Raw genomic sequence first — 144,179 nt, 5'->3', positions numbered from 1 at the left:
AGAATGGTTCGTTATCGCTTTGTTAACAAAAAAAACGAATTTTTAACGAATTACGAATTAACGAAACGAAACCGCCCAGCCCTAGTGTTTAGTGAAGACATGCGGGAGAGCCTTCTCCATTGTTAGACTCCTTTCTATTGTGTGTTGTGTATTGTGAATGTGAATGGACATTTGGTTGCACCTTCACTTGTACAAAATCACAATTCCCTAACAAGCTGGCTTTGTCCAAACATCCTTAACTCCATGAATGTAAAGTTATGTTCTATTTCTTTTACAATGGATCTCAGATATATCTTGCAACACTGAAAATCCAAGATGACTTCTAGAGTCAAAATCTTCTAGAATTGGCAGCTCAACACTAGATACCATACACTACAATAGGAGACTGACTTGGTATGGGTTAATGCTGGTGATTTTGTATATGATTTGAATGAAATCAAATTTTGGGGCGGTAGCACTTAATAATCTGTCAAATTCATTGAACACCAAATTCTATGCAAATACTTCCAAAAGCCATTATTTTCTTTTAAAAAGTAGAAAAAGGCTGATTCTGTTATTTGATTTTGATCTTACGGGAAAATGTTCAGCATATCAAACTACCTCATCAGATGGCTGCCAAAAGTGTCCCACATTGCTCCTCTTCGCTGCCCCATGCTTCACATTACTGGGCTCCTCTGACCGCTGATCCCATGGAGAAAACATGGTGTGCACATGGAGCATGCAGTTTCCCCTCATTAGAATCAATGGCAAGATGGGAAGTGTCCTGTGTTTCTACAACAGCATGCCAGTTCTGCCCTCCTTCACCCATGTAGCCGGCACAATGTCGTCTGATGGGAGCTGGCCAGCTCCATGGGTGATCAGGGCTATTGCTGCCAATTTTAGCCCCATATGATAAGGTCCCCTGATGGTGCAGTGAGTTAAACTTATGAGCTGCTGAACTTACTGATTCACTTGCTTCCGACTCTTCATGACCTCATGGACCAGCCCACCCCAGAGCTCCTTGTCGGCCATCACCTCCTCAAGCTCCTTCAGAGTCAAACCAGTCACTTCAAGGATACCATCCATCCATCTTGCCCTTGGTCGGCTCCTCTTTCTTTGCCCTTTAATATCCTTCCCTCCAGTGAGCAATTGGGCTTTATTTCTTGAAGTATGGACTGGTTGGATCTTCTCGTGGTCCAAGGCACTCTCAGAATTTTCCTCCAATTTTAATTGAAATTAAAATTAATACACATTTAAACATTTAAAAACATTGCATCAACTATTAAAACCACAACACCCACAATAGTTATCCGGAGCCATTCCAACAGTTTCAACAATTTTCCAACAATTCATCACAACTTCCTTATATGTGGAGTAAATACACTATTTGTGGCAGTTGGAGCATATGTCCCCCATCCTAGTATAACGAACATATGAATTTAACCAAGGCCAGAAGATGTTGGATACCCCACTCCTAGCAAAGTGCCTAGTTTGCTGGAGAGGCTGCACTTCTTTTCTTGCACCAAGAGGTGGCCCCCAGGTATAAGAAATGATTGCATTGTGAGCATTTTAAAAAAGGAAACTAAAGTATCTTTCCTTAAACACAGAGTAAGATGATACTTTTGGTAATATATTATTCTTGCAGCAACATATACTTTCTATAGAGGAGTAGTCATGAAAAATCTGGTAAATATTATCCATGAGGTAATATGCATTTAAAACTAGTTAAAGGTGGCTAATTGGAGAATAGACAGCCACATTACTCAATTTGTACTATCATCATATGAAAATATTTAGAAAGAACATTCAAATGAGGAGTGGCTTAAAGAGCTGGGCATGTTTAGCCTGCAGAAGAGAAGGCTGAAAGGAGATATGATGGCCATGTATAAAGATGTGAGGGGAAGTCAGAGGGAGGAGGGAGCAAGCTTGTTTTCTGCTGCCCTGGAGACTAGGATGCGGAACAATGGCTTCAAACTACAAGAAAGGAGATTCCACCTAAACATGAAGAAGAACTTCCTAACTGTGAGAGTTGTTCAGCAGTGGAACTCTCTGCCCTGGAGTGTGGTGGAAGCTCCTTCTTTGGAGCCTTTTAAACAGAGGCTGGATGGCCATCTGTCAGGTGTGCTTTGAATATGATTTTCCTGCTTCTTGGCAGGGGGTTGGACTGGATGGCCCACGAGATCTCGTCCAACTCTATGGTTCTATGAAATCTTGTGCAGATTTTCATTAATGTCTTTGTCTGGATTTCATCTGTGAAAATATTTTGATTTTTTTCTGATGTATTGCTTTTTGTAAGAAAGTTAGTAAGTTATGTATTGCATTTGTTAATATGCTACTAAATGATACATTAACTGCATTACAACAAAATTTATTAATATTAACATGCTAGTGCTAATATGACATTAGTGAAGTTAATATGTTGATACAGTTAGGATCATGAAAACTGGACTTTATTAAAAGATCAATACATTTCACTAGTTTAAATGGGAATGTATAGTCTAGTTTCAGTACTTTTATGTCTTGCATTTATTCCCAGAGACATAGCTGTATTTGTTTGTTTTAGCAAAAACTAGAGAGAATCCTAATCACTAACTAATGTTTTATAGCATACATTTACATAGAGAACTGTTCTCTTTATCAGAACATATTAGCTGGAGTTCATGACAATTTATGATTGTTAGTTTTCAGTTACTTCAAAACTATGTTGCATACATATGGATTTTGCCATTCCTTTGAGATCAGTGTTTGTACATTTTACAGAAATCCTATAAGCTAGGTGATGATGAAAGACAATGGATTGAAAGTGAATTTTGTAGCAGAGCAGGACTTGGAAATATCAATTTCTGCTTACAGATGTCAATTCTGTTTACAATCAATGTGTTGAGACTGGAAAGAGTCTAGTATTTATTGGACTATTTCACATAAATAGACCAGTTCTTCTGTGCTGACGGTGTACGAGTATGCAATTCTGCATTGTAAGAAACAACCAATTGAACTTGCTTAGTAATTATAGTAATAGGCAGTAGCAGGTGCTTGCACTGAAGATAGTTATGTTTTGCATGTAACATATCTCAGAAAATTTGTTTAGTGGCATTTTTAACTTTGTAATTATTTATTTTGTGATTGCAGAGTCTGGCATGTGACAACAATACACCTGAAAAGATAATTTAATATAGTTTCAAGCCTGTATTATTAAAAAGTGGTTTTGCTCTGCAGAGGATTATGTAGGAAATCTTGAAATTAATTTGAGGCCCAAATGATGATTATACAAACCACAGAACACTGATGCTCATGCAGTTTTGTGGAAATTTGTTGGCTGGCTGCTGCAGTCTGAAGTTAGTATTGAACTGCATTAAATCATCAGTGTAGATAATAATAATAATAATAATCATCATCATCATCATCACCATCATCATCATCATCTTTATTTATACCCCGCCACCATCTCCCCAACAGGGATTCAGGGCGGCTTGCATGAGGCCAAGCCCAAACAACATATTACAGCAAAATAAAATCAAAACATAAACAACAAGCAACAACATCATAATTACATAAAACATATGAATACATTAGCATCATAACATTACAATAAACACAATCACAGTGACAGTGGGCAAGCGACATGTGCAGGATAAAATGTTAAAAAACTCGGGTGAGATAAGAAGAGGAGTAAATTATTTGCAAAAGGGAGCTAATTGAAACAGGGTTGTGGAATCAAGCTTTCCCACAAGGGGTGTGTGTACGCCACTGACAGAAGGGTTGAGGGGAGCAGTAGTGTCACGTTGGGTACCTACTCACCAAAGGCACAGTGGAAGAGCCAGGTTTTGAGGTTCTTTTTGAAGCTTTCTAGGGTAGGGGCTTTCCTGATCTCTCCAGGTAATGAGTTCCAGAGTCTAGGAGCCACAGAGGAGAAGGCTCTCTCCCTTGTGCCCACAAGACAAGCTTGTGAAACTGGCAGGAGCAAAAGGAGGGCCTCCCCAGAAGATCGAAGGGCTCGGGTTGGTTCATGGGGAGAGAGGTGGCCTAAGTCAAGACATTCCTCATGACATTCTTTGATATATTTATACATGGCTATCATGTCTCCTCTCAAACCTCTCTTCTGCAGACTAAGCATACTCAGCTCTTTAAGATGCTCCTCATAGGGCATGGTCTCTAGACCTTTGATCATTTTAGAAGTGACCTTTGATCACTTCTTCTGGATCTTCCAGCTTGTCAATATATCTTTTAAGCTGTGGCACCCTGAACTGTACACAGTATTCCAGGTGAGGTCTAACCAAAGCAGAATAGAGAGGCACCATGGCCTCCCTCAATCTAAACACTATACTCCTTTTGATGCAGAACAAAATCTCATTAGCTTTTTAGTTGCTGCATCACACTGTTGGCTCATGTTCAGCTTGTTGTCCATGAAGACTCCAAGATCTTTTTCACATGTACTCTTTTCAAGCCAGGCATCACCCATCCTGTATCTTTGAATTTCATTCTTTTCTGCCTAAGTGTAGTTGAAATGTCCATGTTGAAATGCATTTTGTTTGTTTTGACCCAGCTCTCTAATGTGTTAAGGTCATTTCAAATTCTGAAATAGCAAAGATACATTTACTCCTTTTCTATGTGATATTAAGATGTCTGATGTAGTAAAAAATAATAGGAGTAGAATTCGAAATCAACATAGCATTGGATCTGTTGTTGTTATGTGTCTTCGTGTCAACTTTGTCTAGTATTTTCATATATAGGTTATCCAGAAATTCAAAATCCTAAATACTTCAAAATTTGAAATTGTGTGAAATTTATAGTTTTCTTCAAAAACCATGGATTTTTATTGCAAAAGACATGAGTCACATTTGTGTGTTTGCATGAGTATGTGTCCATGCAAGAGTGCTTTTTTATACACAAAAAGAAACATCTCGTTCTCTGAAAATAATGTTTTTAGGTATTTATAATCTATTTTTCATGGAAGAAGACTGATTTTGCATACACAAGAAAATATTCTTTCCAGCTAGGCACATGATCTCCAGCAAAGGATCACCGCCTTGTCGGGGCGCTGGAGCTTGAGCACCTCAATGATGTCATGAGCGAAACCGTGAAGGGCCACCCAAGACGGGACGGTTGTGGCAGAGAGGTCAGACCAAGCGTGATCCCTGGGGAAGGCAATGGCAAACCACTCCAGTATCCTTGCCAAGAAAACTAAATGGACCAGTACAACCAGAGATATGTCGGTATGCCATTGGAAGATGGGACTCCCAGGTCGGAAGATGGCCAAAATGCTACTGGGGAGGAGCAGAGGATAAGTTCAACTAGCCCCAGATGTGATGACGCAGCTAGCTCAAAGCCGAAAGGAAGGCTAGCGGCCGACGGTACTGGAGGCGAACGACGAATCCGATGCTCTAAAGATCAACACACCATAGGAACCTGGAATGTAAGATCTATGAGCCAGGGCAAATTGGATGTTGTTATTGGTGAGATGTCAAGACTAAAGATAGACATTCTGGGGGTCAGCAAACTGAAATGGACTGGAATGGGCCACTTCACATCAGATGACCACCAGATCTACTACTGTGGACAAGAGGAACATCGAAGAAATGGAGTAGCCTTCATAATTAATAAGAAATTCGCTAAAGCGGTGCTTGGATACAACCCAAAAAATGACAGAATGATCTCAATTCGAGTGCAAGGAAAGCCTTTCAACATCACAGTGATCCAAATATATGCCCCAACCACAGCTGCTGAAGAAGCAGAAGTAGATCAGTTCTATGAGGATCTGCAGGACCTACTGGATAATACACCAAAAAGAGACATTATTTTCATTACAGGAGACTGGAATGCCAAGGTGGGAAGTCAAATGACAACTGGGATCACAGGCAAGCATGGTCTGGGAGAACAAAATGAAGCGGGACGCAGGCTGATAGAATTCTGCCAGGAAAACTCGCTGTGTATAACGAATACTCTCTTCCAACAACCTAAAAGACGGCTTTATACATGGACCTCACCAGATGGTCAACACCGAAATCAGATTGACTACATCCTTTGCAGCCAAAGGTGGCGGACATCCATCCAGTCGGTGAAAACAAGACCTGGGGCTGACTGTAGCTCAGATCACGAACTTCTTATTGCCCAATTTAGAATAAAACTAAAGAGATCAGGGAAAATACACAGACCAGTTAGATATGATCTCACTAACATTCCTAGCGAATATACAGTGGAAGTGAAGAACAGATTTGAAGGACTAGATTTAGTAAACAGAGTCCCAGAAGAACTATGGACAGAAGTCCGCGACATTGTTCAGGAGGCGGCAACAAAGTACGTTCCAAAGAAAAAGAAAACCAAGAAGGCAAAATGGTTGTCTGCTGAGACACTGGAAGTAGCCCAAGAAAGGAGGAAAGCAAAAGGAAACAGTGATAAGGGGAGATATGCCCAGTTAAATGCGCAATTCCAGAGGTTAGCCAGAAGAGATAAGGAACTATTTTTAAATAAGCAATGCATGGAAGTGGAAGAAGACAACAGAATAGGAAGGACAAGAGACCTCTTCCAGAAAATTAGAAACATTGGAGGTAAATTTCAGGCAAAAATTGGTATGATAAGAAACAAAGATGGCAGGGACCTAACAGAAGCTGAAGAGATCAAGAGAAGGTGGCGAGACTATACAGAAGATCTGTATAGGAAGGATAACAATATCGAGGATAGCTTTGACGGTGTGGTGAATGAATTAGAACCAGACATCCTGAGGAGTGAGGTTGAATGGGCCTTAAGAAGCATTGCTAACAACGAGGCAGCAGGAGATGATGGGATCCCAGCTGAACTGTTTAAAATCTTAAAAGATGATGCTGTCAAGGTGATGCATGCCATTTGCCAGCAAATATGGAAAACACAAGAATGGCCATCAGACTGGAAAAAATCAACTTATATCCCCATACCAAAAAAGGGAAATGCGAAAGACTGCTCAAACTTCCGTACAGTGGCCCTTATTTCTCATGCCAGTAAGGTAATGCTCAAGATCCTGCAAAGAAGACTCCAACAATACATGGAGCGAGAGTTGCCAGACGTTCAAGCTGGGTTTAGAAAAGGCAGAGGAACGAGAGACCAGATTGCCAATATCCGCTGGATAATGGAGAAAGGCAGGGAGTTTCAGAAAAACATCTACTTCTGCTTCATTGACTATTCTAAAGCCTTTGACTGTGTGGATCATAATAAATTGTGGCAAGTTCTTGGTGGGATGGGCATCCCAAGCCACCTTGTCTCTCTCCTGAGGAATCTGTACAAGGACCAAGTAGCAACAGTCAGAACTGACCACGGAACAACAGACTGGTTCAAGATTGGGAAAGGCGTACGGCAAGGCTGCATCTTCTCACCCAACCTTTTTAATTTGTATGCAGAACACATCATGCGATGTGCGGGGCTTGATGAATGCAAAGCTGGGGTGAAAATTGCTGGAAGAAACATTAACAACCTCAGATATGCAGATGACACCACTCTGATGGCCGAAAGCGAGGAGGAGCTGAGGAGCCTTCTAATCAAGGTGAAAGAAGAAAGCGCAAAAGCCGGGTTGCAGCTAAATGTCAAAAAAACCAAGATTATGGCAACAAGAATGATTGACAACTGGAAAATAGAGGGAGAAACCGTGGAGGCCGTGACAGACTTTGTATTTCTAGGTGCAAAGATTACTGCAGATGCAGACTGTAGCCAGGAAATCAGAAGACGCTTACTTCTTGGGAGGAGAGCAATGTCCAGTCTCGATAAAATAGTGAAGAGTAGAGACATCAGACTGGCAACAAAGATCCGCCTAGTCAAAGCCATGGTATTCCCTGTAGTAACCTACGGATGTGAGAGCTGGACCTAGGGAAGGCTGAGCGAAGGAAGATCGATGCTTTTGAGCTGTGGTGTTGGAGGAAAGTGCTGAGAGTGCCTTGGACTGCGAGAAGATCCAACCAGTCCATCCTCCAGGAAATAAAGCCCGACTGCTCACTGGAGGGAAAGATACTAGAGACAAAGTTGAAGTACTTTGGCCACATCATGAGGAGACAGGAAAGCCTAGAGAAGACAATTATGCTGGGGAAAGTGGAAGGCAAAAGGAAGAGGGGCCGACCAAGGGCAAGATGGATGGGTGGCATCCTTGAAGTGACTGGACTGACCTTGAGGGAGCTGGGGGTGGTAACGGCCGACAGGGAGCTCTGGCGTAGGCTGGTCCATGAGGTCACGAAGAGTCGGAGACGACTGAACGAATGAACAACAACAGGCACATGATTTTCAAGAAACCCCAAAAGCAAACCTTGATTCTGCCAATTTGAATTAACCCAATTAATAAAGCTATTTTGAAATTGCTATGTTATTGCTCTTTATAGTCTGTTGTAATTGTTTCCAAGTGTTGGTTTGGGGAAAAGGACATCTATAGACCACTAGTGATTTTACACAATGAACTACATTTTTCTGGGCCACTGTATGTAACGGGATTTGATCATCCATGGATTCTGATATCCATGGGGAGTCCTGAACAAACTCCAGCAGATACCAGTGGCATTAGTGGTGTTGTTGGTTTTGTCTTATGTTTTATTTTATTTTATTTGCACAAAACTACAATGTCTGCACAACAACCTACATGTACTTCTTTGCTGAACAATGAACTCAAACACTACAAGATCTGAAAATACTGGATGAAAACTCCAAAAAATTCATGCCACTTCTTCTCAATTTGTTTCTCCAAATGTCAAGAAAACATGTTTGGAGGGGCCAGGAAACAAATAAAGACAAGTATTATTTCCATCCTTAGCTAGTAGTCATGCTTGACACATATATAAGTATAGTTATAGATATATCCATAGCTATATGGGTGAATAGGCAAGTATTTTTGCATTCAGGGACTGCTCGTGGGCTTTCCATAATCAGCCAATTGGCCACTGAGTGAGCAGAACCCTGGAATAAATAGGCTTTTAGTCTGATCCAGCCGAGCTCTTCATGCATTCTTATGTTCTTATTTAGGCTGCCAGACTGTTGGCAGCTGCTTAACATTTGTCCTGGCTATCGGTGGAAGCCTAGTATGGCAGAATGAGTCTGTCTGACTACTGTATTCTTCTAGATAGAGCTGTTTGCTCTAAACGCTTGAGCTATCTGCACATTCCTCTAATCTCTGGAGCCCTAAGATAAGAGGAATGGGTGGACAGCAACAGACAAACAACTGAATGCCAGCAGAGTGTCTATCTGTATTCAGGTTGCTGACTGCAATGGGCTTTTTGGGAAAAATTGAATTAGATTATAGCACCCCCTGCTGAGACTGAACTTAAAAAAAGAAGAAGAATGTATTCAGGCCATTACTCACAGATATCAAACCTTCAGAAAAGGGTGATCTGGCAGATTACAACATCTGGAAAGGAATAAATAGAATCGTAGGGAGTTTCCAGATGGCACATTTCCTCAGCACTGCAGTTACACAACCTGCGAGGCAAAACAAGAAACATTTTATAAAGAATGTCACCTTTGATCACTGGGGGTTGGAGTTACCATGGTTAGTTCTGTGTGATGGTTGCTGTATCTCATTCTGACCTGCTTTTCTACATGCACATAGATAAGATCATAATCATTGGGCTTCAGGTGTCGTGGAATATGTAGTGTACTGCAAATGCACTATGTCTCACATCAAAGGGTTAACACCAAATAATTGGACTAATCAATTGATATTTTTAAACAAATCGAACATTATGAAATTCCATTGATGCAATAGTTCTATTGCCTTTGTGATTTACACCGGATTTAGACCTATGATTTTGTGGCCAATGGATGCAAGTGCTAGGTGCCACTAAAGAGGAATCCCAGAATGTACACAGATTAATACAAACAGTTTAAAACACCCTGGCTGGAGTTCTGTCAGAGGTCTCCATATATACTACTTTCTCTAATAGATGTGTACTTCAAGAGTTGGTATTTCCTTCCTCCCTCTATAGCCCCCAAAGCCCCTTACCTTCAAATAACTGAAAAGCCTTTATATCAATCCCAGATTATCATTGTCTATGTATTTCACAGTGAGCAGGATGGCTCGAAGAAGCATCTGCACACGCCTCTACAATCAGGTACAGAATAGATGACATCAACATTGAGGTCCACCAAGATGTTACAGTGGTTTCAGCTGTGATCATTTTATGTTTAGCTTAGCAAGACAGTTAAGGGACTTACCAGTAGGTTGGCGAGGGTGGGTGGGTATATGGATCAGCATATTGTAGATCTGCATGAATGTTGAGGGCATGTAGAACCGAATCTTGATTTTAACTAAGGACGCTAATGAGATGTTTTATTGATTTTATAATGATTGTTTATTATGCCATTGTTTTAACTGTTTTTAATTGTTTTAACTGCCATTGTTTTAACTGTTTTATGATGTTTTGAGCATTGAATTTTGCTACTGTAAACCTCTTTGAGTTGCTCGAGGGCTGAGAAAAGCAGTATATAAAAGCAGTATATAATAAATAAATAAATAAATAAATAAATAAATATTTTTAATTCTTTAGGGGCGGAGTTCCAGAGATGGGAAGCGATCACAGAAGAGGCTCTCTCTCTCATTCCAACTAGCGGTACTTGATGATTACAGACAACTCTTCTGTTTCATGGCATGTCCTACAGAATAGTTAATGCAGAACAGTGAGCAGATCTACAGGAGAAGAGTTTGATTAGTAGTTAAACAAGCAGGTTCATATCAGCTTTTTCATTTGAGTCTGTAGAATGAGATAATGAGGGGGAAAATCACTCTTAAAAAGTATTGCTGAAATGGCCCAGATCAACCCCAAATATATAGGAGATGTTTATTTTACCAGACACATTGCACAGTGGAGACAATTAAGCTTGCAGAAATAGCTTGTCCATTAAGGCTTGAAATCAATAGGAATAAGGCCAGCGCACCTGAAATTCAGGCATCTTATTAGAAGGTGAGAAATTGAAGGAGGAAAACAATTTCACCTACTTGGGTTAGCTGGCAAGGGTTTACAAAAAATGTGTTTTTAGAATGCAGCGGGGGAGCGTTAGAGATTCTCAAGCTTTTCATAAGCTGAACAATATCTGGGAATTAAAGTTATTGAGTCTCGATCAAAGTGGAGAATTCTCAACTCAAGGATAATTTCACCTCTTATCGATGAGAAAATGTCAAAGGAAATAGATGGGAGATTTGAAACCAAATGGATCTGTAAAAATATTGAATTAAGATGATGTCAAGAAATATAAGAAATTCTACAGCCAAAGTGTTGAGCTTGATGGATAGAAGACATGGGGAGAAGGCCAACATTTATTGGTCTTTCATCACGGTTTTATACTGAGGACAAATGTTAACGTACTGGAAGAAATAAAGACCACTACCATTGAAGCAATGCTCCTACACCATCAACTTTGCTGGACTGACCATGTTGTCCAAATGCCTGATCACTGTCTCCCAAAGCAGTTTCTAAACTCCCAATTCAAGAACGGAAAGCATAATGTTGGTGGACAGGAAAAGAGATTTAAAGATGGAAGCCCTGGCTATTCAGTGCTCTAACTGGAGGTAAGCTGTGACCAGCAGTGCTGCAGAATTTGAAGAGGCACGAATGAAGGGTGAAAGGGAAAAACATGCCAAGAGGAAGGCGTGTCAAGCCAACCCTGACCGAGACCACCTTCCACCTGGAAACTGATGTTCTCACTGCGGGAGAACATGCAGATCAAGAATAGGATTCCATAGCCATCTACAGACCCACCGCCAAGACACTACACTTGGACGACCATCATCCTCGGGCTACGAGGGATCACCTAAGTAAGTAAGTAATACTGAGGAATCCTCTCATAGAAATCTGTTGCACTTGAAACAATTTTAATTGTTACTCAGTACTGGGACTAAAGAAAGAAGCTGAGCCTTGCCTTTGGGCCTTCTATACTAGTTGCCTACTACATGGATTACTTTACAAAGAAGAGTGCTCCAGTGAAAGGCACCCACTCTTTGAAAGGCAATCCATTCAAATAGTTGAAATAGAAGAGTCTTCTATTCATTTCACTGCTATAGGACATTTACACCTTTTTTTTCCTTCAGGTAGTTCTCATTCGTGTACATAGTCCTCCTTTCTGTTCCCTCGTCCCCAAAAACCTACCCTGTAGAGCAAGGTTAGATTGATAAATAGTGACTGGTTCAATGAGTGTCATGTCAGAGTGGGGTTTTGAATTCAAGTCTCCTGACAGTTTATCAGTGAGGAGGCTTGGATTCAGTTATAGTCTAATACTCTAAACAACACTATACGACTCTGGCTCTTTGGTTGCTTGTGAGATGAATTCAATCCCTGGTCTCCAGACTAATAATCCAATACTCAAAACGTTATGCCATACAGGCTACAGGCACTATGCCATACTATCAATCAAATCATTTATTTCGGTCATAGACCAGCACAGGAAATGGAAATCATATTTTCATATAAACTTGGTACATTTAGTACATTAAAAATATAAATATAACTACTGAAGCACAATGTGGGTGAGGGAGCTGAGGAGGAAACAGGTTAAAAACATACAATGCCGATCCATCACCAAATTGTAGATTAAGGGAAGATGATTACTGGACACACAGTTAACTTTTGGGACTAGTCATCTCGTCTTCTCCTGGGGCCTTGCCTGATCGTAGTTGGGCAACCAGGTCCTTAATTTCTGTAGCTGATTCAGGTGACCATGGTGGAAGGTTCTCTGTGTTGAGGTTGGGACAGTCCCTTCCAGTAGAGGTGTCCATATAGAGATCCTGGAAATATGCCATACTATAATTTTCAAATTTGCATTAAAGTATATAAATCATATAAATTAGTAGGTGCAGATTTAAGAGAGGTTATACATATGAATATGTTTAGTCAGAAACTTGTTCTCATGATGCCAAAGCATTGAGCCATGGCAATTAAAGGGGCATCGAAGTGTATTAATTCCACAGCATAGATGCACCCTCCAGATAATTCCCATTGATTTTCTGTTCATGGCTTTTCATATTCCTGCATCTGCAAAACAATTTCTGAGTGATGTGACTGCTTCCCGACTATTTCTTTTTGTACTTTCCATCACAGTTTCAAGAAAAACAGGTGAGAAAAACAAGGACTCATCTTACTTTCCCATCTATGTCCTGTCTCCAATGTTGCTGTGATCATTGGATAGACTGTCACCTGATATCCTGGCATGCAACCTCAAGGGTCATCTTTTACTGGTCTTTCTTCTTCCATCTACTATATATTCAGTATGCCAAGTCCTAGCATTATTTCATCTTGAACATCTCCAATGCCCATTCTTTCCACTATGTACCCATCTAGACCTTCACAATCTCCTCATCCCAACTCTATCACAACCTCTTGATGGCCTGTCACCTCTACTGTCAATTCTAAAACTGCTTTTGCTAAAACCATCATTGTTCCTTGTCACTAGGAGCTTAACTCCTGTCTCATTAGATCTCTTCACTGTCAGTATATAACTTCAAGCTCTGATTTCTTACTGTTTCAGGCACCCGTGTTGCTCACTCTTTATTACACATAGATTGAGACAATTTTTACTCAACCAAGACCACCCTTTAAAGAAATCTGAAGTTATTTCTTCCTCTCCTGTGAATCATAGGCCAATTTGTCGATTCTTCATATTATACCAATTATTGGTGTTTACTCATCTCTGGGCTTATTCCCAAGTCACCAGTGAAACTTACTTCCAAACTAACTCTGGTTGGACCCCTACCTGTTGTACATCCACCATCAAGCAAATATCTTTTAATAAAACATTTTGCTTTATTAATGAGAGTTTCCTAATCAATGTGCATTTGAAGTTGTTTTCAATTTGTTTTGTGTTTTAATATATTGTGTGAGATCCTGCATAGTTGAATATGGAGCTCTGCCCGAAAATGACTCTTCACTCCACACTCCGCAAAAAATCCCTAACTTTGTTTGTGAACCCAACAATCATTTCAGAGGGAGGAACAATATGTTTTCCTTATGACCAGTAAGTTCACACTGTGATAGCTTTAGCACAAAACAATAAAGACAATTTATTAAACCACAACATGCACACTCAATGTGTACTGGTGTTTAGAACTCTTCACTCCCATTTTGCTCTTTGTATGAGTATGTAAACAAATCATGCCTACGTACCTTAGCATTTTGGTTGAATCTTGGATTATGTCACTTTGGGATCAGCATATTAGGTACAGCCATTTGTGCCATGATTTGCTTTACATACATGGTGATGATCAAAACAGGCATGCATTGTTTAATGTTATGTAGGTTGATAGTTTAATGCACTAAACAAGCTAGGATTTATAAAGCAGTTACAAACCTTGATTTATGATCCTGGCTTGGTTGGTTATAGTAGGCCATGATTCCGGATTTGGAAGTAATGTAAAACAATTCATGCTTCTTCTGTTTACCCCCTTATGTGAGAGGTGAAATCAGAGCAAAGAACTGTGTGTACTAGTATGCAGCTCACTTGCATTATAGTTTTAAACTCTAGGATTTTTGTCTTAATGCCATTTAGGAACATAGGCAGTGAGCTATTTTGAAACCTGAACCAAGAATGTCTGGCAAGCAAGAAAAAACATGTTTCCTGAATACAACAGCAGAGTGTTGGGTTACCTTTAAGAGGTCAAATCTTTCAGGGAGCTAACACATTACAAGGTTGTGTTCTATTTTACAATGCTTTATTTTGCTGCTGTAAATCAGAAAGCTATGCTTCTGGAACTCCACCTTTAGCAGATTGGTCATTCATTTCAATTCACCTAAAGTTTATCCTTTGTACCATTTAAAAGCCCATCCTTCGAGCCATTTAAGCTTTGTTGGACAATCCTGAGAGTCTCCATTCAAATGGAATAGCAGTAAAATAGGCAAGTTAGGCATGTATCTCTGCATTTTACGAAAGGATGAATCCACACCTTTCAATTGAGTTCTTTGCTTCATTTGCTGTGGAACTCCCTTTGTAAGCAGAGCACTGAGTCATAATCTGAGGTTGAGCACTGGGACAGGAGAAATTGGACAGCTATGCCATTTGTTAAAGAAGCTGTGGATGCACATACATTCACATACACATCTGAGTGCAAGATGCATGAGTTCAAATAGACGCTGTATTTGCTTGGCTGTAAAATGTTTAATGTATCTCAAGATGTTTGATCCATGAGAGCATGCTAACACCTTATTTTCAGATCCTATCACAGAGAAGGCAGTTCCATGAATGACTAAGGAGACAGGAGGTTTAGCAAGCAGACTGGGTTGTTGGAATAAATGGGGATTAATGAAGCAGATAGTCCAGTATGGTACTCATAATCCTAGAGGGCAAGGGTAGCAGATGGCTTCAGAGAGAGGAAGAGAGGGAGATCATGTGCAGATGGTCCAAGGTTTGGTGAGTATGGTTGAACATGTACAAATCTTGCAGATTTTGTCACACAGAGCTGGGTACAAGCTTTTTTCTTGGCCTTCAAGATAGGCCCTATATGAGTCCATACTGCTAGATTATATGAATCCATATTGCCAGATAATCTGGGATAAACAGAAAACCTGGGATCAGATCCTGGGCTATAAGGCATGTCTGGAAGGGCCCTAGGCCTTGACCACAACTTTCAGGTTTCATTTCTTTGTCTCAAGACCCATAAATAATCAGTAGTTCATTCTTTTTTTTTTTTGGGGGGGGGGTGAACTCTTTGCAGGATAGTCAGGTATGAAGAGAGCCAGCATGGCACAATAGTTTGAGTGCTAGCATGACACAGTAGTTTGAGTGCTAGACTGCAATTCTGAAAACCAGGGTTTGAATCCCTGCTCTGTCATGGAAACCCACTGGGTGAATTTGGGCATGTCATACTCTTTTAATCTCAGAGGAAGGTTAAGGGAAATCCTTTTTTGAATAAAACTTGTGAAGAAATGCTTGTCATATCTTTATTTAGTGGGTATTGCATGTGTTTAAAACGTGGTTGTGGCTTATTTTATCTTCAAAGATTCATTCCTCTTGATCAAGTTAGACACCTAAACTGGCTAAGCCACAAGTCAAGTCATGGGAACATGGTGCCACTACTAATCTGATTCTCCTAGTACAGAATATAATATTGCTTTGTGTAGAGAAATGTTTATTATAAAGTGTTTATTATAATGTGTTTATATCGGTATTTGTGTTTTACATTGGTTGCCTATGGCCTAGCTGTGAGAGATAGGTTGCCATGGAGACAAGGCAGAAGAGGAGGTGGGAGGAGCTTAAAGAGAAAAGGTTTGAAAGTGGCAGTTAAGTTTCAGTCAGGAGGAGGAGACCCTGAGAAGAGGAGCAGAGTCAGTTAAGGGCTCTGTGGAGTGAAGCAGTGTAGAGTCAGTTAGTTTTTAGTGTTCGTGAATATTTCTTCAGCTAGGGAGCTGAAGGGAAAACCTCATTAGATTACTTTGAGTAAAAAGAATCTAACAGAGGCGTTTTAGGATCGCCAGTAGTGGAAGACTGGAGATCAGTGGTTTGATCCGGTATAGGACAAACAGTGAAAATATTCACAACAGGGAACACTGAAATAATAAAGCGCTTCACTGAAGGGAAAGAGTTTAAAAGTTGTAACATCATAAGCCTGAATTGTATCTCAACCAAGCCATATTATAACCATCAAGCATATGCCAAGCTCAACATCTTCATATTGCTACAATACGCTTTGTTTAACAATAAACTTGTTCTCTTTGTTATTTTAAAACTGCCTCATCTCCATTGATTTTACGTTCGGTGCACCCACTCTACCAAAGTTACCTCACAACGCAAATAGGGACAAACAGAGACTATAATACCAGCGTCTCTATACATATTGGTGGCAGGTTTAATTTAGCATCCTCGGAACTTCTTTACAATTTATGGTGGCTTTAATACTTCTTCGCACTTTGAAACAAAGGGAGCGATGTGTGGTTGTGTATGCAAATATTGACTTCCCTGCTTCCCACACACATCCACAAAGTCAAACATTTTCAAGTAGTCCCCCAAATTATTCATTATTGGAGATTCAATTATGATAAGAGCACTTATGTGATTCCCTATCTTGCCTTCCTTGAAGGAAGATGCTATGCAATAAACAAGACACCATGGAATAAATGAGTGCTAGCTGTAGATTGCTTTTATGGCTGGCTGACTGATCATTTGAAAGGTCTTTCAAAATTCAGGGATAAAGCTTTTGCCAATGTGTGCAGAGAACTTAATTCAACTTAAGAAAATTATGGACTTCTAGCAAGCCAGTTGGGCAGCTGTGGCACAAAGAAAATTGCCAAGGAGAATGAAGATTAATTAAATACAACAGGTTGGAATGTGCATTTGAAACAAATAGGTCATCCATATCCCTCTCCCCCATAACACTCACTGGCAAAAAAGAACTATATCACCCACGAGTCAGTTCTATGGTCTCTGGAAGAGAAACACCATTTGTAAAGTGTCAAGCTTGAAAAACAGTTCCTTTGCTTTTTTCCCAATGAGTACATGAAAAAAGATTTTTTTTTTTTACAGAATAAGACTCTACTTTCTTACAACTTTTACCCCCAACTTTCTCAGTGGATGTACTTTGACCATATGTGCTTCCATGATAGACATACACATCCTCTCTCTTCAGACCTGGCCTAGTTTTCTTCCACTTCTCTGTTTGTATAGGACCCAGAGAGAGAAGCAGTCACCTGAAGATCATCTGACAAGGGAAAGCATGCACAGCCGGTCAATTTCCACCACAAGCTGTGGCCTTAAACTACTGAGAGATGGGTCAGACAATTAGGTTGTATGTTTACTCATTTTAGTATATCTATCCTGATTTACCTAAAAGAGGTCAAGGTGATTTGCAACAAAGATGAAACAATAAATTAACAACTTATTTCCACTTGTTTTTCTGTGTGAAATTTCTGATAGGATGCAATATTAAGTGCCCTACTGGAAGCCATTTCAAAGACACCAGGCATTAATGGATTTTCCTGTTCCAGTACACATTCTTGATATTGTCTATCAGCTTACCATAAATAGTTTTAGTGACACTGAAACTAAAATAGCTACCATTCTGCTTGCTTTCTGTGACACTCCCAATGTTTACTGCCTGAGACAGTTGCCTCAATCTGTCTAATGACAGGGCTAGCACTTTCCAATTGACATTTCTCCAATTCTTTCCTTTCACATCTATTGCTTTTCTCCCAATCAAAAAAAGATCATTCCTTATATATCCATTTTCACACTCCTTCAGACATCTGTATACTAACAAAAGAATGCCATAAAGGGTAAAAATGTGGGAGCAACTAGCGTTTCTCAAAACCATTCCATGGGTTACTCTGAACTTTAAAGGAGTTTCCAATTTTGGGTAAGGTTTCAGCACACTAGATAGCTCATTTAAAGTTCAGGCTTAAACTGTCTCAATGTAAAACTTATTACATCTTTCATTCTACTTTCTCATTTTGAACTTTTTCAAAGTGTTTTCTCTTGTGGTGTGTAATTATTACAAATGCTGTAATGATAGTTTGTCTTTCCCTCTTTTTCCTCCCCTTTTCCAAGATGTAGCAGAGTCAAGGATGTGGAAGAGGATTGGCTGAGACCTGATGGATCTTCACCTGCTTCCAGAAAACCAGATGGATGGTCAGTTGGATGGAATAACTTCATTCCCTATAAGAAGGACCTGCCATTGAATTTAAAGAGATTATACCTGGAAAAAAAAAACAAAAACCAAGATGAGGATGGAAGCAGGTAGTTGGATACAGAATATGTTATTGTATGCAAATTTGGTTTAGAGGGATGAAGTTTGAAATCCCAGCCTCCTTCGGGTGTTTTAGTTCCTCACACATTTTGAACTACACAAGAGAGAGCAGGAATGGATTGCTAACTCTGCTCCCTTCATCACCATCTTACATTCAAATGCTGGAGAGTGAACTGCTTTGTGCAAAAACTAAGAAAAGTGTCCCTTTGAGGACTTCAACTCTTAGAATGCCCTCACATTGTCCTGTATTCTGGTATAGCCCCACTCACCCCAAATGGACTCTTCATATGATGTAGTTTTCATGTGAGGCTCAATTATGTTTAGCAGGGATGTCTTTTCTTGCAATTTGAATCGACTGGCTTGTGTTTCAATCTATGGAGCAGCAGAAAATACACTTACTCAATCTTTTGCATGCCTCACTTTACCTCCATAAAGACAACTATTATGTCTCCTCAAATCCTTCCTAATAAGGTTTTATTTCCAGATCTTTGAGCATCTTTGGGCTCAAAGACCTGTATAGTTTAGTCTGGTGTAAATGTGCCTCAGATCACAAATCATTATAGAGAAAGCCAGGAAATGCATCCACTCTACTGCAGTGACCTACACCTCAGCTTCACTGGTACACTGATCTGACCTGGTCATAGAGCTCCATCTGAGCTCCTGATCATTGTGGACACTTCTATTGACATTGGAATGGGGTTCCCACATGGCCAATAAGAAAGAAGGGAATGATAACCCCTCCTTCATTTTGGTTGAGCAAGCACCTGTCCTGCTATCAGAATGGGACATTCATGGACAGATAAGAGTGGTGGTAGTGACAACATATGCACGATCCATTTCCTTTCCCTTTACTAATAAGCACAGGGAAAGGGTGATGGTGCCAGTGGTCAGTGTGGACAGTGGGTTGGTCCAAATCTGACTTGATGCTGCTATCCTGATTACCAAGAAGCTATGAAATACTTCAGAGTTTCCAGTAAACTCTTGAGTAACCTCCAACTTTGCCCAAAGTAGGGAAAATTTGGTTTAAAGCAAAACAAAAGATGATGTCCACTGGAGGTTACTATGTGTACTGGGCACAGCCAACTTTCCACTCAGGGTATGTTCCAGCCTCTCAAAAACATTGTTGAACTGTGATACTCAGAACTGGACATAGTTATTCCAGTCCAACAACAGTTGAAGGGCCACACGTATCCCATTCCTGTCATATACATATGAAGTCATATTGAATCATTCCCACTTATAATACTCAGTACTTTAATACTCAATTATGGTAAATTATTTAGCAAACAGTTTAAGGAGGGAGATGCAAACAAAACCGCTAATTTCCAACAGTATCTCTAATCACGTTGTGCAGCTAGAGGACTCTGAGCAAATATTAAGACAATTAATCAATGTCAACATGTCAGTCACATAAAAAGCACCTTTGTTTAATTATGCAGCTGCTCTTTCTTTCTTCAGGATGTGGGAGCACAGTTGAATCCTGCTTCTCTGAAGGTCACCCTTTGATTTCAGGAAGATTTCCCTGTTGTGCCGGAGTTCAAACTTATTTTGATGCGTCCTGCAGGAGTTCCTCTCCTTGCTTCAGCCACTGTTGTCAATGAATGAAACGTTATCTTCCTATCTCTGTGGAGCACTTTAAAAATAACCTTTGAATAACTTCCAGTAATTGGATTATAATTGACTTTCATGAGTGTGCTTATAGATACTCATCTAGCCATTTTGATTGGTGTCGTGTTGAAGTTTTGCAAGGTACCAATTGTTTGTTAAGAAAGTTTTTTATTTATTCATTTATTTTATCAAGATATATACCCTGTCATATTGTTGAAGCTTCAAGGCAGTTAACAGTTAAACCGCATTGAGTTGCCGAATTAGGCTGAAAAATGCGGTTTAGAAATAAAGCAAATAAAAAATAAATAAACAGGATCTCCTCCTTCCTCTCTCCCCCCCCCCCTTAAATCTGGACTTAGAATCAAAGACTCATCAATTTGGAAGGTGCATCTGGGATCACTGAGTTCAATCTCCTGCTCAATGCAGGATCTCCAACTAAAACATCCCCAGAAGGGAATTTTACAGCCTTTTTAAAAAGACATCCAGAGAAGGAGACCCCACCACCTCTCTAAGCAATTGCTTCCATTGCTGAACTGCTCTTCCATCCAATGTTCATCTGAAATCTCCTGTAACCTCAAACATTAGATCTGACCCTATCTACTTTATGAATCAGAGAACAGCCCTTGGGACAAGGAGGTATTTAAGAAGTGCAATCATTTCACCCTTCAGTTTTCATTTGACTAAACTCAAGCTTAGCTCCTTCCTCATATATTTCTTTCCTTCTGTACCACTTATTCTCATTGACCTTCTCTGAACCTTCTCCAACTTCCTTATGTTCTTCTGCAAATGAGACAACAGAACTTAATGTTGCACTCCAGGTGAAACCTGGCCAGTGCTGAATATAGTGAGACTACCTCTTCCCTTAACTTGGAAACTATGCAGAAGCTAAAATAACATTTGACTTCTTTGCTGCAACATCACACAACTGTTTCATGTTCAGCTTATGATCAGTAATAATTCTAAAATTCTTTTCTGAGTCCCAGTTAATGGGAAATATTTTACATATATAAAGATAATAATATAACATAATAATAATTTTAGTTTTGTACTCTGTCTCCATCTCCCCGAAGGGAATTGGGGCAGCTTGCATGGGGACAAGCCTGAGCAAACATCGTTAAAATTTAGCACATTAAAATTCATAAAACAACAACAAAAAATGAAATATAAAATAAACATAAAATAAAATAAACAACAGCATAACACAGTATAAAAAAAAAACCATCAAACAGACAACCAGCACCTAAAATAGCGAAATAGTTCTGGGCACCGGCAGGGGGGCCGGTACAAATCAGTTGAGGGCAGGGCTGATAGATAAAATGACAGATGACAAAATTGGGGATAAGGGCAATGTGAGCTGGAACACTATAACTTTGGGTAGGGGTCAGTAGTAAAGTGCAGGGACTGAATTTTGAGTCATAATATCAGTGGATGAAGAAAGAGGAGGAATGTATTTAGGAAGGTAAACAAAATTTAGATTTATAGAATTGTGGAATTATAGAGTTGGAAGAGACCACAAGGGCTATTCAGTCCAGCCCCCTGCCATGTACAAACCAAAGCACTCCTGACAGTCATTCTGCCATTGTTTAAATACCTCCAAAGATGGGGACTCCACTCTGCAGGAGCATACTCCACTGTCAAACATATTTTATCATCAGAACGTTCTTCCTAATGTTTAGGCGGAATTTCTTTTCCTATAGTTTGTATACATTGCTCCTTGTCCTAATCTCTAGATCAGAAGAAAACAAGCTGTTAAAACCCAGTTAAAACAAATATGAATGAAAGGCTATGGGACCTTTCACACCACACAGTTATAGGACAAAGATGTCACCAGGTTAATATCTACTTTACTCACTGTTTAAGTAACAGTAAAATAGTGCAAATGGGGTTGTAGTGGGGAGATGAGAAAATTGCTTCCCACCCTCCCTTGGAGCCCTGGAAGTAATTTTTAGTAAAAAAAAGTTCATGATCAGGTAGCAGTATTATGTCTCCCAATGCAGAGTGCCTCAGAAGAACTTTTGTAGTGTTGGAGACCAAGACATTGATTGATGATAGTGCCTCATGCTACCAGGCATATGATGAACACTATATTTGTCAATACTACATTCACCTAGCCCTTGAAATCATACTTATGGGTGATGTCTGGATGATAGAAGAAGGCTTTGGGAAGCATTCTTGATTAATGGTGCAATGACCATAAATGTGAATCCCAATACTTACAATATGGCAAGTCAGACTTGTGACATCGTAAATACTGATCAGGATGTCAATCTATGCAGAATTTGTTTTTGTTTAAATGTATCTTAGAATCTTAGAGTTGGAAGATATTGTAGGGGCCATTCAGTCCAACCCACTGCCTACTTGGAATACACTGCTTCGTGTATTCCAAGTAGAGTGCAGTGTACTTAGTTTCAATATTTTTATATGTTTGCCATCCTTTGTTAGAAATGGCCCTGAGTCCCCTTGGGGAGATAGGGTGAGTTATAAATTATTATTAGTATAATACTGATGTGTTGCAATAGCAGATTTTCAGTTTAGTTTCATGTTGGGTCGGGCTTTAGAACAGCTGTTTAATTGCCAACAGCAATAGATCTTTCCCAACTGAAAGCTTGGTAGTTTGAGCCCAGGTCAGGGTGAGCACCCAAACTTCAGCATAGCTTCCTATCCACTTAAGCAGTTTGAAAACAGCTATGAGCTGTAAGTAGAAAAATTAGGCACCGCTTAAGTGGGGAGGTATTTTATAGCACCATAAAAAAGCTAGCAATCAAAGAACAGGAAGGAAAGTCTATGATCAAATGGTTCATCGTTATAGAGGATGGAGCAACAGCACCACCCTGTGGCTGGAATCGAGTATAACCTCTAGGACACTGAAGTTGGAAAAATGCTGACACATACCTTTGTCTGTCTGTCCTGTATGTCTAACAGCATCAAATATTTGCCATGTATGTGTTCTGTGAACTGTCCCAAGACCCGTTCAGGGTGATAAGGGTGGAATATACTGTAAATGCTGTAAATAAATTTACATCTTTTTTATTTATTTTTTTGGATACATGTTTCTTTTATTTAAGCAATATTTGTCTTTACTGTTCTAATGTAGCACACATTCTATGGAAAACCATATTACATCTTTTTGACATTAATATTGAAATCTGAAATATATACAGAAAGTCTTTAATGCTGTGCAGGAACACATAATCAAAGCACTTCTTGCAGATCTTTGTATAAAACTTTCAAATTAGGATATACTACACACTCTTATTTCATGGTCAAAGGGCATTTACCATCAGAATAAATGTTTAGATGGAATCTCTTTTCCTTTAACTGGAATCCATTGCTCCTTGTCTTAGTATCTGGAGCAGCAGACAGCAAGCTTGCTGAATTTTCAATATGACATTTTTTCAAATATTTAAACATGTCCACTGTGTCACCTCATAACCTTTCTTTGGCTAAACAAGCCTAGCCTCCAGACTTTTTAAAATTTTGGTTACCCTTCTCTGGACATATTACAGCTTGTCAATATACTTCTTAAAAATCTGATAGTAAGTAGATAGTGATTTCTCCTGCCCCCTGAGGTCCTGCCACTCCTAGTTGAAATTGTGTCATTTGTAAAAATATGAGTTGTACTTCTTTAACATTTCATTACGAAGTCTTTGAACTAGTGTGTACATTTTTTTGCATCCATTATTACTTTCCTAGTTTGTTTTTGTACTGATGTAATTATTTGGTTTCTTCAGGAAGAGCAATGATCACAGTCAATTGGGGATCAATCATGGATCAATTGCAAATCCATCCTTAGGCATCAAAGACCCCATCTTTCAGCGCACGTGAGAAGATGGATTGTTTTTATGATGCTTTTCATAGTTAGGATTGAGTTGAAGCAAAATGAATGTGACCTGGCTGATTGCGATCACAGCCTTAATTCCTCAGCTAGATCATCTCCTTGTATTCTAATAAAAGTTTTAAATAAAGAGGAACCTGCCTCCCATTGGTGCCTCTGCTGCTTTGCTTTCTTCTAATGAAATATTTACTGCACTGTAATTGCAGTCCATCCCTCAGGCAGAGAGAAACCAGCAGACACTGAACAAATATTCCACTATGTCTCAGCGGGGCATTTGGAGGGGGTGGGAGGGGAAAGAAATGGCCCTCAGTAGATAACAATTGTTGGATAATGACCTCTTCCGAGATGAACACTGGGGCTTTCTTCGCTAACTGGATTAATTATCTTTGGAAGGAAGGCCTTAAATTACACTTCACCACATCACAGCTTGCTAATTGTTTCAGTATTTGGGAAGAATCTTTCCGGATAAACCATTGGAGACATGGGTTTAAAGGGAGCCACATAGGTCTAATCACTGCATTTTGCTTCTAAACTTTGAGCAATTGCCTCTGGAAAAAAAAAGAATCACTTCATTAAATGAGGCGACCTACTTCTCATTCAGAATCTCAATACTCAGGACAAGAGATAGGGAACTTCTTTTTAAAAAAGAAGGAATTAGAACTAAAATACTAGTTATTAATCTATTTATTATGATATTTTTTATGCTTATTGTTGTTGTTTTTATAGAAATGGCCCCAAGTTACCTCCTCAAACAACATTTTTGAATCAGTAAGCAACTGTAATATAACCAAGAAGAAAAATATTAGAAATCACTGCTTTACTTTTAAAAATAATTGTTGCCTCCTCGTAGAAAAAAAACTTGAATGAATTATTGAGGAAGATGGACATTCGAAAAACCAAATCCTGGAACTCAGTCTGCCCAATCAGGATTTGTAAAGAAATGCCATAATAGAATAGAGAGAAATGGTGAGCTTTTTTTAGTCATCCCCTCATTTTTTTCCATATTAATTTACCACATTTATCTATGTGTTGGACTTTTTTTTGCTGTAAATCTCCTTGAGTCTCAAACTAAGAAAAAGACAGAACATAAATAAATATAACGATGAGGAAGATGACCAGAAGAAGATATGGAAATTAAAAATGTGTAACTAGAAATACACACTTGTGATTATTATGTACTTTATTTAGTGGCTGAAAAGGGGCTGAACACCCCCAATCTGCATTTGGGAGGCAGAAGCAGCTGCAAGCAATGGAGTTCTGTTCTTCTGTCTTCCAGGAATCATATGGCTTTTGTTTTTACCCCTCCCTCACATAAGTGAACTCCAGGAGAAAGGAAATTTTGATTGAGATGCTGTTTTTATCTGTTGGACTGAGGATCTGTCATGGGAGAGTGTAGAAATGCAAGTCAATGGCTTCTTGTGTTTCAAGTGAACAGATTCCTGTCAATCACAGTGGCTGCTGCACAGTAAGTGGGTATTTGGGGGGGGGGGGGGTAATGAGCCTGAATTGTATAGCACAGCAACTGTGGTGTATAAAAAACCTAAATAAGGCTTTTCCTCTCCTCTTTCTTCTTGCCCTCTTGGAAGAAACCAAAGAAGACTACATATGATGCATCTGTGGCTGTATCTCATGTCATGAAGCAAAGAGATCATCAAGCATCTTAGCACTGAAAGGGGAGGAGTTTGACCATTAAACTCTAATTTTCAAAAGTGCTACTCTTTAAGAGGGAGATGGAAATTTAGCCTTACTGTAATCCTCCTGTACCCAAGAACTTTCCTTTTTATAAGGTCATAGTGCATGACCAAAAATAGGGGTGGGTATATTAATCTATTCCTGTTCTTTGTCAGTTTTGCATTTCTAATTGCATTCCATCATATTTCCATATCATTCTGCAATGTTTAACATGCATGCACTCATATTCATTTTATTATTTATTTTTCCCTGACTACACCCATTTGGTATAAAATTGTACCTAATGTATATGATTTTATATGCATATTTCATTCCTATACTTATTTTGTGAGCAACAATTAATTAGAGAATTGCACCACAACATTCAGAGAAGGGCAGAATCTGACTATATTTTGATCCTCAAAAAGAGAATGGGAATTGGGTTAATTTCTTTAAAAATAAAGAGTCTACCAAATTTCCCTTCATTAGTAGCTCCAATCCTTACAACTGTTGGCAACATCCAACACAGAAATCACTGATACCAGATTATTCCTGTTGTAAAGGGAGTTATCCTTATGATATCTGACTGCTTGACTTAAAGTGATTTGTGGGTGGGCAGCAAGGATCCTCTGACATTAAAATTTATTGTATGAGCCTGTGGAAAATATTGTGTTTTCTTTTTTTAATAACTGATGATGACAAAAGAGTCAACATGAAAAATAAATACATAGATACCATAGATTCAGTCTGGAGGGCATAAACAATACCTAGAGATGTATTCTCTCCAGGCCTCCAGCATGATTCTATGGCCAATTTCTGGTGAAACTTCCAGAAGAAGCTGGTCATAGAATCACACTTAGGGAGAACCCTTGTCTAGACATCACTGGTTCCTCCAGAGCAAATCTGTAGTATTAAAACTTCATTGTGTATAAATGTACATGTGTTCAATGAGCTCATGTAATGAGTAGGTCTGCTATAATTTTCCATCCCAAATCTGCTTTAATTAGAAAGGAAAATATTAGAATGAATGTGTTTCAATGGACAACAAGAACAAGCATTTCTGAACTCCTAAAATCCTATGAGTAGATTGTGTTTAATCCATATCTCACCAGCCCTGAAAATCACAGCAGTTCCTGAAGATATTTTTGTACTACAATCCCAATGATTGCTCACTATGATCTATGGTCATTGGGGCTGATAGGATTTTTTGGCCAAAGAAGTGTGGCAGTCAGCTACCCACCCTTCTTATGTTTCAATAATGCACTATCAATATCACTAGCAAGTAGTCTTGTGCATGAATCTGTTTTAGCCTTTTTCCTTTGGTGTCTTCAGCTTCTTTGGTTTTTCTGGACAACTGAAAGAGCAAGGGCTCAGCTGCTATTTTTTTTTTTTTGCCTGAAATGGTGCGCATGTCTGTGAAGGGGCTTCTTCCCTTTTTTTCAGGAGAATGCGGCACATGCTTCCTTAACCCCATTCCTCAAACCCAGGCTCCCTTGAAAGAAAGAAAGAAAGAAAGAAAGAAAGAAAGAAAGAAAGAGAAAGAAAGAAAGAAAGGGGTCCCAGGAAGGGTGCTTCCTTAACACCTTTGCTCAAATCCATACACCCTTGAAAGGAAGAAAGGAAAGGGTCCCAAGAAGGATGCTTCCTTAACCCCATTCCTCAAACTCAGGTTCCCTTGAAAAGAAGAAAGGAAAAGGTCCCAAAGGGTGGTTCTTTAACCCCATTGCTCAAACCCAGACTCCCCTGAAAGGAAGAAAGAAAAGGGTCACAGGAAGAGTGCTTTCTTAACCCCATACCTTAAACCCAGGCTCCCTTGAAAGGAAGAAAGGAAAGGAACAGGAACAGAAAGGGGAGCCTCGTAAGTTCCTCATTGCCGCCAATGGGCCAATTCCTGGATCTTTTGGCTCTCTAGCTGAAAACAGATTTTTCCATTAGCCGATCTTTGGGAGGCTCTCAAAAATGGATCTGGGTACCCAGTGAAATTGAGATACCAAAAACAGATTGCTCTCCAGCTAAACTGCACAAGCCTTCTAGCAACAGACAAGTTTGTTCAGGGCATTTCTCAAAAGGTTAAGGCAATGACCTAATGCACCCTCTGCATATAGAGACAGCCTAAAGATGAATGGATTCTGTCCCAGCAGGCTAAAAAACCCCAAGGCAACTGCAGAAAGACAAGTTTTAAATCACATTTAGAACAGTGCAAGGCCTTCTGGGCAGTCAGAAAACAAAAGCACATTCTGGTAGGGCAACCCTCAACTTCTTCAAGATGACAACCAGCCCAAGGAAGAGTGGAGGATATGGTTTACCTATTCTCAGGAGGCAAAGTGGGGAGAAATGAAAGTTTTTCAACGCATTTCCACTCTAGGGAAATAGGTGCATGAGACGATTTATTGGTTGCAATATGGAAGGCATGCTGCAGGGCAAAGATAAAAGTGGAGATGAAAAGAATACAGAGGAAAGTAAGCATGAGTCTTGAAAACAGTCTGTGCAAAGGTCCCTCAGTTTGGTACAGAATCTGACTTGGTGACTCATATCTAATCTATCTCCTTTATATTCCAAAGCAATTTGGACATGATCCAATTCAGATCCTGGATTTGAATTGAGACTGAATATCCCTATCACATGTCCACCCTTTGAAATGCGGTGAGAAACTAATATGACTGTAACAGTTTTGTTTATTTGCCAAATCTGTACTCCAAATAGTCCAGTTTACTTCCCTGTCTCATATGTGTAAGGACTAATTTGAAAGAGAAGACTCTTCCTCCATTATTACATCAATAAGAAGGATTTTGTGTCACACTATTGAAGTATTAAAAGTCTAACTGAAGCATCTTGATATTTTTAAATAAAGAACCATTTTGGATACTACAACAAGACTGTGCTGCATATTACAATAAGACTGTGCATTACAAGCAGAAGGATGGAGTTCCCCCAACAAGGCCAAAGGCTGAACAGATGCCCAAATGAGAAAGAGTTATGGCAAGTAATTTCCATGCTGTCCATGTGTTGGGCAGACATGCTTCCGTGTGTGCATGGTTGAAGAATTTGTCACGGCTTGCATCTTGATTCATCCAGAACTCTTCTATGTTTTGCAGCAGGGCTGAAAAATTACGCCAGAAGAAAAGGAAAATTAAAGCTTTCTTGGGCAACTGCCCTGGCACACAGAATGCTTGGATCAAGGTTTGGACAAGAAGTGCTTATCCAAAGCCTTAATCCCAGAGATAAGTGAAACCTCCTTAAGCCAACAGTTTAAAGTCATGGGCCATCCACTCCAACTCCCTGCCAAGAAGCAGGAAAATCACATTCAAAGCACCCCCAACAGATGGCCATCCAGGCTTTGTTTAAAAGCCTCCAAAGAAGGAGCCTTCACCACACTCCAGGGCAGAGTTCCACTGCTGAACAGTTCTCACAGTCAGGAAGTTCTTCCTAATGTTCAGGTGGAATCTCCTTTCTTGGAGTTTGAAGCCATTATTTTGTGACCTAGTCTCCAAGGCAGCAGAAAACAAGCTTGCTCCCTCCTCCCTATGACTTCCTCTCACATAATTATACATGGCTATCATGTCTCCTCTCTGTCTTCTCTTCTTCAGGATAAACATGCCCAGCTCTTTAAGCCGCTCCTCATAGGGCTTGTTCTCCATACTCTTGATCATTTTAGTCACCCCCATTCCAGCTTGTCAACATCTCCCTTCAATTGTGGTGCCCAGAATTTCAGTATCTCATGACTTTCCTGGATCTAGACACTATACTCCTATTGATGAAGGCCAAAATCCCATTGGCTTTTTTTGCCGCCGCATCACATTGTTGGCTCATGTTTAACTTGCTGTCCACAAGGACTCCAAGACCGTTTTCACACGTACTGCTATCGAGTCATGCGTCCCCATTCTGTATCCTTGCCTTTCATTTTTTTTCTGCCTAAGTGGAGTATCTTGCATTTGTCCCTGTTGAACTTCATTTTGTTAGTTTTGGCCCATCTCTCTAATCTGTTAAGATCATTTTGAATTTTGCTCCTGTCTTCTGGAGTATTGGCTATCCCACCCAATTTGGTGTCATCTGCAAACTTGATGATCATGTCTTTTAACCCTTCATCTAAGTCATTAATAAAGATGTTGAACAGGACCGGGCCCAGGACAGAACCCTGTGGCACTCTGCTCGATGAAGAGAAGCATTGGTGAGCACACTCTGGGTTCGTTCACTTAACTAATTACAGATCCATCTAACTGTAGTTTTGTCTAGCCCACATTTGACTAGTTTGTTTGCCAGAAGGTCATGGGGGACCTTGTCGAAGGCCTTACTAAAGTTCAGATATGCTATATCCATGGCATTCCCTGCATCTACCCAACTTGTAACTCTATTGAAAAAAGGAGATCAGATTAGTCTGGCATGACTTGTTTTTGATAAATCCTTGTTGATTATTCATCATGGGCTCAGCTTTTATCCTAGCTCATAAATAGCCTACCTGCGGGAAGGTTATGATGATGTGATATGTGCAACCTGCCTTGCGTTATAAAGGAAAAGTGAAGGAATCCATATGTCAAACTCATCTGACAAACAGTAGGCATCTATCAAATCTGATCCAGTAACATTTCTCCATACTATATTAGTTGCCTCCTATGGATTCCAGGATAAGATGAATGTTTGGTTGATATGTTTGAAATCCTGTGAGAAATCAATAGCTCAAGAGCTCCTATGTCAGTGCAACAGTGAATTTACTCCAGGTTTTAGCCCAGACTTTAAAGGTGCAATCTAAGAATTATATCCCCAGTTAGATTCAGCACCTTGTATAGCTCCTTTACATGGATACAAATTCTGAAGAACCAGCCTGGAGCACCAGCAAAATGGAAGACACCAGCTGCCCACTGGTAAAATCCGTAAAACTCAATCCTTTTATCTTTACTGTGCTCTGAGTCAAGGAGTTTTCCTCCTTCACACACCACAGCTACTTCCTACAAAGCATTAAGAACATAAAGTCACGAGAAGAGCTCAATTGGGTTCATGCAGTATTTGATCTGCAATTGAGGGCTCTAATGTTAGTACAGTTTGCTCTAGGATCATAACATCAGAATTCAAAGAGACCACAAATGTCATTTGGTCTAACTCCCTGTCATGCAGGAAAACACAATCAAAGTGTTCTGAACCTTGGCTAAATTTGACCAAGGCTATTTTTAAAATTGGTAACTACTCTTAGGCTTGCCTGAAGGGTGTTGCCTTCATGTAAGAGACACTTTTTTTTGCTAATGTTGATTGGTTACTTAGTGTAAAGCTTTTCCTCTTAAAAGATCTTCTGCTTTCCATAATCTTCCATGTGACTTTGCTTGGTTTTTGTGTGCATGCATAATGTTATAGGATTTCTTTCACCCAAGGAAAGGGAAGTGGGAAAACTCAGCAGGAACAGAGGTGAAGAGCATCCAATTGAAGCTTCAGACACGTCCCAGTGAGTTACTTGGGGGGGGGGGGGGAGAAAGGATTTAAAATGAGTAGTTGGTGGTAGTTTAGATGATATCAATAGACTCCAATAACCAGCCTGGAAACAGACAAAGTTTCTAAACAAAGGCTAAAATGAAGCTTAGCAACTTTTCCCCCTGCTGTGAGAAGGTCTTTAAAATTCATGCCACTTTGAAACTTACTTGCAATTCAGGATTTATTCTGTGAAAATTTCACACTTGGTTGTACTGGACAGAAAATAATATTTCCTGTGTAAGAAGCAGCTTTTTGGGGCACAAAAAAACATTGTGTGGGCAATGCTGTGTTATGTAGGAAAAGCTGTTTTGTAGACAAATCAATCATCGATGAATTTTGTACAGAATAAGCCCCCAATTACAGCATTTCCTGCACTGGAAACAACACTTTTCTGTGCAGGAAATAATATTTCTAAATAGAAATATTGTTCTATCCACAGAAAAATGTAGAAAATTCTATTTTCTGTACAATACAAGCATATCTGAAATTTGCACAGAAACTGTCTCAAACTTTGAAGATTATTATTCATTCAAGGGTGTATTTACACTAGATGATTAAGTTTGATTCCACATTCACTGTCATGACTCAATGCTATGGAATCACATGACTTGTAAGTTTTACAAGGCCAAACTACAAATCCCATTATATATAACAGGAAGGAAAAAGGGCTTTTCTTTACATTTTGAATTTTTTTGGTTATAGGTGTGAATATTTTCAAGCCATGGGTGGCTGAATCCATAGGTAAATGAATCCAAGGATATGAAGGCCTAATTGTACTTTGAAAACAATGGGACTCACTTTTGTGCAGACTACAAATTGCTCAGCAAGTGGGTGATTTGTGCAAAGAAATACTTTGCTTTTATGTCTCCTGTTGAATCGATTGTCAATATATTTCACAGGGAGACAGGAATGTCAGTAGCAATGGGAGCTATTTTGATAACACAGTTCTGCTGTATTATCCATTCTAGTTTTATTTTTGAAACAACCTTCACTACATGAAGGTCAGGGAAGATGCACAGCTCAGTGGTAGAGCATATGCTTTTATGTTCAGAAGCTGGATGATACCTTACAGTGTGCAACCTATACTAGTGCTGATAGTAACAGCAGGATTTTCAAAAAGCTACAACCATGAAGAAAATAACACTCCATTTACACTTCCATAAAATGCAGTTTGAAACTCCATTATATGGTTGGTGCAGACTGATATAATGCAATTTAACTACATTGACAAACTAAAATTTCCTATTCTCGCTCTATGACAACTTTTCAAACATCCTGTAAGTGAATAGGAACTGAAAAATATTGTTTCCGTTTCCTGGTTCCTGCTGTATGAGTCTATGCTGCCTCAATATAATTTCAGCTACATTACCCAACTCCAGTTCATGACATCTCTAGGTAGTTTTGAAATTTTAGAGCCACATCATAAAGACCAGCTGAAGCATCCTGCTTCGCCTGGGATCCCACGTGCAGCTCCCTCTCATTGATGCTTCCCCCATCACATGGGGAAAGCATTGCCTTCCCAGAAAAGCCTTTCGCTGCCTTCATTGGAGCCAGTACAACATGGGAAGCCTCCCATGTTGTTGGTAAAGTGTCTGGGACCTTCCGCCTCTGCTGAAAGTGACACAATGTCATGGGATAGCTGACGTGGATGGTGTGGAAGCATCCTAGGAAGCTGACTTCAGTGAGTATGATGAAGTCCCCAGAGAGCCATGGCCAGTCCATATGCAGTACTAAAGTATGGACCCTTCCACACTACATAAGCTCTATGGATGCAGATATACTGTAGATGTTATAAAGTTTAACACCACTTTAATTGCCATGTTTCAATGCTATGGAATTCTGGAATTTGTAGTTTGGTGAGGCATCAGCACCCTTTGGAAGAGAAGGTCTCCTAAAGCTACAGCTCCTATGGTATCATATATGGTATTGTGCCATGTCAATGAAAGTGATTTCAAACTGTATTCAATTCTACAGGGTAAATTCTACTTTAACTGCCATGACTGCAACCTATGGAATCTTTGAAAATGGAGTTGAGAGAAGGATGTTTAGAATTCTTTGTAAGAGATCTACGGTCCATACCTATCTATGAAATCCCTTGATTCCATGGGATGTTGCCATGTCAGTTAAAGTGGAATATAGCTCTATAATTGTATAGCATGGAAAGGTCCAATATGGAATCCAAAGTCTTTGCAACTGATAACATCATTCAGTTAACCTTTGCATAAGAATTCATATCAAACAAAGAAAGAAAGAAATTTCATCTCCTTGTACCATCCAAGAGTTAACAGGCTGATTGAGAATATGAACAGACTCATAAAAAAGAGCTTACGCTAGCTGATAAAAAGAAAGGCATCACAGGGAGGTTATTTATGAGATGCACTCTTTGCTTTTAAAGCTGCTCTGCACTCAATGCAAAAGGATATCACCTTCTGTGTTTTGAAGAGGAGACAAAGCCAACACAAGATTAACTACCTGCCCAGCTTGCAGCCTAGCTTGCAGACTTCTGTGATGTGGGGCTTTATTAATTTATCAAAGACAAACAGAAAAAAATATATATAAACAGCATATATATCAAAAGAAAGGAAGTGGAACTTAGACACTGCAAACTTTGTAGCAGTATAATTCTCTTAGCAAATCAAAGAAGGACACTGTGAGTACTCACCATCATATAGATTATTGACATCGGAACACACATACGACTAGTTTTGTGATGAAAGATAAGTGCAGTTTGACACCTGTTTAACTGCCACAACTCAATACTATGGAATCCTGGGGTTTGTAGTTTGCTGAGACACCAATACTCTTCGACAGAGAAGTCTAAAGATTTATAAAACTGCAACTCTCAGTATTCCATAGCAGTTAACGTGGTGCCAAACTGCATTAAGTGTGCAGTAGATGAACCTCAAAAGGTGCTACAAGATTCCTTTGTATCCTGATGCAGAGCCACACAGCTATGCCTTTGAATATCACTACCAATTTCTTTTTTTCAAATAAACAAAGCTTTGTAATGTGTGTTTTTTTAAAAAAAGAGTGAAATTAGCAGATTTTCCCACCACTGACTGCTTGATGCTTACTTGATGCCTAGCCTTATCTGAACAAGGGAGATGAAAAGACCATATAAAAATGATTCTGCTCTTTTCTGATTGTTGTCCTATCATTCTTGTCTGCAGCCACACCAGAAGACTTAATGGGCATAAAGCAAACTAACGGCAAAAAGAAACAACAAAAATGTCAGAGGGGTAGGAGGAAGAAAGAAAGGAATTGTGTCTTCTGTCCAGGGGACAAGAGCTATAAATAAATCCCTGATGTGAAAGGGAGCTTTGAAAAGTGATGGCTGGGCTCTGTTTTATGGTTACTCACATTTCAGTAAATCTCACTGTAAGCCCAGAGCTGAGTGATGGAAGAGCAGTCCACATGTTTATCGATCGCTTCTTTATTTAGTTTCCAAGGCAGTGGAATCCCAGCACTAGGGTTTTTTTTCCCTCCCCAGTGACTTATAAAACTCTTTCAATGAGCACAAGCATGTGTGAATTTCTGAAGGCAGACAACTGAGTGGTGGCTAAGTAGAGAGGGAGAAAAGTACCTCTGCTTTGCAGAAATGAAACAGAGGTGGGTCTGACCCAGGTATTATTTGAATGCTCACTTTGGCATATTTTGTAGTGACAGAAAAGAAAGTGGGCAGAACGTAGAAAATATGTTACCTCTATGGGCTCAAACACTGCAGAGTGCAGTGAATGAGCTGGAGAGAAATGGAGTGGAAAACAACTCTCTATGATATTCTTCTATCAGTGTTTTATAATCATTTGACAATACAAGTTTTAGCAGAAATACAATAAAATCAAACATGAGTACCACATTAATACTATGTTTTGACATAGGGCTTTCTTATGTCTCTTATATCTCACTGAAAGCTAATGGTCTGTGATATGTGTATAGGTATACCCAATATTTATTTATTTATTTACTGCATTTCTATACCACTTTTCTCACTCCTTGAGGGACTCAAAGTGGTGTACAGCATAATAATTGGTAAAAATTCAATGCCTCACATACGAATAAAAACAATACATTACATATCTAAAACAATAACATATAACTGTAAATTAAAATAATTAAAATTGTCAGACACGATCATTTGCCAGTTCGTGTAGTTTTCAATTACTGATCTTGTAGACAGTGCAATTATAATGAAAGTTTGTGATGAGGACCACTGCCACCAAGGCTACCCAAGACAATCAGTAAGAAATTGATGGGAAAGCCTCAGAGAGGAGTTTAGCTAATCCAGGTAAGTAATTCTCACACATCCTCAGATGTTACAGGTGCTGGGCAACAAGGAGGTGAAGAGGCTTGGCCCCTTAAAGGGGCCAGGCAGTGGGGGGCTATGGGGGCTCCCTGCACAGATGTTGTTGGTGATGACCAGCTCCTTGCTCAGATGTAGCTCAGATTACTTGGGTAGAATGAAGGCCAATAATCACCCCATCTCTATTCCAATGCTTGGAAAAGTCAAATTATTAAGAGCTGTTCAATAATGGATACTGATGTCTCTGAGTGTGGTGGTGTCTCCTTCCCTGGTGACTTTTAAATGGAGGCTAGATGGCCATATGTCAGTGTTGTATCAGGAATATGTTACTTCTGAAATCTCTTCCAGTTCTTATGATTCTATTATTCTAACTCTCAGAAAGGTATATTTGACTCTTAACTCAAAAATTCTCAGAAAGCCAGTCATTATGCTACCTAGGAGGCCTTAGAAGTTATAGTCTACAAAAGTGACTTTATCGGAATCTGCCTACAACATGACTTTGAGTAAAGAAGGTTCAGAAGGGACATAATAGCCATGTTCCAATGTTTGAAAGGATGTCACATTGAGGAGGGGGGCAACTTGTTTTCTGCTGCTCTGGAGACTAGGACACGGAGCAATGGTTATGTTTTATTACAACTGTTATGATTTTATTGATGTTAAAGTCTCTATATTGTAATTGTGTTTTTGGTGGCATTGAATTTTGCCTTGTAAACCGCATCAAGTCGCCAGAAGGCTGAGAGGGGCGGTATACAAATACAGTAAATAAATGGTTTCAAATTGCAGGGGAAAAGATTCCATCCAAACATTAGGAAGAACTTCCTGGTGATAAGAGCTGTTCAGTAGTAGAATATGCTGCTTCCTGGGGCCCCTTCCACACAGCTGAATAAAATCCCACATTGTCTGCTTTGAACTGGAATATATGGCAGTGTGGACTCAGATAACCCAGTTGAAAGAAGAAATTGTGGGATTTTCTGCCTTGATATTCTGAGTTATATGGCTGTTTGGAAAGGCCCTGGGAGTCCACTGGAGTCTCCTTCTCTGGAGGTTTTTAAGCAGAAACTGGATGACCATCTGTTGGGAGTGCTTTGATGATATGTTCCTGCATGGTACGAGATTGAACTGGATGGCCTTCTTCCAATTCTAGGGATCTATGATTCTATATATTACACTGACAGCGTACAATGGATTCTGGAAGAAAGGACAGAAGTTTGCCTGTGGCTGGTTGCAGAGAAGGCATGATAAAATAAAATGATGTCCATCAAGCTTAGACCTCTTTCACAATACATAATTATAGCACTTTGATTTCAGTTTAACTGACATGGTGGCCTTCTATGGAATCTGGGGATCTGTAGTTCAGTGAGACACTGGAACTTCTTGACAGAATTCTAAATGCCTCATAGAACTAAAAATCCCAGGATGCCACTATGGCAGTTAGAAAACTATCAAAGTAGAGTAACTGGGTATGTGGACAGGGTCTTAGTCTACATCCAAAGACTAATTTTTGAAAGTGTGTCCCAGCTTCTTGGATGCATCATGAACAAAGTATTTGCACATGGATTTTGGCACACAGCAATAGCCAGGCATCCCTGTCTGACAAATTTCACCTTAGCATAGAGCATACAGTTCATTGTCCCACCTGTACAGGAACGTTTGTTACAGTGCATTTGCTGATGATTTGCCCAATGTTCCACACTGTTTCATAGGAGGCCTTGATTTGATTTCTCGCCCTCAGGCTTGTTCTTCCGTTGTGTTTTCAGCTTTCCTCTCTCTACTGCAGATACGCACACAACGCCACCACCACCACACAACATCTGAGTATATCAGGGACATGAGGTACTCACAAACATAGATGCTTGACCTGTTACATGACCCAGGAAAGTGTCTTGTATTTTGGAAGAAAAACAGACCTTTAAAATTAATCTCTTCTACACAGAACATATGGAGAAAAATTAATACAAGAAAGGAGACCAAAAAGACCTAGAATTAATAGGTAAGTGTGCAATCCTTGGGTGAGCTCTGCATCTATTATATGTATTTAATAATAGGGTTTAGATGCAAATTATATAAGATGTGCAAATGAGTGTAACTGGGCCCCAATGCAACTGCTCAGAAAAACAATGTTGGGAGGGGGAGCCCAGGAAACAAGGAAATGTCTTGCCTTGTGTTTTTCCTGCTCACCAATTTTCTTCTCCAAAGGGACAGAAATATCCAATGGCCTCCCTGCCTACAAATTTCTAATCATCTGCAAAATAATAATAATAAAACTTTATTTATACCCCGCCTCCATGTCCCCCAAGGGGACTCGGGGTGGCTTACATATGCCTGAGGTTTACAGAACAATGCTTTTTGCTTAAGGCCAGGTATATAGTACTGTGCTTGAACATAGTCTTTGAATGCATAATAATCCAGATTCATAAGGTGAAGATTTCTCTCTGAAATCATGGCAAGCTGGTACTACTCGGTATAAGCCAAGGACTGGGCCATAAGAAAAGCCAATCAAAGAGTGAAGAGAATGATAAGCAGAATCAGAGCTCATGGCAAATAAAGCTAGAACACCACAAAAAAGGTAAGGGGGGAAAAAGAGATGGCGACAGCTCTCTTGTCACCTTCCCCTTCCTTGCCACCTTTTTATTTCTGTCTGGAATGCTTTTAGCATGGTGGCATGAAGGCAGAGTAAGACTGTCAGGTTGAATATAGGATGGGGTTCCTGCAGTTTTAAATGTTAATAGATCCTGGACTGGGAAGAGATTCTATTAAGTTCTATGAGATAAAACTGTGGCACTGCCTCCTCATAATCCAAATCCATATTTTAGTAGCATCAGACACTCCCAACATAACTATGGGTACTAACTAGTTGATGAATGTGGGCAGAGGGCACATAAGCATCAGTTTCTGTTCTTATAGCTGAATGTACAACAAAATACCTCCAACTGTCCCCGTTTTGTAGACATAGCCCTGATTAAGCCATTGGTTAACACCTTTGGGTTTACTTGTTCAGCCATGAAATTGCACTCTCCCTCTCCTGTTCCCTAGCATTCAATATACAGAGGCATATGGGTTCTGAGACTGGAGGTTATACATAACCAACTTGACAATAACTGGCCATTTAGGGCCCTAATCCTCTACAAATGTATATAATCTCACTTCAGAGCTGCCCAAGGCCCTTTCCACACAGCTGTATATATTCACATTGAAATGAATTATATGGCGGTTTGGACTCAAATAACCTGGTTCAAAGCAGATATTGTGGATTATCTTCCTTGATATTCTGGGTTATATGGCTGTGTGGAAGGGCCCCAAGTTGTCAGCCATCACATCTTACTGCAGTGTATTTCATCGTTGAGCTATGTGCTCTGTGAGAATTACTTCCTGTTATCTGTCCTGAATCTCCTACGAGCCAACATCTGTGTATGACTTTAGGTTCTGGTGATATGAGAGACAGAAAAGGAGATATATGTCCCTTCCACATGCCTGTATAAAATCCATATTGAACTGGATTATGTGACATTGTGGACTCAGATAATCTAGTTCAAAGCAGATATTGTGGATTATCTGCCTTGATATTCTAGGTTATATGGCTGTGTGGAAGGGCCCAGATAGAGAGACACAAAGGCCGGATCCAGACAGGCCCTTGCCCCAGAAGCATCCATGTTAAAATAACACAGATGTTTCTGGGGGCCTGTCCATACCCATCCTAGAAAGCATGTGCTTTCTGTGGTGGGTTCACATGTTCTCTCGGGAGTAGCCCAAGAGAACCTGTGGAGACCCTACCCCCCCTCCATCCAAGCCCCAGACCCCTTAGATAATTAAGAAAAACTTACGTGCCCTCCATTTGAAGCCCCAGCGGGCTCTCCCAGTGTGTAGAAATGACGCGCCAGGAGAGGGGGGAGGAGGAGTGATTTTCCTCCCTTCTCTTCCCCCCTCCCACTCTCCTGGCACATCATTTCTATGCATCAGGAGAGCCCACCGGGGCTTCATATGGAGGGCACATAAAGTTTTTCTTAGCTTTCTAAGGGATCTAGGGGCTTGGGGAGAGGGGGTTGGGAATAGTGTCTGGACTGCAGTATTCTGCAGTCCAGATACCGGAGATAGTGGATTTATCCCATGCCTTCCATTATCAAATTAATTTGCTACAAACCAGGGTTTCCCTGGTTTCCGCTATCAAATTAATTTGCTACAAACTAGGGTTTTCCTGGTTTGTAGCAAATTAATGCGGGACTTTCCAGAACGTTGTTTGGACAGCCCCTCCTTTATTGCAGGAGTTCCCGCAATAAAGGCCCTGTCTTGACAGGCCCAAAGAGAACAGTGTGTATGAGAGACTATTCCTATTCAGAGAAACAGTGTGTGAGAGAGACCATTCCTTTCACATCATACACAATTTTATATGCACTGTCATTTTCACCACAACATTCCCAATGTTTTATCATTGGGGTGAGTCTCTCCTTACTCACCTCTTCTCTAAGCTAAAAAGCCCCAGAGGTTGCAACCTTTTCTTACAGAAGAGTTGTTCTTGTCCCTTGATCATTTGTATTGCCATTTCCTGACCTTTCCCAGCTCCACAATATCCTTTAAAAAACATTCCTGATGTATCGTGCTTGTTTACTTGGTTTCACACTATATGTCCAGGGATTTCCAAGTATATTTGCCTGCATAGTAAACAAAGGCTGAACAATTTATTTTGCTTGGCTAGAATTCCCAGAAATCCCTCAGCTGAGACGGATACTAAGTATTATTAAACAACCACCCACATTCAGTATTATTGCACAGATGCAAAGTGTCTATTTATGGTTATTCAGTGGTAAGGGCACTATTACAATAAGTGTACTTTAGTGTATGAGAAACTATGAGTATGAGCAGGCCCATAGCCAGGATTTCGATTCGGGGGGGGGGGGGGGGGGCTGAGTTTGTTTTTTTTTGGGGGGGGGGCTGAGTCTGAGTGAAAGAGGGTCTACCCTAGCAAACCTTTTGTATCATTACCCCATTACCCCCATGCATATGGGATATATTGAGTATGGTGAACAGATCATGATATGAATAAACATAACAGTTTAAATAATGCACCAGTAAGGCCTTTTCGCGAACCACCATGAGAATTTCGGGGGGGGGGGGGGGCTGAAGCCCCTCAACCCCCCCCCCCCACTCCAGCTACATGCCTGAGTGTGAGGGATGAGGTTATTCTTTGGGCACCATCCTATTTTTAACACACAGAAATCTATGTCCAATGTACACCTACATACATTGTGATTTGGTACACTATGATTCTAGTATCCATGAAGGTACATTCCTAAACCTACTATGGAAACAGAAAAACATGGATAATAGCAAACCCTGTTGAAATAACTTGCACTGGATGTTACCATAGAGTTCCCATAGAGGACCTGGAAATTTCCTAGAATATTGTCTCCAGGAATTTGCTAGGTCCTCCCAGGCAATTCTGCGGTAGCTTCCAGCAGAATTATAATTTGAGATCTCATCACATTTAAAGAGACTGATGTTTTTATATTGTTTAAATATTGTTTTTATTATAATATGTATATTTATGCTTTTTCTTGTTGTGGGCACTGTGCTGTGCCGGTTGTTAGCCGCCCTGAGTCCCTCTGCAGAGATTTAGATAGGATGGGATATAAATGCCCTAAATAAATAAATAAATAAAAGAGGGAAAGTGGGGGAAAGCATAGGGTATTGTATTACACTGCTCTCTCCCATATTTCTCCATCTTTTGGGATGGCCAGCCATCTCACACCCTTTTTGCATCTTTTCCCTACTTCCTTCATTCAGGAGTCGGCTAACCTTTGATTCCTGAAGATAATTTTAGGCTCCATTTCCATGTGCTACAGAAACTGAGCCCCACCAAGCCCCACTGGAAGTGCAATTACATCTGATGGCATCACATCATCTGATGGCCTCTGAGGGACTCCCGTGGGGCTTCATTTCCATAGTGCTTGGAAATGGAGCTTGAAGACCATCTGATAAAGTCCTTAGAATTGTCAGCAGGATCTAGAAAATTCTTAGAGTGGACACATTTTGTCAGATGTGGGTAAGGTGACCTCACAACCTCTGAGAATGCTTGCCATGAATGCAGGCAAAACGTCAGGAGAGAATGCTTCTAGAACATGGCCATATAGCCCAAAAAACCTACAACAACCCAGTGATTCCAGCCATGAAAGCCTTTGACAATATATTACTCTGTTGCTCTCATTATTCTGTGCTTGCAAAGCTAAGTGATCGGGGCTGGTTGAATTATCTTTCCTGTCTAGTTGTGTGTTTTGCATTATGCCATGGTTTGAATTAGATAAAATGGAGATACACAGCCACAAGACTGTGTGCTCCGATAGCTCCTCCATGCTTGGTTTTCAAAGTGCTTCCTCAACATTAAGCCTCTTAGCACCCCGCTGAGAAAGATCTACATTATTACTGAAAGCAAAGAGAGGTTAACTGCTTTTCCCAGAGCACAGAGGAAGTGAGAAGTAAACACAAACCAAATCATAACCCTTCCTTTGGTTTCTAAGAGATTCTACCTGTCATGGGGCCCAGTTTCAAAAGAGCTAATTATCTCCAATTAGAATGGCAACTTCCTATAATGCCTCATAGTTGTCCTCCATGCAGAAACTTTTTAGTACAGGAAAGGAGATTCCACTTGAACATTAGGAAAAAGTTCTTGATTGTAAGAGCTGTTCAACAGTGGAACTCACTGCCTTGGAGTGTAGTGGAAGCACCTTCTTTGGAAGCTTTGAAATAGAGGCTGGATCGCTATCTGTCAGGGGTAGTTTGATTTTGCTTTTCCTGTATGGCAGGGGGTTGGACTAGCTGGCCCATTATGATTCTAATATCTATTTTTATCATTTGTAGGCAGAATAGGTGAAAAAGCTTCCTTTAACTATTGCAACTATTTGGTGTAAATCAGAACTCCAGTGTAGATTCAGTGGAATAAAAAAAAGTTTAATGCATTCCTTTCAAGTGGAAGCTTCTTATGCTTATTTTTGCATGGGATTCCCCACTAAAGACATTGCATTTTTCGCGGTATGCCAAATCATGAATTCTGCTGAATTAAAGGTGGACAAGCATCCTATTTTTCAGTGGCCTGTTTTGTGGACTGAGTAATCTATTTGAAGAAATGGCTTGTGGGGTGAGGAGGAAGGTATTATTTATCTCTATCACGAGGGAATGGTGTTCCCTTCTGTTCACAGTGATTGAATCAGTCTCTGGTTAAAAGTGCTTTTTATTTGACTAGCTGCCTAGTCCAAATTCAAATACAAGGTAAGTAATGATAAGAAGGCAGATTTATTGAAACTGTGCATCTAGAACTATCACTGAGACAGCTCACTGAACAATTTTACCCACCATGATGAAATATGTGAGGTTGTCTTATTTCCCTTCTTTCTCCTCCTCCCCCTTCTCCCCTTTCTCTTCAACCTCCTTCTCTCAATGTATAAGTGGCTAGTGGCTACCCTGACTGGATTTAGAGGTTCAAGTCAATATCCTCAAAGACTGATTTTCTTTCTTATAACTCTGATTTGCTGTTAAAATAGTTTATTAAGAACTCCCTAACACTGGGACTTATTTATATGGACTTGTTTTTGATGATGACTCCCATCACACTCAAGAAAAGTACTTCTGGGGCAGGTCCATGGACAAAATGGAAAAAAACCCTCTGTTGCTGTCAAAAAATTTCTGGTGGTGGATAACGGGAGGTTCCCTATCCTTCCATAAGGAAACATGGGTAAAGATGGCTTAAACAGGCTTCCCCCATGTGATGAGGTGGGGAGAAGCCAAGATGGTGCAAGGTGCAGGATGACATGCCTACCAACACCTCCTGGGTGAGTGCCGCCAGTCTGTGGTGACACTGTCTGTTTCCAGCTGTGTGTGGTCCTTGGGCATTTTCCTAAGGTCACCCAAGGGGTTTTCATGGCTGAGTGCAAATTTGAACCCTGCTTTCTGGAGTCATAGTCCAGCCCTCTAACCATTATGCCACACTGGCTGTCACAGACCTATTTCGTTTCCAAATGGGTCTATTTCGTTTCCAAATGGTAGAAGCCAACTCAAACCAAGATAGTTTTAGATAAGAGAAGGGATTACATTTTGAAAAAAGAAGAAGCATTATGTCACAATGTATGTGTAGTTGGGCTCAGAGAACAAGCCCATTACTGCCCTTTTTGGTTCCTCTTCCTCTCCTGCTCTCTCTGTGTGAATCTATCCATCTATCTATATCTCTCTGTGCGTCCACGATGTGAGTCGGCAAAGGTCACCATGCAGTGCTGTTGTACCTTCGCATTAAAAGCAATGTTTTCCATTTGACATTCCAACTTCTAGTCAGGCATGTAAGCACAATGCAGAATGCTTACTCCAGAATGGAGTGCAGTGGCTGAAAAGGAGATGGCTGTTAAATTGTTGAAGACCATAACATATGCTGTTTTGATGAGAAGGAAGGAGGATAGGAGAGAAAGATGAAAAGAAAGCAGGTCGAACTGGGGGAAAGGAGTGGGAACAAATCTAGGCAGAGAAAATAACAAAAGTGTCACCAGAGGTTTGGCTCATGCTAAAAATATAGCACATTTATTAAAAATATATATTTATAAACATCAGTATGAAGAGACACAGATGTCAAGCCAACGGGAGAGAGAAAAGAAATGTCATGTAACTTTACTTTGCTCAATGTTTTATCTTTTGTTTGCTCAGGCGGCTGAGTGGAATCCTTGTTTCTCCCCCCTCCCGCCCTCCCACCTTGTGATCGCACCATATGTTCATTTCAAATCAAAAGCTTGCCAGCTTCAATGTAAATAAAATCCCAAAGAGAAGACAATGCAGCTTAATGGACATGAAAGATAGCTACCTGGCTATCTGTGGAACATATCTTAGTATGGAAATGTTATACATTTCTCAATGTTTATAAGAGTGTCCAGTCTTTGGCTGTATTGAATTGACCAGTCCGTAGTGGGTTTGTTGTTGTTGGTTCTCCTCCATCCCCAAAAAGGATACTTACATATTTGCAGTCATTTATCTAGAACAAATGTAAAGAAGAAAGGCAGAGCAGCAAGAGAAAGACAGGAAGGAGTTTTGTTTGTAACTGTGTGAAAAAAAGTCTGGTTCAATTAATTGTGCTTCAGCTTCCACCGCCCACAGGCAATGTTTTTGTGATGTCGTAATATACTACAAAGTCAATTCTCATCAAGTCATGTGTCAACAACTGACAACGTTGGCCATCGCCTCTTGTCAGCTGTCGTCACCAGTTTCTTTCTGGGGTTCACAATGTCGTGTAGATGTACACAAAAATGATCACAACGAGGTTCAAAATTGTCCCAATAATCCCAAGCATCGCAAGGATGGATTCCTCTTTGCTTTCCTTTTCTTGGTTGTTTTTTTCTTCTTCATTTCCACTAGTGATTACCATCTTGGTAGCCAATTTCTTTATCCTTCTCCTCAGGCTAACCTACAATATAGAAAGAGATAGAAAGCATGACATTAAAAAGTTTGATCAGCTCTTCTGATCTGACAATGAAATGTACTGCTTAGATTCAACCTAGATACTAAGAAGAATATGTACAGTGTATCACCCTCCCCACCTCCATAACCATGTTCCCAGATCCCTCATGGATAATAGTGAACTCTATTTTTTTTTTTACTAGAGCCGGACACATACCATAGAACCACACTGGATGATTATTGAATATGTAGATACAGGGGGCATTCCACTTCTTCAGTGGTATGTGTCTCAGCAAGTAGAATTCCACAGTAATCCTTTCAACCTTTCAGCAGCCACTCACAAAACAAAGCACAAAGCTTGTCAAATGGAACACATGAAAATCAAGTGCAGTGACAAATGAACATCTTTTTCCATTGAAAGGACCATCTCTGGTTGCATTTACATTGTAGAATCAATGCAGTTTAATACCACTTTAATTGCCATGGGTCAATGCTATGAAATTCTAGGAGTTGTAGTTTCACAAAGCTGTAGTCTTCTCTGCTAAAGAATTTCATCAAACTACAACTACAAGATTCCATATCATTTAACCATGGCAGTTCAAGTGGCATCAAATTCCATTAATTCTACAGTGCAGATGAATCCTTATTCACATTCCTTCTTGAAGATTATACATATGTTCAATGTGAGACTGCTTCTGAAAACTTGGAAACTTCAGTTGGATCAGAATGTTACAACAATTGATGATTAACATATATGGTTCATGTGACCTTTTCCTTTTAAACCAAGTGCATTCGCTGCTATCACATTCATGTGTCCAGCTTAAAGGACTTTATCACATGGGCAAATTTACCCATTGTATAATGCTTTCAGTATAGTTCAGGGATGGAGCCTGCTGGATCTCAACAAATGACACATAGCTGGTAGGGCTCTGTCCCCAAGCAGTGCTGAAAGCGTCTGAGCATGCCTGAAGCTGAGCAGCAATGATTTTCCCCATGTGATGGGGAAGGTGGTGCTGTGGGTTCTGTGGGGTGCAGGGCGATGGATTCTCCCTTTGCCCCGTGGGTTCAATGCCCGGTGAATCCCCCCCCCCCCACTGTCATCCGCATTGGGTAACTTGATGCGATGAGGTCCAAAGAACCAGCATGGTAGAGAGAATTAGGTCTTGACATTCAGGTTCAAGTCAGCTCCAAAACTCTGGCAGTAAAATAAAGCCAGGAGCAAGATATTCACTAGGACTACCTTGAGCACACAGGAAGAAAGGTGAGTTATTAGGATATGAATGAATAAATAAAATGTTAATTTTAACATATAAAATGAATGACTTGAGACTTAAGTTCCAAGAGTGATTGTTCTCCTTTCAATCCAAGCTTAGAGTGGAGGTCTTCTGCAGGGACCCTTCTTTCCTGATCCTGCAAATATTCATAATGTATCCAAGCATAAAGAGAGCCATTTGGAAATAGTCCCTCCATGAAATCCTCTCCCTCAGGAGAGTCCTATAACACATTCACTGCTTGCATTTTTATGGTAGTTACATCCTTTAGACTTTTGAGGCCACTTAGATATGTCAGCTGCAGTCAATATTATCATACTGTCTTTCATTTGAATTTTAATAGGTACGCATCTCACCAGTCTCCTCAAGATGGAAGAGAAGGACTGCAAATGATTTCAAATAGATAAATAAAGGCTCTGTTTATGAACGAATGCCTGTCTCAGTATACATTTCACATAAAAAGAAATATATCAGGCAGACACATAGAGGAAGAATACCCATGCATACCTTCAAAGAGATCCTTCTGATAGTTCATTGTGCAGTAATTCTAAACTGCACAATGTACATCCCATCCAAACTTACTGTACAGCTTCTGGCACGCACACAATATAATATGTGCTTTCATGCCCTGTGGGAAGTGAGTAGAGACAGGAAAGTTTCTGGCTATGTACCTGCAGCTAGGCATGTGCAATTTGGCTAAACCCCATACCATTGTCAATGTCCGGATTTCAGTGCCTCCCCTGATCCATTTTTGGGAGCCTCCTAAATTCTGGTGAGAAAAAAAATCTGTTTTTTGATCTGGCAGCTGAAAATTCCAGGAGAATCCAGACCATTTGCAGCAATGGAGGAACTTCCTAGGCTCCCTTTTCTGTAATATTTTCTCTCCTCATATCCTTCCACTAGACCTGGGTTTAACTACCTCTTCACATGGGGATAAAATTGGTGGCATGCACCATTTTAGTCCAGGTCACCCATGGAGCTCGCTGGCTCCCATCAAACAACATCAGCATGGCTCCATAGATGGAAGGTGTAGGCAGTGTATGCCAGTAACACAGAAGGTTTCTTGTGTTGCCATTGGAATTCATAGGGGGAAGCTGCGCGTGGAATTCCCCATACCCTCCAATGAAGCAGTGCAACTCCAGCAGCCATGTGACAAGGTGGTAAGGCATCAGATTTAAGAAATCACCCTTTCTGGAATCATTTCTCCTTATATCCTTCAATGACACCTGGGTTTAAGGCACCAGACTTAAGAAACCATCCTTTGTGGGATCCTTTCTCCTTCTATCCTTTCTGGCATCAATTTTCCTCAACACCCTTTCATTGAAGTTGAGTTAAGTCACCTTTTTAAATACTTGTTTCAGTGGGAGCCACACAACCTGAAGGAACACTAGGTAACCATTCCTTAAAAATATATAAATTACCTCATTTTATGGTGGCTTTAGAAATGGCAAGATACCTCTACCCTACATTTGAAGCTTGCTTTGTGAATGGCACCATAAGTGGCAGCATCTTAAGTGTGTAGAAAGTAAATGCTTATTATTATCATTTGAGTAAAAAAGCAAGACAGCCAATGCAGAGCTGCAAGCAGACTGGAGAAAAATCTGTCTCTCTCAGAAGCCTGTTCGCAACAGAAAAATGGAGGCCCAGCTTGGCTAAAAGGTACTTCATGGCTTTCTTTTGTTCTGATTGGCTCAACAGGCAGAGTTCACAGGGGAACCCTGTGGGGCGCGAGACTGCCTCTTCGCACACGAAGCCAAATGAAACTGAAAGTAGCTGTGGTCGGCAGCCGTCTGGTCTGTTGTGGCCAGAAAAAAATTGGTGGCAACATCCGTGCCATTACAGCTGGCTGAAAGAGACAGAAAAGCTAGAACAGCCAGAGCTCATTTTTAAAAACTGATCCATGTACAGCCCTACCTGCAGCCAAACTCAAAATGGTTCTTGTGGGTTTTTTCGGGCTATATGGCCATGTTCTAGAGGCATTTCTCCTGACGTTTCGCCTGCATCTATGGCAAGCATCTTCAGAGGTGAGGTCTGCTGGAACTGGGAAAAAAGGGGTTTATATATCTGTGGAATGACCAGGGTGAGACAAAGGACTTTTGTAAGTTGGGCTAGGTGTGAATCTTTAAACTGACTACCTTCAACTGACCAACTCAAAATGATTACATCACGGCTAAAAAGTGTCAGGTTTTTCTATGGTTCCTAATAATTTCTGGCTGGCTATAGGGACATAGCCAGAAGCTTCTCCAGTTTCCTTGAGGCATGGTATAGTTGTGTGGATGAGAAGAGGGGGGCTTCAAAGCCTTTATTATATGTCTGGGTTTAGATACTGTGAAGCCAGGAAGGGAATACTAAAGTCCACCCTGCCCAAAGAAAGGTCATACACCGGCATAAGGGAAAACATGCACACGCATGCCGCTTATAGAATGCCCATCATAAATTGTAAAAACAAATACGTAGCTTTTAACAAAGACAAATATATAACAGCAAGTGAGTACAGATCCGTGAAAAAAATGCAGTCAATAGTATCAGTCAAAACTTTCAAGTCTTGGTTTGGGATTTGGGAGATTGAAGTTCAAGCCCTCACTGAATCATGAAATTTACTGGGCAACCTTGGGTAGGTTCTTAGTTCATGGGTTTATTATAAAGATGGGGAGGAGGGAAGAGGATGGTCATATAGATAATACACAAACACATACACATGAATACTACCTTGAGCTCATTAAAAGAAAAATGGAATATGAATGTAATTAAATAGTAACAGTAGTAAACAACTAAACATACAACAACAACAATAACTATATGATTTCAGCAAGTAAGCAATGGGCAACTGTGCCTTAGTGATATTTCTGGAATATAAATCCCATCATCTTTCACCATTGGGTTTACCAGGGTAAGTAGATCAATAAGCTAGAAATATCTGAACTACATATTAAAGAGAAAGAGCCCAGTGGATCTTCAAGGGGAGGGAATTCCACATTCTCATTGTTACCATGCTAAATGTTAGTATCTATTTGTCATCTCTCTATTTCTCAATGTATCTATTTATGGATTATTTACCTTCTCCTTTGACACAGTAGTCGAATGAGTAGGAAGTACTAAACAAAATATCAGACTGGATCCAGAAAACTGGCATTCTCTAGTTTTAATGCCTGGATGTATATTTAGCACAGGAAAAAAAATGGAGAGATAAATATCTGGAACATGGCTATAGAGCCTGGAAAACTCACAGCATCACATTGATTCTGGCCATGGAAGCCTTCAACAACAAATATCTGTCACTTTTTGTTTCTGTTAGCCTTCTCAGAATTTTATCGATGTTCTCACTCTACCATGTAGTACACCAGCTTGCTAGAATTTCTCTCCATCTTTCATGGAAATCTGTGCATATTTGATACATCTTTTTTCCTAATGACTTTATCTGCATGGAAGCTTCATGTATATTTTATATCAATGAAAGTATGTTAGTGTGCATTTTCCAAACATTTTTACCAATTTTCAAAACTGTGCATGATTGTGGGTACATTTCCTTTTTCAAAAAAAAAAATGCTGAATGCATCCCAAGTTTTGGAAAAACCTGAAGTAACAGCCACATTGCCAGGGAGTTTAAGGAGGATGTTTTTAAAAGGGAAATATAAGCCCAGTGAATTCTGGTTATTTCCACACTTAAAACTGGATACCATTGAAACACAAGATGCACTCAAAGAAAGGACTGCACCCTCTAGAATAGGACACATGGACAACCAATAAAAGAATCATCCCACCAAGGCCTGGGCCATGTTTATTTCGTTTAATGATGAACAAAACAAGCTGCCCAATAGGGCAACTAGTTTCACCATAATGAAGAGACTAATAAAGCAATAGATTCAAATTAGAGAGATGTCATCCTTATTGATGTGTGCCTTAGGTTCACCATACATTTCCAATTTATGATGAACCTAAGGTCAACCTATCACAGGTTTTCCTGGCAAGATTTTCCAGAAGGGGTTAACCTTTGTTATTCTCCTTGAGTGAGAGACTGACTTATCCAAGATCACCCAATGAGTTTCCATGAACAAGTGAGGATTCAAATCCTGGTCTGCAGTCTCCAATGCTCAAACCATTACACCATGTTCTCTGCCTAAACATCAGCCATGGAATAGAACTATGGAATGGTCCCTCAGAGTAGATTCTATTTCTTTGAGGTTGTTTAAATAGATGTTATATAGTCATCTCTTGGGAGCACTTTAGTTAGGTATTCCTATATGGCAGGGGGTTGGACTAGATAGCCCTTGTGGTATCTTTCAGTTCTATGATTTTATGAAGTTAGACAACGGTTGTGTGTCAACAAGCTGAGTCTGAAGAAAATAAAACATACTTTAAAGAAATGATAAAACAGTGATGAAAATAGGAATCTTCCATTCTTTTGTTTAACTCATATGGCCCAAGTCTATGAATTCCCCAGAATCTTTTGTTCTCTGCTTTGTAATTTGATCCCTGCTGGTTCCTTTCCACTTTATGAGATAAGGGAGATGTTATGCTCAAACCCATGCAGAAACGCGCGCTCTTTTCCGTATCTTTTTTTCCTGGGGTCTCTTCAGTTTGTTAATCAAAGCAAGTTTCTGTTATGTATCTCTCACCCGCAGAGGGACGAAACTATCCAGTGAAAATTAAAGTCCTCTTATCTGTTAATGTGTCATCACAATTAATAGCCTGGGGAATGGAAAACACACTTAAATTTCGGAACAATTTGCCTGGCTGATTGTGTGCGATTGTGGATTTAAGCATACAAAACTGGTAGCTGATAGTCAAGCAAGACTGAACAGGGGCGGGCCAGATTCTGATTTTGCCTCCTTATTGTTTGGCTCTGCTCAGATGAAGGAAAGGTTATCCTTGGTTTACACCAGCAGCAGATACAGCTTTTAGGAAACCATTACAAGGAAGGATTGTATTGCTTTGCTAAACATCAGATAGTGTTTGCCAGTACAACATAGAGTCTGATCCAACACGGAGTTAAGCAAGCTTCTTGGATGTGATAATTATTTCTGGCATCATCAAAGCTGGGAGATTTGGTCAGAACTCACTTGGAATATTCAAGAAGAATAGCTTTCTTCTTTGCATACATTGCATCTGCAGATTCATGTCCAGCTGAGCTGTTCAGAGTGGTGAAAGGTTTAACTCAGGTAATTTTCCCTTCAAACCAATTGCTAGAACCTTTAGTAGCTCACTGTGATGCTTTTAACAAGCATTTTGCACATAAAACCTCTTGCATAAGAGCCGACTTAGATGCTGTCATTGGAGCAGAGGCCAGCAATGGGATGTCCAAATGTGGGTGGGGTTACATTGGATCCATTTCAACTGGTGAGTGTGTACTGTTGATGTGGACAAGCTACTGCAGCTAGGAAGGAAGACAATTTGCTCTCTTGATCCTTGTCCGTCTTGACTGGTCGTCCAAGGAAGATAAGTAATTCAATCTCAAATACAAAAAAATATTAATGCATCTCTCAGGGGAGGGATGGGACACTTTCCATCTTGTTTAAAAGAAACAGTAGATAGTTGTTGTTCATTCATTCAGTCACTTCCGACTCTTTGTGACCTCATGGACCAGCCCACACCAGAATTCCCTGTCAGCCATGGCCACCCCCAGCTCCCCAGCAGCAGATAGACCACTACTGAAAAAGTCCTCCTTGGATCCGCTGGGCCTTAATAATTAAAATGTACCTCTTTTGACTTGCATACAAATTAATATTAAGTACAAATCTACAGAACCTATCTTGTCCATAACTTGGGGACTGCCTATATATGAAATTACATTCAGGCTATGTATATAAGGCGTGTATAAATAATAAATGAATTTCATGCTCAGAATAATAAGAGTTGGAAAAGACTTCCAAGGGTCATCCAGTCCAATCCCTTTCTGCCAGGTGGAAACACAACAGTCTCTTTTTGCGCAAGGTGACTGAGAAGACAGTTGCCCCTGCCCCCAACTCCAGACAGTCTTAAACAACACATACTTCCTTGACCCATTTCAAACTGGCTTCAAAGCAGAATATGGAGCTGAGTGCTATGGTCACCTTACTGGATGATTTCTGTCTTAACACTGACAAGGGATGTGGGTCCCTGTTGGTGCTTCTAGACCTCTCAGTGGCTTTCAATGCCATCAACCATAGTATCCTTCTGGGACACCTGGAAGGGCTGGGAATCAGAGGCACTGTGCTGTAGTGGTTCCAGTCATACCTCTCAGGCAAGTCCAGATGGTGGTGCTTGGGGATAGCTGCTACTCAAAAAAGGGGGTGTTATTTGGCATCCCACAAGGTGCCATTCTATCCTCATTGCTTTTTTAATATTCACATGAAATCTCTAGGAGAGGGATCATCTGGAGGCATGGAGCAGGGTGTTATCAGTATCAAATATATTTATCTGTGACTTCAAAACAGCCTCAACTAAGAATAGCATGTCTCCTCTGAATGAATGCCTGGAGAATGTAATAGGATGGATAAGGAAAAACACATCGAAACTGAATCCACACAAAACAGAGGTGCATGCCATCAAGGGTCCTAATCTGGGGGTGGAGATGTGTCAGCCAATACACTCCTCCTGGGAGACTGTGTTTGCAGTTTGGAAGTGCTCCTGGATCCAACTCTCCAAAGGTCAGCCACAGGTAGATGTGACAATCAGGAGTGCTTACTACCAGCTTCGGCTGATCTATCTAGATTTGGAGGCCCTAACAATGGTATTGCTCACATTGGTAACCTCAAGGTTGAACCTCTGCAATGCACTTTACCTTTGTCCTAAGTTCAGAAACTCAAGTTGGTTCAAAATATGGCAGCCAAATTGGTTACAAGGACATCCAGGGGTGAGCATATTACACCTTTCCTAAAGTCACTCCACTGACTGTCAATTAATTTCTGGGCAAAATACAAGGTGTTGATTTTAACCTTTAAAGACTTCCATGATTTGGGTCCAGATTACCTACAGGATTGCTTTCTCCTGTACAATCCGCCCCCACATTGAGGTCCTCTGGGGGGCGGCTACTCCAGCCTGTAAGAACTCAACTGGTAATCATCACCCCGAGGTCCTTTTCACCAGCTGGTCCACAATTGTGGAAATGACCTGCTGAAAGAGCTAATTGAGCTGTCGGAATTTAAAAACCTTATAAAGACCTATCTCTTCCAGCAGTCCTACCAAGTCAATTTTCATAAATGTATTTTAAAGTCGTTCCCTGGGTTTTAACCTCTGTTCTGTGTATTTTAATATGTATTTTATAGAAATATGTTTTAAGAGTGTTTCAACTTAAAAGTGGTTTGAGTTAAGAGCCATCTCTTGGCCTGGGTTTCACTTTGCCATACAAGCAGCATTTTGATTTAAGTGGTAGCGCCAGAGTACAGGACCTTAGGACTTCAAGGGAGCTGCCTCTCTGCCTTGTGCCTCACTCTCTTGTCTGCTTTGGGAGATTGCTGTCTGTTTTGCTCTTGTCTACTTTAAGGAACTTTGGATTAGTTCATTTTGTGTGGTTTTTGTTAGTGGTATGTTTGGCTTTATGAAGAGAGAGAGGGAGAGACTGCAAGAGAGGGAGGGAGGCTGGAATGAAGAAAATTATGCTTCTGCCTCTTCACTTTGTGCTTCTACCATTGTGCTACAATTTGTGTTTCTACAACTTTAAAGTTGATTATTTTTTTATTGTTCCATATGAAAGTGCATGTACTCGTATACATTATTTGTTATTTATCAAGTACATTTTTTGTATTTAAAAACGTAACAAAAATTTGGGCCAGCTAGATGATTTGTGACTAACTCCCTATCAATCTTGATTTGTGATTTTGATTCTTTGTCAAGGTTTCTGCTACTGCGATAAAGCATACAATTTTCCTTGCTTCAGAGAAAACTGAAGCAAGAGAAGTATTGAGTAGGTCTATCATTTAATTGTGATCTTTTAGCATTTTACCTTGGTCGCCTTAGTGGATGATCTGCGCCGGGAGCTCGACAGGGGGAGTGTGTCCCTGTTGGTGCTGCTGGACCTCTCAGCAGCCTTCGATACCGTCGACCACGGTATCCTTCTGGGACGCCTCACGGGAATGGGTCTTAGAGGGACTGTTTTACAGTGGCTCCGCTCATTCCTTGAGGGCCGGTCTCAGAAGGTGTTACTGGGAGACTCCTGTTCAACCCCACAACCTTTGTCTTGTGGGGTTCCTCAGGGTTCAATACTGTCTCCCATGTTGTTTAACATCTACATGAAGCCGCTGGGTGAGATCATCCGGAGTTTCGGAGTGCGATGTCATCTGTACGTGGATGATGTCCAACTCTGTCACTCCTTTCCACCTGCTACTAAGGAGGCTGTCGAGGTCCTGAACCGGTGCTTGGCCGCTGTGACGGTCTGGATGGGGGCGAACAAATTGAAATTGAATCCAGACAAGACAGAGGTACTCCTGGTCAGTCGTAAGGCCGAACAGGGTATAGGGTTACAGCCTGTGTTGGATGGGGTCGCACTCCCCCTGAAGACGCAGGTTCGCAGTTTGGGTGTGATCCTGGACTCATCGTTGAGCCTGGAACCCCAGGTTTTGGCGGTGACCAGGGGAGCATTCGCACAGTTAAAACTCGTGTGCCAACTGCGCCCGTACCTTGGGAAGTCTGACTTGGCCATGGTAGTCCACGCTCTGGTTACATCCTGTTTAGACTACTGCAACGCTCTCTACGTGGGGTTGCCTTTGAAGATGGCCCGGAAGCTCCAATTAGTCCAACGCTCGGCAGCCATGATACTAACAGGAGCGGAGCGCAGGGAGCATACAACTCCTCTGCTGCACCAGCTCCACTGGCTGCCGATTTGCTACCGGGCTCAATTCAAAGTGCTGGCGTTGGCCTTTAAAGCCCTAAACGGTTCTGGCCCAACTTACTTATCCGAACGTATCTCGGCCTATCAGCCCACCAGGACCCTAAGATCTTCTGGGGGGGCCCTACTCTCTATCCCGCCTGCTTCACAGGTGCGGCTGGCGGGGACGAGAGACAGGGCCTTTTCTGTGGTGGCCCCGTGGCTATGGAACACCCTTCCCATGGAGGTAAGATCAGCTCCCTCATTGATGGTATTCAGGAAAAGACTAAAAACGTGGATGTTCGAGCAGGCGTTCGGTTAACTCAGTGCAATAAGTGTAATGATTGAAGGACTGGCAATCTGGACGACGAAACTGGATCACGATTTTAGTCAAGAGATGAATTGGATTGTTTATTGATATATGTATTGTGGATTATGTTTTTATGCTTTTAAACTGTATACTGTTGTTTGTTATAAGTTGTTGTAAACCACGTTGAGTCGCCGGCTAGGCTGAGAAATGGCGGTATACAAGTATAGCAAATAATAAATAAATAAATAAATAAATATTGAAGAGTGGTCTGGCTGCTCATTTGGAGTTTTGGCTTTCTTTATGTTATTGCTGTAAACCTGGTCTAAACACCAGAAGAAACTTTGAATTCCAATATTAATATACCTCAGCTAATAAAGTAGATGTATTCCTTTACTTAATTATCAGAAAATTTGGTAACAGAGGCAAAATTAGATTGAAATAATAGAAATTGTTTTCACACAAAGCCAAGAAAAGTAGTTCAACATGTTTCAGCAATTGCTTTTTTTTTGTTCAGAACTAACCATAAGGAAACAACCAAGTCAGGTCAGTCTTGCATAAGTAAACAAAAACATTGTTAACCTTCTAGAGAGCATGACTCCAGGGATAACTTTTTGTTTCACAATTCTCCACAGTTTTATGATTTCTGTGTTTATGGACTTATAAATGTAAATTCCCCCCCCCCCCCCCCCCAATTCAAACATGCTGGAAGTAGTGAGGCTAATAACCTTCCTTTTCTCTATTTTGCTGTCCCCACATTACAATGAATTGCTTAACCAGATGTTCATACACAGTCAAGTTTCAGACACATTTTTGCACAATAATACTGCTAGTACAACCCAACTCTTGCAATTTTGAACTAAATACAAACATTCCACATCAAATAAAAATGTCCAATTTCTGTAGGTGAATCTATGTAACATAAGACAAAGGATTCTGGTAGCTGTTAAGAACATGTGACAAATTTGTTCTATTCAGTCTTTCTCCTCTTTCCATCACCAGTTTACACAATTTCAATTTCCCTTAACTACTTCAGAATTCCAATACAATTCGAGGTAAGGAAACCCAAATATTTATGGGCTTAGAGTGCAGTCTGGGAAACAAACAAAAAGGTGCACCAAAAGGTATGCATATTTTAAAACTGCAATTTAAAATAATCAAATGTCTCTTTCATACACATACACTTTATTCAGTGGTTTCATGCTCTCAGATGTGTGCATTTGAAAGAAATGTAACCCAAATATGTGTGTTTAGGAAAATGTAAGTAAAATATGCAGAGATATATGTGTTCTTAGAAAAGACACTCACAGAAATGAAGCAGGATGAGCTTGGTGGGTGAAAAGAAGAATATGAGATTGGACTTGATAGAGCCACCAATCTGTAGCCAGTATCACGTATTTCATTCACATGTCTATTCTGTCCCATTTCTGCATTGACCTGCAATTTTATAAAGAAAGTTTTCATGGTTCAAATCTCAGTTCATGAAGGAATTTTGGGTACCTCAACTAGGGATATGGAGTTCATCAGTTCCACCAGAAGTTGACCCTAAAGTTACACTGGAGTCATATTTCTAGAGAGATCATATTAATCAAATCCATGAAAAATCAAACCCACAAAAGTTAAACCCATAAATGTGGATGACTGACTGTATACAGATTTTTTTTCTATTCATTGTCACTTTATATCTACATCTGTGTATGTATTTTGTGACTGGAGAACTCGATTGTGAAGTGCTAATTTTGAATGATAACTGAATCCCATCCTGAAATTGTGCCATCGGGTACATTTCAGGTTAAAGTGTGAAACAAATGCAATTCTCCCTCATCTGTATTCAGCGATCTCTCCCACAAGCTTTTACAGAACAATACCAGCAGCTATTTTATTTCTCCTAACACTTTTTGAATGGTGTTTCATTCTCTTCAAGCTCCTTAAAACCAACCCCCAGTAATAGTTAAGTGAACAGGTCCATGTCAATCTGAGTCCACCAGAGATCAACATGTACAACCAAAACTGGTCAGGAAGGATGCAATTAAATGAAAATGTAATGGGGTCAATTAAAGTCTGGTTCCAAAATGGCACTATAGAGTAATCTACAGGAGTAAAATGGGACAAGAGAGACACATTCCATCTCAGCATCAAGGTTACAAACCCATTGTCACATCCTTCAGCACACTGTTGGTTATGAGAGAGGAAAGCTCTGTTGCCCACAAGATGTAGGATGAGATTAAAAGCTATCAGAAGAAGTATGGGAGGGTTAACTGGAAATGAAGGATTTTTCTCTTGGGTCAAAGGTTCTCAGATTCATCATGATGAACTTCTAATGGTTTGCCTCCTTTCAAGGGTTGGAAAAGAAATAAATTGGGTACATGTTTATCTATAAAAATGCATCCTCATCCATCCAATTAAAACCAATATTTGTTTATTCTGATGCCTTCTCACTCTCTGTTCTGATGCTCTTGGAGCTCTTCTCTAGATCTTCTAACTACTGTTCCTATGATCAAAGAATTGTATAGTTGGGAGAGCCCACAAGAGTTAATCAGTCCAAACCCCTGCCAGGTTATCAAAGCACTCCTGACCCATGGCTACCCAGCCTCTGTTTATTTATTTCTATCCCGCCTTTCTCAGCATGAAGGCAACTCAAGGCAGCTTACAAATTGGCAGCAATTCAATGCCCTTATAGTCATAAAAAGTAAAAACATTACGAACAACATTATAAAAATCCACACAAAACCATTAAAAACATATATCACCAATGTCTTCCTGTTAATCACATTTTCCAGTAGCATCGCCTAAGCCATTCCATGTTTCAGTCTTACATAATTCAGTGCTTGTCTATTTCACTGCATTTTCAAAGACCTGTTCAAAGAGCCAGGTTTTTACTTTTTTCTGGAAGGTCAGGAGGGAGGGGGCTGATCTAATATCCCTGGGAAGAGAGTTCCACAGCTGAGGGGCCATCACTGAGAAGGCCCTGTCTCTCATCCCTGCCAGACACGCCAGCGAAGAAGACGAGATCAAAAGCAGGGCCTCCCCAGATGATCTTAAATTCCTTGCTGGTTCATAAGGAGAGAGATAGTCAGACAGCTAAGCTGGGCCGGAACCGCTTAGGGCCTTATAGGATAAAGCCAGCACTTTGAATTGTGCCCAGTAGCAAACCGCCTCTTCACTTTGTGGAGCTGGCGCAAAAGAAGAGTTGTATGCTCCCTGAGTGCTGCTCCCATTAGCAACCTGGCTGCCACCTGCTGGACCATTTCGAGCTTTCAAACAGTCTTCAAAGGTAACCCCACGTAGAGCGCATTGTAGTCTATATGGGATGTAACCAGAGTGGGGACTACCATGGCCAAGTCAGACTTCCCAAGGTATGGGTGCAGTTTAAAGATAGAGAATTCACTCTGAGGTGCGCTCTTACTATCACGGAGTATAGTTCTTTGTTCCACCCTGGTCATTCCACAGATATATAAACCCATTTTCCTAGTTCCAACAGATCTCGCTACCTCTGAGGATGTTTGCCAGAAATGCAGGCGAAACATCAGGAAAGAATGCCTCTAGAACATGGCCATATAGCCTGAAAAAATCTACAACAACCCTATCACGGAGTTATTCCAAATATTTTGGTGGAAACTCTTTTCTTATAGTTTGAATCCTTTTCACTGTTTCCTAGTCTCTGGAACAGCAGAAAACAAGTTTACTCCATCCTCAATATGACATCAAATATTTAAACATGGCTATCATGTCAATTCTTAACCTTCTTTTCTTCAGACTAACATACCCTAAGCTGCTCCTCAAAATAGTCCAGGGTTTCTAAACCTTGGACCATTTTGGTTACCTGTCTCTATGCATGTTCTAGCTTGTCAATATTCTTCTTGTATATTCCAAGTGAGATCTGACCAAAATAGACTAGAGTGGTACTTTTGCTTCCCTGATTCTAGACACTACACTTCTATTGATGCAACCTAGAATTACATTGGCTTTTTAAGATGTCACATCACACTGTTGACCCATGAGAGAGTATGATTTGTCCAAGATTATGTAGTGGGTTTCAAGGCCAAATGAAGATTTGGACCTTGGTCTCCAAAACTGTAGTTCAATACTCAAATCACTACACCATGCTGGTGAATGCCCTGATGTCCTTGCACAAAATGTACTTTCTCCTGGGTCAGATTGCAAGACCCACCCCCCCCCCCACCTTTTTGGGTATTATTCCTTTTTGTGTGAAAATTCCACATTTTTGCTCCAAATTTTCTGTATTGTGAAATATAACTGGTTTTATTTCAAGCATCATATTGCATGAAGAATATAAAGAGATATTTCTTATGCAGAAATGTCTGTTGAGGTGAATATTCTACAACTTTAGGCTGCTTTAGCATTCAAATAAAAGTCCTTTTCACAGAGAGTATCAATAAAACTGAGTGGGTTTCATAGATATGCATCTTAAATATATAGTATCTAAATTATTTGCTGTTGTGAAGAATATGTTCCTGTCTGTGGTATTAGTTATACTATATGAATAACATATTTTGATGTCTAATGTAATGTTACATATAAATCATAATGCCTCAAGGTCATGGTAGGTTATACCACTGTACTTGATTCATCATGACGTGCTCTAATTTATTGCCAGTAATGTGAAAATACTGTTAATGCAAACATGGAAATAAAAGCAAAACTTTGCTGCAAAAGCAAATTACAGCTTCCCTCTATCTTGTGAGGGTGATACATACTAGGTCTGATTAGGAATGGAGGTAGAGGTGGACCAGAAATTCAAAAAAATCCCAATTGCTATTAAATTTGGAGTTTCAGACTCCTTGGAGAACCTTTGCAGAGAGAAAAATAGCAGCTTGGAAGTCTGTGAAATTTTGCAGGAACTTTTTTCTTGTTCCTGGTACATAATGAATGGTGCCGGGACTTTGAGAAACTTACCAGAAATTTGAAAATTGTGCATATATTCAGTAAAAACTTTTGATTTTTTTTAGTAGTATGAAAAAGTGTGAGACTTTGGAGGAAAAAAAATGCAATCTCCCCCCCCCCCCCCCCCACACACACACACATGCAAACACTAGCTACTTCCTAAAAGTGTGTATGGTGAAGGGCATATCTTAATTGATCAGGACAAAGTTAGAGAAAACTTTTAGAAATAGTGTATTTCACAATAAGCAATCCTTCACACAGAAATTACCTGCTGTGCTCACAAAGTTGTGGAGCTTTATGAGCTTCCTGCCAAATCTGCATATATTAAACTGTAGTTCTTCTCTGTGTGCATTTGTTGTGTGGATGGTGTACTGTTTCTGGCATTTTTTGGCATACAGTTCCCATTGCAATGTGATGGAGGTAACAATTAATGAGAATAAATCTTGTAACAAAAATGTACACAGCTTCTTCCTCCCAGTGTCAAATTAACATACTGACTGAAATCTCTCTGTGTTTTTCTATGTTATGCATGAATGTGTGAGCATAAATGATGGCCTGGGGGGGGGGGGGAGACAAAAAAACAACAAGAAAACCTTCTTCCTTAGTATGCATATTACTTTCACAATTTTTATTAAACAGGAAAAGGATTAACCGGCACAACTTTTTGACTTGAGAGGAAATTTCTGGTTTCTCCCATCTTCTGGGATACATTGTACAATCAATGCTGTTTGACACCCCTTTCATTGCAATTGCTCAATGCAATGGAATCCAGAGAGCTGTAGTTTGGTGTGGCAACAACAATCTTTGATAGAGAAGGTCTTGTACAACTGCAACTCTCTTGATTCCACAACATTGAGCCATAGCAGTAAACATGATGGCAAACTGGATTATTTCTACAGTAGAGATGCATTTTTTGTCATTTATTCTTTCCTGGTTGCCAAAAAACTGCTCATTTTTTCAAGGAAGGCTACAGTCTTTTGAGAAGGTTCACAGTTTGTGTCATAGTATGGAGTTTTCTATGGGATTTCATGGGAAAGCCAGCGGTTTCCCATCTTTATGTGGAAAAAATCCTGTAGTAGCTCAAGAACATGGGAAGAAAAGCATTTTTTTCTTCTCAGCTCCTAGTGGGACTGAAAAAAAAATACAATATGTCATCACTAGATGGAAGTAGACTGTGAAAGTGGAAGCATATTGATTCTGCCTATTATCTGCACACATATATGAATGTCACAGTAATATTGAGTGTTTGGGTCTGATATGAAAGCATAAAGTCTATACAGACAGTCCCCTGGTTATGAACAGATACACATACTCACACACACACACACACACACACACACACACACACAAGCTTTGGATAGCAGAGTGAAGAGCTAATGCCCCTGTGGTGTTTGCTTTGCTGTCTGTGCCCTATTCCGAATATTTCCTCTTACTTTCTGTCCCTGTGATAATAATGGAATTTTGAAAAAAAATTGGCTTCCTGTGGAAACAAGAATTGGCGAGGAACCTTCAGTGGAAACACCTTTTCCCCATAACAACGCTTTCAGGGGTGAATTTCCCTTTAAAGGGGTAAATTTATGTCACTTCCTGTTGTCTCACCCCTATTTGTAACTATGAGTCGTTTGTAAGTTGGATGTTTGTAAGTCAGGGACTGCCGATACTTTTTCTTAACATTCAAGTCATTGTAGAGAAAGATAAATTTCAATACATTTTTATATGAATTTAACTAAGTCACAAATTTCTTCATATGAGACATTGAATGATTGACATTTTCAGACTAGAATGCAGGAGGAAGTAAAACTCATCCCCAAATATTTTTGTCTTGATAGAACTGAACTAAGATGTCTATGAAATCATTTTCTGCAGAAGATTGAATTTTTCTCTTTGGTTCTACTACTGATTTGATTACTAGCTGTGTGTACAATTCAGCTGACACCCACCTTCCTAGCACAGATGTAAAGGAATGCTTGAAAATATATGGGAAATGGTTGAAAAATATGTTTTTTCACATGTCAAGACACCCTGGTAAACTTTTTCTTGTGTCAAAAATGCTGTATTCAAAGGGTTATTCCATGCAATATTCACATGTGATTGATTTGCACAGAAAACAGCACTTTTCCTGTACAAAAAACTACATGTTAATTTTATGCAGAAAAAGCCTCAAGCTGTGAATCAGCTTCAAAAACTGCATGGTTTTTAATTACTGTTTTGCAGAGGTAAGCAAATAACTGAAATGACTTTTTTTTTTACTTTGAGATGAAAATTTGTGAAGAGTTACATCCCTGCTTTCTACCCAGAAGCTGAATTAGAGGATATCCTATTAATCACATGGGTCTGGGAAATACCTTTTGGGAAGTATGCAAACTAACATATTGTATTGTCTAGTCCCATTTATTCCATAGCCTGAGAGGTGACTGCAAATCAGTGCATATATATAATTATAAAGTAGGACACCCAGGAAACAAATTATGGAGTTGTCTTTAAGGCAGAAGTGGGAATCACAGCTTACAGATCTCAAAGCATTCACCAAATCTCCCTAGTGCTAGGTTTAGCCAACTGGGACTTCCCCATCATCAAACCCCATCCTAACCATGATTCCACCTTGGAGATTTCCAGGAGCACAATTACCAACTTCAATGCAAATTTATCTCCCCCAAACAGTTTCACTCCAAAGTTTTGTTCTGTCCTTTTTCAAAAAAGGTTTTAAAAATCATGTGGGTGGACACTGAAGTTTCCCACACCTTCTTTCAGCAAGGGAGATACAGCACAACCCCAATATCTATGTAACCAATGTACCTGGTTTCATTTATCCACAATTTCACTTATTCATTCAGGCTCTTTGTATAAGCTACACCATTTTCTCAGTATCTCTATTGTTCATTCCATTGAAAGTAATTGAGTTCTTGACTACCCATGGTTTCACATGTCCATGTGAAGTCTGTGAACTTATTCTCCCAAACTACAGGGATGTACTGTGTTCTTGGGACTTGAATCCCTGCATCTTTGGAACCTGAATACATTCCATACTCAGAATCAAGGGATCTGAGGGGTTGCTACTCAAGACCAGAGTTTTCAGCACTTAAAGGTGAAGATGAAGGTCAGGCATGTTCTGGGAGTCCATTCTAGTTAAATAAGGAAAAGTTGTAGTTCTATCAGAGTTGGCAGAACAATTCTTGTTAAAGTAAACAGACCCCACCAAAGTCTTGAAAATTACCTTTTTATGTCTTTCGGGAGGAAAAAACCTTAAGCAGCATGTCCATTGCATATTAAAGGTTGTAGGAATTGTAGTACAAAGAGTTTTCATTGATCCCAACCTTCCCTGTCTTGTCTTTGCTAAAAAAAATCTGCTTGCAAGTGGGGAGCTACACTTTACTCGTTCTAATTGTAACTTTGGGCTACAAAATAAACATGCTACTAGCACACTGTATTTGTCCAAGACATTCTTGCTCTTTGAAAATATCAACATTGAAGGATGCAGGGTAGTAGAGAAAAGAAAAATTTCTAGTGATGTACATAGAAATCTTGGGCTATGAGTGTGTTTGAAACAAAGGTACATTGAAAGAATTGTTCAGCAAGAGCTTATCCTGCTGAAAAGATTACTCACAGAAGGTTTCCGAGGTCTATGTCATCTTAGATTATCTGAAATACAGTGCTTGCCACACAAGTTAGAGCCACCCTGAGGTTCCCTGCTCTCAGGCAGAAGGTCACTAAACACTAACAGTTGATCTATGGCTCCCGAGACATGAAAGAAGCAGCCAGAACCTAAATATAACAATGGAAAGTGTTTCTTTCTTGCCTTGTTTTCATGTTTTGAATGTATCATTTTGTGCTACTAGTCTGGCTTTAAACACAAGAGTCCCTTTCACACTACAAAATTACAGGGGACCCTTGGTATTCATGTGGGTTTGTTCCAGGACCCCTATTAATCCCAACATTTGTGGACATCAAGTCCCATGAAACACAATGGCACAACACACACACACACACACAATTCAAATGAACACAGGAAGAGCCTGAAGATCTGCAACATAGCCGGGCATGCCTATCCATCAGCACATGGATTGTTTTGGATTTTTTCCTGGAGTAAGCCATAGTTCCTTGTATCCATGGATGCAGAACACATGGATACAGAAGACTGGTGATATGGTACTATTATGGTTCCTTCCTGTAACATTTTGGAATTGCAGTTGAGGGAAGAGCATTTTGAATTTTTAGCAGAGAGTCCTAGCATCTCACCAAACTACAAATCCCAGAAATCCATAGAATATAGCCACGGTTATTAAAGTGGAATCAAAGACCCATGTCCAAAAATAGTGAGTAAACAAACAAACAAACAAAGAAATGTCATGAATGTGACCTACAACTTTCTGTATACAATCAAGTTGTCATGACGAGCAGACTGTTTGGCCTGGATTGGCTACTGTTGGAGGTTAGTCTACAGCAGAGGAAGACTCTTCCCAGTATCCCTAGTATGCCTGGGAAATGTTAATCCATCTTTGTAGCAAGGAAAGGTAGCAGGCTCCACTGATTAGAGGTTGAGTTTGGATGAGACAAGCTTCAGCTGAGACCTCTAAATAAAGAAGCCTCTATGGAGTAGCTCTAGGGCAGTGGTTTCCACACTTTGATCCTCCAGGAGTTTTTGACTTCAGCTCCCACAATTCCCAACAGCTGCTGGAATTTCTGGGAGTTGAAGTTCAAAACAACTGGAGGACCAAAGATTGGGAACCAGTGCTCTAAAGAGTAGACAACTTTGTATGATTGTCCTGGACTTTGGCTCTGCTGCTCCTTGGTTTCCAAGAACTTCTGGCATTGGAATTTTGGACTTTGGACTTTGACAAATTTGACTCCTGACTTCCTGGCTTGATTCAGAACTCTGACTTCAGTTTGTATTCCTGGATTCCTGGCCTTTGATTTATGAACCCTTACAATTGAACTCCTGGCATTTGACTACTGGTTGGTTACTCATTGTTATTGGTTTCTGTTTCTGCAATTCTGTCATCTTGGCTGGACCTTGAAAGACCTAAGACTTTCATTTTCTTTATAAATGAAATATGTCTTATCTTGCTTTTGTTTATGTAAACCTCGACCTTGATACCAGGACCCTTGCTCAGGACACCGGTATTCTATCATCATACCCACCAAATGTTCTAATTTGGGAAAGACAGTCTCCATTAACTCTTTGCCAATCAATTCCCAGCTGCTTTCAAAATGTTCCAGTTTCTCTCTCTTCCTTCTGCTTTCTCCTTTAATCCTCCACTTACCTTAGTTGCTGTACAATGATTCCAAAGTGCAAAAGAAGTTTGCACTCACCCAGTTGGAGGGGGTGGGGGTAAAAACAGTGCAGAATCCTGCCCTTTTCAGTAGGGTTAGACAAGATCAATGTGGCTTCAGCTTTTTTAAGCCTGTATATTATTTCTCATTAATAACTATTGCCATGTTGATTACAGTGTGATGATGCCTGGCCACATGTGTCCCGCTTTTCATCTATGAAATGTTGAAGGATATGGGATAGAACTGTAATGCTAAGACCATGTTTCATTATCTGAAAGCAGTGAAGAGAGTGGAAACTACAGGTGGCCCTCCATATTTGCAGGTTTTATTATTCATGAATTTGGGCAATACGTTATCTCTAAATCCCCCATGGCAACTTTATGGTTAATTTCCAACAAGATTCTTAGAGAGGTATTCTCTATGATTTTAAAAAAGTATTTTTAATGTGTATTTTCTTTCATTTGTGGAGCTCCTGAACCCCAAAACCCTTGAAAGTGGAAGGCCTGCTGTATTGATATTCTGAGAAACTAACGAGTTAAATATCAAAAGTTCACAGTAGTCTGTTCAAAAGACACAATTGATTTTTTTAAAAAGTCTCTTGACTGCTTTTTATATAAAAATTAGACCAAAGGCCAACAAACTTATTTAAAATCACAGCAGGACTGACATTTAAGTTGAAGCAGAGCATACTTTCTTTTAAAAATATGGCTTTGTCCACTGAATTCAGCAAGAGAAGCTCTACTTCCACGATTTCAAAATTTATATTTCCTTTGCTTTGTGTGGGTTTCTCTTGGGACTCATAAACACACCCTGCACTTTAATTATAGTTGCTTTCTCATTGTATATTCTGTGCATGTAGTCAACTGGAGGAAGACCTATTAGCACTCTTGAGCCAAGCTTGGAAGAGGCCTGCGTGAGAACTGCTTTCCAGGTTGATTAAGTGTGAGAATTTCAGTAGAGTTAATTTTTCTTATGAATCCCACAAAATCACAACTGTCTTCTTAATTTGGATACTTCAAATATGGAATTAGAAGAATGCAAACATGATAAACCCCTGCAATGATATATTTGATTACCTTGCTTCAAAACTTTGAGTACAACATATACTTATGTATAAGTCAAGGGAAAGTTTTGGGGTCAATATGATGGATTTTGATATAACCCATGTATACGTTGGGGGTCATTCTACAGAGAGGAAAAAGACCAGTGCTACTTCAAGAGCAAGCTGTCTCTGTCCACCAACATCATTTTTCTGCAAAGGCTTCCATAAAGGCCAAAAGTGGCACTGCAGTAAAAAAAAAAGTGGGTGTTAGTGCTTCTCTTAGCTTCTCCCAGGATATACGAAGCTCTTGCCTTTTGCTACTCTGGGAGAATGGGATGGGTCCTTTTTATTAGTTAAGGTACAGAACTTACTGTCACCTCAATTTCAAACATCATAACATGCTCCCTGAACCCTCCCCATATTCTCAGCTCTAAGAAGCCTTATTCAGCCATTACCCTCTTCCTAACCCATGCTATCTCTACTTCTACAGACAAATCTCTGGGCTGTATGAGTCTTCCATGACAGCTCTTCTGCCTTGGAAGTGATTGGATGGATCTACCCTGTGTTGCCCAGCTTAAAGCATGGCTTCTTTTCTTTACTTTTCTTTTCTTTTTGGCTTATCTAAACACAAGGTGAGGATAATAGGAGCTTCAATTGGGCTTTCTATATGGTGCCATCACTCTTCTGTTGTTGTTACATGGTGTATCTTTTTAAAATCTATGCTTTTAATAGGAAAACCCTTGTCAATTATATCCTTTACCATTTCTGTCTTCTATACTTTTCTGCATGAAGGTTCAGCTGCATCTCCCCCCACCCCTCCCCAATTTTGGGTAGTTAGGGTGATCAGTGGGCATATGTTTTGTCTGGAAAAATAGGAAGACCCAGAGATCTTTTACAGAGTCTCTAGATTGCCAGTCTCTTTTTCATTAGATGGAGTGAAAGAGACCACCTATCATCATCTCCCTTTCTCTCTCACAGACACCAAAGGAGACAGCAGCTCCACAAGGCATCCTTCCCCATTAAGCTGAGTACAACTTCTTTGTTCCTTTGCTCATTAGGCTATGCTGATATTATGTGTCTGCTAATATTATAGTATAAAATCTCGCTTTATGAGAAGATCAATGCTTATGTGACTGTCTAGTACATATGAAACATAAAATATTCAATTTAAAAATATTCATTATTTTTAATTGCCTGCCGTATATATTCTGGAATTGTTCTGGTTTTCTGATTCTGCTGTATGCTTTACGCTGCAAATAAATACATATATCTCCATATAATTCAATTTACAAGTTTGTATCTGTGCATTATTTATGAAGAATCTAATTTTAATTCCAGTGCATCGTTGCTTGATTATTGCTGCTGAATATTGTTTCACTTCAGGGCTCTTGGAAACTGAAGGTGCAGATATTTAGTTCTTGTACTTAAAGAGCAATGAGAATATCCTATTAGAAATGAGTTGGTTCAGCAAAGTTGGGTCGAAGTAGTACTGGCTCTTCTACTTTCCTAAGTGGTTGTTAAGCCAAGTTACCTTACCTAGGATGCACCAGTAAAAGGAATACACCCTTGACAGAACATACATGGAATATGATTTGGGTTGGGAATTGCTGTAGAGTTGGCCTTCCATATCTATAGAATTACAGAATCATAGAGTTGGAAGACACCCCAAGGGACATCCAGTAATACACAATCAAAGCATCCCTGACAGATGGTCATCCAAACTCTGCTTAAAAATCTCTAGAGAAGGAGATTCCACCATATTCCGAGGCAGTGTATTCCACTGTCGAACAGCTCTTATATTCCGGAAGTTATTCCTATGTTTAGGTGGTATCTTTTTTCTTGCAATTTGAATCCATTGCTCTATGTTCAAAGCAGCAGAAAGCAAGCTTGCCCCTTCTTAATGTGACATCCTTTCTGATATTTAAACATGGCTATCATGCTCAGCTTTTCTTTTTTCCAAGCTTAACATAGCCAGCTCCCTCAGCCATTTCTCTTTGGGCTTGGTTTCTAAACCTTTGATCATTTTGGTCACCCTTCTCTGGATATATTGTAGGTTGTCAGTATCCTTCTTGAATTCCAGGTGAGATCTGATCAAAGCAGAATAGAATGGGACAATGACTTCCCTCGATCTAGATATTACACTCCTATTGATAGAATTTGTGCAGATATGCTGAATACCTCCGTCCTTAGTCCCCAATATTATATGCAGTGGTATAACTCCAGGTTATCTCAGTACATACTACCACCAGGATTTTCTTTTACTAAAGCTGATGTGAAATGATACACAGTTTGGTTATATCATTTACAGAAACTGTAAACAGTCAATGTGATAAGGTGGAGAGAGGAAGAGAAGATAAGAAAGATATTTATTTATTTTCAACATTTTTACCCCACTTTTCTCAACCCCGGAGGTTACTCAAGGCAGCTTTACACACAGGTAACTATTTGATGCCATTAAAAAGAGCATTTTAAATTTATATAAATAAAAATGCAATGTTCGTTTGTGGGATTAACATAAATCAAAAACCACTGGACGAATTGACACCAAATTTGGACACAATACACCTATCAGTCCAACGACTGATCATCACTCATAAAAACACTGAAAAACAATTGGAAGAGACTTAAAAAGTAAAGAAAGCAAATAGATGCTACAGTGCATGCACAAAATGACTCCCCCTAGCAAATAAAACACACAATAGCATATCCACACTCTCTTCTGGACTATAGATCCCAGGGGATCCTAGACCAGGCCCTTTAGGAGAGTAGGATGATCCAAATGCAGTGCTTCCAAGTTGCAAGCTTTCTTCTTTGAGAGCATCCCAGTCTCTGCATATTTTCTATTCCTGGACTGCAACTCCCAGCAATCCTCCAGGTAGATAAGATAGATAAATAGATAGATATGGATAGGTAGGTAAGTAGATTGATCTACTCATGAGAGGACTCATGAGAGTTTCAGGAAGGAAGAAAGGGGAGAAAGGGGAAGGAAAAGAAAGGGGGGAAAGGAAGGGAAGAGAAAGAGAAGATAGGAAGGAGAGAATGAAAAAAAGAGAAGGAAGGAAGGAGAGAAGGAAAGGAGGAGAGAAAGAGGGAGGGAAGGTTGGCCACAGCAACGTGTGGCAGGTACAGCTAGTAGAATTATAAAATACCTCAAAACATTTAAACCAATATTACCATTTTTAGGGGCTAAGGGGTAAAACTGTGAGGGTATGAATTTTATGAAAGAAATAGAAGTAGCAACATCAATTTTCCTGTTTGCTGCCAGCTGGTGGATGCCACTCCCTTTAAATGATGATTTATGATGACATGGCAATAACCTATTTGCTGTGAGTGGAGGAGCAAAACTCTGGCAGAGAATGTCCATGGGAATCTGTCTTACACTCAGGGCCCTTTCACATAACAATATAACCAAAAATATTAAAGCTGAAAATTTCACAATATCTGCTTTGAACTGGTTGTCTGAGTCCACAAGAACCACAACTCTTCCCATTCCTGGCCATGGGATGGGCTGAAATACAGTCAATAGTGGGAGATACGATAGGACAGAACTTGACATTCAGTGATAGTATGTTGCTTTTGGGACCATTGAGGATAATAACTGGGGCTCCTTCCACACAGCCATATAACTCAGAATATCAAGGCAGAACATCCCACAACACCTGCTGTGAACTGGGTTATCTGAGCCCACACTGCCATATATTCCAGTTCAAAGCAGAAAATGTGGTATTTTATTCAGCTGTGCGGAAAGGGCCTCAGTTGGGAGTTTTGGTTTGGTGTCCTCCCAACATAGTTGAACTACAGCTCTTATCATTCCTGACCATGGAATGGGGCTGAAATACAGTCAATTGTGGGAGATACAATGGGAAAGAACTTGACATTCAGTGATAATACATTGCTTTTGGGACCATTGAGAACAATAACAGAGTTACATCCCCAAAAGGAACAGAATAGTGGGAGCAAAGTAATTTAATGTTACTTCAAGAAATATTTTCTCCTTCATTTTTAATTTTTAATGCAAATTTCCAAGTGTTATGGCTAGATTTTTTCAAACCTAATTGTATTCTGTTATCATCTCTAAGATTTCATTTCCCAATGAAAAAAACAACTACTACAGCAAATCTATGTGCAATGCAATGAGTAATGTAAATATTTTTAAAAAATATTTTAGTGTTAAATGGAAAGTCATTCTTAAAAAATATTTTGAAAAGCAAACTCTAAATTAGGTAGAAACTCTAAATCGGAGTGTGGTGGAGGCTCCTTCTTTGGAAGCTTTTAAACATAGGCTGGATGGCCATCTGTCGGGAGTGCTTTGAATGCAATTTTCCTGCGTCTTGGCAGGGGGTTGGACTAGATGGCCAATAAAGGTCTCTTCCAACTCTGTGAGTCTACTATTCTTCATTACTTCAGATCTGAACAGTCATGGATGTATATCGATAATATAGGGATATATACAGACCTTGTATGTAAGATTTCTCCCTGGTGTAGGAGAAAACAAGTGTTTCAGCATATTTTTCCTGGTTTTCAGATATCTTAAATTGTTGCAGAAAACAATTCCGTATTTTAAAAAGCAGGGTAGAAGTCTCACTTCTATGTTATTCTCAATTGCGGTTACTATTGGGAAATCCTTTTTTCCAGCTTGGAAATAAATAACAGTGAATGTTTCATTTCATCTAAGAGTGGACACAAGCCTGACTGACCACATCACATTTCATTTGGTCCAAAGAGTTGAAGGCAACGAGATAAAGCCATCACTGCCATTTTCTCTTCTTTTCTTCTTTAGTCTCTGAAGACTTTTATCACAAGAGGCTGCTAAAGAGCAATTACGGCAGGATAAAAGGACCCGTTGGTGGGGCATAATGCACAACATCATGTCTCTCTTGTAGTTGCATTGTCCTTGATTTATGATTAGATTGTTTATTTTCATGGATAGGAAAAACCTGTCAATGAAACCAGCATCACTGTTGTTCCATTATTATTCCCTGTGTGATAATCTTCATTGTGAAGTGGAGGAAGGTCTCCTGAGAACCCCAAAAATGCTCAACTGTTTCATTAAAACAGAAAAAAGAGAGAAAATGCAGGGTACATGTCCTAGATAGAAAGAAAGCAGGTAGGAAGTGAGGCTATGCAGAACACTAATCCTGAGAATTTACATCGACAATATGCCAACATCACACAATTGCATGGGGGGGGGGGGAGGTAAACAAGATTGTTCACATACTACTTTATGTCCATTTACTGAATTAACATAATTGCAATGAGGCAGCAGGCTGCTGTCAAAAAACCAGGGTGAAGCAGAAAAAGTTTATTTCCATTAAAATATGCTACATATCACCACACAAAATATAGAACTTAGAATACAGAACTTACACAGCCTCCAGCTCTCAGAGTTTTGGGGAGTGGGGCAATATAGGCTCCACCAAAGATATATTTGGCAGCAGAACTTGGAGGCGGGAGACTCCTCAAAAGGTCAGATAGAGCTAACGGCTGCTACATCTTCCAAGTGTTGCTTTCTCTCTTTGAAGTGGTTCTTCAAAGAGCAAGATTTGCTGATCAGGTTGAGCATGGGCAAGGACATGCTAGAGGACAGGACTGGAAAAAAGACAGATCTTGGAAAAGTTTCTTCTTTCTTTTTTAACTCTCACAACCTCTTAGTCAGCATGGGCAAGCCTGAGAATTGTAAATTGTAAACCAAAAAAAAAAAAAAAAAAAGGAAGCATTTCAAACGCTAGCATAACACTTTCCAAGATTCTGTGCCTATTCCAGTGCGATTCCTCCATATGATAGACTAATTTGAGTATAAAGAATAGAGTCAAGAATATTAGTCTTGGTTCCCTTGAATTGTTTACCAGTCTTGAATGATGAGAAGTACATCAGATTTCTACTCATATTAAAATGAAGATGAATAGAAGCTTCCCTTGGACTGATGAATCAGAAAGAGAATGCTGAAAGTAAACAGACTGATGTCCTTCTCTCAGGCCCCTTCTACACAGCTGTATAAAATCCAGAATATCTGCTTTGAACTGTATTATATGGCAGTGTAGACTCAGATAATCCAGTTCAAAGCAGATAATGTGGATTAATTGCTTTGATATTCTGGATTATATTGCAGTGTAGAGGGCCCTCAAAGTCTTCCTCAATGGAAATTTGTTATGTATTCTTGAGAAGAAGGTGTTTTTTATAGCAACACCATAATTCTGAAAGAGATATGAGTGATAATAACATCACAACCTTTCCAAATGGTTCTGTGTGCTATAGCACTGAGCGCATTTCAGTGCCTCAATGCACTTGCAGGTTTTTTTTTAAAATGGGGAGGATCCAAAAATCATGTTTATGGTAGATTCTATTGAAATAAAAGGGATTTGAGTTAGCCATAACAAACATAAGCTCTTGGAGTTTTAAAAAGGTGTATGGTAAGTATTTCTAAGGGTGGAATTAATGCAGTTTGACTCCACTATAATTGCCATTTGTTGTTTATTCGTTCAGTCACTTCCGACTCTTCATGATTAGCCCATGCCAGAGCTCCCTGACAGCCATCACCATGACCAGCTCCTTCAGAGTCAAGCCAGTCACTTCAAGGATACCATCCATCCATCTTGCCCTTGGTCAGCCCCTATTCCTTTTTACTTAATTTTCCCCAACATCATTGTCTTCTCTAAGCTTTCCTGTCTTCTCATTATTTGGCCAAAGTACTTCAACTTTGCTTCTAATATCCTTCCCTTGAATGAGCAGTTGGGCTTGATTTTCTGAAGTATGGACTGGTTGGATCTTCTCACGGTCCAAGGTACTCTCAGAATTTTCCTCCAACACCACAGTTCAAAAGCATCTATTTTCCTTTGTTCAGCCTTCCTTATGGTCCAGCTCTCACATCCTTAGGTCTCACATCCTTAGGGGAATACCATTGCTTTAACTATGCGGATCTTCATTGCCAGTGTAATGTCTCTACTCTTTACTATTTTATCGAGATTGGACATTGCTCTCCTCCCAAGAAGTAAACGTCTTCTGATTTCTTGGCTGCAGTCTGCATCTGCAGTAATCTTTGCACATAGAAATACAATGTCTGTCATGGCCTTCACAATTTTCTCCCTCTATTTGCCAGTTATCAATCAGTCCAGTTGCTAGAATCTTGGTTTTTTATGTTTAACTGGAACCCAGCTTGTGCACTTTCTTCTTTCACCTTGGTAAGAAGGCTCCTCAGCTCCTCTTCGCTTTTGGCCATGAAAGTGGTATCATCTGCATATCTAAGGTTGTTAATGTTTCTTCCAGCAATTTTAACCCCAGATTTTCATTCATCAAGCCCCGCACATTGCATGATGTGTTCTGCATACAAGTTGAATAGGCTGGGTGAGAGCATACAAACCTGCCATACGCCTTTCCCAACCTTGAACCAGTCTGTTGTTCCATGGTCAGTTCTTACTGTTGTTACTTGGTCATTATACAGATTCCTCAGGAGACAGACAAGGTAATTTGGTATCCCCATCCCACCAAGAAGTTGCCACAATTTATTGTGATCCACACAGTCAAAGGCTTTAGAATAGTCAATAAAACAGAAATAGATGTTTTTTTCTGAAACTCCCTGCCTTTCTCCATTACTCAGCAGATATTGGCAATTTGGTCTCTCGTTCCTCTGCCTTTTCTAAACCCAGTTTGAACATCTGGCAACTTTCGCTTATATTACTGGAATCTTCCTTGCAGGATCTTGAGTATTACCTTACTGGCATGTAAAATAAGAGCCACTGTACAAAAGTTTGAGCATTCTTTAGCATTTCCCTTTTTTGGTATGTGGATGTAAGTTGATTTTTTCCAGTTTGATGGCCATTCTTGTGTTTTCCATATTTGCTGGCATATGGCATACATCACCTTGGCAGCATCATTTTTCAAGATTTTAAATAGTTCAGCTGGGATCCAGTCGTCTCCTGCTGTCTTGATTTTAACAATGCTTCTTATGGCCCATTCAACCTCACTCCTCAGGATGTCTGGTTCTAATTCACTCACCATACCATCAAAACTATTCTCGATATTATTATCCTTCCTATACAGATCTTCCATATAGTCTCACCACCTTCTCTTGATCTCCTCAGCTTCCTTTAGGTCCTTGCCATTTTTGTTTTTTATCATGTCCATTTTCACCTGAAATTTACCCCCCACCCCATGTTTCTAATTTTTTAGAAGAGGTCTCTTGTTCTTCCTATCCTGTTGTCTTCTTCCACTTCCATGCATTGCTTGTTTAAAAATAGTTCCTTATCTCTTCTGGCTAACCTCTAGAATTGTGCATATGACATTGTAAGAGCTGTAGTTTTACAAGGTTTTTAGCCTTCTTCGCCAAAAGGTTTTTTGCCTCCATAAAGTACAACTTCCATGATTCACTTTTCAGATGTTGTTGGAAGTCCACACAACACACAGCCGGATTTGCAATAAAAGTGCTGTTTCCAGTCATTAATTTGGCTCAAGGGGAAAGGACATTTATTCCAGGAAGCTCAAGAGTGATCATAAAGTTTTGATGGTATGAACAGCTGGATTGGGATGGATCTGACTCTATCCACTGTCTACACATTCAGTGAACCCACCATAAACAGTGCATTGGCAGATGCTTGTTGGTGACATTGAGTCAGGTGATGTCACACTAGAACACTGCTAAATTACCAGGAAAAGCAACTTCAGCAGCAGAACTTTGTGGGGGAGCTGCTTGTGGCCACCAACACAGTGGTGGTGGCAGCCACATGCACTCTTGGGTAATACATCCATCTGGATGCCCAAAGGGCTCCGGAATGCTCCTGAGCAGCACACACACACATGTGTGCACGCACATACACTATTCCACAGGGTAAATCATTTAAATTTGTTATATTATATGAGGTTGTGAGATCCTTCAATATAAATGAGATATACTACTGCTACTATTGTTCATCACATACTTTACTTCTGTCCATGACTACTAAGGTTCATAATCTCTCTCTCATTGCTAGTGTTTGATTGATTTTGGGAAGTCTCCTGATCACTTAGCACTTTTTAGTACCAAAAAAAAAAAAGATGCACCATGATTGCTGAGGAATCATGAGGGAAAAGAAGGGGAAACAGTATGGCTCTAAAGTACCAGATTTTACAGGTGAAGGACTATCGGTAGTACAAGAAAGGAAAATTGTGCTCACAAGATTCCATCAGTAGCCTGGGGCATAACACCATTTAGATTTTGAAATAATTAATCTTGAGAAACCACTCAACATGGTTCTAAATGAGGTGAGATCAAAGGCTTTAAAAAGTTATCTGTATGATTTAGAGCACAAACCTTCCTTTTGCTATTTTTTTTAAAAAGTCTGCCTGGAATTCCTTACTTGCAGAATTGACACTCCTGCTTAAAATGACAAGACTTGAAAACCTAAAGGACTTCTCCACTCATTTAACTGGAGGGCATAAACTCTAAGTTCACCAAGGGACATGCCTTGCCTTAGAATGAATGGATAACATTGCTAGAACTAAGGGGTCTGAGTATGAAACAAAGCACACAGACATTTCATGAAATAGTTCCTTTCTCCTTTGAAGTTGGGCTTTCTAAAAATAATTCTGTAATGGGGCAGATAACAACACCGCTGTTTTTGGAGTTGGTCTTTTAAAAAAATCATTATTTCATTCCACTGCACTGGGAAGGTGGTATAGAGATCAAACTTTTGGTACAGAAAAAACAAGGAGTGTATTAAACACACATACACATATTTACAAGACAGCTGGCCCTTTGTTTCACATTGAATTTCTTATTGTGGCATGAATACAAGATGCACAAAAGCAATTCTTCAGCACACACAAGAGCTCAAGCTTTCCACAGAAGGACAATGTTTGTGATAAAACAGAAGGAAAATACTGGGTTAAATGCTATGTAGCCTAAAGCAATAACACAGTTCTAACATCAAGGCTAGCTGGGGATCATAGCAACTGTATTCAAATATATCCAGAGAACACAAATTAAGGGGGAAGGCCATTCTATTTCATTTAGATTTGCAATGGTCTCATTGCAAAGGCCCATGGACCTCATTGCAAAGGCCCATGGATTTGCCAAGCATACTGGCAAATCCATTGGCTCCTGGTAGGAGCTGTGGAGAACCCGTTGCTCCACACCCCGAATCATGCAATGTATCTGGGACCCCATCCCATGCAGGAAGCATTACCACCTGGGTTCCCCCCATTACTGGTAAGGCAACACAGAAAGGCTCCCGTGTTGTCACAGTGGCAGCATACTCCACTTACTCTCCCCTTTCTTGATGGAGCCCATGTAGATGTGTGCATCATGTCATGGGATCTATCCTGTTAGGGGAGAATCAGTAGCATATGACGAGCCAACTAGCCCATCTGGAGAGGTCATTAGAGAAGTTTCAGGAGACCTAGTCTCAGTTATGGACAGGTTGAAAGGAAAAGAGTGGGAACAAAAAAGACTGCATAATTCACCCTTACACTCTTGCTGCTTTTAGCTACATGTCTGCCTGAGGTGCCATACTCTAATCACAGAGTTAATCTTCTTTAGAGGATGAAGAAGACTTACAGAAGCCAAGTTATTCTTCAGCAGAGCAGGGTGATGTGCAGCTGAGTCTTTTTTTCAGTTCATAAAGAAAGGGAGCTAGAAAAGAGACCTTTAAGTTTTTGTGAGCAAAGATGAATTAAGAGTTTGGTACACACCTTCAGACGCAGCAGTAGGCTATGTATCCACAGCTGTCAGATACATTCTTGAAATACTATCAGGCACATGGGAATGGGTAAGCTGAGTCTCATTAAACACTGACTGGCATCTCCCTGGCTGGTAGTGAAAGCAAATCCAGTCACCTCTTGACTACCCTGTTGTTGAACTTCCTGGAAAGGACCTCATTAGATGGGGCTTGGGAAGCATGCTAGAATGCTTCCCTGCCAGTCCAGTGATGGATGAGCATGCTGCCCATCCCACGACATCACTGGACTTCCAGTGGAGGCACTGTATACAACTGGAGTGTAAGCGTGTATGATACTTCCCTCCCAACATGGGAGACTGCCCTGTTGTGTTGGCTCCAATGGAGCCAGCACGGATCCATGTCTCTTGGATAACATTTCCCATGTGGGATGGGGGAAGCATCACTGCGAGGTATCAGTGTGTGGGATGATGGATTCACCCCACTGCCCTACTGTTCTGTGGCAAAGCAGGATGCTTTACCTGGCTCCTGTGATAAGGTTGTCAGACTCTTCATTTTCTCTACTTGGATTTTGTTCTGATTTATGGTTTCTTGATCTTGGACTGTTCATTTTTGCATATTTTGTGGTTAGGGTTCTGAACCCTTTTAAAAGTGAGACAAGATGGATGAGATCTCCCCGTGGGGCCCTCCTCTCTCTCTCTCCCTCACCACAATTGTGGCAGAACTATGGAAAAAGTCACCTCATTTGTAGATGTCTCTCCCTTTGCAGGACAGGTTGGGTTCAGTTTTGGCTTCATTCCAGCCTAACTTTCAGCAGTAAGTTATAACACAGCTTTTTAGAAAAGCCTCTACGGATCAATTGATTTCTTCTTAAATAGTTTTAAACTATTTAAGCCTTTTAAGCTGTTTTAATGTTTAAGCTTGTTTAGTATTTCTTCAGTCTATTTATTTTTGTCACTCCACATTTTAAAATTGTTTAAATTGCTGCTTTGGATTTCCTCACACTGTCCCGAGATTCCTCAGTGTGTGTGAGAGAAAGAGAGAGAGAGAGAAAGACTTGGTTACTTAATCAGTAATTCAATACATCAATAAGCCTTGGGAGAGGTATCTCAATCTGAGAAGGGAAACAGTTAAATAAAACCAGGACAGTCACCTAACTGTGGTGCCATCAGAAATGGGGCATAGTTATATACAAAATACCAGAGAGCAGATTGGAACCCCAACAGAGACAGATATGCCCCCCTGGGTCTGTGGTTCCCCATTTTCATTTTACATGTTCCTTATTCCCTTTTGATTGAGGTTGAGCTGTGAGTAAATCTTCTTTAAAAACCTGAATGCAGCTAACAAACTACCTAGTAGTTAATGAGTAGAATAAAAATACAATTTGTAACAGGGCTTAATAGAAAGAGGGCTAAGTCCAGAGGTGATTTTAGCAATTTTAGAGTGAGAAATGAATATACTGAAATAGTTAAATATTCTTTATACCTGGGCTCAGGAATTAATCAAAATGCAGACTATCGTCAAGAAATTAAACTACTGTGGACTTTAAAAGCTGTGTTTAGTAAATGAAGTTACCTCAGGACAAAAGGAAAAAGTGAGAACTAAAAGAACTAGAACATTTAAAAAGCAGTAGAAAAAGTGTGATGACAGAAAATGTATTTATTTATTTATTTACTATATTAAATACTTTGCCTATCACCCCAGACTGTCCTTGCCAAACCAAGGCAGTTATAGAGTGTGATGTGATACACTGGAAAAGACAGCTAAATTAAAAAGTGATCAGAAAAGAGGAAGCCCACATACAGGCCCGTAGCCAGGATTTCAATTGGGGGGGGGGGGGGGGGCTGAGTTTGTTTCAGGGGAGGGGCTGAGTCTGAGTCAAAGAGGATCTACCCTAGCAAACCTTTTGTATTGTTACCCCAATACCCCCATGCATATGGGATATATTGAGTAGGGTGATCAGATCATGATATGAATAAACATAACAGTTTAAATAATGCACCAGTAAGGCCTTTTCGCGAACCACCATGAGAATTTCGGGGGGGGGGGGGAGGGGCTGAAGCCCCCCCAGCCCCCCCCCCCCCCCGGCTACATGCCTGCCCACAAGGACTCTATGACCATGAGTTTGGAGACCTGAGCAGGGTTTTTGATGACTAGGACTCTAGGGAGTCTCTCATTTATGAGAAACATTTTCAAAAAATAAAAGTTGGCTTGATGGCAAATAATGGTAATAGACCAAAATCACAAATGCAATATAAGGACTTCATTGCACAATGCCACTACTCCATGGGAGTTTTATTATTATTATTATTATTATTATTATTATTATTATTATTATTTTATTTTATTTTATTTTATTTTTTACAGGCCTCTCCTCATGGCTTGAAGTGGGTTACAACATCGCTAAAAAAACATAATCGAAGCACATAATCATTCAAAACAACTCCATAGAATGCACAGAGAAATACAGAAAACTAAAATTAGACATAGAATTGAAGTTTAAATTTTGTCATTAAAACTGTCTGGGTAGGCCTGCAGGAATACACAGATCTTCACTTGTATTTTAAATTCTGACAGCTGATCTAGCTGTCAGAGTTCTTCCAGCAGGTCACTCCACACTCATGAGCCGGCTGATGAAAAGGTCCATTGGATGACGGTTGGCAGTCAGGTTCTAGCAGGCTGGGGCAGATGCCTCCCAGAGGACCTTAGTGTTCGGGGGCTAAGGGGACACATTCCCCATATTGGTGTTGAGACAGAGATCATCACTAAGGTGGCCATAGCAGTCTGAACCCCATATCCTGCTCTGAAGCTGATTTGAAATTGGTCAAGTAAGTGTGTGTCATCCAAGACTGCCTGAAGTTGGAGGGCAACTGCCTTCTTAAACACCTTGCTCAAAAAAGGTAGATTGGACAATGGTCTGTAATTATTAAGGTCCAGGGGATCCTAGAAGGGCTTCTTTAGAAGTGGTCTGACTACTGCTTTTAAACAGGATGGAATTCCCCTCCCTGAGAGATGCATTAATAATTTGTTAAATTTGATCTCCAGTAATGCCTACATACTGGCATAGGCACCCACTCTTGCTTCAGTGCTGGTTTGCCTGCTTTATTTGATAAAGTTTTAAAAGCACTACCATAAAAAAGATGTAACTGTAACACTGCAGGCTCAATGGAACTGATTCTTTCAACAAGGTATTCAGATACATAGGTGGTCATGTCTTACTCCCTTATTTTTTTCACCTTCTCTGCTTCAAAAATGGCTCAGAATGGCCCTTAAGTGAGAATGGCTTTGTATGATCCTCTGCGTATGAGAAGATTGCTATTCTAAATTAAACAAGCCATTACAGGTGTTTGGAACATCTGGGTTGATTACTTTTTGAGACAAATGGAGTTATTATCATGGAAGAGGAACTTGCTTGGCCTATATATAGGACATAGGAACAGGGGGAAACTATTCTTCCTACAAAAATCAAATGCTATGTCACCCAATACATCTGATTGACAGTCTTTCTTAAATCAGGAAGTATGTGCTGCAGGAATTTTGTTTACCACAGCAAGGCCAGTGACATCTTATGCTGGAGTACCTGGAATATCAAAAGATGTTACTTATTCTTGAGAGTGAGATGGGAAACTGATAATGCTTCCACATTTTGCTATTGCATTTGACTGATTAGTGTAGAGCAGGGGTCAGGAACCTTCGGCTCTCCAGGTGTGGTGGACTTCAACTCCCACAATTCCTTGAGGCTCGGCATTCACCTCAAAGGCTTACATTGGCCTCAAGGAATTGTGGGAGTTGAAGTCCACCACACCTGGAGAGCCGAAGGTTCCCCATGCCTGGTGTAGAGGAAAGATCAAGCAGATGAGATCAGTTGGTCTCCAACTTTAGTCATCCTGAAGTTTTGAATGTCAGCTTCTGGAATCCCTGACCATTGGCAAAGCGATTGTGAGCTTCTGGAAGTTGACAAATGAAACACATTAAGTGTAAAAGGCTGAAAATCACCAAGTGGACCCTTTTTTCCTTTTCTCTGATGCAGCCCCTTGATGATATGCAACTACTAATAACAATTGCTTTGCAAGACTGTTTGCATTGTAATGAAACATTGTTCTCTGGCTGCCTGAAGATCTTTTGTTAAAGTTCAATGGTTTGTCATGAAGTTTTGCATTAAAAAACTATGGGAAATCAATCTTAGCCTTCAATTTTGGCATTCCGCAGAATGGGAAAAATCCTTGGAAAATAGGCCCCCAAAGTCCAGTTTTGTCCAAAGCATGGACACTTGAACATGAATGTATGTGTATTTACATAAAAGTCTCATAATCGGCAAAGAAAAAACAGCATGAAATCCACTTCACATCATATAAAATTTCCCCACTATGCATATTCATCTGAAAAAATCCAAGATAGTAAGAAATTAATATAAAATTAGGCCTGAATATTACTACATAAATGAAGCCCATTCACCTAAATATTGTGTTTTGCATCTTTCTGGCATATCTCTATTTTGCTGGTTTGGAAAGCAAATGAATGTGTTTATCTTTTTTTAAAAAGGGACCATATAGCCCAGCATCCATTTCTACCAAGCAGAAAAGAAAAATCACAGTGCCATCAGGCACAATCACTAAATCAACAAAATTTACATCAAAACCCAATAGCCTAGATGCCACAGTTGGTCCCAACTTACAATAGGATAATTGCCTCAATAAGTAAAAGTGTAGACTGATGAGCCAGGATCCCTTTCGTGCATTATGCTAGGGTAACATTTTACTGATGGTTGAATTTTTTACTGGTTTGCTCAACAGCCAAATAGAATATAAATGAACCCATCATGGGAGAAGGAAACAGCCAGCCCTCATCAGTCTATATCTCCAATCTCTGGAGATGTAGTCACCTAGATGGGTCATCAAAGCTAAACAAGGGGAAGACTGATTTTGCCAGTTCCTTCTTCCTTCTTCTTGCAGGACCTGATATTTATTTGTAATCTTCCATCCTAGTTTTAACTAGGGCTGACCCTGCTTAGTTTCCAAAATCAAACAGGATCTGGTCCCAGACCAAATGAGGTTTTCATCCTTTGGGCACATCATGAAAGTAACAGAGTTATGAAATATAGACACCCTTTTCTGTTCAATCCCGTGGATATTCCAGATACACTCTTTCAACAAATTGTGCATTCCTGGCATTTGCGGTCTAGTGAGCCTTGCAGCTACTTGACTCCCTAAAGAGTCAAACACAGCTGACATCAGTGTGTGATAATCTTTAAACCATTAAACTGAAAATCCGAAAAGTTAGAATGAATAACATGATGCTCCCATTAAAGTCACTGGCACGATTGTCTTTTTCTTAAAGAGGGTTTGATAACCTAATCTGTATAGCTTGATTGAGACTATGAAGATTTCTTTAACAGACCTTGTAAAACTATAATTCTGATGATTCTACACATCGAGCCATGACAGTATAGATGCAGCCCCTAGGTGGAAATGGACTTTGCAAAACTGATCAGTTCTAATTTCCACTTAAAGATGTGAGTCCTACACTAAATTCCAGCCATACATTAGTAAAATATCACTTTTTAAAGATATTGGTGTTTGTTACTATTGTGAGCCTTCAGGTTGTTTCCAACTCAGTTTAATCCTGCAGAAGTCATGGGATGCTCCAAAGTTTGGCTAAAAATCAAGACTTTTCCACACCAACCAAACCAAGAGTGCAATCTTAGTTTAAACCTCCAATTCCACCCACATTTCCCAGCTACTGGGGGGGGGGGTGCTTTTCTGATGCGGAATGGACACACACACACACACACACACACACACAGCAATGTACAACTGGCATGCATGGGCAGGGGCACTGCCAGTCTCTCTCCCCCTCCCTTTCCCCATGTTACTTAGCAGGACGAGCCTCCAAATGAAACGTTGGATGCTTCCCTTCACATTCAGTGCCCAGAAATGATGTCAGAGGGGAAATTTCCAGAGGCTTGTCCTGGTAAGTACAGGGCAAAAGAAAAAAATGTGTGTGTGTAGGGGGGTGGCACTATCTGAGCCCACAGAGATTGGAGTTCTGTGGGAAGTGTTCCTGGGATTGCGCATGGTGATCTTGAAAAGCAGTCTCCATAGACGGCATAACTGGAATGATGCGGACCACCTTGGAAGATCTACATCATCCCAGGTGGCTGTGTAGAAGGGGCCTAATGACCTCATCACATTGGGCTAAAATTGGCAGCATGTGCCAACTTTAGCCCAGGTCACCCACGGAGCCAGCAGGCTCCCATCACATCACATCAAGTTGGCTCCATGGGTGAAGGAGGATGGAGCTGGCACATGCTGCTGGAGATCTCCCATGCTGTCATTAAAACTATGGGGGGAGCCATGTGTACCCTATCTGATCACTTCCCCATGGATCCAGGTGATGCGGGGCATGGGGCACTGGATTCCCCACGTCCCTATACAAACCAAAGTGCTGCCAGCCACTGGCTGCCAGCTGTCTGGTGAAGTGGTAAGTCTCATACAACTCAATTTTATGTACTTTTCCTTAAGCATCCCATACATATTCATGCATAACTCAACCTCCTGTATAAGTTGAGGTCAAAATTAGGAATGTTGATATGACCCATAGATAAGTTGAAGGTTATTCTGCAGAAAGGGGAAAGGATCAATGCTACATAAGGGGGCCAGCAACCCCTGTGGCCATCACCACCATCATTTCCACATCCAGCCACTCAAAAAAGCCACAAGAAGGACCATGACAAAAAAGTACTTTCAGCTTCTCCTGGGATGGGTTAAGCTGAAGATTTGCCATTGACCACTGCATTTAGAGAAGGGAATTGTTTCTTTTTTTCTTTTTTGTAACAATTAAAACACAGTACTCACATGATCCCATGGATTAGTTGACATAGTTTTTGGGTTAATTTTGGACTAAAATTTCTACATTTCTGCATGAGTATCTTGGATAGTTATCTAGTTATCCTGCTGCACTGATTTTAAAGATGCAGTCCTGAGGGGAATTTGGGATGAACTGCACTGTATGGATGTGCATTAGGACAGGAGGTATGGGTGTCAATCTGGCACCAAATTAAAAGAAAAAACAGAACTGTGCTTTTCAGTTGTGTTTGCATTTTGAGAGCCTGCATTGGCCAAGTGTTCCCTTGACTGTGCTAGTAGCTCATTATGTAACAAGGGATGACTGAGAGTTTTCAAAAAATGCACCGGCAAGGAATGCACACTCAATAGATTTGTCTCAATCTGTGCCTGAAGTGAAGATCAATGCAGCCAAAGAATTGAAATGCACAATTGTCCTTTGTGCTGTAGAAAATTATGTAACAGTCTTGTAATTGGCCAGTTTCCTTGTTATGACTGATAAACAGGAATTGCTCTGCAATTACCCAGGAGGGATAGGCCAGGAACTAGTGAAAACTCAAAATAAGCACCCAAAAATGACCAGACATCCAAAAAACAATACATTTGTTATCTGATTTTGCTTCAGTTGTATGCTTGCCTGTCCTCTGGAAATCTGTTGTGATCTGCCAGAGCTTGAAGGAGTTTCTTCTTCAGCTTGTAACTTCCAGAATTCTCCAGTGACTATGGTCATTTTATTTATTTACTTTATTTACTTACTTTGCTTATATCCCGCTGTTCTCAGCCCGAAGGCGACTCACAGCGGTTTACACACAATAAAAACAGCAATAATTCAATGCACATATAACAATTGACCACTTAACACATTATCCACTTAATAAACAACAAGCAATTACACTAAACAATTATTACAATAACCAGCCCAATCGTCCCATCATCAAAGCGTAGTCCAGGTTCGTCGTCCATTGTTCCATTCCTATGTTCAATTACCAATATTGCACTAGATTACTCGACAGACCTCCCATTCCTACAAGAATTTCCAACCTCTAAGAGATGCACACACATAAAGAAGAGCATGCCTTGTTCTTAATGTGGGAGGTCTTACATCGAAAACTCAAGATAAAATCTGCAGCAGCTGAATCTGCAAGCAAAAAACTTATTTATTTATTTTTTTTACTTTATATGTATACCACACCTCTCAGCCTGCAGGAGACTCAGGGCTGTTTACAGAGGCAACAATTCAATGCCAAACAACAGCATATAACATTAAAAACATTAATATATAATATAAAACCATAACAAGATCAATAAAAACCATAAATCATATGTGTCTCTTAATTAAAAACATTGTCCAAAATCGTCATCTGGTTGTTCCATATTCCTATGTCTGTTACACTGCATTGTCAAACACTTGCTCAAACAGCCAAGTCTTAACTTTTCTCCAGAATGCTAAAAGAGAGGGGGCCGATCAAAAGTCTCTAGGAAGGGCGTTCCATAGCCGAGGGGCCATCACTGAGAAGGCCCTGTCTCTCGTCCCTGCCAGAGGGAATGAGAGCAGGGCCTCCCCAGACGATCTTAAAGTCCTAGCTGATTCATAAGGGGAGATGTGTTCGGACAGGTAAGTTGGGCCAGAACTGTTTAGGTCAAAGCCAGCACTTTGAATTGTGGCTGGTAGCACACCAGCAACCAGTGGAGCTGGCGCCACAGAGGCGTTGTATGCTCCCTGAGCGCTGCTCCTGTTAGTAACCTGGCTGCTGTCCGTTGGACCATTTGAAGCTTCTGAACAGTTTTTAAAGGCTACCCCACTTAGAACGTGTTGCAGTAGTCTATATATGATGTAACCAGGGCATGGACTACTGTGGGTGTGTACTACTGTGTGGTGGAGGCTCCTTCTTTGGAGGCTTTTAAACAGAGGCTGGATGGCCATCTGTCAGGTGTGCTTTGAATGCAATATTTCTGCTTCTTGGCAGGGGGTTGGACTGGATGGCCCATGTGGTCTTTCCCAACTCTATGATTCTATGATTCTATGACTAACTTGGTGAAAGTTTGGTCATCCTCATTCAATCTCACATAAAATAAATGTGTGTGCCATTTTTAAAAAGAAATTAAATAACATATTTTAAAATGAAATTCAAAAGCAATGGAATTTTTTCAGTGAAATGCAAGAGGGTGGAGTTGTAAGAGTTATGTTTGCTACTTTTGTCACTAGTTGGGCGTGGTATAAATTAGGAATTAAAAGAAGATTTGAAAACATATTTAAAATGGTTACTCTCTAGGTTTCTTGAATGTTGAGAAAGCTTGGTGGAAAAATATTAAAGATAAGAATCTACAGAAAAGAGGCATTTTCTAGTAGTGAAATGGGAGAATGCTATCAAGAAATAGGTCAAAGTCCATTTCTAGAGCATGTTTTCTTCTGATTTTTAAAATGATATACAAGGGTATTTGGGATATATGGTTTGTTACTTAAAATAGGAGGAGCCACACTTTATTGGTTTTTGTGTTGCCTTTATTCACCTCAGCTTACAGCTATATGGAGGGCTCATTTACACATCCTGGAGTATACCGTCGGAACCAAACCACTGTCCAAAATTTGGGACCAAAATTGATTCTATCCCCCCTCCGCCCTATCTCTATCACTCATTTCCACCTTATTTCCCAAGAAAGCTTTGGTCCTAAACTGGTGTCTGCCATCAGTAAGGGATCGGATGATAGATTGTTTTAATTGTTATAAGCCACCCTGAATTGGGGACAGGTGGGGAAATAGTGGCAGTAGTGATAATATTAGTAGTAATACCAATAATATCTCTACCTGATGAGGAAGCTTGTGAAGCTTTTTAAACACAATGCATTTTATTGTTTTTGGTTGGCTCAACAAAGCAGATGTTATCACCATAGCATGCATATTAGAGATATAAGTTCAGTCTGTGGCCAATCTTCTGCTTTAGTAAAATGTATTAGTAATGTAGATAGAAGTCTCAGATTTTTCTGGTGTGAGAAGTCATGGAAGTCTTGCTCTATGAGAACCAGCAACTAGAGCTGGGTGTGTTTAGCATGGAGAAGGGAAGTTTAAGTGGTAAATACTAGCTATATTTAATTATCTGATATCATACTGAAAATTGAGAAAGCATGTTTTCGGCTGCTCTGGAGTGTAGGGCAATTGATTCAAACTACAGAAAATAGGATTTCACCTAAATATTAGGATGAATTTCCTAATAGTAGAAGCTGTTGAACAATGGAACACTGTCTTGCAGGGTAGAAGAGTCTCCATTTTAAAGATTTCTAAACAGAGACTAGATGACCATTGGTTAGGAATTCTTTATTTGTGTATTTCTAGATGGCAAAAAGTTGAATTGGATGGCTCTTGTAGTCTCTTCCAACTCTATGACTCTATGATAAGGATTCTGAGATAAGCAGCACAGTGGTGGTTTAAGACCTGGAGTGGATTCCATTGGTATTCCATCCACTGGGAACCCAGGAGCCATCTATGGGCCCATCCAGGAAGCCCCTAAAACATGTGCCCTCCCACTTCTTTACGTAGGACATCCAAACAAAACAATGGCCCACATAGAAGTGAACAGTTTCAGGACAAAGTAGAAAAACCCCACTTTGTCCTGAGGTAATCTGTCAGCTGGAAAGACACAGGTGCGAGGGATTGCTCTGCACAATTTCCAGTGCCCATCTACATAGCTATCTTATAGAATCATAGAATCAAAGAGTTGGAAGAGACCTCATTGGCCATCCAGTCCAACCCCCTGCCAAGAAGCAGGAATATTGCATTCAAATCACCCCTGACAGATCTTGTGTTTCTTCAGTTCATGGAGCCCAAGAAACCTAACAAAGCCAGCCCAAACCCCTTCCAGAAGGACAGGGAGACAGCCCTCACCCCCTCCCCAAACCCATTAAAAAGCTTTTAAAAATAAAATAGCTCAACTGGCGACCATTAAACTGGTGCCAGGGCTGTCCTGGTGCGTAGGAATGAAATGCCAGGAAAATGGGGGCAGGGGCACCAGTTTAATAGTCGTTGGATGAGTTATTTTATTTTTTAAAGCTTTTTAAAGGAGTTTGGGGAGGGGGTGGGAGCTATCTCCCTGTCCTCCCGTAAGGTTCCAGAAGGGGATTTTTACACACCCCCCCCCCCCAAAAGCACACACTTTTAGGGTGTGGACTTTAACCTTGGAGCAATCGCATTTAACAAACGCAATTGCTCCCAAGTTAAAGGACTGTTTGGAACTGCCCTATGTTGTTACCTTCTTATTATCCTAGACTTAGATCTCTTAAATCAGATCAGATCAAGGCTGGTGAACATATTTTGCTTATATTTCCATCCTTGCTCATCCTGATTGTATTCACGGGTGTGGCATCTGGCAAGAACAACGTATTCAATTAAATTGTCTTCCAATAATTTCATATGTAGTTAAGCTGGGTGGAAAACAAGACTCTTCATCATTTAAATCATCTGGTGCTATTTCACACTGAGAAGCATTTGCCATTCACACAGGTAGAGACTTCAATTGGCTGTTTATCTTTTTAGACACATTGCTGTAGAATTGTTTCAAAAAGAAAGAGGAAGGGAAAGTTGGTGTCTAAATAAAAGCTGTTCCTTTGACAGATAAAATGTTTTATTGATAGCACAAGTGTGATCAACTGAATATTCTTCACGTCCTGATTTATCTGAGGAACTACCACCCCAAATATTTTGCCTTCTTTCTATAAACTTGAGGGATTACTTCCAGCAGAAGAGTTACAGTGTCCTTATTAAAGACATCAATTACCTGCCCATGTCATATCTTTCTCATTTGTGCACAAATAACACTATTAATATTCTGCACCAATTCCACATAATAAATGGCTTTTCTTTGAAATTTCTCAGCAGGATAGTTTTCCATTACCACATAGGATTTATTTATGGATATTCTCAAATATCTGCATAAACATACAATGAATACTCAACTATGCAAGTTTATAAGTACACTTTCACACATAGTTAGAAACACCACCACACACAACACGCACACGGGCAAATAATGTAATAGCTAGATCTTTCCCTTCAGGTTTCAACATCAAATATATAACCAAGAATCCTACCAACAGGCCATGACATTTACATAATTACAGTAGGAATAAATCATACATTTATTCCTACCAACTAACCAACCAACCAACCAACTAAATAACATACCATTAAACTGTTTCATACAATCAATTTTATGCTTTATTTATTGACTATTTACCTTAGTATTGTCCCTTGTTTTAACTGCATTTGGTTTTACAATATATTGTGAGATGCCTTGGGTCTCATACTGGGAAAGGGTAGGATTTAAATGAATGAAGTAATGGGAGGTTTCTCTCATGTTCCAGTATGGGAAGCTGGAGCTGACAAACGGGAGCTCACCCCACTTTTCATATTCAAACCACTGATCTTTTGGTTAGCAGTCCTGCTGGCACAAGGATTTAACCCATTGTGCCACTGGGGGCTCCATTAAGTAACTAACTAATATGTTATACGTACATCTCCCATATACAATGGGGATACATTCCACGATCTCTCATGGATACATGGAACCACGGATAATAGTGAACCCTAAAGTTTGACTCTATATGGGTCAAAAGCATACCATATAATAGCACTAGAGGACCTAGAGAAGCCCACAAATACTCCCAGAAAGATTCTTTTAGAGTGTGGGTAAGTGAAACTGTGGATATCAAGTCTGTGAATAAGGGGATCATATAGTAATACATTATATTTCTCTTCTCATGAGATTGGAACTCAAAGTGATTGTGAGCACGGTACAATTAAAGCCACAAAATCCTATCACTGACCTAAAAAGAACACACAATTATAGAGCAGCAAATCAACACATTGGTGAGCAAAAATGATTCAATGAGTCTTTTCTACCCACTGTGTTTCAAACCAATACACTAAAATATTTTCCTTTAAAAATCAACATTATCATTTATTTATTTACCACATTTATATACCACCCCTCTCAGCCCAGAGGCAACTCGGAGCTGTTCACAATTGGCAACAATTTGATGCCTCAACAATTATAACAAATAAAATAAAATAAAAAAGAATCTAAAAGCATAGCAGACCTATATATTACACTCCTTCCTCACTAAAGTTCCTCTAAAAATCTGCTGGATTTTTGAAGCAACTTTTGAAGAAACAGAGGTGGGACCAACAGAGCATCAATTAAAGGTAGTTCCACAATGGTGATGTAACTAAGAAGAAAGAAAAATGAAAGAAGGAAGATGGAGAAAAAAATGCAAACTGTATCTCAATAATTATGTTCTTAGGTAGAAACTGAAAATGGTAGGCATCAAATATACTCCACAAATACACAAATACACAAATGCAGTTTGATACACTATTGCAGAGCTTCCAAGCATTTCATGTTGGCAACACACTTTTTACCCATGCAGCATTTTGCAACATAGTAATTTTGTTTTACTAGCAAACCAGAGGTTAAATCAATAGAGACATACATAAATTGTAATAATGAACACAATATATCTCACAAAAACCTACATGATTTATAAGATACCATACATTTCCAAGATTTTTGTCATTTATGAGTAGTAATAGGAGTGTAAGAATTGTATAAATTTGATGTTTGCATGACACACCTACACATTGCAACTGACACACTAATGACCAACACACAGGTTGGAAAGCTCTGCACTATTGGATCATGATATCGACTGAATTTGAATTTTCAAAGAAAAAAAAATCTTCTGGTTGCTAATGCTCACCTATCCCTCATCTCTTCCATTGAGTATTTCTATTGATTAGTGTTTTTAGAATGGATCAGTCATGTTTATATGTTTAAAAATGTGTCCAATGTGTTTAATAAATTTAAAAGGAAAAATGTTTTTAAAAGTGTATTTATACATATATGTACAATTATAATTATGATGAAAATTGTGGGTGTTAAATGCCCAGTTCAAAAGGACAACCGTAACCAGGATAACAACTTTATTTGGACAATTTAAAGTTCTAGTTTCAGATCCTGCAGTAAATGAAACACAGACAACATTTGCTTGTTTTGCTGAGCTGAGCTGCATACACATCAATTGCCTCATCTGCAGTTGTGGAGTCCAAATGTGGTCATTGTTAGATTGAAAGCTTAAGCACTCTCTAACTATGAAATACACTAATTCACTGTGGCCCTTGAGTGACTGCTCCAGCCAGCCAATCCTTGACTTTGGCTCTTCCTCTTGACCCATCTTCTTAGGCTTTCTCCTCTATTCTTTCTTCCTATTCACTACTGAGAAGTGAAGTACCATGCCAAGAGAATGGGCAGAGTGAGTGGAAGAGCAGTTGGAGAAAATGAGGTGCATGACAGCTTCTCCTGCTCACCCACTCCCCTTGAGCCTACAGCTCTTTATTGAGTTTATCTAATAGAATTATGCCATGTGACAATTATGTGATAAAAGCTAGAAACCAATTTTTGGACTAAAAAACCCAGGGTGCTATGATTATGCAATGGTGACAATCATGCAGTGAAATATGCTAAAAAGATGACAATCTGAGAGATTCTCTTGTATTTCATATATATCTATTCTGGGTGAAATAATCTTAGGTGTTATGAGATGCCAAGATTATGATCACATTGTTGGAAAATTTTACCTTTGGGTATTCTAACAGAGTGCTCGACTCTGTTAGAATATTTCTGAAATTGCCATATAAGGGTTACTTCCCTCTTTCCTCCTCTCATCCACAGAAAGAGAGAGAAAGGAAACAACCAAATCAAAATTCAAACCACCAAGTGCTAAGGTCCCTTTCCAACATTTCTACTTTATGATACCAAATAGCTCTTTTTTGCAGTGCATTGCACAACATTTTTCTAGATCATTTATAAACAGCTCCGCTGGCTGCCAATAAGTTTCCCACCCCAATTCAAGGTTCAGGTTATTACCTACAAAGCCCTAAACGGTCCAGCCTATCTTTGCGATTGCATCTTCACCTATGAACCTATGCAAGCTTTAGGATCCGTTGAGGTGGCCTTTCTCCTTCTCCGTCACAAGTGTGGTTGGTTGGGACGAGGGAAAGGGTCTTCTCAGTGGTGGCCCCCGACTCTGGAACTCTCTCCCCAAGGAGATTAGATTAGTGCCTACCCTGTCCACCTTCCGTAAAGACTTAAAAATGTGGATGTTCCAATGTGCCTTTGATTTATCGGTTTAATAGATGAATTGGCCCTTCTAGCCTTAACTTAATATCTGGCTCTTGCACTCTACCATTGTCCCTGCCCCCGGAGTTGTATTGCACTAACTGACTTGGCCCTTCAAGTCCTAACTTATCATCTGGCTCCTGCACTTTGCTGTCACCCTGTCCTTGCAGTTGTGTTGCACAAGCCCTTGCCTCGTCCCTTAGTTCTGAATATGTTCACTATGCTAGGCTATTGGTTGTTGGTTGATGGTTGATGGTTTATGTTTTTTTGATGTTTTGTATGAGTATTTTTATTGTGTTATATTTTAACTCTATTTAACTGGGCTTGGCCCCCATGTAAGCCACCCCGAATCCCTTCAGGAGATGGTGACAGGATACAAAAAATAAAGCTATTATTATTATTATTATTATTATTATTATTATTATTATTATGACACAAAAACACAGTATGTCACAGCAAATGAGATCTATATGCTGGGTTTCATAGCACAAAATCACAAGTCAAACACTTCCCAAGTGTCTAGGACTGTGTGATGTATTTTAGAATGATGCACACAGATCCAATTAAGGTGGCCTTTTGCAGTTGACAGATCATGATTTTGTCAATGTTTATTGTTTCCAAATGCCAGCTTAGATCTTTTGGCATGGCACCCAGTGTGCCGATGACCACTGGGACCACCTGTACTGGTTTATGCCAGAGCCTTTGGAGTTCAGTTTTGAGGTCCTGATAGTGGCTGAGTTTTTCCTGTTGTTTTTCCTCAATGCGACTGTCACCTGGTATTATTATTATTATTATTATTATTATTATTATTATTATTTTAAATGCATAATGAATTAGAGTTTGTACATCTACACTTCAGAAATTATTACAAAAATTAGAATTACAATACTGTAATCTAGGCCTTCCTGTCTACATGGTAAGTATGTAGTTGATTATGCAGTTCCTGTTTCCTCAGTTGGTTCATAAGACTATAAAAAACACCTGTAACATATTATAAACAGCCAAGAATATGTCTGAATGGCACAAGAAGCAATATCAGTTACATTATTTTCCCTTATTTTACTCTTCTTCCCTTTTGGAACATAATATAATATTGGTGGCCCAGGTGTTTTCTTATTATAAGAATTGGACAGACACAGAGGGACACAGTTTCAGCAAGGTTACCATATCACACCATGCTCCTGACTGTTCCCTAGGTCACTCAAAATGGCCACAAAGTCAGAAGCAGAATGGTATAATGTTACTATGCATTGACTAGGGTGGGAAAATCATAGAATGAAATCTCAAACTCTCAGGTCCCATCTACACTGCCATATACTGCAAATTGAAAAAGGGAGGGAGAACACATGAACAGTTTGCTTTTGCTTGAGCATAATGAGAAGGGCAAAGTCCCACCTTCCTTTCCTCTCTCCTTACTAAGTTAATTGAGTCAAACAACTTTTGCACTTTGAACTCAGTTTGCAGCAATTGAGGCTAGGGCCCCATTTAAACTACCATATAATGTAGTTTGAAACTGCATTATATGGTCAGTGTAGGCTCATACAATGCAGTTTAACTGTATTGAACTGTATTATATGAGTGACCCTATAATCCAGTTTCACATAGTATAGATGTGGCCAAAGAGAGAAAGTTGGAGGAAGAAACCAGAATATCAAATATCAACCCAAGTAGATGGAGTCAGGAGTGCTTACTATCAGTTGTGGCAGATATGCCAGCTGCACCCCTTCCTAGATTTGGAAGACCTAAAGACGGTAGCGCATGTGCTGGTAATCTTAAAGTTGGACTTCTGCAATGCGCTTTACATTGGACTAACTTTGTACCAAGTTCGGAAACTCCAATTGATTCAAAATACAGCAGCCAGATTAGTTAACATGAACATCTAGGAGTGAGCAAACTATACCTATTCTAATTTCACTCCACTGACTGCCAACTAGTTTCCGGGCAAATTACAAGGTGTTGGTTTTGACCTTTAAAGTCCTACATGGTTTGGGTCCAAATTACCTTCCAGATTGCCTTCTCCCGTACAATCTGCCCCAAACACTTAAATCCTTGGGGGAGCATCTGCTCTAGCCTGCCAGAACCCAACCTGTGACTACCACCTAGAGGACCTTTTCATCGGCTGCCCCAAGACTCTGGAATGACCTGCCAATAGAGCCCCAACGGCTAGATCAGCGGTTGGAATTTAAATACCATCTAAGTCTGGCAGGCCTACTCAGAGAGGTTTTTTTTTTACTATGAATCTTAAACTCATGTCCTGTGGTGTCTGTTTTGTGTATTTTAATATGTATTTATAGAAATATTTTTTGCAATGTTCATGTTTTTAATTGTGTTGAAACCCGCCTTGAGCCACAGGATAAGAAATAAAATTTCTTCTCCCCTCCTCCTCCTCCTTATCAAATAGGACTGTCCCAGTCAAATTGGTACATTTTTATGGTATGATCTTTGAGCAGATCCATTGACTCAATTGTGTAATGGTGAATTGATAGATAAATAAATGCCATTTTATCAAATAGTCTGTTCTAGCTGGCCCTAACCTTGGGGATCAGGTGAAAGCTTTCCGCCTGGAAAGACAAGTTAATTGATTTTCCTTTCTCCCACATTGAAAATGTTTAAGTATATGTTTCGATTTTATTTTTAAGGTATGTTCAAATCTACAAAAGCTTTTAAAATTAAAATAAAGATCTTATAAAAAGTTCTCATAATTTCAAAATAAACAACAAAAATTAGTAATCTTGAAATGTAGTACTTAATCATGCAATAGCTTACTTCTTTGAGTGATTGGAGGCTTTGGAAAACAGCAGTAGCTCATCTAACTTAGATCCTCTTTAGCATAGGCATTTATTGTTTTAAAAAAAAGAATAAAAGATTAAAACATAAACTCTATTTAAATTTATTTACCTATGCCTCTGGACCTGTGTTAATGGCAAGCTTTGCAGTTCCTTGCTAAATAATGCATTTAGAAAGCTTAAAATACTGAGATATCTATTATTGACCTAGTTTCCTTGTTGTAATTACACAGTAAAGAAGATTTACGTGAGCAAAAATAATGTTATTAAAGTGACTTTGTTTGGAAGAGAGAAACAGGAATTACGCCCCAAGCTTAATGACTCCACTGCCATGACAATCAAAGAGCCCGAACTGACAAAACCTTTACTCACATGAGTTGTTTTCAGTTGCATGTTAGCCTCCCCTCACTTTTCACTCAAATGGGTGCCATAAGTCAAAGACTGCTTCTGTTTTAAGGCTGATCCATAAGAAGCAGGATTCTTCTGCATAGATGAATCCAGAGGAAGGAAAACTTACTTTTTTGAATCACCACCCCTCCTTACTCAAATCAGCATTGCTAGTTGCTATACCAGTTAACTATCACATCACACTTATAGCCCCCACCTCCAATTTTATGGGCAGCCACTGTAACTTTACTGGGAGTAATGGCTGCCATCAGATGACTTTCGGTCATCACTCCTAAAAGTGCCCCCCCCCCATCACATAACTACAGACAATAGTGAAATTAGGCAGATCTGTAATGATGTGGGGCAATCGTGAATTTAGCCAAAATAGCACCAAGGACCTGTTATTTTGGCTCAAAACAACATGTCCTTGACAGTCTTCATTCTGTTTCAAAGCTTGCCATGGTGTAAAGGGGCATTCTGATGGGTGCTCCTTAGCAGCGAACTGTCATCGCTTTTTACAGAAGTGCATAATAACTTCTTCTCTTCACATATTTCTTTTTTTAAAATTATTAATGAGAGATATAATGTAATAGACGCATTGAACATAGAACAAGCAATTTTCTTTTGGTGATTTGTTCCAATTATAATATTGGACTTAGCATAGAGCTGTTATCCCTGTTTATAGAAATGTATGATTACTCCTTCCTATGGAAAGCAATGCTTTAAAACAGCACCCCTGCCTCAAGAGCCCAATGGGTTTAGATGCAGAAAAATTGCATCCCATTGAAAGCAATGTTTTAAAACAAATCTCTGTCTCAAGGGTCCAATGGATTTAGATGCAAAATAAATTGGATCTCATGGAAAGCAATGGTTTAAAGCAGCATCTATGTCTCAAGGGTCCAATGGGTTTAGATGCCGAACTATTGCATTCCATGGAAAGGGATTCTGGCAAACTTTCATGAAGAAAGAAAGCTGGAGACTTATTGCCTATGTGTGATAAGGAAAATAGCAGGTGCCTACGGGGAAGCACTAAAAGTCCGATGAGAGGAGAACAAATGAAAATGAGCGAGTGAGTCCTGGAAGGTACAATCAGCTCCCTATTCCCCTCTTAATTTAATGATCCTTCTTAATACTGCCATCTGAAAAGGTCCTAAGAGATTGTGAGAGTTGTGTTCCAAAAACTCATGTTTCCAAACCCTTCACAAGAACAATTGCCCTGCCATGTCCTTTGGAGGACAGCTATTCCAAATACAGCACCAAAACTTGATTTCTTGACTTAACCAAGTCTGTCCTATTTTTAATAGAATATCCACTTAATCAATGATGTTTTGTAGTGATTCCAATTTATATTATTCTGACAACTTTTGGTCTAAATCCAGTATCAGTCCTATCTAAAGTAGACGCATCGAAGTCAGTAGGACATAAATTACCTGTGATCATTAAGTATCATTCATTTCAATGGATGTTCTCCACTAGCATTGACCCTGAATTTGCCACTTTACCATATTTTCAGTTCCTATTGTATGTAGGTTGTGACAATCACTTTTTGATTGACATTTGATAGATAAGATTTGTTTCTGCAAGCTGCTATGAGGGCCTTTACATTTTTTTTAAAATGGAATATAATGTAGAATCTTTTAAAATAAGTAAATACGACTACTGAAAGCGAAAGGCAACACTTTGTGAAGAGTGATTGTAGGCCAATATAATTTCTTTCCTGGGAAACTTAGTAGATGATGATCAGTCGAACTAATGCCAATGAGCAAATGATTTCCCTGTTTGTTAACACAGATTCCCTTGCTCTTGTATGGCCCTGACTATATTTTCATATTTGTTTTATGACATGTCAAATCTGTTTTTCATCCCAAAACATATGCATAAAGTATATACACAAAGTAAGCTGCCTTATACTAAGATAATGTTTTCTGCTTCCCTGGAGACTAGGACGTGGAACAATAGCTTCAAACTACAAGAAAGGAGATTCCATCTGAACATGTGGAAGAACTTCCTGACTGTGAGAGCCGTTCAGCAGTGGAACTCTCTACCTCAGAGTGTGGTGGAGGCTCCTTCTTTGGAGATTTTTAAACAGAGGCTAGATGGCCATCTGTCAGAGGTGCTTTGAATGCAATATTCCTTCTTCTTGGCAGGGAGTTGGACTGGATGGCCCATGAGGTCTCTTCCAACTCTATGATTCTATGATTCTAACATGGCTCTATCTAATTCAACATTTTCTGTTCAGATTGATTCTACAAAGGTTCTGTATTGCTTTTTCCACATTGGAGATTGTTTAGTTGCTAATACTGGGGGTTGAATTTGGAACCTCATATTCATAAAGATGATGTAACGAATATTTATTTATTTAGCAGTTTTGTATACTGGTCTTCTCACCTCCATCAAGGGACTCAGGCCGGTTTCCAACATCAACATTACAGACAGTCATTAAACATTCTCATACTTGATGAGAAGGAGCTCTTGATATGTCAAAGCACTCCACTGAAAAAAGGAAATCTATATAAATAAAAATGTAATGTTAGTTTGTGGGATTAAAATAACTCAAAAACTGCTGGACAAATTGACACCAAATTTGGACACAATACACCTATCAGGCCAATGAATGACTGTCACTCATAAAAACACTGAAAAACACAGGGAAGGGACTTAAAAAGCCAAAAAAAGTAAAAAGATGCTACAGTGCATATGCAAGAACAGCTCCCCGGGCAAAAAACCTCCACACAATAGCATATCCACACTCCCTTCCAGACTACAACTCCCAGCATCACCTAGACCAGGCCCTTTGGGAGAGGAGGATGATGAAAATGCACTGCTTCCAAGATGCAAGCTTTCTTCTCCTTGGATTTCTTTGAGAGCATCCCAATCCCTGCATATTTCCCATTTCCTATTCCTGGACTGCAACTCTCAGCAATCCTCCAGATAGATAAACTAGATATAGATAGATAGGTAGATAGATAGATAGATCTGGAGGATTGCTGGGAGTTGCAGTCCAAGAATAGGTAGAGAAGGAAGAACGGGGAGAAAGTGGAAGGGAAAGAAAAGTGGGGGGGGGGGGAAGGAAGGGAAGGGAAGAGAAGGAAGGAAGGAGAGAGAGAGAGAGAGAAAGAAAGAAAGAAAGAAAGAGGGAGGGAGGGAGGGAGGGAAGGTTGGTCACAGCAATGTGTGGCAGGTACAGCTACTGCTCTATAAGACTTTTCACATTCCAGGAAATTGTAATGAAAACATTGTATACAAAAACATCAGAAAGGGTTTTTTGGGAGGGTGACAATAATGGTTTCATGCTAAAACCAGTGTACTTTGTGCACATTTTTTTCTGCACAGAATTTTTTCTAGTAAAAGTACTGTATTTTGGCCTGTTGTTCTATTGACTTTGTAACATACTGTCATCTCAAAACAAAGCACTAAATCCCAAAGGAAGGTGAAATGAGGATAAGTTTCTTTCTAAATCAATAAATAACATAACATGGCTCCAAAAGCTGGAATCTGGTAGGTCTCTCCTAAAAAAGAGTAAAACCTCTTATCTGAATTTTCACAGACATTCCTTGGAGCAGAGCCTCAGTGACTGATGTTAAAGTATATGGCAATGTGTTTGTGTATTTATCTGAAGTTCACCTGTCAGACATATGGTGACCTCATGCATTTCATAGGGTTTTCTTAGGCAAGGAATACCGTAGATATATGATTTTGCCTATTCCTTCTTTTGAAAAATAGCCCACAGCACCTGGTATTCATTGTTGGCCTCCATCCAAGTACAAACCAGATTGAGCCTATTTAGCTCACAGACATAAGAGAACTTCCACCTCAGTAGAACAGAAGTGAGAAAACTCTTTTTTCTTTTGACATTTGAATTCCAGTTTAGAAAGGACCTAACAAATTTTGCTCTGGGAATGGATGGGACTAATGTGACAGATGAAAACAGTTGCAGCCAAGTAACATCAGTGTGTGATCAAGACAGCAAAAGATATTAATGACACATTGGGATACTGCTACAATTTGCTTCTTTCTGAGCCTACTGGAAAGGGTGAGATTCTGCCCCTCCTTTTGTTTCTTGTGAATTAACTGTGGACAAACTACTTTTATAGCTTGAATTCAATTTGTAGCAACTATTTATTTATCGTATCAGGAGCAAACCAAGCGTACAGTTGTAATGTATTTACAACAAACAAACAAAAAAAAACTCACAAAGCTTGAAAACTTGGCATTATATTAAATGTCCTTTGACCAGTAGTTGGCCACTTGGAGTGCTTCTGGTGTTGCTATAAGAAGGTCCTCCATTGTGCATGTGGCAGGGCTCAGACAGCATTGTAAGAGGTGATCTGTGGTTTGCTCTTCTCCATACCCGCATGTCATGGACTCAACTTTGTGACCACATTTCTTAAGGTTAGTTCTGCATCTTGTGGTGCCAGAGCAGTCTGTTCAGTGCCTTCCAAGTCACCCAGTCTTCTGTGTGCCCAGGAGGAAGTCTCTCATTTGGTATTAGCCATGGTTTGAGGTTCCGGGTTTTAGCCTGCCACTTTTGGACTCTCACTTGCTGAGGTGTTCCTGTGAGTGTCTCTGTAGATCGTACAAAACTATTTCTTGATTTAAGGCATTGGCATGCTGGTTGATATCCGAACAGGGATGGGCTGGAGATGTCACTGCCTTGGTCCTTTCACTATTAGCTGCTACTTCCCAGCAGATGTCGGGTGGGAAGTGGTGTACATTTTCAACAGTAATTTTCAAAGGTAATTTTCAACGGTGAGCAAACAGTATTTTGCCCCCCCCCCCCAACCAATCACTAATATATATTTTCTGTTCGTCATGGGAGTTCTGTGTGCCATATTTGGTTCAATTCCATCATTGGTGGAGTTCAGAATGCTCTTTGATTGTAGGTGAACTATACATCCCAGTAACTACAACTCGCATATGTCAAGGTCTATTTTCCCCCAAGAGCGCTTCAAGAGCGCCCCTGGGCAAAATCAACTATACTGCAAATGCTTACTTTGCGTAATGGGTTGAGCCACCCCTGAGGGTGCAGACACCCTGTGATAATATGGCATGTCTCATTAAGAGCCACCTCCACTTTTTTAGCATGGTGAGGTGTGTTCTACATCCTTTCTCGGCAAAACAGGATGCTTCACCTGGCTTCACTGAGAAAGGAGAGGAGCAGTGGGGTGACTCTGTCGCTTCCATACAGCTCCCTCTTGGCAACACTTTCCCCATCACATGAGGGGAGGTGTCACCCTTTTGGCAAGGGAAGCCTCCTCTGTTGTGGGAAAAGTGTCCTGCAACATACCTTAGTTGGGACAAGGCCTCCATTGGAAGTCACACAACATCATGTGAGTCCAGCACTTTGAACCATTATACCACACTGGCTCTCATGTACGTAACCAGGGTTATTATTTTATGAAAAGAGAAAAAAAACTCAAATATTTAGCAACTGACTGCATCAAACCACCTACCGCAATGATTACTTTCATGTACATTTGATATATAAATTTAATTAATTATTGATAACAGTAATAATGAGGGTAATACTACTACTAATAAAGAAATTGGGCTCTGAAAAAAGAGGACATATCTAGGAAAAGAAAGACCCTAGTCTAGGTAGCCCTAGTGTGCACTTAGTAATGTTTACTCATTCTTCTTTTGGCAGGAATAATTTGATCAATGTCTTGAAGGAACTTTTACAAACTTTTGGTTGTTACTTAAGACTTTATAAACAATGATTTTTCCCCAAAATGGCACAGAAAATAGTTTTCCCCCCTTACAAAAGGGAGTTACTTTTTGCCTTCATAACAAATTCCATCTCAAATTACCTTTCAAACATCACTTCCTAAACTCTTTTCCCATTCAGGAGCAAGTTAAGTATTTAACTTAACCACTGGTTTCCACTGTCTGTGCCCAAATGCTACATTGTAAAAAAAAGCCCCAGTAATTCACAAGTCAAAACATGCAGATGATATAGATGCACAGTCTTGTTTGAAACTCCTGCCTCTGTAATATGTATGTATCCCTAAAGGATATTTTCCTAATATAATACATTTTTGGAATGTGTTTCAAGTGACCCTTCACATTTTAAAGTACTGTGTGAGTAACACTGCATCACTTCCACTGACTACAGCGGTACAGTCATTCCACAGCCACATGCCAAAGCCACAATGCCTTGCCATTCTCGTATTGGATCAAAAGGAGGATTGCGTATATCATTCATTGCACACACAGCATGCATCCTAATGTTTTCTTCTTGAATATTAGTTAGCCGTCTGGAAAGTCATTTTGATGTAGTCATTTTCCCTAGAAGCAAAGATGATTAAACTGAGAGTTTAGCTTGAGAGTGTCATAACTGAGAGTGTCACACTTATCATGAGAAGACATGACCTATTAGAAAAAGCAATAATTTGGAAGCTTTATTAACTTTTAGAAAGAAAGAAAGACTCCAATTTTGACCACCACAGTTCACAGAAGATATTGGCAAGCTACAGACATCCAAACAAGGGTGACCAAAATGGAAGCCAAGCCCTGTGAGGGGTAGCTTAGGAAGCTTGACATTTTTAGCTCAGAGAAAAGAAAACTGAAAGGGGACATGAAAGCCATGTTTACATATTTGAAAGGATGTCACATTGAGGTGTGGACAAGCTTGTTTTCTGCTGCCCTGGAGACTAGGACATGAAGCAATGGATTCAAATTCCAGGAAAAGAGATTCCACATAAACAAGTAAAAGAACTTCCTGATGGTCAGTGCTGTTTGACGGTGGAAGATATTGTCTCCTTGGAGCATGCTGGAGTCTCCTTCTCTGGAGATTTTCAAACAGAGGCTGGATGGCCATCTATCCAGAGTGCTTTATGTTTTCCAGTATGACAGAATGAAATTGGACTGGATGACCTTTGTGGTTTCTTCAATTCTATGATTCTATGAAAAAGGAAGAAGGCAAAAGGAAGAGGGGCCGACCAAGGGCAAGATGGATGGATGGCATCCTTGAAGTGACTGGTCTGACCTCGAAGGAGCTGGGGGTGGTGACGGCCGACAGGGAGCTATGGCGTGGGCTGGTCACAAAGAGTCTGAGACGACTGAACGAATGAACAACAATGAAAAATAACACTTGTGGCTTTTCAATATTAATTCTTTGAATGATGATTATTTGGTAGAAGTTTAAATCCTTGTTAAGTAAATTTAAGGAAGTTAATGATATATACTACTTATATGTTTGGTTTGTATTGGAAAATAAAATTTTAAGCTTTTTCTATTTTTTGTGGGGTGGGTAGTAGGGTGGTAGTAGTTGATATAGGGGACTTTAAGTAGTTTGGATTAATGATTTCCCCTATTTGTTGTTTTTCTTTTTATTGCGTATAGTTTTTACATTGTGATTTATGCTCGTGATAGAATGTAGTACAGTTTATTTCTTTTTCTGTTTTTATATTTTATTTTATTTTCCAAAAAAAGGACAGTAATGCTTGGGAAGGCAATAGGAATATTTCCGTAAGACCATGTATACAGGTGGAAACGCTATCAAGGAAGCCACAGCTCTAAATTTGCAAGATCTAAGCAGGGTTGTTGATAACAAAGTAACTCTGATATTTCTCATTCATAGGGGACTCATAAGCACTCATCAACCTGATGACAACTAACAACAACCTATCTGAAAGAAGGTAGGGTATAATCAAGTTGCCCACTTATTTGTTTTGTTACAGATTGATTTCATTTCTGAGTAGTCCGTTAGTCTACCTTTTATGCATTAAGCCACAAGAATCTTCCAGTGAGCGCAACCACTGATTAGGCCAGGTTGCAGGATTGAGGGAGATATAGGCTCCCAGTACATTGACCCTTAAATGCAGTTTCAAATAGGATCTGAAGAAAGTGGTTTTGTTGTTCAGATGATTACAAAAGAAATCCTGGAACCAGTTTGAGGCCTGAATAGTAATTACACAAAGCACAGAAAACTGATGCACATTAATGGCTTTCTTTCATGCATTTTTTGTGGGTGTTGGTTGTCTGGTTGCCGCAATTTAAAGCTAGTTTCCAACAGCATTAAATGGTCAGTGTAGATTTGGCCGGCCATTGTACAAAAAACAGTTTTCCCCAGCTCTGGGCAGTTTTTCCAGCTTTGGGCTGAAAGGATTATCAGAGGTATTAGAATGGCAAAAGGATTACATAAAACATTGCATACACTTATGTACTGTATAAGGCTAGAGAATTTGGTTAAAAAAATTACCCCCAAAACCTGGGTCAATTCAGGACCTTATCATGTGCACCACAGAAAATGTATTTTTAATTGGCAACCCATGGTTTAAGCAGCCTTGGTGAATACTGTATATTTACTGGACGCATATCCACCCATCACGCGCTGTTTCTCTCCTTCCCCTATCTAATAAAACAATGTGCCTTTGACTTATCACATAGCAAAAGGATGTTTCTTTCAAATCCATCCACTATGTCACAGATGCTGGGTCGAGACTCCAAATGAGGTAGATGTAATTGTCCCCTGCACCTCCTCTCCCAACTGTGTGCCTGTCTCTTTGCCTTTCCTTCTGTCCCCTGCATCGCCTTCTCTTTAGATCTCAATGCCTCATCTTCTGAGCACAGGCATATATCTCTGCCTTCACTTAAAAAATCTCATGTAAAAAGGAGTTCCAAGTTGAAAAAGCTTAAGAAACCTTGCCCAATATCATCGTCTTCCTTTAAAAGGGGTTTGTTTTTGACAAATTTTGTGCAACTACACAAGATTGTAACATTCATCCCAATGGAGAAACACAAAAACATTTATTGTCCCTATGGCACAGTTTTGAAATTTTATTTTTTTTAAAGAAAGGAAACAATAATTGGAAAATGGCAAATATATATGGCTTTACCTGAGGTCTTTCTCTGACAGCCACCAGAAGTGTACTACTGGCCAATCCAATGAAGGAGTATTGAGCAGAAAGAAAAGACCACTCCCAGAGCACACCCAGAAAGAGACGTCACCACAACACCACATGAGCTGCATATGAACTGAGCTGCATATGGGTGTATAATCACATGTCAAATACTACACCTCTGACATGCGCAGAGAAGTTAAAGATGTGTTGAGTCAATTCCCATCCATGTTTTGCCTATGAAATGGACCATGCATCATGTAATAGGACCCATATAAACTAGTATGCAAAGAACATCAGGGACAGAGTATTGTACTGTGTGATAAGGTCCTCGAACACTTTACCTTAACTCTAATAGAGAACGAACCCTCCTCTACTTGAGTAGAGTGGCAAAAAATGAGAGCATAGGAAATCCTGGGAGAAATTTTAAAAAGCACTAATTCATTCTGTAGTAGATGTGCGTCATGTAATGGGCTCTGTGGCAAAATGGGAAAGCAAGCAGTGTACAATGGACAAATTGCCCCATCCGATGAGGTCGTATGAGACTATCTTTTACCAGGCTGACTTATTTGTCAGTCTAATCTAGTCTAGTCACTGGCCCTCCAGAACTTCATAGGGACTCTGACACAAGTCTTTTTCATCTCTAATTTCTTGCTACTACAGGCTCTCCATATCCATAGAGTTTGTATTCACAGACACAACCATCCACATCTTAGAAATATCTTTCAAAAAACCAAAATCTAAACCTGAATGTTGCTGTTTTATATAAGAGACACCATTTTACTATGTTATTCTGAATAATAAGACTTGAGCATCCATATATTTTAGTATCCATTGTGGGTCCTGAAATGAACTTCAATGGATCATTGGACCCCGCAAGCCCCCTCACCACGACACCTCGAGGGGGGATATAAAGGGGCCATTAAATTAGGGTTGTTGGGTATTGAACTTAAGATTTAGTTACATCTCTCCAGATCTGCTTACTCTACTTGTCATTACAATATGCTTTAATCATTTGGATCTCTTCAAGTGCCACTTATTTCTCTATGTTATTCTACCTTTTTCTGACCTTATTTCTCAAGTCTTGGTGTTTGGAGCAAGCGAATGGAGTTTCATTCTTCTCCCTTGCACTTCTACTCTGAGCGCTCCTTGATAGAAACTATTTATTTATTTATTTGCTTACTATATTTTTACCCAGCTCTCTCTCACCCTGAAGGGGACTCTGAGCAGCTTCCAAGTTGACAATATTCAATGCCATACAAATAACTAACAGATACAATATATACAAACTTTAAAATAATTAAAATAAAAAATTAAAGCATAATTATTACAATACATTAATACATTATAATCAGCTATTAAAACTACACATTAGAAAGTCATAGTCCTGGAGCCATTCCAATCATATTACGCTTACTTCATTCCCACCTATTGCACTGATTGTTCTCCAAAGGCTTGGTCCCATGACCAAGTCTTTTTCTGAAGGTCAGGAGGGAGGGAGTGGATCTAATGTCACTGGGAAGGAAGTTCCACAGCTGAGGGGCCACCACTGAGAAGGCCCTGTCTCTTGTCCCCACCAACTGCACCTGCAAAGGAGGCAGGACCAAGATCAGGGCCTCCTCAAAATATTGTAATCTCCAAGGTGGTTCATCGAGAGAGATATGTTCGGACAGTAAGCTGGGCCAGAACAAATATATATAATGCCAAAATAAAACATCACTTTGCAGTCTTTGAAACACTGTCAGTATGTCTTTAGAAGCTTAAAATATCAGAGATTTGGTGAACTCTCCAAACAGGTTTTTTTAGTGCAGCAGCAGCAAACACACCAAAACAAACCCCAACAATTCTGAAGTAGCAAGCAGCCCATCTCTCCCAACAAACAGTATCTCCAACAGACAGAAAGGCATGTCAAACTATACATTTTAGGGAAGACAGTGAAATGATATTAAAATATGTTATCAGTTTTTCTATGTTATATTTATCAATGTATGTACCTGTCTATCTTTCTGTCACCACATGACATTTCAGCAGAAAATCAGTAGAATCCAGGTTCACATTGTCAAAACCCTTGTACTCTTGGGGTGTGTCATGTAGCCTAACGTCACTTTAACTGCCATGGGAATCATGGGAGTTGTAGTTTGGTGAGGCGCCAACACAATTTGTCAGAGAAGGTCAATGTCCTTGTACTGTGATAACTCCCATGATTCTATAGCATTGCACCATTGCAATTAAAGTGGTGTCAAACTATTTTAATTCTACAGTGTAGATGCACTCTTGGAATTAGCATGGACTAAGACATCATGTGCCTTTTCCCTACCAATCCAGTCTCTGTTGTTTCCTCTACCAGGTGCAGTGCCTACGGATCTTCCTCAAGAACAATGGGTTATTCTGAACAACTACTATTGTATTGCAAAGTATTTGGAGTGGCTTACACATGAGTAAAAAATATCTGTTAGCAATACAAAATACCTGTTTGTTAAAGGAATTCTCATGATGAAGGCCTGCACTTTGAAATAGACTACTATACTACTGGGACTCATATTCCATGTAATATTCTAACTGCATATGTCTTGTTCATCCAACTAATCAGATCTTCTGACATTCAAAAACAATTATTTCTAGTAGAGACACTTTCCACATTTTTTAACCCAAAGGAAACATAAATCAATCCAAAACATATTTACATGCTTTATTTCTTGGTAAATTTGCTTAGCATTCAGCTCAAAGGAGAGAAAATCCCATTGTATCTTAAATCTTGTAAAAAAATACAAGAGCTGTCATTTGAACAGCTACTGTGACTAGTGGCTACTACAAGGTTCCTTTTTAAAAATTACTTTGCGTATGGTTCATAGTTTTGTTCTCTATCCTTTCTCTCCACATGCACCCATCTTTAAGCCAATAATCCTGTGGGGAGGAGTACTGCACTTAAACAAAGTTCACAATGCACTTTGCAGTGATTTCCACCACAGGGGAGATCCCACAAAGTACTGCCGCAGTTGTGGAAATTGCTGCAAATGTGAATCTGAGTAACTGATGGCTCACAAAATACTTTGACCATAGAATCGTAGACTCACTTGGACCCAAAGATAATTGCAGAGAAATGACTATAAGTTAAAACAAATTCTGGCTTGTTGTGGTGAAATGTTTCTTTCTCAAACTTTCTTTACATACTTTGTGTCTCTGGAATCTGATTTTGCAATAGCAAACAACTGGAGAGGAACATGATCTATCCATGCAAAAATAGGAGAGTTTTTTTTTTTTTTAAAAAAACACTTTTAAGGATCAGATCAGAACAAAATTGTTATGAGGGTAACCCTATACAAAAGCACTTAGAAGTTTGCTTTAAAATAATTTGACTTAACCCATGCACATGTGGGTAATCTATAGTTATAAATCACAATATATATATATTTTAAAACCCTATTTAATTTAAAAAAAAATCAGAATTAGAAATATTTAAATTATGGGAAAGATTTTTGAGATCCAACTAGAAAGGGATATGAATGACAATCATCATTTTATATCCTTCCACATTTGACAAGGGGAAAAAAACACAGCATATCAAGAGCATTCTGTGCAAGGAGAGAAACAGCCTTACCATGCAGTGCATCAGGAGGAGAAAATTACCAAGCATGCTGCAGAGATTAAGCTCAGCGTGGCATCCTCCAGGTTCCCTTTGGAGTGCATGAAGAAGATTGTCCAACACATCCTTCCCTGCCAAGTGGTTAAGTTTTCTCTCAGCTTGAATTTTTCACCAAGAACCAGACCCTGAAAGTGCATTGTACTTGTTTCATGGGGAGGGGTCTTTCTTCTGGTGAGGTTTTAGCTTCGTGATGCCATTTCTGATCAGCTGAGAGAAGTTCTTCATTCCCAGATCTGTGCTGTCATCAGAAAAAATCCAAAAGGGAATAGGAGAAAGAGAGAGAGAGAAAAAGATCAAAAGGGAGAAAAAGAGAAAAGAAGGTGCTTAGCAAAGCCTTGAAGTGGTCATCCAGATAAAGAAAGATGATGTCTCACATACTTTGTTGCAGTCCCTTTCTTTAACCCATTTTATCTGCAGAGAGACAATTGTTTTGCAATGAACAAACTTTCATAATATCTACTTAAGCCCTGTATTGTGCATCTTGGTTTTAATGTTTTTTGTACAGAAGATAGAAGAAAAGCAGAAATAATAAGAAACTATCTTCTTTCCTTTCCTAATCTATATGAGGAATTTCTTTCATTGCTTGGGAAAGCTGGAGAAATGAGAGAGGCAATGCATTCAGTGGAATGTTCTTGACCAAATCCTTTTGTGTGCGCTTGTCAGGGAGATATACATTCAAAAAGGAAACAACCCTGAGAACTTTCTGTGGTCCAGGAGCATGGAAGGAGAGATATAGGCAGGCAAGGAAAGGGATTTCTGAGGTGAGCGCAATTGCTGAATAGCTCTACTGTCTCACTGCTAGGAGATTGGGTTTTCCCTTGCTCTTTCTGCAGAGCATATTAATTGATTTTGGTTGCTGAGCAACTAACTCTGGGGAGCCACATGGATGCTTTCTCTGCCACAATCGGAACAGCATTTTGAAGAAATGGAGCTAGAGAAAGAATGTTCTTCCTCTGTATGCTTGTTTCAGTTCCCCACAATCCATCCTCAGCTGCCCTGAAAGCTTCGTCTATCTTTCCCTCTCCCTTTCTCTCTCCCTCTCCCCCATTCTCTTTCTCTCTATTTCTCAAATTCCCTCTCTCTAACTTCCAGGGGCAACTGGAGGCTTCCATATAACTGTTATAAGAAACTTGCTCTGGATTTCATTTCAGATTCCAAGAGCTAGACACAGTTCTGACAATAATTGGATTTCAGCACCTTGGATAGCTCCTTTGACTTCTATATGGGTTGTGGACCTTTATCTGGAATTCCAAACTCTGAAATATTCTGAAATGGTCTACATGGGTGAATAAAAGTGTGACACCTTTGTTTTCTGATGGTTCAATGCACACAAACTTTGTTTCATGCAAAAACTTATTAAAATATTGTATGTAAAATTACCTTCAGGCTATGCATATAAGGATTCTATGAAACATAAATGAATTTTGTGTTTAAACTAGACTCCCAACATCAAGATATCTTCTTGTGTATGTATCTATAAATACAGGGAATCTAAAAGATATTCAAAATCCAAAACACTTCTGTTTCCAAGCATTTTGAATAAGCGAGATTCAACCATAAAACTCAGAGAAGGTTCACTGCAGAATTGATATGGAAGCTATCATCTACTCCATTATCCATTGATCCATTCCATTTTTACCTAGCGAGTGGAAGTGCTTATGTATTCTGAAATTGGGACAGAGAAAATTGTTACTTTTCTTCCACCCTCCACCCTGCATTTCTAATTCCCAGGGATCCCAAGGATTCAAGTAAGAAGTTTTCATGATTTTGCTGACAGAAAAGCTGCTGCTGATACAAACAGAATTCTTATGATCCTGCACTCGTTGGTTTGCATTTCATCAATTCTAAGATTAGAGCTGCAAACCCATCATTCTAATGAGTGTGTGGTGTGCATCTCTGGGGAAGTGCAGTTTGCATACTGCAAGGACTCGGAGGAATGGTTGTAGTACACACTTCTATGATTTCAGGCATAGAAATAACACCATATAAACTTTCACTTATATGAGAGAAAGTCAAAGGGTGCCCTTGGTTCGTATTTCGGTTCACATATTTATTTTAGAGGATTATTATTTATTCATTTTGTACCTCTCTTTTCAAAGTATGGGGTCCAATGCATGTTGCAAGACAGATTAAAACAAGAATAAAGCTGAAGTTAATTTAATCGTAAAACAATATATCACCAATTAAATAAACAACATTAAAATAGCTTGTTGTTGATCTTGTGCACTTTTACATCACCTCCAGCTAATGGTAAGCCAAACATGTGGTTTTCTTGGCAAGATTTGTTCAAAGTGGGGTTGCCTTTACCTTCAGCTGAGGCAGAGAGAAAGTGACTTCTATGAAGTCACCTAGAGGGGTTTCCATGATCAAGTTGGGATTTGAATCATTGTCTGCAAGATTCAAAATAGCTGCAAAGCATTCAAAATATAATAAAAACTGCAGTACTACCTCCTCCTATTAATGAAACTCCCATAAGAATGAGGAAATAATAAAAAAACCTTATCTAAATAGAAGGGAAGTTGCTTGTCAGTGGAAGACCCTGTATGATTTCCCCCCAATGTAGTTTCCCTCATTTCCCACTGACAAAACTTTGTGTGTCTCACCCAGCATAACAGTAGTTCAAGTTCTGAAATTGTTGTTGTTATTGTGTGCCTTTAAGTTTTTTTTTCACTCTAAGGTAAACCTATAATTGATTTCCTTGGCAATGTTTGTTCAGAGGAAGCCTTTGGCTTCCTCTGAGGCTTAGATAGTGTGACTTACTCAAAGTCATCCAATGGGCTGAGAGGGGATTCAAATGGTGGTCCCCATGCTCCAACCACTACACAATGCTAACTCTTTTTATACTTTTGTGTGTGTGTGTGTGTAGAGAGAGAGAGAGAGAGAGAGAGCTTTGTGTTCAATCTGGGAAGCTAAGTGGGGTTAGCCCTCGTTAATACTTGGATAGGAGATCACCAATAAATTTTGGATGCTGTAAGATATATATCAGTGTACAGAACTGGCAAAACAGATTTAAAAGGATTTAACCTAATGTTTTTATCTACTTTGTTATGTCATGTTGTATTGTGTTTTTATATGTGTTCGCATCAAATTGTTGCCATTCTAAGCCGCCCTGAGTCCTCCCCTTGGGGATTGAGAAAGACGGGGTACAAATGTTGGAAATAAATAAATAAATAAATAAATAAATAAATAAATAAATCCACCTTTGGGTATTTCCTATCAAATAAAACTTTATGCAATTTATAGGATCACTGTAGATCAACTGGCTATTTGAAAGAATACAAACACATGAACTGGCTCATGTGAAGTAATAATGAAAAAAAGTGACTTAAGACTGTCCTAAACATCTGACCAATTAGCAATTGATTGTGTGCTGTAACTTGTTTACTGCTTCACAGGCTTCACAACTCACTTTAGAAACAAATTGAAAGAGGTGGGAAATATTAATATCTTGTAGTGAATGTCTGATCCACCTTGAGGCAGGCTGGAATTCTTCAGGCTGGAATTCCAATGGTGAGATAAATTGCCATGTTCTTCTGTTATGCCCACATATTACTTAGTTCAGTCATTGCAGAATGAGGTATAACAGTCAGTGCCTGATTCGCCATTTGTACTTAGGTGTGCTTAAGCACAGGGCCCTGTTGGTCAGGAAGGCCAACAGTTGCACTGGGACTGTGGCTCAGCTGGCTGGTAGCTGCATTAAGATCGCTACTGACTGAAAGGTCATGAGTTCGAAGCCAGCCTGGGTCGGAGTGAGCTTCTGACCAATTTGTGTACCTTGCTGTTGACCTTTGCAGCCCGAAAAACAGTTGCATCTGTCAAGTAGGAAATTTAGGTACCGCGTATGCAGGGAGGCTAATTTAACTAATTTACGACGCCATAAAAATCTCCAGCAGGCATGCAAAGAATGAGGAAGTACTTCATCGGTGTCACAAATGGACGGTGAAGCGACAGCTCCCCTGGTGGCCAGGATACCCTCATCAAAGGCTGGAATGTTAAGTAGCCTCTGTGTTTCTGTCTATATATGTTGTGTGTCTATGGCATTGAATGTTTGCCATGTATATGTACATTGTAATCCGCCCTGAGTCCCCTGCGGGGTGAGAAGGGTGGAATATAAATACTGTAAATAAATAAATAAATAAATAAGATCTATCTTCCTTCCTAGCCAAAAAAAAAAAAAAGATGGATTTCGCTTATATGATGCAATTCTCAATTTGAAGGCATTCTGTTTGGGAGTGATTCCAGACATAATAATAAGGTTGATAGTCTATGGGAGTGTGTCACCAAGCAGGTAATGTAGGCCTACTGAGCCTACCTCCTTCACACCCAAGTTAAGGGCCTTATAACTTAACTAGCACAGGGTCTCATTTGTCCTAAATCCAGCACTGATTAAAATACAACTTTCTGTACAACCTCAGCTTGACAGTTTTGCACAGCAAGAAACACAGTGATGTTTCTGTGAAGAATGCTTGCAGAGATGTATATCTTGCCAGCACTGCAGCAAGATCTTGGTCACTACAGTTTATTTGGAGTATCATGAAAGATATTCAGTTTATTATTTTACTTTTATTTCCAGGGATAAGGAGGCGCTTGTGGGATTTTCTGCTAATTGTGTAGGTTTTGTAGTTGTGATAGGGGCAGAGCCTTGCCTTTCTAGTGGGCTCAGGCAAAAGCAGCTTCTTCTAGCTTGCATGTTCATCCTCTCTGAAAACTTTTGCCATCTTTACCAGACATTTTCCTAAAATTTTACATTGCATTTCCCATCCCAAACGTTTAGAAATGCCTCGTCAGTTTAGAAATGTGTCATCTTTCCTTATGTGAATCCCTTCAGCTGTGCTGGATGTCAACCCCCACCATCCATAGAAAGCACACAGACCAACACATCCAGAATGGTGGAGGTTGGATTACTCAACAGCAGTGGCCCACAATGAAAACCAAATTCTGTAGTGGGATGATTCCATATCTCTATGATCAACATATTTATCTATTTTTCTATCTGTCACCTATCACTCCATTCTTTAAAACATTTCTGTTGTTGATGTATTTCTTTAAGTAATTTCTGATTTATGGCAACTCAAAGGCAAACTTATCATGGAGGGATTTTTTGGCAAAATGGCAAGGACCCAATTCTTAACCCTGTTAACAGTTCCATCTTGTTCTCTCTCTTGCTTTCCCTCTTCACACTGAATTGGCAAGTATAGACTCTTCTAACAAATTTCACCACCCACTGGATCAACCCAACATCTCATAAGGAATTGCGAAGCTAGTAGTGAAATACATAGTATTTGCTCTTGCACCCATTTATGGTCCAATCTCTAGCTGAAATCTTGCTGTTATTTGTTTTGACTAGAACGTTGTCACCAAATTGACATTGACTTTGACTTAGAGTGAATGTGATACCTTCAAGTCACCGTTTCATTAAGGTCTTGCAGATTCTGGACCATGGCTCCCTTGACTGAGTCTATCCCCCTGTAATGAGGTCTATTTTTCCTATTGCTTCTTATGTTACCAATTATTATTGCCTTTTCTAGAGAGTCTTGTCTTTTATGATATGCCCAAAGTACAACATTCTCAGTTTAATCACTTTGGGTTTGAAGGAGAGTTCAAACTTGCTTTGCTCCAAGTACTACCATTATTTATTTGTATATTGTTATTGATTAAAGTAACTTTTAGTGACATTTCATCCACACGTTCCCAATGTATAAACTGACAAAGAGATATATGCTTAAGAAAATCAGTATGCCAAACTAAAAGACCTGGTAAAATATTGACATTTTTATGCAGTTGCACAGTATTACTAGTAATCATTACCATTATTTATATCCCACTTGACACCGAAATACAACACCGCCTGAGCTTTGCAAGTGCAGCATTTTTCTGAATGAAGCAGAAAGTGTTTGATGACCGGGACACCCATAGGGTGCTTGTTTATAAAGCTATTGTCCCCGCAACCCTGCTATATGCCTGCGAAATGTGGACTGTCTACAGACATCACATGCAACTCCTGGAACGATTCCATCTGCGCTGCCTCCGGAAAATCCTACAAATCTCTTGGGAAGACAGGCGGACAAATGTCAGCATGCTGGAAGAAGCAAAGACCACCAGCATTGAAGAAATGGTCCTCCGCCATCAACTCCACTGGATCAGCCACGTTGTCCGGATGCCTGACCACTGTCTCCCAAAGCATTTGCTCTACTCCGAACTCAAGAATGGAAAACGGAATGTTGGTGGGCAGGAAAAGAGATTTAAAGATGGGCTCAAAGCCAACCTTAAAAACTCTGGCATAGACTCTGAGAACTGGGAAGCCCTGGCCCTTGAGCGCTCCAGCTGGAGGTCAGCTGTGACCAGCAGTGCTGTAGAATTTGAAGAGGCACAAATGGAGGGTGAAAGAGAGAAATGTGCGAAGAGGAAGGCGCATCAAGCCAACCCCAACTGGGACCGCCTTCCACCTGGAAACCAATGCCCTCACTGCGGAAGAAGATGCAGATCAAGAATAGGGCTCCACAGCCACCTACAGACTCACAAGAATTCTGATCCTGGAAGACTATCCTACTCGGCCAATGAGGGATCGCCTAAGTGAAGTGAAGTATTTATATCCCACTCCCCTCATCCCCAAGTTGGGGTTCAAAGCAGCTCACAATTTGAAAGAATGTTATTAAAACATATGCAAAGTAAAAATAAAAATTTATTAAATTAATTGCAATATGAAAACAATTCAGATACGAATAAAAGAATAAAATACAATGTAAAAGGGAAAAAAATCTCTTAGAAGCATTTTAGTTAAAACAACACAACACCCTGTAGCCTGTTCATTTAAATTTTTCTATTTTAAAAGCCGCTCTGAATAAAATGGTTTAGGATGAGGGAGGAAAATGGAATAAAAAGAAGCACTAGGTAAAGCTGCACCAGGAAAAGAATAAAAGAGAAAGAGATGTGTTAATATATTGTAGGTTTGATCCATTCTTTCAAATCAGATTAAGGTTAACTGGCATGGTGTTAAAACTGCTTATATTAAAGAATATCAGGAAATGTATTGATTACAATGATGGGACATGACTGAGATTATCCACAATAAAAGAAAGCTGACAAAATCCTAAAGTGTGTCATGAATGGTACCTGTTTATGACCAGATGCCACTGCTGGGAAGAGAGATTGGTGCAGGTGAGACACTTGTCCTTCCAACAAGAGAGAATGAAAGAAAAGTCTGCAAGCTATGGATGTGATATTTCTTTCTCTCTAAATTCTAGGAGCTAGCATAAGTACATGAAAGGACAAAAAACGGGTGAAGTGGGGGGGGGGGAGGGGAGAGGCATCTTCTTTCATTCCCTACCATTGAGGTCCCGTGCCTTTCCATCTTCTGGGATGGCAGCCTTCCCACATCCTTTCTCTGCTTCTGTCTTGCTTCTCTCCATCTTGTGTCAGTTGGAGTCAGGTAGCACCTGACACCTGGAAATGCAGTCTTCCCTCCATTTCCCTGCACTGCCACAACAGAGTCTCATGAGCAACCACTGGAAGTGGCCTTGCATCATGTGATGGCTTCCGTGCGTCTCGTTTTCAGCAGTGCAGAGAAATGGAAAGAAGACTACATGGGATGAAGTCCTAGCTCTACAACCATACTTTAAGAGGATTTATTTCCTTTGACCATGGCAGCCAGTGCCTTCACATGAGAGAAAGCATAGATATCGTCCTTAAGTTAAGCTTTTTTTTAGTCCTTAATTTTTTACATTTTTCTACCTGTTTATAGGAATTACCCAGGGTTAAAAGAAGCCAAGTTTTAAAAACTTTTGGAGACGGTTTGCTCTCAGTCCCATCATTGTCATCAAGATGTCAGGTGATGACACAGGAGAGACCCTCTCAGTGACTGTGCCCAAGCTGTAGCATAGGAGGTTAGTGTAGTCCTTTTTGAATGGGGTATGTATGCTGTATTTCAATTTTTGCAATTATATATTTTTGCAATTATATATTTAATATGATTGCTTGTTTAACTTTTTGGTGTTAGGCTTCCAGCTCAGTCTTGCTTTAACTTTTTTGTAAGCCACGTTGGGAGAAAGGCTAAAGGTAGGACAATCAATCAATCAATAAGAATATCTGAAAATGTCACTACTATTTCTAATTCTGTGAAAGACCAGCACTGCTTCTATGCAGGCTGTTTGTTTTAGTTCCTAATTGAGTGAAACCTTTCCCATTCCTTGGCTTTGGAATTAGCTAAAAGGAAAAAGAGCTGTGTTTTTTTTTTTTTACAAGGAATACACAATAATCAGTTGTAGATCACTTTGTCTACCTGCAGAAACTAGAATCCTTGTGGTGACAAAATGAGCACAGCCCAGGTATGTATTCTTTCAGCAATGCATAACACCACAGGTGCACAATAGAAGCTAAGAAGACGTAAGGCGACTCTATACTGCAGAAATAATGCAGCTTAACATCACTGAAAAGCTATGGCTTGATACTATGGAATTCTGGGCATTGTAGCTTGGTGAGGCACAGCTATTCTTCATCAGAGAAAGCTAAAGACCTTGGAAAACTACAACTCCTGGGTTCCAGAAACTCTAGCCTAGCATGGGCAATGGAATAGGATTGTATAAGCACTAGTCCAAAATATATAGGTTTCACACTCAACTTGACACTTATGGTGGTAGACTTCTGCTCAAGCAACAGTAGAATCCATAAGAATTGGGATCACCAATTCAGTCCCTTACATTCTGCTCAAATTTGTTGTAAGGCCATTTTGGGAAGGAACTGAACACGGAACGGATGGGGAGGAGAAGGAACAGAATCAGTGTAACATTGGATTTAAAGCTAAATTCTAGATTACACAAGGCAATTTCCACTCAAGCAATTGGAATTTATCCTCCCTGCAACTTCTTCAAATCACACCAGTGAAGAGTTGAGAGTCCATGGATGAATGTAGAAGGTATTCAGTCTTCTAGCTGAAAAGTCCCTGTACGCATGAGATCTGAGTGTGCATTTGTTTGCAATTAAAATGACAGATTTGAAACCAGTCACAGAATTTTATGTAGTATTTTACTTAAAAAAATATGAACCACTTTTCTGTCCAAGAAGATGTACAACTTTAAAAACAGTTGCACACAGAGCAACAAATTAAAACCATCTATTAATTATTAAAATATCTAAGTTGGAAAATCTGATAACTACACCCTCTATGGTAGATATGGCTTTCACAAATGGGAAAAAATAAGTGATCTTTGAAGGCTTAGTGGACAGATTATACACATAGTTCTCAAGTTTGGGCAAGGGGGTGAAAATGATATCCATCTGGTGCTTAAAAAAACAATAATGGTGGTTGAGTGGCTTCTACTGATGGATAATGACCTGTGAATAACCAAAAGGAATGAAAGTTTGTGCAAACAAATTGACTGTCATGAGATCTGTAAATGAAATAGCGTGTGGATCCCTAGTAGAAAGAACACAACTGAATTATATTGGCTAATGCACTTGCTTTCGAACATTCTTTCTTAAACAGACATTTCTTCATATATTATCTTACCATTCAGACATAACACACAGGCTTCTAGAATAGTTAATTCTTTTCTGTTTAATGATTTTGTATTTAGGGGAAGGGTTCCATTTTTAAGCACAGAGGTTTAGTGCTCATCTATAAGCATCATTCAGATGGTCCACAGAAAATATTTTGTCCTTTCATGTACTTATGAGCAAGCATGATTGTGCTTGGCTTTCATTAGTTGTGTATACTCATGTAGAAGCCAATCTCAAGCAGAAGTCAAAGACAGGTTTTCAGGCCACAATTATGGTTTTTGATATGTCCCATGGATAATTCATGGGTCATTCTGTGGACAGGGGAACCTCAACAGTGACCAGCCACCCTGGTCACTGTTGCTATCATTTACCCAACCAGGCATTCAAAAAAGCCAGGAGTGGTTCTGTGGTGGAGAGAGTGGAAGGGGTTGGTGCTTCATTTAGGTTCTCCTAGGATGAAGTAAGATCTTGCCTTTTATCATTCCATTCAGAGAATGGCATGGTTCTTTTTATACAGTATATATAAAAGTTAGGGCACAGTACTTATATTAATCTGTAAAGGCCCAGGTATTTTGGGGGTCAACTTTTTAACTAAAATGTCTAAATGTATATACTAGTATATATAATGACTTATTTTCTCTGATTAAGAAGACAGCCATTATTTTCACCAAAATCATACTACTGAAAAAAGCAAGTTGAATGATTTTCTTTATCTGATGCTTGCACAGTCAACTAATACTTGCCTTAAAATTTAACAACTTTTCCCAAGAGCTGGGGAAAACAGGGGGAAGCAGGGGGGAAGCATCTTCTTGCATGAGGCTCCATCTTTAAAGAAGATTAAGAATTTACGTACCCCCATCACATCGGATGGCCTCCTTCTGCTTCAACCATCCACTTAGAGGAGACCTAAAGAACTGCTCTTAAGACAAGCACCACTTCTGTGCTCCTTGACTTTCCTCCTCAATCCTGTTATGCTAGAGGAGACCTAAGGCACCTTTGTTGACACCGCTTGCAGTGGCACAAGATTGGTAATGGTACAAAGTCATCCTGTAACTGAGAATAAACTTTGTTAACTTTCCTAGGAACCTCTAGATCCCAGAAACACATTTTGGAATTCGCCGATCTAAGGAATGTTATGTTAGTGTTTCCAATAGTTTATATTTTGGAATGCCTTAGCATGGACTAGCATCAGCTCAAAAGCTGAAGGCAAGAAATCAGAATATGTGACTCAGCTGACAAAAAGACATAGGGAGAGTTAGGTTTGTATTATTCCCAATCAGTACATTTTTTCCCAATCATATCCAATAAAAGAATCAAACAAATAGAGGAAAACAAGTATTTTCAAGCTTTTCATAGTAATTGACAGAAAAGTAGGCTGACTCAACAAGAGATAATGAAAAATCAAACTCTGAAGTATTTGCAGAATGTATAAGACCTATTAAATATATTTCACATGATATGAGTACAATGTCAGTCTGTGTTTAAATTCCATTTAATGTTTAATAATTATGTCATAGTGCTGGAGATCAAGACTAACAAAGTACTTTAAGGTTTGGAGAGAGGTTTTTTTTTTTTGCACGCTTACCATTCATCTAACCAGCCAACTCAGGCTCTGTTGACCTGACTTACACTCTTAATAGGCTATTTCTGCAGTGTTTCCACACACTGTTCCTCCTGCCTCTGGCTCAACCTGCTTCTGCTGTAGCAATGCGTCCTCAGGGATGATCTGAAATGTTGAATCACTTTTGAGACAGTGCATGGCATGATGGCACAACTAGGTGTGAATTTGTGCCTTGTGAGCTGATCAGACTAGACAGGATGTGGAAGATCCATGCTCAGAACCTCCCATTGTTGTTTTTCTGGTTGTTCTTGATGATAATGGTGGTGATGGTGCTATTTTAAGTTAAAGCATCTTCAGGGATCCCAAATTTGAGTGGGATCAAAATACTGGGGGAAAGCTATTGGCCTCACTGACTAACTGTGTTCCAAACCTGTCAAGCACAAAGCCCAAGGATGCTGTGAGTCTGCAGAAGAATGGGAAACAGAAGTACAATATTTTTCTTCTCAGGTTTTTGGTGAAAAGACTTAATCAGGAAAATGACAAAAGGAAAATAAGTTTAACTCTTCTCTCTAGCAGTGTCACCAATTCTGTTCAGTGCCTCCTACCATTGACAGACCTTGACTATAGATCTCCCATGTTCTTCCCAACCCATGGTGCTCTTACATGGTTCCTGGACACCTCCAAGTTGCCTTGCTCTTTCAAATGAAAACCTTGGCAATATGGAATAAAATCTGGCCTCAACATTTATCCAGTCAAAGGAAGGAAGAAAAATAAAATAAAATGATTTTCACCTCTTGATTATACAATTGTTTTGTCAAATAATAACATTCACCCAGGTTTGGGAAACTGTACAGGGCATGTGGGCATTTTTCCTTTCTGTGCACATCTGACAGGTTGTACCAGCAAGTTTCAGCAGACCCAAGTGACAGGACATCACTTCCTCCTGTCATTTTGGTTCAATTTTCAGCTATTTCCCCTTTTATTGTGAGTGCATTTTGAGAATGTTGGGGGCTTGGAATGATGCATTTTAGGTAATTTTGGTCTATGGGAGTGTCTGAAAATTGTCCTCTTTTTAAAAAAAAATAGTGGTACTGGGAGCTGAAGAGGTCTACTAGGATGTCCTAAGGGCCACATGCAAGCTTCATTTTGCTCAAATTTATGTTAGCCCTTTCCTTTCAAGATTACTTCTTCTGTGGGGGATAACATACTCACTGTACTTACTATAGAATACAGTTGGTCTACTAAAATAGTATATATTACAGAGGTAATGTATCTGTTATAACGTGGACAATGAAAGCAAGTACCTTGCTCTGTTTAGTGTAGCAAATATTTTGCAATAAACAGCTTCAAAACTTATGAAGCATGGACTTTGGGTCATGTGCTGGAATCAATTGAAATGACTTTTGAGGAGAACCCAGGAACTCTTGCTATACTGCTGGAATAATTTCTTTGGTTTTTTAATATTTTGTATATTGTATATTTTAAATTGGATACCATTTTTTTTAGGAGTCGCCAGTGGCGCAGTGAGTTAAATCATTTTGCTGCTGAACATGCTGACTGGAAGGTCGCAGATTTGAATCCGGGAAGCAGCATGAGTTCCTGCTGTTAGCCTCAGCTTCTGCCAACCCAGCAGTTCAAAAACATTCAAATGTGAGTAGATCAATAGGTACCGCTCTGGCGGGAAGGTAACAGCACTCCATGGAGTCATGCCGGTCACATGACCTTGGAGGTGTCTACAGACATTGCCAGCTCTTCAGCTTAGAAATGGAGATGAGCACTACCCCCCAGAGTCGGACACGACTGGACTTAATGTCAGGGGATACCTTTACCTTTACCTTTACCTACCAATGCTTTTATGTCAAGCTGCTTTGAATCCCCTTTGGGGATATAAAGCTGGGTGTAAATAAATATAATAACAATATTATTAATAATAGGTTTTTTATGCAATAGTTGGGAGCCCCCAGTGGCACAGTGGTTTAAAGTGCCAAGCTGCTGAATTTGCTGACCAAAAGGTTGGTGGTTCAAATCCAGGAAATGGGGTGAGCTCCTGCTGTGAGCCCCAGCAGGCTGGTAACAGCGTTCCATGCAGTCATGTCAGTCACATGACCTAGGAGACATCTACGGACAATGCCGGCTCTTCGGCCTAGAAATGGAGATGAGCACCACCACCCCCAGAGTCGGACACGAAAAGACTGAATGTCAAGGGGAAACCTTTACCTTTACCTATGAAATAGTTGCTATCCTGAAATAGGCCCCAATCAGAGGATGTACGGCTGTTAGGAGTTGTGGGAGTTGAAGTCCAAAATACCTTGAGGGCCAAAGTTTTGCCTGTGCCTGGTGTAGATGCAAACTAGGAAAGTTGCTTAGCTTTGCCCACAGTGCAGAGACAAATTTTGACATTATTGATTCTGCAGTTTCTTCTCCAGTTATGATTTGAATTTTCTTTCATTCTTTTTTTAATTACTGCTTGAATTATATGGATGAATTTCCAGAACTTCTATATGAAAGCATTTAAGAAGGATCAGATTATCTTGAAATATGATGCAGTGATGTATCCTCACGTTCTTTCTTTGGTGTAAAGCTTGTCTGGAAAAGGATAATTTTTCTGAACAACCATGTAATAAGGCAGGACATGTCTTGTGTGAATTCACTGAATTTCAAGAGGGATCATCTGCCTGAAATCCCTTTAAATCTAAGCAGATTTATACTTTGAAAAGGAAAAGGCGCTCTGGTAAGCCAAGCAAATTAATAGTTACAGTCTTGCATAAATACACACACATTATTTTTGAAATTGTCAAATATACTAACAAGGTAAAGCGGGGAATCACGTTACTAAAAAATGAGACAACCATCCTGTCAATTATTTTGATTAACTTTTGATCACATTCCCTGATTTGTATTAATAGACAGTATTGCTTTAATATCAGAAACAATAATGTAACATCTGCTTCCTTTCTCTGAATATAATAGCATCTAGATTGTGGATTTATTGGGCTTTTATTTGAAGCAAATGGACCATTTTCTTCCTTACTTTATTAGCCTCCAGAAATATAAATGGACTTGTATGTTTTAAATCATATACATGGATACACCTGCATCAAATTGTGTGGCAAAAGCTGAGACTTTGATGTACGTACTTTTGATTTTTTTTCTCTGTATGATCTTTTCCTGCCAACTTGCCAAGTAATGTTTTATAGGTTTGTAATGTTGATTGAAACTGTTTGGTTGAACATTAGTTGTAATGTAAGCATGCAACATGGAATTTAGCCCATTGTATTTACAGAACTATTACGGAAGCTGTCTTCATTAACAGCATTTATAGGATTTGTTTTTTCCACAAACTGTTTCAGATAATTATTTTTATCGTCAGTTAACTTTTTTGCTTTTGTTTTGTTATGCCACATCTTTATTTATTTAAGAATATTTGTGAAGTAACTGTGTCATACTGTGAAAGTTGTACCCAAAGCACACTGAATATGGTGTTGGATGTACACCTAAGTAAACATCCCTAGAACTGCTCTAAGTCCACTGTCTTAAAAGTAAAGCAAAGGTGTTAAATTACTGTAATCCTAGATTTATTTCAGGAAAATGATATTAGTCCCAAATATTTGCAGTCAGAGTTCAGAACCTCAATGGGATTGAACACGTTTCTCTGCAAATATTTTACATTATCTGCAAAATATGAAGTCATGTCTGTCTCGTAGCGATAAAACCAATTCCTAGCATACTTTCATACTTTTGATTTCTAAGTCTGAAAAGTACAATGTATTACAAGTCTATAGTTTTGTTTTCTTACTACACATGCACACAAACTTTTCCTTGTGGAACCCTATTTCTTTGCCTCCCTATGTTTCATTGATAATCGCTCTAGATACATATTACATTTTCTCCCCTCTTTGATATTCTCCCCTCTTTTCTTCTATAATGAGTTAGTTTTCCAATATAAACCTTCTAGGATCTGCATAAATGATAATGCAGTGTTGGAGGAAGGGATGTATTTCTGTCTGCTGTTAATTAAGTATGCAGCCATTCATACATTTTAGTACAAATTCTTCGTTGTCATTGCTCTTGTGTACAGATTGCAGTAGTAAAATGTGCAACCGTATTTAAATGGTTTGTTTTGCATTAGCAAGTATATTCACTCTTCCTGTTTGATCAATACAACATTAATATTTTCATTTAACCTTGCCTCTGACTTGCTAGCCATTTTTCTCAAGCCAATCTTAAAGATCCATATTAAGCATTTAATATTTTTACATCTTATCAATATGTACCTAAAATACAAACATAATTTTACAACTGAACTTGCCTCTTTAAGTCAAAGTCAACTTCTCTTTTGAATGGCATTAATGTGTCTTTTTATTTTATTTCTAAAAAGTAATTTTAAAGAAGGGGGCAATGATTAGTTTTAACTGAAAATCAAAACGAATGGGTATAGTGCAGTACTTTTGCGGGTAAACAACAGAAACAACAAAACGCATTGAGAAATGTCAGTACCAACCAATCACTCATCTCAGATTATCACCACTCAAAACATCAGCAAACAGAATTCTAACCTGTTTAAAAGCCCAGTGGAGCATGTGTTTTGCTGTAATTTATAGCAAAGATAAAAACAAGAAATGGGAAGTATGTTTTAGGGCTCATTTAGTACCATGGCAGTAAGTACTACTGAGTTCAATGTGGCTTCCTCCCAAGACAGAGTACAATAAAATTATAGTGTTTATTAGCTGTGATACTTTAGCAACAAGGCGTCATGCCAGTCAGCACTGGATTTTACATTGCTACTTCCAAGTTCACAGAACAGGTATGCCTAAGATATGTTAATATCAGAATAAGATTCTGACAACATTTTTTTTTATCTTGAAAGTATTGGTAAGCTGTTTCAATAGTCTATAACTAAAAACAAAAAAATCCTTACACCCCCTCCAAAACATAAACTCCTGACCTTCCCCATTCTTAAAAAAAGAACTCATCTTGAGACTCACCTATTCTGCTTGGAGAAGATTTTCGAAGTTTAAGCCATCAGCCTATCTCCAGGACTCATCCTTTCCAGGGTATCAGCTCTTCACATTTATCTTACGTGGATATAATGACATTCTCTCTAGCACTTATCCCCTCTTGTAAGTGACAGTGCTTTATAGACGCCAGCAGCCTTGCTCAAGTATTATTGTAATCCATCCAAGCTTCCCGAGATTGCTCAGGAGATCGAGGCTGAAATATACATCATCTTTAGTTTTTGCAAGCTGCTCCGAGCCTGCCGTGCTGTTGTTTGCCTTCCACTAGATGCTTGGATCTCTCAAACTGGATGTAGCACAAGCTTGGCTATTTATACAGAGCTCAGTACTGCCTGCTCGGAACAGAAGGAAGAGAGCAAATGAAACTGAACTCTTCCTAGATTTTTTTTTAAATGCTCTCACATGCTCAGGCATTTCCCAAATCAAATGGTTTTCATTTTTTGAAGGAGAAGGCAGCCCCTGGCTTAAAATAAAACCAAGCAAGCAAGCAAAGATACAAATGGTTGGTTGGAGAGGCAATACAGAATGATAAGGAGGAGAAGTAACAGGGCAGCAAGCAAGAGGATAGGATGGGCATCTTGTGATTGCTTTGAATTACTCCTCAGGGGAGTGTTGTTGTTGTTTTTAACTCCACAAATGCAGCAAAACCTGTCGCATGGAGTAAAAATCTGTTGGATCAGCCCAGCTCTTCTGGCAAAGTTATGCCACATGTGTATTTATTTTGCTGATTCTTTAAGTACTGCAGCTACAGTGTGATGACAACAAAATTAAATTGCCAGATGTATCTTTTCTCAGCACATAGATAAAGAAATAAAAGTATTGTCTTTTTTACAGGTTTGCTGAAATGATAGAATTATTGAAGGTACTAGTTCCATGACAGTTTTGAAAGGTGAGATGAATGACCAATATACTTGACATCAGGGAATCTCTGGCCTGTGGGCTGGATTTGGCCTGTTGGATATTGGCCTATTTTGCCTGCAAGCATCTTCCACAATCAGTGATCAGAAATATGAAAAGCCTATAGAAATGAACTCTGGTCAGCAATGTTAAGAGGACACTGCACTGAAATGAGATCTGGTTTGCAGCCTGAGAATATTATATGGAATTGAACCCTGGTTTGCAGCTCAATATTTCATCCTTATAATTTTAGTGAGAACCAAGTAGAGCTTGCAGTGATGTGACAGTAAGCCATGTAGATTGCACCTTGGTTTCTTTTTTCATGTCAGGAGCAACTTGAGAAACTTCAAGTCAGTTCTGGTGTGAGAGAATTGGCTGTCTGCAAGGACATTGCCCAGGAGGGGAGGCCCAGATGTTTTACCATCCTGTGGGAAGCTTCTTTCATGTCACCACATGAGAAGCTGGAGCTGACAGATGGGAGCTCACCCTCCTTACTGGATGCAAACCCCTGGTCAGCAGTCCTGCCAGCACAAGGGTTTAATCCATTGTGCCACCAGGAGCACCTTCATTAAATTTTGGTGATCAGAGGTGCAAGCAGACATTACAAGAGCTTTCAGCATGGTAGTGCATAGATAGAATGATTAAAGATCCCAAAGCCATCCAATCAAACCTCCTGCCATACAGCAGTGTACAATCAAAGCACCCCCAGCAGATGGCCATCCAGCTTTTGTAGTAGTAGTAGGAGTAGGAGTAGTAGCAGAAATCCCAAGGGGCTATCCAATTCAAGACTCTTCTGCCATGCGAAAAAAGCACAATCAAAGCAGCCCCTGAGTGATGGGCAGAAAATAGGGTTTTAGAAACAAGGAAGGTGAGGGGGAAGCTATATGGGCAAGGAATGCAAGGGGAAAAAAACCTTTGGTGGCAAGGGAGTTAGGGGCAAATATTTTTGTGGCAAGGGAGGCAGGGGAGGAGCAGGAAAGAGGAGGAAAAACTTGGAGGAAGGACGAGGGTGAGGAAATCACAGAGCCCTTTAGAATGCTTCGCGAAGCCTCAAGGGCTCCATGGAGCACACTTTGAGAACTGCTGTTCTAGAGCAGCAGAAAACAATCTGGCTCCCTCCTCAATGTGACATCCTTTCCAATATTAAACATGGCTATCATGTTCCCTCTTAACCTTTCTTCTTCAAGCTAAACTTACCCAGCTCCCTAATCTGCTCCTCACACAATTTGGTTTTCAGACCTTTGGTACATAGTTGGTGCAGTTTAGTTGATGTTGCTCTGTACCTTGAAGTAATTTCTGACTTACAATACCCCTAAGGTGAATTTATCATGGTAAGTTTTTCTGGGATGGAGTGCGTTACTTGCCCTGTAGGCTTCCATAGCTAAGTGGGGACTCAAACTCTGGTCACCACAGTAATAGTCCAATACTCAAACTTCTACACCAAACCAATACACCCAGCTGGCTCTCTGATGCAGTTTACTCTTGTATTTGTTCTTATCTGGATTTACATGAGTATTTAATGTGCCATCAAATGTAATGCACATCTTAATTTTGAAGGTGCACATTGCAAATAATCAATTTGTCATCAAATGTAATGCACCCAACAGCACAGTTATAGCATGTTATAGCATGAATGAGGTCATTTGGGAAGTGATGGCCAAGGCTGACAAACCCACCAGTCTCACGTGATTCCCAACTGACCTCATTCTCCAGGCCTTCAAATGAGGGGGAGGCTGTGAAGACCTTGTGAATGCAGCCAGTTGGGAACAACATAGGACTGAGCCTGTGGGTTGAGAGACCCCGAGGACTTCCCAGGAAGCAGGATCAATGGCTAAGTGGCAGAAATGACTGGATCACCCACTGGGCACTCCTCCTCTTTCTTCGGAAACCACACAGAACTGAGGCTGTCACCACCAGCAGCAAACACCTTCTTCGTGGCCCCCTGCATCTCTATGAGATATGGCCCAAAGAACTTTCTAAATCAAGCCTGGAGATAAATGGAAGCACATTATCATACAGAAGAATATGTGTATTTATTGTGTCATGGGTTTTCAAACTGTGCTCCACAGAGCCATGGGGGCTCCCCAAGTGATGATGAGGGGCTCCACAGCACCATGCTGCTTCCCCACCTCCTCCTCTTTCCTTGTATTTTGTGATCTTTTCCAGCTCTTTGTTCTCTACTGTCTCCTGGTACTGCAATGTCTATAATAAAAACATGTTACTTTTCCACAACCGTTATATCTGATGTTATGTTTATCCGTTTGGATTCTAAAATCCCAGAGTATTTTTGTTTCTTCATTTTCCGTGGTCTTTTTTTTAGCTTGCGCTCATACCAGGTTTTACTGCTGAGTAGGCCATACTTCTTGCAAAGGTTCCAGTACACCATTACTGCTAGCCTGTTGTGACATTCAATATAGTCAATCTGGGCTATTTTCTTGCAGCTGCAAATGAAGTGCCCCACTGTCTCATCACGCTCTTTGCATAAATGATACTTTGGGTCATTATTATTATTATTATTATTATTACAAAGGCTGGGTGGCCATCTATTGGGGGGTGTTTTAATTGTGCTTTTACTGCAGGGCAGAAGGGGGTTGGACTGCATGCCCTCTGGGCTTTCCACTGAAATACTGTTAAGTTTATGTTGGTTAATTTTTCTTTATTTTAAATATTTCATTGTTCTATCTTTTTCTTTTCTTTTCTTGTTGTTTTGCAGTACAAGTGTGATATGTGCACTGTGCACAGGAATTTGTTCATTTTTTTTCCAAATAGTTCACATAAACACTCTCCATCCGTCTGCCACTGGCCCGCCCCATCTGACAAATTTTAAAACACAATATGGCCCCTATGTCCAAACGTTTGTCCATGCCTGGTAGATATAGATGGATAGATAGATAGATAGATAGATAGATAGATAGATAGACAGACAGATAAAATTTCTTGGAGTGCCACAAGAAACTTTTGCTTCAAAAAGGGCTCTGCAGCTCAAAAAGTATTAGCACCCCTGCTCTATGCAGTCTGAAGAGTGTGTCTAGGGTTGGAACCAAAGGGTGAAAACTGTAGTCATTGTTTATTTGGGCATCCAAAAGATTTCTTTTACAAAGCCCCTCATCAAAAATTTCTGGTCTTTGAGACAATTCTGAACTTTGCAGTCATAGGATATGAGCCATCAAGGCTACTAAGATCTTCCGGGGGGGCCCTGCTCTCGGTCCCACCACCCTCACAATCACGGTTGGTGGGGACGAGAGACAGGGCCTTCTCGGTGGTGGCTCCCCGGCTTTGGAACTCCCTCCCATTAGAGGTTAGATCTGCCCCCTCCCTCCTGACGTTCAGGAAATCGTTAAAAACATGGCTCTGGGATGCGGCATTCAAAGACTGAACCTGGAACCTTCCCTGTGATGGATTATGATGAACTGCGACTATGAATATGATTATGACCATGACTGGATTGACGATTTGGCGTAGGAAACTGTGATGATGTAATGATGATTTTATTGTACGGAGTTATACGATTTTAATATGTAATGAGTTATATTTGCTGTTTTATCTGTTTTATCTGATTGTATTTGATATGTTTTGTAAACCGACCTGAGTCCCTCGTCGAGGTTGAGAAGGCCGGTATAGAAATCCTCTAAATAAATAAATAAATAGGATAAGAGAGGTGTTTTCAAGTATTGAAATTGGATAAAGAAAAGGAAACACAGCTAGAATGAATAGGTATTGCAGTATGAGCAGCAACATTGCAAGCTGTGTTTTCACCTAGGGTTAGTTAGAGCTGAGGAGAGGTGACTACTAGTGCATTGCTGAAGACACAACATTATTTAGGACTGAAAGGACAAGAACAGATTGTGAAGAGCTCCAAAAGGATTTCTCCAACCTGTGGAAAACAGCATTAAATCACAAATCAGATTTGAAAGAAAAAAGTGTAAGGTGATGCACATTAGAGCAAAAAAATATATCCTAGTTTCACATATGCATTAACAGGTCCTGAGCTGGCAATGACTTAACCAAAAAAGTGTTACTGGTTTAGTATAGCCTTATCCAAAATGATTGGGGTCAGAAGTATTTTGAAATGCAGGTTTTTTTTATTTTGGAACACACACACTTTAATTGTTTATACACCTTTACAGACACACAATATTTTCAACCATTTGTGTAGAAATAAAGTTCCTGTTCATTGAATCATTAGAATGTGAAAGAGTCACTATCTCAGGCATCCATGTAGACCGTTTTGAATTTTGGAATAATTTGACTTTTAGAATTCCACATAAGGAATCCGTATCAGGTATGCCCTCAGAGCACCTGAGTGTCAGGGATCTTGTGACCTTAGCCAATAGCATATTGCAGGCAAATTAGACTCCAATTAAGTTCATTGGTTCATGATGTCATCTCTGGAGTAAGAGAAAACAAGCTTGTTTCATCTTCTATTGCAGGCAAATTAGACTCCAATTAAGTTCATTGGTTCATGATGTCTACTCTGGAGTAAGAGAAAACAAGCTTGTTCCATCTTCTACATGACACACTTCAGATATTCCAAGATGACTATCATGTTGCCTCTCAGTTTTATCTTTCCCAAGCTAAACACATACACAACTTCCTAAATCATTCTTCATAATGCTTACTTTGCAGATAGATCTTTGACTATCTTGGTCATCCTTTTCTGGACACGTTCTTGCTTTTTAATTGAGCTGTGGTATCCACCTGGACACAGTACTCCAGGTGAAATCTGTCCATCGAATAGCTGCCAAATGTAAGTTGCCTTGAGTACCCCCTGGGGTGGAGAAACATGGTAGAAATATCATAAATAAAAAGTAACTAAAGTGGAATAAAGCATCACTGCTATTTCCCATGGACAATACATTGCTATCTGCTCCATCACACTCTTAACACATATTTAGCTTGGGTCTACTATGACCCCTAGATCTTTTGCACACGTACTGCTTAAAAGCCAGCTGTCACTGAGCTAATATTTGTGCATTTCATTTTTCTTGCTCAAATATAGTTCTTTACAGTTATCCCTGTTGAAATTAATTGTGCTAGTTTTGGCCCAGCACTCTAATTTGTCAAGGTAATTTTGAATTCCGATTATCTCCTCTGGGATTCTAATTCTAAATTTGCAGATGACACCTAATTTGGTGTCATCTGCAAATTTGATAAGCATGCCTTCTACTCTATCTTTAAAAATATAAAGATGTTGAACAACATCATCCCCAGAACAGAACCCTGAAGTATACCACTCGTTACTTCTGTTCTAGATGAAGAGAAACCATTGCTGAGCAGTCTCTGAGTTTGGTTGGTCAATTAATTACAAATCCACCTAGCAGGAGCACTGTCAAGCCTACCTTTCACTAGCTTGCCTTCAAGAAAACCATGGGGGACCATGTCAAAACACTTGCTGGAATAAAAATACACCACAGTTATAACACATTTGTACTATGAATCTTTCATCAGTTAGACCATTATTTTCTGTTGAGGAGAAGACTGAGACAAAGAATCTAACAGTTTGATTTTTTTTTCTCTGTCTGTTTTTAGCATTTTGCCATTTTCTCTAGCAGGAACTCTATTGCTTCCTTCTTCTTCCTCCTACTATGCATGTAGTTGATAAAACCCATTATATTATTTTCAACCTCTCTAGTGAGCCTGATATCATTTCCAGATCTAGCTTTTCTGACTTTCTCCTTACAAGAACTGACTAGTCATTTGTATTTCTCTTTGATAGCTTACCCCACTTTTGAATTGCATCTGATAGTTTGTGTGCACCCATCCCAGTTTCTTTAGACACTTCCCATTTTTATTTCTTATTAGAATTGACTGAAACCATGCTTTCCGTTTTCATCTTCAAGAAATTCTTATGTGTGATTTCCCTTTGAGAATTTTGATAATGAAATTTCACCTTATAATTCTCTAAACATACTGAAATTAGCCTTCTTGTGGTCCAGACTGCATGTCTGACTATATTTGCCTTCTCTTTTCCTCTATATAGCAACTGAATTCCTAAAATGTCATGGCCATTAACATATAACAAATCCCACCACATTGACCAATTTGTCTCCAGTTAGGATCAATATCATAATAGTTGGTCCCCTTCTCTACAACAAAATTGAACATTACATCCTTGGCCAAGATTGATTTTATCAACTACCAGGATGTTTGAGTCTCCCCTCACATCTTAAGGGGCCCTACTCCCTATAACAGGTGTAGACATCCTCGTGCAAAAAATACAACAAATCATAGTTATTTATCCGATTCTGGCTATTTCTCTGGACTTCCAAATATGTGAGTACATAGATATATGTTTCTACTATAGCCTGGGTGAATAATCCAAATTGTTGTACCATTGTGTCTCAAGCATTTAGCAACAGCAAATAATATATTTAGTAGGCTCTTTTTGAAAAGTAAAAGTAAAAATTGGTTATTCTGCATGACTTAAAAATTTATAAAGGGCAAAATGAGAAAAGATTAATATTTAAAATAAAACAATCAAAACAGCATAGTTCAATGTTCTCCTCCGCCATTTTCTTCCTTTATTCTTCTAGAAGGTGTTAAATTATCCTCTGGAAATGATGATTCTATTCTTTTTATTTTTAACATTGAACAAAAGCTGTGATGCAGGACGTCCTTTAGACCACAAAGTAATTTGGATATTTTAATCCCTTGTGCCCAAAGAACATGCTGCTAAGGATCTTATCAAATTTCATGCCCACCAGCCTTATGGTATTTCAGATGGAAAACTGGTTTTAACCTCCAGAAGGTCTCCGTTTCTATTGTCTCGCTTTTCACTAGTGGCAGAGATAGACATGCTTAGCTATCAGTTTTTCTCCTCTGACTCCCAGATGTAAGTTACTTCAGATATATCAGCAAATTTCATAAATAAAAAATGTGTCAAGGGCATATTGGAGAATGTAAGCGATCCAGTTGCTGTCTTTGCTAAACTGGACATATTTATCTCCTCAAGAATGGACACTCTCAACTTTTGTCATAAGGCTTTGGTTGTGCATTGTGGTTTACACTGCACTAACAACAACAACCAAATTTTTGGTGTGGCCATACAGCAGAAATAACAACAACAACAAGAACAACAACTTTATTTTTATACTCCACCACCATCTCTCCAAGGGGACTTGGGGCGGCTTACATGGGGACAACCCAAGGATCACAGCTAAAAACAACAGCATTAAAGCCAATCAAATTAAAACATAATACAATCACAACAACAATAACATTAAACAATATCATGGCTGAAAAAACAGAATCGGGCTGGGACTAGGCTCAAGTAGTGCAATGAATTCCTAAGTGGAGCTGAGGGAAAGTGTAAAAATTCCAAGTGTGCCAATCTAGAGAGAATACCTTGGCAATAAAGTGTTGAGATTGGTGGGGTGGGCTGAACTAAAGTGCAGGAGCTTAGGTAGAGTCAAGCCAATTCTCTGGTGAACTGCCTAATCAAAGAATTTGGCTAGAATCCTGTTGTCTCATTATTTATTTATTTATTTATTTATTTATTTATTTCATCTACTTATACCCCACCCTTCTCACCCCGGGGGGGACTCAGGGCGGCTTACAGGAAAGGCACAATTAGATGCCCAAATCACACAACAAACAATACAAAATATAACAATTCAACAATTAAAATAAAACATCAATACCTAATAAATCATAAAAACTATCTCATGTCAGAGTCCATATATCAGAGTCCATATATCCATTCCATTCCATTGTCCTTGTCTATCGACAGGTCCTTTAGTTAGTTGACAGCATGGCCAAAAGCTTGGTCCCACATCCAGGTCTTTAGTTTTTTCCTAAACGCTAGAAGGGAAGTCGTCGATCTGATCTCCCCGGGGAGTGAGTTCCACAGGTGAGGGGCCACCACTGAGAAGGCCCTGCTCCTCGTCCCCGCCAGCCTCACTTGTGCCACTGGCGGGGTCAAGAGCAGGGCCTCCCCAGAAGATCTTAAACTTCGAGGTGGGATGTAGAGGGAGATCCGTTCGGACAAATACACTGGGCCGGAACCGTATAGGGTTTTGTAGGTCAAAACCAGCACTTTGAATTGTGCTCGGAATTGGATCGGCAGCCAGTGGAGCTGACGCAACAGGGGGGTGGTGTGCTGCCTGTACGCCGCTCCGGTGAGCAATCTGGCTGCTTCTCACTGGACTAGTTGAAGTTTCCGAGCAGTCTTCAAAGGCAACCCCACGTAGAGTGCGTTGCAGTAATCCAACCGGGATGTGACAAGAGCGTGGACCACCGTGGCCAGATCCGACTTCCCAAGGTACGGGCGCAGCTGGCGCACAAGTTTTAATTGTGCGTAACTATGATGACATATCCTTCAAATATCCCAGTTTGGCAGAGGAACTTCCAGTTAACCCTTTTCCAGTTGCTTTTAAAATGTCCCACTTTCTTCCTTCACTTTCCCTTTATGAAATCAGCTTACTTTACTTGCTGCAAACTAAGTTCAAGGTAGGAGGGAGGATAAGGGAGGATGGAATCACATCTTTCCTTTCTCTGTACATTTAGAGAAAAGCCAACTGCTTCAACCTTATCTAGTTTATATGTTCTTCTTCATCAAGAACTTTTGCCATCTTGACCACACTCTGGAGAAATGCACTACACAAATCTGAAAGATTTTGTCTGCCTTCTCTTGCCACTGCAATTTGACCCTCAAAAAAAGAAAGTACAACTGTTAGGATGCACCAAGAAGATCTGGTCCAGAGGAGACAGAGACAAGGTACAAAAATATTTTGAGATAGTAGAATGGACTATACTGTTACAACATAACTATGCAGGTGATGCGTTACTGCACTTACTTGAAAAACAAAATCATAAAAAATATCAAATTCTTTTGAAATAAGTGACTTTTCTTGGAAATTACCATAGAATCATTCTGGAGGAACTAGACAAATTCCTGGAGCATTATTTGTTCAGGTATAAGGGGGAAAATCAACATATTAGGGCAATGATTTGAAACCCTATTTATGCTCTTTGTTGTTTAGCTGCAAGCAGTTTCCATACACATTGAAATGTTGGAATTTAGAACACATAAAAATGTAATGCCTGGCACCTCTGAATTCTACTAGCTCATTCTGCTGCTGTTGAGAAAAATTGAAAAGTAAGATAACGGTGAAAACTGAGGACTAAAAATTTTGAAAACCCAAGCAGAAGCATACCATACTGCAGCATTTTGTTGTAAATTTCATCTGTTCATTTTTATACCCTACTGACTTCAGATTAGTAGGTCCTTGGTGAAAAGATGCTAAAATTCTCCCCCATAACCTCTAAAAGACTTCTAGTTCACTTCTGGCTTAGAAATTTAAAATTACCTTTACAAATTAGAGAGCTGGGTCAAAACAGCAAATGTAAGATACTATAGTTAGGCAAAAAAAAATGCAGAGATACAGAATAGGTGACGACTGGCTCAATAACAGTCGTTGTGAAAAAGATCTTGGAATCTTTGTGGACAGCAAGTTGAACATGAGGTAACAGTGTGATGCAGCAGCATAAAAAGCCAATGGGATTTTAGGTTGCATCAAAAGGAGTCTAGTGCCTGGATCGAGAGAAGTCATTGTGCCTTTGTATTCTGCTTTAGTGAGACCGCCCCTGGAATACTGTGTCCAGTTCTGGGCAGCACAGTTTAAAAGAGATATTGACAAGTTGGAAGGTGTCCAGAGGAGGGCAACTAAAATGATCAAAGGTCTGGAAACCATGGCGTATGAGGAGCATCTTAAAGTTCTAAATATTTAGCCTGCAGAAGAGAAATTTGAGAGGAGATATGATAGCCATGTATCAATATGTGAAAGGATGTCACAAAGAAGAGGAAGCAGGCTTGTTTTCTGCTGCCCTAGAAACTAGGACTTAGAGCAATGGCTTCAAATTACAGGAAAGGAGATTCCACCTGAATATTAGGAAAAACTTCCTGACTGTACGAGCTGTTCAGTAGTGGAACTCTCTGCTTCACAGTGTAGTGGAGGCTCCTCCTTTGGAGGCTTTTAAACAGAGGCTGGATAACCATCTGTCAGGGGAAATATTTGCTTTTCCTGAATGCCAGGGGTTTGGACTAGATAGGCCATGTGATCTCTTCCAACTCTATGATTCTGTGATTCTATGATTACTAACTTTTTTCCCTATAAAATAGTTAGATAGACTAAGATTCTACGAAAAAGACCTCTTCTAGGTCTGAAATGAGAGCCAACATAGTGTAGTTCTTCCAGTATTGAACTGCTCCGAGAGACCAGGTTTATTTTTTTAATATGACTTTTTATTGATTACGTATGGGGAATGGAAAAGGGTACAAGAATGGATTTAAAATAAGGACCTTTAAAAAACATCTTATGTTATCATCTTCTTTCATAGTCATCTAATACAGAAAATGTTTCTTTGATGTTAAAAATGGGAGACTAAGTTTCATTCCCTGCTCAGCCTTAGAAACTCACTAGGTGACCTTACTCATCCTCCAAACTCCTTTCAATAGAATTGCTGCAACTCAGACTTAAAGATTCACAAAACAAGGTCTGAAACAGGACGTGGTAAAAGTGGAGCAAGGGCAGGACATAAGAGCATTTTTTTTAAAAAAAAAGTGTCCCTACCAACCTCTGGCAGTTGTTCAAATACCTTTCTTTATGCAAATAAAAAAAGATATAGAAGAACATTGACACTTCTAGTTTCCATTGAAGGTGTGCACCAAGTCAAAGGTCTAGCCCATTGCTTAGGCAAACATACTGTTTAAAGGTGCACTGATTCAATGAAAATCTGCTCCCACTCTCCATGGATTTATGGGAGATTTGTAGGGAAATGGCATATACCGTAGAGTTATCTTCAGTGAAGAAAACTGCAAACACTCAAAAGGATGGGTGCAAGGACTAAGGAGTTTGGATCCATACTATAGAATTACCCAGAAGACCTAAACAATCCCTATAGAGGGCATATCTTGCCAGATACAGAAAGAAGAACCCATGGGTATTGATCCTGTGAGTACGAGGTCATACAGTTCTACACTTTTAAAACTCTCATGTGGATTTCAGACTAAACCAGTTTACTTGATTCCATATCATACAATTTAAGAAGTTTACAGGATGTGGAGCACATGAGGACATACTCCTAACTTTAATATTCAATATTTGTATTGTAATGACCCAGGGTGGGGTGGTGTTGGGGAAATGGTCAAGTTTGTGGCACAGCAAAGTTACGCAATTATGTATTAAGAATAATATACTGGAGAGTACTCAGTGGCAAAACATGAGGCACACCTGAAGATGGTGCTAGACCTTTGGTGGATTGTGAACCATATTTTGATAAAAGCTGCTTTAGATAACATAATGAAAAGGGTTAGATATCTCGATTCTGAGATTAATTTAAAATCCAAAACAGTTATAGTTTTCCAGCACTGATTCACTTAATTTGAATATCCTTATCTTTATTCCCTAGTTTCCGAAGACAGTTTACATTGGATTACATCAATTAATTCTCCAAGTTAACAAAGTAGAGCATGTTATAGTATAGCTATAATAATCCTGAGCACATTTCCTCCACCATTCAGCCCAGTGGAATTTATGTCTGGAAAAAACCCATTTGGGATTAGATAGAAACTTACTTGAGGCCAATGAGTAAGGGGGATTTCAATATAGGTTTTCTTTGTCCACATCTAACGTTAAACTAGATTAGCTTCCATGCTATTATATTACTCCAATCAGATCAGGAAGAAACATGACCTGGGGATTAAAAAACTCCCTCCGTCTCTAACTAGAGAAACAATCTGATTGCTTTTAATTTACATTTCTGCATACTCAGGGGGAGGTCTCCAGCACTTTTTTCAATATGAGCCTTCAGGATTAGACTTTTGCTTCAATCATACATGCCAAAGAGTATTCAAATGCTTTGAGCAGATGTGATTTTTATTAGCATTGTTCTTTTCTTTTGATTTCTCCCTCCCTCTAATTTCATGCCCGGAAGAAAGGGGAGAAAAGCCAGCATATTATGCGAATGTATAATAAGGATAAGAAGAATGGCTCAAACCAGATGTTAAATCTGAGAGATTGGAAAACTAAAGATACATTTTCCCCTTGGTGTGAGGCATGCGGCAGACTGAAAAAGACCTTCTTGCTTGCATACAAAGCATCCCTTGTCAAATAAGTAGATTCAAAATAATCTGTCTATATGTGAGCCAATATGGTGACATGGTTAGAGTTTTAGACTAGAATGTGGGAGATTCAGTTCAAATTCATTGGTTGACCTTGGACCTGCACATTCCCTCCCATTTCTCAGCTTGACCTACCTGACAGGACTCTTTTCTGGACAGCATAAAGACCAAAGTCATATGTTACCTTGAGCTGACCAATGGAAAGATCCAAAAGCAACAACAGAAGCAGAGACTGAAACAGAAGTAGAGAATGAAGTATTCTGTGTAATAAAATCTTGGTTGTGTTTCCTGTCATCTTGATTTTGGTTTTGCCTTGTTCTCTATATCACTGTTTCCTAAACTGTGAGCCTTGACCCCAAATAGGGCCCTCTTAGCTCAATGTTAGATTCCCAAAAAAATGGCCACATTAAAAGTTTTCTGAATATCGCCAAGTGATTGTTTCAGACATTTAGATGAATTTATTGTACAATGTTTACAGAGGACCTTAGGTAAAAGGTAAATGTTTTCCTTGACATGAAGTCTAGTTGTGTCTGACTCTGGGGGGTAGTGCTCATCTCCATTTCTAAGCCAAAGAGCCAGCGGTGTCCATAGATACTTCTAAGGTCATGTGGCCAGCGTAACTGCATGGAGCGCTGTTACCTTCCTGCAGAAGCGGTACCTACTTATCTATTCACATTTGCATGTTTTCAAACTGCTAGGTTGGCAGAAACTGGGGCAAACGGTGGGAGCTCACCCCACTCCTTGGATTCAAACCGCCAACCTTTCGATCAGCAAATTCAGCAACTCAGTGGTTTAACCTGATGTGCTACCTTAAGCTGTACTTAAAAAGGAAAATTAACCTGTTTAGCAAGCATTGCAAATGCTGATTTGTCATCAGTAAATGTTTGATTTCTATACCTATTATATATACCTATATGCCTGGGTTCAGGTAAAAGCTGCTCAGGCCAAAAGGGGTTCCAAGTGGAAAAGTTAAAGAAGACTTATTTTATATAAGTTTCCCAGTTTAAGATTTTTCCAGGTCAGGCCAAAACTTAAAACCTGGGCACTGTATTAAGTATGAATTAAATACAAACCACAGTTGTTCACAGTTTGTCTTTTAAACATATAGATATAGAAGATAGTTTCTTGTTTGGAAACTAAGGATTCTATTACACAAGGCAAGCAAACTGACCTTTCAGCTGGACTGTCACCAAATCACACAATGTCATGTGTATCTTACTACTGGTTTTTCTCCCCCTAGTGACTTTCTCACCCATAAATATATATGGATAAAACTCATCAATAGCTTCCAATCCTGCAAGATTCCCATAACTTACCTTGGTTCAATGAGTTCTTTCTACTTCTGTCCTGGCATTAATTGGCACCAGGGAACAGGATTTTACCCATTTGTCTGTACATTGGCAGACACAGAATACATGGCTCTATTTTTATACTAGAGTTGTTGTTGGAACACAAATTAGTAACATTATATACTTGGTTCATATAATATCACATTGTTGTTTGTATTGATAAGATACAGTAATAGAAATATAATTTTCTCCTGTTTACATGCCATCACTCAGAATTGCGAACCCTTTGGCAGTGACTGTTTCAATTTGAATTTTCAAAAGCCTATTTTGGTTTATTTTTAAGAGCGAAGACATTGGTAGTCAATGTGTTTCTAGTAGATTAACCACACCTCAAGTGTCTGCGAGTAACGGCAGCCAAAAATAATATTCTTTTGTACCAAGCAAAAAGGACACACTTTAAAATTCTATTCGGTACTTGGTCTTTCAATTAAACAAAGAAGAGTATGAGAAAGGAAACAAAACTATTTTTTATTTTTTATTTATTTCATGTCAAAAGCATTGCATAAATAAAGAAGTATAAAACTGATAAAGTGAAGGGAGCACAAGCAGCTAAATAAACTATTAATCACTCAACTAGTAGCAATTCAATCACCAATAGTGTGTTTTGGGAAGAGAAAATGTCAACAGTGAACTATGAAATGTGGTTTTCTAAAGTAGGAGTTGGAAGAAAGCACTGTGATCCACCACAAAAATTGCTCAATGTGTTGTGCTTCAGTTTAGAGTATGAAAAACTGAGTATTTTCAAAAAATATATCTTTGAAACTGCCCTACTATTTTTTTTAAAAAAAGTTTTACTCAATTCAGAATCCACCAACTGAACACAGAATAGGATGCACATTTCAGTTAATAGTTCTAAATTGCTAGGCTTGTGATGCCTTGCATTAAATGCATTCCATGGCACACATTTGAAAAATGCAAAAAAAATAATTACTGTTTGTTGTTGTTCATTCATTCAGTCATCTCTGACTCTTCGTGACCTCATGGACCAGCCCAAGCCAGAGCTCCCTGTCAGCCGTCACCACTCCCAGCTCCTTCAAGGTCAGTCCAGTCACTTCAAGGATGCCATCCATCCATCTTGCCCTTGGTCAGCCCCTCTTCCTTTTGCCTTCCACTTTCCCCAGCATAATTGTCTTCTCTAGGCTTTGCTGTCTCCTCATGATGTGGCCAAAGTACTTCAACTTTGTCTCTAGTATCCTTCCCTCCAATGAGCAGTCGGGCTTTATTTCCTGGAGGATGGACTGGTTGGATCTTCTCGCAGTCCAAGGCACTCTCAGAACTTTCCTCCAACACCACAGTTCAAAAGCATCTATCTTCCTTTGCTCCATATTGTACAGTATTGAGGGGGTCAGTCTAGATAGTTTCTTTACATTTTAAGCCTCCATTGCCCTGCCCCTTTAAGAATCCCATCAGGGGTGGAGCCTCTGGCAAGGTACTTCTGGTTCTTGGGAGAGTCAGCTTTTTCATGACTGAAAGGTGAAGAGAGAGGGAGGCGGAAAGTCTACAAAATAGCACGTCCAGTTGGAACTGTATGAGTTGTATTCAAGTCCAGTCAGAGTTAAATACTGAGAACATATTAGAGACAGTTGAACAACATACAAGAAAGAGACAATAAAAAGAAATAAAGATTCAAGAGCCTCGATTCAGCCAGAACTATGTCTATCTTTCAAAGACTTTACCTGTCCTCATAAAGACCTTGTAGTGAGACCCGGGAGGAGAGAAAGTCTAAAATTCATGTCAGTTAATAAATTCTTGTTTTGATTCAAATATATAGTCTCCAATCTGTTCCCTGCAATGGCCAGTTGACCTTCCAAGTAGTTAAGATAGTGTGGGAGTTAAGATAGTGTGGGAATCTGCCCTGAGTCCAGTCTAGTACAAAATGTTCCTCCCACTGTTGCAAACAAGATGCTTAACCAAGAACATGACAGAAGACAAGGGAAATAGCAAGTTCTATCAAATTGTTCAGTTTCTTGCATAGATACTCCAAGGTTTAAGGCTCCCTACATAATAAATTCTGGAACAGATTCACCTTGGACCTTCTGCTTATGTTTTCTAGTATTTGGCAACTGGTACTTAGAGCCAGGCACTTCTCTGTTGGAAGAAATATGTTGCTATCAGAACCAGTTGCCAATAATAGGCATAATCCCCCACAAAGTGGCTCCTTGTTAAAGCCATCCAAATGGACAAGTTTTTATCACAGATTTTTCTCATTGCTGCTTTCTGTTTCTGGATGTTGTAGGTATTTTAAGGAACAGAGCAAACCCTGTTTGGTATTATCAAATTGAAAAGCTATCTTAAAACATTTTATAATAAAGAAAACTGTTTTAAAATATTTTAAATAGATAATTAAAGACTACACATGTCATTCATCACAGAGTGTCCATGTTCAACGCAACAATGTGGTGCCAAATGGGCAGAGATTGCTGGGAGGAGTAAAATTTAGACGTGATGTTCCAAGCCAGTCTCCTAATTATCTATTGTCTGCCTTGCCTCTCTGCATCAGCAAGATGTGGAAGGTGACCATGTCTGACGGGGCACCCACTCCCATGCAGGGCTGTTCCAGTAGCATGAACAGCATGAAGATTATTGTTAATGAAAAGGCTTTTTTAGTCTGCCTTTTGTGGTGCAGCAGGAATGTCGCACCAAATCACTTTGAATGGCCTTGTTCTTAAGACACACATTGTTAAGCATCTTGGAAATTCTGAGTATTCACCCTAAAACTTCCAGTCTTGCATTTCTACCAAAAGACTGGCATGCAGGTGTAATAAATGATGCATGATTCACCCCAGTTGAAAAAGTGTCCTTTCAAAAGTTAAAGCCTGTTCAAATGACTTTATTTGATTATTTCTCTATTTTCCTGATAGGTACATGAACCAAACTTTTTTATTTTATATTCTTCCACAATCTCTTCTAACTTATTCCATCACTGACTGGTTTGGACAGAATATTAACAAGAAGAAGAACAACAATAACAACAATACATTTTATTTGTTACCTGCCTCTTCTCATGGCTCGAGGTGAGATACAACACAGTCAAAACTCATCAACATAAAATACAGCAATATATATATACTGTATCAAAAATGCACCACTATAAAATACATAACCAAAACATATGGCACAAAGATCAAAATACAGCAGCAATAGAATGCAAACCCAAAGCTCATGGTTCAAAGTTGACTGTGTAGGCCAGATGGAAGAGATGTGTCTTTAGTTGTGTTTTAAATTCTGGCCATTCATTTAGCTGTTAGATCTCTGCTGGCAGGTCATTCCACAGTAGACACTTCATTCTCTTCATATTTCCTAAGGGTTGAAAAAAATTGTTTGCTATTCATATCTCATCTGAGAAAAGGGGTCTCCAACAGTTGTGTTCCCAACAATTGGGAAAATCAGTTGACAAGGAAATAGAACCCCCCATCCCATAGAATCATGCAGTCACTGAGCTGGAAAGGACAACAAGTCCAGCTCTTTGCCATTCAAGAATACACAATCAAAGCATTATTGAAAATAAATATCTAATCTCCATTAAAAAAAAAACCTTCAAAGAAGGAGATTCCATCACAATCCCGGACAGCATATTCCACTATCAAACAGCTCTTATCTTCAATATGAAATCTTTTCATATATTTAAACATGGCTTTCACATTGCCTCTTAAGTTCTCCAAGTTAAACATACTCAACTCCCTAAGTTGCTCCTAATAGGTCTGGAAGCCACTGACAACTATTGTCTCCCTACTAATTTTCTCTACATCTCTGTCATTTGGCTCGTAACTTGCCTTTTTATTAGTTAATCCACTTAGATTTCTTTCCTTATTCAAGAAGATGCTCCAGCACTGTAAGGGCTCTTGGGATTTTATCATAAAAAGCCGCTATGCCACAGTAGCTAAACAATAATAGATAATGAATATGTACTGAGATGAATGTCTTAAATATCACACCTGTCTTCATTCATGAAATTGTGCAGATTCACCAACTATGGTCCCACAGTCATATTACTGCATACACTTATAACTGTGCCTTCCTGCACTTCAATCCCTCTATATTTTTAAAAACCATTTGACAGTTTCATTGATGAAAACCAAACAAACAAACAAAAGCAAATATATCTGTAAAATATTAAACTGAAAATAGACAGCTCAGGAATAGTGCTTTTGCTTTCGTTTGGGGAGTGAGAGAAAATGGAAATTCTGCCCCATGTTGTCACATTATTGTTGGCATGCTGGCACAGAAACAAAAGGTAGATGTTGAGAATGATGTGGGATTGTGAGCAGTTTACTGGTTTTTCCCATCAATATCAAGAAACAGGTTAAGTACAGGGAGGAGGCAGACCGGCAGCAGTATGCACATGGCTTCTATGTGGCTTTGTCTTTCTCTTATGATAATGTCCTCAATACTTCTGTACACTGAGTGATGTACAGAAGTAGGTGGAAAGGTTGTCAAAGGTGATTTTATTTTTGTTTTTAAGTAAAAATGTTGGAATTTATTGATAGAACTCATATTAAACTTGTCATGGTGCCCAAAGATTGCTATTCTAACAGCTTCCCTGCCTAGAAAATACTTCGTTTTTATCTCTCCCAGAAGAATTATAGAGATCTTCAATAAAGGAAGTGATGCAGGAAGCTGAGTAACAGAAATTAAGGTCCCAGTGGCTAAAACAGACAACAGAAATAGTTCTCAGAAGGTGCCCAGATGTCCTTTTAATCTTTTATTTAATATCCTGTTCATTTTCATTATGTGAACGGGATAATGGGCAACCTATTTTTGATGCCTTAGGAAATGGAAAGAATCATTCCTCTGTAGCTGAAATGAATAGTACGACCTGGATCTATAAATAAATCACAAGAGACTACCTATTAGAAAAAGAAGCAGAGAAGGGTGTGTGTGAGGAGGGGGATGAAATAGCTGACATGACTTTAATAATAATTTGTGCACACTTTATCTAGGAAGAAAAAAAATAAAAGTCACTTTGAAGTGATAAAAGAACTCCTCCCATCAAGCTGACAAAATCAGCAATAGATATTATGCATACCACTGCTCAATGGCTGGACCTGTATGCTGCGCTCATCAAAAACATGAAGGTTGTGTGATGTTCCACTAGAAAAAAAATGTGTTACAAAGAATCAAGTAGTAAGCAAATTTGTTGTTTTATTAACAACCTGGCCTACCCCAAAGAGAGTTAGAACCACTAATTGAAAGGGTTTTTCCCCTTAAGTCTGCTTTTTCCCAAGGTCTTCAGACCCATTATGTAGAGGTTTTGCACTGAAGTTTCAAGATAACAGGGCTAATTGGTAAGGAAGGAAGGAAGGAAAGAAGGAAAGAAGGAAAGAAGGAAAGAAGGAAATAGGACACTCAATGGCAAGAAGAAATAATATAGAATTTCTAGCATGAAAACTGGAGATAGCTCTGGTAACAGATGTTGCTTGACAAGCAACAAAGGAAAAAGAAACTTTTTTACACAACCATTTGTTCTCAATCTGACACCCCAAGGAATAGTTATTGGTTATATATGGTTTGTATCTGGTCAGAAGTTAAGGGGGTAGTTCTGTTGATGGAAATGTTTCTATCAGAAGAATTAGGAAGGAGAAATTTTGAGCATCCCCAAAGACCTGACTTATCACATTACATGAAGCATGACAAGTCAAGGGGATGGTTTATAAAGTTCTGTTGCATTCATTCTATTGCATTAGCAAGCATCCACAATGTGATGTTGGATATAAGGTCACCTATAGTCTTCCACCTTCTGTTAGCTTTAAAAGACTGCTAGTTAGGGCTATCACATATCCACCTCTGAAAAAGAAGACAAGAGAGGACATTGTATAGATAAAGATTTAGAAATGATTGCTGTCATTTAAACCAGAGTTTCGAAGTAACATGTTAATAGTATCTCTGTTACTTTGAGGAAAAGACTGTAGAACTTTGG

General features: G+C 39.6%; 1 protein-coding gene across 6 annotated transcripts; it reads right to left on the bottom strand.

The window, feature by feature from the left end:
- Positions 1 to 44,042: 44,042 nt before the first annotated feature.
- On the bottom strand, positions 44,043 to 124,472 carry TUNAR (TCL1 upstream neural differentiation-associated RNA). Of its 6 annotated transcripts, none has more exons than XM_067462981.1 (4): positions 123,866 to 124,472; positions 107,780 to 108,062; positions 105,599 to 105,767; positions 44,043 to 44,938 (listed from the first exon to the last, which is right to left on the bottom strand). In XM_067462981.1, exons 3-4 carry the CDS (start codon positions 105,644 to 105,646, stop codon positions 44,753 to 44,755), a joined length of 234 nt encoding a protein of 77 aa, XP_067319082.1. In that variant the 5' UTR covers positions 105,647 to 105,767; positions 107,780 to 108,062; positions 123,866 to 124,472; the 3' UTR covers positions 44,043 to 44,752. The 6 variants fall into 6 exon arrangements, with proteins under 6 accessions (XP_067319082.1, XP_060611968.1, XP_060611953.1 ...); XM_060755985.2 differs by lacking the exon at positions 105,599 to 105,767 and adding an exon at positions 95,324 to 95,434; XM_060755970.2 differs by lacking the exon at positions 105,599 to 105,767 and adding an exon at positions 56,600 to 56,728.
- Positions 124,473 to 144,179: the final 19,707 nt, after the last annotated feature.

This window comes from Anolis sagrei, chromosome 1 (genome assembly GCF_037176765.1).
Source record: "Anolis sagrei isolate rAnoSag1 chromosome 1, rAnoSag1.mat, whole genome shotgun sequence".
Classification (NCBI taxonomy): Eukaryota; Metazoa; Chordata; class Lepidosauria; order Squamata; family Dactyloidae; genus Anolis; species Anolis sagrei.
The sequence above is the reverse complement of the archived record's forward strand: the minus strand, read 5'-3'. Positions and strand labels throughout refer to the sequence as shown.

Excerpts from the sequence above, each read along its gene's own strand:
- TUNAR (XM_060755970.2), bottom strand. The coding sequence starts at position 107,815 with ATGCTTGGTAATTTTCTCCTCCTGATGCACTGCATG. Across the intron at positions 56,729-107,779 it reads TCCTCCTGATGCACTGCATG|GTCAATGCAGAAATGGGACA; the intron begins GTAAGGCTGTTT and ends ATAAAATTGCAG. Across the intron at positions 44,939-56,599 it reads GCTCATCCTGCTTCATTTCT|GTTAGCCTGAGGAGAAGGAT; the intron begins GTGAGTGTCTTT and ends TCTATATTGTAG.